This window comes from Loxodonta africana, chromosome 9 (assembly GCF_030014295.1).
Source record: "Loxodonta africana isolate mLoxAfr1 chromosome 9, mLoxAfr1.hap2, whole genome shotgun sequence".
NCBI lineage: Eukaryota > Metazoa > Chordata > Mammalia > Proboscidea > Elephantidae > Loxodonta > Loxodonta africana.
Genome location: NC_087350.1, coordinates 27,996,916 through 28,141,094, shown reverse-complemented (window position 1 = coordinate 28,141,094; position 144,179 = coordinate 27,996,916). Strand labels below are relative to the sequence as shown.

The 144,179-nt window shown below is 42.4% G+C and overlaps 1 protein-coding gene across 8 annotated transcripts; it reads right to left on the bottom strand.

Annotated features, from left to right (window-relative positions):
• Positions 1 to 37,556: 37,556 nt before the first annotated feature.
• Positions 37,557 to 141,026, bottom strand: TLE1 (TLE family member 1, transcriptional corepressor). 8 transcript variants are annotated; one of them, XM_023544727.2, is made up of 21 exons: positions 139,796 to 139,884; positions 138,925 to 139,025; positions 137,392 to 137,455; positions 137,232 to 137,276; positions 106,664 to 106,726; positions 104,990 to 105,094; positions 90,925 to 91,129; positions 90,175 to 90,191; positions 75,248 to 75,364; positions 71,645 to 71,698; positions 70,433 to 70,585; positions 67,828 to 67,972; positions 67,124 to 67,225; positions 66,602 to 66,792; positions 64,684 to 64,760; positions 48,557 to 48,806; positions 46,556 to 46,803; positions 42,163 to 42,310; positions 40,651 to 40,801; positions 39,232 to 39,308; positions 37,559 to 39,089 (listed from the first exon to the last, which is right to left on the bottom strand). In XM_023544727.2, exons 1-21 carry the CDS (start codon positions 139,817 to 139,819, stop codon positions 38,982 to 38,984), a joined length of 2,445 nt encoding a protein of 814 aa, XP_023400495.2. In that variant the 5' UTR covers positions 139,820 to 139,884; the 3' UTR covers positions 37,559 to 38,981. The 8 variants fall into 8 exon arrangements, with proteins under 8 accessions (XP_064147265.1, XP_064147267.1, XP_023400495.2 ...); XM_023544729.2 differs by having other exon boundaries at positions 37,563 to 39,089; positions 105,020 to 105,094; positions 139,796 to 141,022; XM_023544730.2 differs by lacking the exon at positions 67,124 to 67,225 and having other exon boundaries at positions 37,561 to 39,089; positions 66,602 to 66,789; positions 139,796 to 141,023.
• Positions 141,027 to 144,179: the final 3,153 nt, after the last annotated feature.

Genomic DNA, 144,179 nt, shown 5'->3' with positions numbered 1-144,179 from the left:
ATTAAAAAAAAAGGATTAAAGGAGATAAAAATTATGTGAAATTGTCTAAGCCGTAAGGTTTTCCACAAAAATCACTCCCTAGAAGCAAAAACAATCTTATTCTTTTATGTATCTACTTCTGTTCTAATCCTTAATAAATTTCTGTTGAAGGTGGAATGAACAAATAATAGTGTGAATGAGATAAAGAATAGAGAGAAGTGAAGTCTTCTGAGAGGACATCTGACCTTCTCCAAGCATTGAAGGACGGACTGGACATGGTGAGAAGATACAGAGAGTATATCAGACAGGAGTCCTCCAATTACAAGTGGCAGAAACCCAACTCAAACTGGCTTAAGCCAAGAAGAGGGAATGATTGGCTCATGAAACTGAAAAGTCTTAGGACAAATTTGGCTCCTGGCTGGAGGACCCTGGTCGCCAAACAATATTCATGGAACCAGTCTCTCTCCATGGCTCAGCTCCACTTTTCTTCATGTTGATTTTATTCCTAGGCAGCCTGTTCCCATGCCATGGCAAAATGGTCACCACAACTCCAGGTTTACATGGGCCAGATCAGCAACCTCTGTGGGAAGAGTCTTAAGATTTGAACTATTCTGATGAGCTTGCCCATGGAGATAGTTAGAGCGGTGGAGTCAGCCCAAATCACAAAGACTGAGAACAGAGAAGGGTGGGTCCTTCAAAGAAAATCCAACAGCTCTAAGTAGGAGGGAAAAGGCTGCTGTGAAATTCTCCTACAGAGCACATTTCAGATAGAGAGGAAAACAGGAGCAAAAGCACAAATGTTTACTGAGCACATATTGCCCTGGGGTCTGGCAGGACACAAAGGTGAGGAGGATATGATTCTGGCCTCAAGTAGTAAAGTGTGTCTGAAAAATAAACATAATCCAAGATAAGAAGTGAATAGAGCCCTAAAAGTGCCAATAAATGCCATTTGTTCAGAGAAGGCCGAGATCTCTTTCAGCTGGAAGAATTGGAAAGTTCAGAAAAGACATGGCACCTGAACTGGATTTTGAAGGACCTTGTAGGAAAAATGCTGTTCATAAATCATCTGAAAACTGAAAAATCCAAAACCGACCCTAGCATTGGCCTTTGGAGCTATAGAGTTACAGTGCTGGCATGTCAGAATTTCTAGTCATTTCTCAAATCATCATCACAGCCAAAGACCAAAGAGGAAATAAAAGCAGGTGAGAATGATTAGAAGGTGGTTTGCACTGTGGCAAGAGTTATACTGCCTGGGCTAGAGTCACCATTTTAAATTTTAAGTAATTCTATCTTCTTACATTTATTCCTCTATTCATAAATTTAACTATATCTCTCTTGTTTTTAACTGAGGTAAAATTCACATGGCATCAACCATTTCACAATTAACAATTCAGTGGCGTTTAAGTACATTCACAATGTTGTGCCACCACCACTTCTGTGATATTGCAAAACATTTTCATCACCCTAAAAGGAGGCGTCATATCCATTAAGCAGTCTCTCCCTATTCTCTCCTTCCTCCACCCCCTAGCAACCATTAATCTACTTTCCTTCTCTATGGTTTTACATATTCTGGATATTACATATAAGTAGAATCATACACTATGTGACCTTTTGTTTTTGAGTTCTTTCCCTTAGCGTAGTATTTCAGAGGTTAATGAGATGTCCTTTGATATTCCTTTCCATATTTTATAACATGGGTTATTAAAAAAAAGAAAATTCATTGTGGTCAATTCAATTCCAACTCATAGCAACCCTATAGGACAGAGGAGAACTGCCCCACAGGGTTTCCAATGAGCAGCTGATGGAGTTGAACTGCCAACCTTTTGGTTACCAGCTGAGCTCTTAATCATTGTACCCCCAGAGCTCCATAGGTTGTATAGACCGACTCTATACCTAAAGTCCAATGCCTAGCAGCCTTCCTGGGATGGGCCTTCTACCACTCAATGTCCTGACCACAGCATGGTTGCCCCATCCAACCAGCTCCAGTCATCCTGGCAGTCAGTATATCTCCAGGTGCCATGTGTTAAACTCCTTTGGGTTTTTTTTTTTTTTTAATTAACTTTTACTGAGCTTCAAGTGAACGTTTACAAATCAAGTCAGACTGTCACATATAAGTTTATATACATCTTACTCCGTACACCCACTTGCTCTCCCCCTAATGAGTCAGCCCTTCCAGACTCTCCTTTCGTGACATTTTTGCCAGCTTCCAACTCTCTCTATCCTCCCATCCCCCCTCCAGGCAGGAGATGCCAACACAGTCTCAAGTGTCCACCTGATATAATTAGCTCGCTCTTCATCAGCATCTCTCTCCTACCCACTGTCCAGTCCCTTTCATGTCTGATGAGTTGTCTTCGGGGATGGTTCCTGTCCTGTGCCAACAGAAGTTTTGGGGTCCTTTGGTTTTTTTAATAGTTATACAGTAATCAAGTACTCATGTATACCAAATCCATTGCCACTGAGTGGATTCCGACTCACAGGGAACCTACAGGACAGAGTAGAACCACCCTATAGGGTTTTGAAGGAGCAGTTGGTAGATTCAAGCTGTCAGCCTTTGGGTTAGCAGCCGAGCTCTTAACCACTGTGCCACCAGGACTCATTCACTGGCTCTATTAAAAAAAGAAAAAAAAAACCTATTGCCAGCAAGTTGATTCCAACTTATAGCAACCCTACAGGACAGAGTAGAACTGCCCCATAGGGTTTCTGAGGAGGAGCTAGTGGATTCGAAATGCCAAGCTTTGGGTTAGCAGCCAAACTCTTAACCACTACACCACCAGGTCTCCAGAACACATATATAAGCTCAGAAATTCCCAAGCAGATTTCAGTACTCTCTGATACTGTATAATGTCCAACGTTTTTCTCTCTAGAAGCAAGAACCAAGTGTAAAACGGCAACAGGTCTTTGACTCTGTCAAAGCTGAGAGGTATCTCATTCAGCTATTTTTTAATCTGTGCAAATAATAAAGGGGGTGACCCTGAAGTTCATAAGGGAAGAAGAGCTGTTGTATCAAAACTAAGAGCAATTTTTATCTTAAATTATGACAGTATGAATAGATGGGCAATGCTTCCTGTCATATATAAATTTGGAGCTACTGTTAGGATTTATTTTTCCCTGAGTGGGTTTTCTCCTTGTCAACATGGCTTAAATCTTATTGTTTTATAGCAGTAATGATCTGTACCCCACCATCTCATTTGGGATTTGTTCCCAAGGGCACTGAGAATGAATGACCCAGTCATGGGGAGGAGGGTGGGTCCACAGGGGACAATGCTAGGATGCAGCTCAGCTAAAGGCACCCTACCCACTGAGGAGCAGCTAACCTGCCGTCCTTCCTTTCCAGAAATATCCCTTGTCAATGGGAGCTCAGATACCTCTATGTAGAAATGCCAGCCGGTAAACACCATGTCAGGGTCTTCATTTTTTTTTGTAACATAAAGTTAATGATGCTCGAAATATGCCCAGTATGTACCCCTGTGGAATACTGAATTATCTTGATGTCTGAACTTCTGGGGATGATCTATAAAGAAAATAATTCAGAAGAGAGTAGAAATAGACGGAAGTGTAAAATGCAATTAGGAGACGAGGGATAAAAAGGCCCCAGGTGTAAACACAGTAGAGCAGAGGGGGAAAGGAAGCAAGGCTGGAATCTGCTCCTCTTTGTTTTTTCATCTCGTCTTTGCAAGATTCACTTCCTGGATTTTTGCCTTTGAGGTTCTCGAGCATTTCCTGGAGATAAAGTCTTTTTTTTCTTTTTAACTCAGGGAAAAGGTGCTTTCAAAAACAAGCTAACTGGACCGTGGGTTCCCTGCAGAGTCACAACACCCAAACCCTCTCCACCTAAAACAAACAAATAAACCAAAACGGGAAAGAAAAAAAAAAAAATCCTCTGAGTAATATTTAAGCTTTCAAAAGCAGGTTGGCTGTGGGCCTCACCAGGATAATCACCGGCACCCTCCTTCAGCCACATATAATACACTCTTTATTCAGCAAATAGCCAAGTCGTTTCCCAGTGAGTCAAAGGTCAGTTTTTGCTGTATTAATAGCTGCTCTGGGAGGGCCAGTGTTGTGCTATCCTGCATTTTTTCCAGGGCCTGGAGATGCAATTTCCTCCAATCTGCAGGCAATTTCCCACCAATTTTCTTGGGGAGCTAACAGGCTGTGACAGGAGATGGAGCTAGCAAGCAGCAGGCAGCTTCAGAAAAGACAAATTGCATCTCTGCCACCTAACTGGGCAATCTAGATCGACAGAGTGTCTAGCTTTGTAGTGCTATTGGGCCCCATGCTAACAGCAAATCATTCACGCTGTTCGCTGAATTTCATATTCCCTTCTTTCTGAATTTGTTATGGCTTCATATCACTCAGTGGCCTTTTCCCCGGAAATTGCAGTAAAAAAAGGGGATGGGATAGATGTTAGTGACTTAAATGTCTACTAAATGGCTTACCAGAAATTAATAGCATTCCGTAATTTTTGCTGTACAGAGTTAGGGCTAAGGTGGTCCTGTTTGATGGGGTGGGAAGGTTGGGAAGATGAGGCAACAAGGAATGAAGAGGGCGCCAGGTGCTGCGCAATATGTCTCAGCCCTTTGAACCGCAAACAGAGGCTATTTCTTATACCTGGTAGGTCCATGGGCTGTATACAAAAGACAATGGTAGATTGAACAACATGATAAACATAATTAATGCCACTGAATTGTACATGTAAAAAATGTTGAAATGGCAAATGTTTTGTTACCTATATACTTACAATTAAAATATATGTATATATAAAGGTTTACAAAACATGCTTGAAACCTTGCTTTATTCTTTGCCTAAAGGGTTAAAAAAAAAAATCGGCTTAATAAAACCCATTGCTGTCCAGTCCATTTGGACTCATAGCAACCCTATAGGACAGAGTAGAACTGCCCCATGGAGTTTCTAAGGAGCGCCTGGTAGATTCAAACTGCAGACCTTTTCATTAGCAACTGTAGCTCTTCACCACTAGGCCACCAGAGTTTCCAATCAGCTTAATATAACAGTGGAAATGTTTGCATAGACTTAAATAGAAAACATTCTTATCTTTATTGAAATCTTTTTTGTTATGTAAATAATACATGCTCAAACTAAAAGATCTAGAAAGGATTAAAAAAAAGGATAGACAAGAAAAATTAGAAGGAAAATAATCTGATTAAAGAAAAACCTAGTCATTGTTATCAACGCAAGCTTTTTTTTTTTTTTTTTTTTCTCTCTCTCTTTTTTTAATTAGCTTCATTTCTAAAAGTCCTACTCTGCGCCAGGCCAGGTAAGTTCTGGGGCTACAAAGACGAATAAGACAGGATCCCTGGTGCTTGGGGATTTCACAGTCTAGTGGAGTAGACAGGCGTGTAAACAGATAAATGGCAACGCGTTGCAGCCGCAGTTGCCTGAACGCTATCGTGGAAGGAAGGCGAACAGACTGCCTGCAAAAGTGAACTGAAGAGGGGGGCGGAATTGCTCAGTCAAACAGCACGGGTGAATAAAAAAAAAATTTTGTTGTTGTTAAAAGCAGCAGCAATTCAGAGTCAACTCAGCTTTCCTAAAATGTTTCTATTTGAGAAGTTGTTGTTGTTAGGTGCCATTGAGTCGATTCTGACTAATAGCGACCCCATGTGACAGAGTAGCACTGCCCCATAGGATTTTCTTGACTATAGTCTTTACAGAAGCAGATCGTTGTTATAGATGCAGATCGTTAAGTCTTTCTCCCTTTAACTTAGCTGCTGAGTTCCTAACCATTCGGACCACCAAACCAAAAACTAGACCCGTTGCCACTGAGTAGATTCCAACTCATAGGGACCCTGTAGGACAGTGTAGAACTGCCCCATAAGGTTTCCAAGGAGCAGCTGATGGATTCGAACTGCCAACCGTTTGGCTAGCAGCTGTAGCTCTTAACCACTATGCCACCAGGGTTTCCAAGAATATAAAAAAAACAATACAGGGAATCAAAAAAAAAAAGAAGAAGAAGAAGAACATAAGGAAGCCTGGGATAATGAAAATAAAAACAATAAATTAACAAACGAAAAAACTCCGGAAGGCTGAGAACACCTAATCTTCACAGATTAATAAAAAGTGAGGCGGAAACACCTCTTTCCACCCAATTTCTCTGTGCCAGAATAAGTAGCAAGAAGGATTATGTAGCCTCTGCTATCATTTTGAAGGCGCTCTGGTGGCACAGTGGCTAAGAGCTTGGCTGCTAACCATAAAGTTGGCAGTTCAAACCCACCGGCAGGCCACTTCTCAGGAGAAAGGTGTGGCAGTCTACTTCCGTGAAGATTTCCCAGAAACCAAACCCGTTGCCACTGAGTGGATTTCCACCCTTTTCTGCGTTTTAGGACAGAGTAGAACTGCCCCCATAGGGTTTCAAAGGGTTTCTTTACCAAAGCAGACTGCCGCATCTGTCTCCCACAGAGAGGCTGGTGGGTTCACATGGAATGCTTACAAGAAACAGCAGCCTTTCTTCTCCTCCCCCTTACAGGTTGGCAATTGTCATATAATTAAGCCAAAGATGGTCTCTATGTGTTGGCTCCTATGTTGTTTATTTTTTCACAAAAGGCTAGAACCATTAGCCCAAAGCCCGCTGATGCCAAACTCAGATGTTTACACATCCAATTGCTTTAAAAATACTCCAAATAAGCATGTTTATAGCCATTTAGAGCCTGTCTGCTTTGCATACTTCACAAAACTGCACCCAACATCTGCTAGCCATAGGTAAGACAAGCTCTGTAGCTATAAAAGACTCCAAAGCACTGCTGCCCTTCAGAGCTCCCGACTCAGATGTTCCACCTTGCCGCTGAATGACTTGCTGCTAAGTGACCTCGCTGCTGAGTGACCTCGCTGCTGAGTGATCTCCCCTTTTCAAGTCCCCTCTCTCTCCTAGCATTTCCCTTACTCACTTCCCCTTCTGTGTGATGGCCCCCATGTCATTGTCTCTGAAAAGTCGCCTGCTGGGAGGAATGTTCCTTCTCACACAGCCCTGTCCAAGCACCGCCCAACAAATAGCTTGTTTTGCAACACTGCTTTCTCATTTCCTTGAACAGCCCTGAAATCCTTGAACTCACCACAGCAATGGGTGTTCTGTTCCCCTCTGCCCAAGCCAACCCCTGACACATGAAGTGCAAACCCTCTCCCAGGTCTCAAGGTACCACATGGATTCAGCAGAAGTACTGGGTATAGTGTTCTCTCGCCATCCCCTCCCTTCCCTTTCTCTATCATTGCATTTCTCACAGGCATAATTTCCCAAAGGGTGAGCCATTATAGAATGTTATTGCTCCATAAGTGGACACCTCAGTTTCTTCTTGTCACTTCTAGACATAATAGTTTTTAATCAGATTCTGTACCACTTCTTGTATGCTACGTTCATGTCTCTCTTTCCATAAGTAACTGAAAAGTGAACCCTGAATTTAATACTACTGGAACAATAATACATAAAATGGCACCCTTGTCGCTTGAATGAGCTAAAGATCTTCACTGAGTGTTTCATATGCTACTTCGAGAGCAGCGATTAGCTAAGGGAGAATATTTAGCTTTTTATATTCCTTTCATAGATAAAGATAAGTTAAGGGCTTGTCCAAGAGCACACAGCATTTTATATATTCTTCCATCTTAAAATTAAAAGAAAAAATTATGGGCACATTTTCATGTTTTAATGACCTATGTAGAACTTAAATACAAGCAGGTCAGACCCTTGAACTTTTCGGGAACACCCAAGAGTTTGGAATGAACTAGTAAACATCACTGACGAGACAAAACAAAAAACTGTATCCTTCATCTTTCAAACTAACTGCATATCAGCTTCTGAATCTAAAAGTATTTAGAAAGAAATGCTGAATAAAATTCATAAGGTTTGCAATTTTTCATAAGATGATAAATGAGATAGAATTAAAAATATTTCCTACTTAAATTAACACTGTCCAGTGGGAAAAAGAATTAGTTTATGCTTAGTATAAGGATACATAAAATTTCACTCTAATTCAGCCCCGAGGAATTTTTTAATTACCTCAGTAATGAAAAATGTAAAATTACTGTGAGTGTAATGCTGTGATCCTTCCACGCTCATTCCTCAGCTTTAAACCACTGGCCATTTTAATATCTAATTTAATAAATATAATATTTCCAAAATGCTTAACCCTTCAGAATGCAACAGGAGTGAATGCAAGCTAACATCTACCAATAGCTTACACTCCACAAGGAAAATAATGGTAATACCCATAGATTGTACAAATCCAAATGGGTTTAAATGCCAGCCAATTGTGTCTTAATCAATAGCAATGCCAGAATCATGAATTCCATTGCTGCTCAGACTTCAGAATTAGGTTCAACAAACCAAAAGTAACGACTGTTACTAGTTTGTATGGTCTGGCAAAGAATGAAGCCAAAAAAATTAAAATATTTTCCCAATCACCAAACGTTCCTGTGAATGGACTGGCCAACAACAGCAAGTGCATTTCTCTGAATTATATCTCGCATGCCATCCCAGTGTTTCCAATGATCCATCAGTTCACCAGAAATACTGTACATATCTTAATGGGTTAGGAGACCTTAAGGGAATTGATGCATCTCCAATGACTGCCTCATGGGACGCTAGTTTATTGCATAGAAGATAATTCTTTCCTGAAAAGGAGCAAGCTTCATTTGAAATTAAGATTTGGAGATCATAAATGGAATCAGTTCAGCCAAGATGTCCTTTGTAATGTATGACACATGGGAGGCAAATAGGGGTTTGCAGCTTATTTTGAGAAGAATAAGGCCTAGCAGAGTGACAGCAACCTTTTCCCCTGACCTGTATCATTTCAGAGCCTGTAAACAGTATGTTTTGCAAAGGAGACTTACAGGATTTTCCTGGTCAATGTGCCACCCTGATAGTTTCATTCTTGAGAGGGACAGAGAGAGAGTGAGAGAGAGAATAAAGGTTGGTTGTGTTTCAGAATATCTTGACACAGTTAACCACAAAATAAGTTATTAGCTTATTGTAAGTGCAGCCAGTTTTTAAAGTAATGGAGTAATCCACTGTAGACTGCAGAAAGGAAGTGGAACAAGGAGTGTGAAATGGACAGATGGGTTTGATTTTAAACAAATTAGACCCATGACAAAGGATGTAGCAAGTCATTTTTGAGTTTTCCGTGCTACAGGTTAACTTCTCTTTGTGACCTTTCCAACCTGCTAGCTCATTTATCCACTGCTGGAACTCAGGCTTTCTGGGACAGCAGCTTTAATGCCTTGCAATTGTAAACTACTGTCTCTTGCTTCCACTAAACACACCATGGGGACTGCCACAAAATGCTAGATTACTTAATCTCCAAACTATTTGTTCTCTTCATCGTTTGTACTCATTCCTGGACATGCTGATAGATACAAGAACAAATGTTCAGGAGACATCACACCTTTGTAACCCTGGATTCTGAGATTATTTGACCATCTCATATTGGCCTACTCATCACTATGACAGATGCCCACTCCAGGTAGACTCATGACATGGGTGGTCTTTGCCCCTTCCATTCTTTCTTTAATTCTGTCTCTGCCTCCGTGTCCCAACTTTATATGCTCAGTGGCTGAACACTGCCAGCCTTGGCCCCTCTGCAATGAGGCACACCCATCCTCCAAACTTCAACTCCCTAGCAGTATTCACTGCTCCAAAATGTCTTGCGGTCCTCTCACTGCCTCAGTAAAACTCTCATCTCCTTTCTGCTAATGTCAACTAGGGTTTTGCAGGGAAGCAATGCATATGTATAAATTCATATTAAGAGGTGAATGACTATAGCCCCTTTGACTTGAATTGGAAGCCTCCTAACTGACCTTTTCCCTCTAGTTCACTTCCACAGAGCCACTATGGTAAACTGTCTAAAATGAAAAAAAATGGCCAGGTTCTGATGGTTCCCTGTAACCCACAGAAAATGTTCAAGTCCCCACCTTTATCTCACACTCACCCTCACCCCACCCACCTACCCACCATCTTCATCCAATATTGAAACAGCCCTTCCCTTTTCCCACCACAGAACCCATCCTGAAATATTTACCTTTCCTCTAAAGTTTCTTAACTCAGCTTAGAACATGTATCTGCACTCACAATCATTCAGCAAAATCTTAGTTTAAGCATCACCTGCTCTAGAAACTTCCCTGATTCTCCCTCACCCAAGCTAAAGTCATCTCTCACTTCTTGGTGTCACAATCTTACTAGTTCATAACAGCAACTCCCAGCAACACTCACTGGATTTCTGTAAAGTGAACCCTACCCAAATTGCTTCATTAATCGGCTATAAAAACATCACTAATGTTACATTTTTGCATTAAGTATAGAGCAACAAAATAATCCCTAGTGCGTGAACAAATACCAAAAAGTGAGAATGTAAGGTACAGAGAAGCCAACACAAGGAGGAGATTTTAGCCTGCTTCTGTTTCTAGAATGAGGGATACTGAGGCTGCACCCTTTCAGTCTCATTCTGCAGTTAGACACAGGAGGTACACTACAAAGATTACAGAGATTGTGTCAACCTGATGGCCACTGTATGAAATGGTGAGGATTCCCAGTCTTCTACTTCTCCCAAATGTGCCCTCCAAACTCCCTCCCTTTCCTACAGAGAACTCTGTCTTTGTGAGCCTAGTTCTTCGGCTTTGTAGTAACACCCAACCCAACCCGTTGCCATCGAGTCAATTCCAACTCATACTGACCCTATAGCAGAATCCAGAAAATGTGGAGCAGGAACACATGAGAGGCAGCAGGAATGGAGGATGATGTCTACCGACTGGATCAGTTCTCAGTTCCCTGTTCCTGTATAGGTCACGCACAGGGCAGAAAGAGAGCAAAACAAGGAGCAGACAGATCACTGAGAGTGAGGAGGAGGAGAGAAACTAAAGAGGTACATGGGTTGAGTCTTGGAGAATTTTTTGGTTAAGCAAATGAGAGGCTTTGAGACCATTCGGGGAGAGGAAAAACGGGCAAAAAAGGAAGCAGCATTTGAAAAGTGTTGCTGTAGATCTAGTGAAAATGTAAGATTGACTTCATGCAGAATGGTGGTTACCTTGGGTTATATATGTTTTGACTGAGAAGGGTCACAAAAGAACAGTTCTGGAAATATTCTATATCTTGATCTGGGTGGTATAGGGTTGCCAGACAAAATTCAGGGCATTCAGATAAAATTTAGGACAGACTAACATACAAAAAATTATTTGCTGTTTATCTGAAATTCAGATTTAATTGGGTGTCCTCAATTTTTATTTACTAACTCTGGCAACTCTAGGGTGATGCTTATCTGGGTATACACCAGTGCTTCTCAAAAAAAAAAAAAAAAAAACAAATCCATTGCCATTGAGTCAATTGCAACTCATAGTAACCCTAGGACAGAGTAGAACTGCCCATTGAGTTTCCAAGGAGCACCTGGTAGATTTGAGCTGCTGACCTTTTGGTTAGCAGCTGTAGCACTTAACGATTACACCACAAGGGTTTCCCAGTGTTTCTCAGCAGGGAACTATTTTGTCCCAGGGGATATTTGGCAATGTCTGGAGATATTTTTGGCTGCCATCACTGGTGGATGCTATTGACATCTAGTGAGTAGAAGCCAGGGATGCTGTTAACGTTCTAGGATGCACAGGACACCTCCACAACACAGAATTTCCCAGCTTAAATATCAACAGTGAGTCAAAATCAGCTTGACAGCAACAACATGTAAAAATTCAGCAAGCTATACACTTAAGCATTTTTTTTTTACTATAGGAATGTTCTATCACACTTGTAAAACTATGACAAAATGGAATTCTGAACCAACAAAACTATTTACTCTGCATGTTACCAAAACCAAACCCACTGCCTTCAAGTTGATTCCAACTCATAGCAACCCTATAGAACAGAGTAAATCTGCCCCATAGGGTTTCCAAGGGGCAGCTTGGTGAATTCAAACTACCAATCTTTTGGTTAGCAGCCAAACTCTTAACCACTGTTACATACCTTAAAATGTGTAGAAATGTGAATTAGATGGGATTGTGAATCTGAACAACAAAAAAAAAATCAGGAAAAATGAAAAAAAAAAAAAACACAGAATTTTTTAATTACATTTGCTTAGAAGAATGTGCTTCTTTACATGTGAGCGGCCATACTCCACTGGTCTCACCCCTTCGGGACCAAGGGAGAATGAAGAAAACTTAAGACACAAGGGAAAGATTAGTCCAAAGCACTAATGGACCACAACTACCACGGCCTCCACCAGGCTGAGTCCAGTACAACTAGATGGTACCCAGCTATCATCACTGACAGTTCTCACATGGATCATGGTAGAGAGTCCCAGACAGAGCTGAAGAAAAATGTAGAACAAAATTCTAACTCACAAAAAAAGACCAGACTTACTGGCTTGACAGAGACCAGAGAAACCCCAAGAGTATGGCCCCCAAGACACTCCTTTACCTCAGTAATGAAGTTGCTCCCAAGGGAGTCGCTCTTCATCCAAAGATTAGACAGGCTCATAAAACAAAATGAGGCTAAAGGGGCATACCAGCCCACGGGCAAGGATGAGAAGGCAGGAGGGGACAGGAAAGCTGGTAATAGGGAACCCGAGGTAGAGAAAGGAGTGTTGACATGTCATGGGGTTGTTAACTAATGTCGTAAAACAATATGTGTACTAGCTGTTTAATGACAAGATAATTTGTTCTGTAAACTATCATCTAAAGTACAATAAAAATAATAATAATAATAATAAAGAAACTAAACGAGACAAAAAAAAAAGAATATGCTTCTTTAATTTGGAGTCCATGCAGAATTTGGACAAAATGGGCCCTAGGAGTTTTTGAGCTCGGTGTGTTTTCAACATTTACTTATGGCCTTACAGCCCTGGTTCCCTGGGACTCCCTGTCAAACTCACAGGGGCACCATGAGGTATTTTAAAATGGAAGGGAAAAACAGATAGATTCAGCAACTATCAGGCATTATACAAACTATTAGCTCAAGCTAGTTCACAGTTTTAACATTAGATCACAAAAACCAATGTGCAACAGGAAATGAGGAATTTTTAATCTAAAATTTGAGAAGTTGTAAATTTCCCAACTGATATACACATCCCATTAGTGGTTATCTTAAAAAAAAAAAAAAAGTGTCCTATTTGTTTAAATGGCTGTAAATTTATAAGAAAAAAAAAGAAACAGTTGCCATTGAGTTGACTCCAACTCAGCATGACCACATGGGTGTCAGAGTAGAACTATACCCAATAGGATTTTCAATGGCTGTTTTTTTTTTTTTTATTCTTCCAGGCCTTTCTTCTGAGACACCTCTAGGTGGATTTGAACCTCCAACATTTTGATTATCAGTTGAGTGCTTAAATGCTTGTGCCAGCCAGGGGCTCCACTAAATTTATAGGGAGCACATAAGTCTTATTAAGTTGTTTGGGCCTAAATACCTAATAACAGACCTGTTAGGTATTTCTTTTGGCCTGGGGTACAATGAAAACCCTGCAGGTACCATGAACCGAGAAAGCTTAGGAACCTCTGCCTAAGAGAACTGAGCAGTTGTATAAGTTCAGCAGTATTTATATAACACAGTGTCATGGATTGAATTATGTCCCCCCAAAAATATGTGTATCAATTTAGCTGGGTCATGTTTTCCAGTGTTGTGTGGTTGTCCTCCATTCCGTGATTATAATTTTGTGTTAAAGAGGATTAGAGTGAGATTGTAATACCCTTACTAAGATCATATTCCTGATCCTCTGATCCAAAGTAAAGGAAATTTCCTTGGGGTGTGGCCTGCACCACCTTTTATCTCACAAGAGATAAAAGGAAAAGGAAGCAAGCAGAGAGTTGGGGACCTCATACAACCAAGAAAGCAGTGCCGGGAGCAGAGTACGTACCTTGGACCTGAGATTCCTGCACTGAGATGCTCCCAAACCAAGAGAAGACTGATACATCACAAGGACTTTTCTCCAGAACCAACAGAGAGAAAGCCTTCCCCTGGAGCCAGAGCCCTGGATTCAGACTTCTAGCCTACTGGACTGTGAGAAAATAAATTTCTCTTTGTTAAAGCCATCCACTTGTGGTATTTCCTTTAGAGTAGCACTGGACGACTAAGACACATGGATCACGCTATTTTGCAGTTATTTAAATAAGTGTGTCATGTACGTGTGAGCAGTGTTGAAATGGCAAATGTTTTGTTACATATATATTTACACAATAAAAAAAAAAATTATAATGTGTCTCCCCTTCTGGAAGGAAGGGATTGTCATCTCTGTCATCCTCAAGACAGAGAACGTTTGCTCAACCATTGTTGAATGTGGGAAGGGGGGCGCCTGGAATGCCTTTTTAAAGATGGAGCAGTGGGGAGGGTCTTGTTAACTCCCAGAAGAATGTAGCTAGTGTGTGATTTCAGTCAATGAGATAAAATATAAAAATCCACCAAAAGAAAAAAGAAGGAAAATTTGGGATCGGAAGATTTGAAGACTGAGGCTTTCCCTATGTCCTGACACGACAGGGCAGCCACAAGGGCCCCTCTGTGCCTGGAAGCAGCTTGGCCTGAGCATCAGCACAAAAGGCACAAGATAAAGTGCCTTGGGCTGAACGTTAGAGCAGCTGATGTCACCATATCTCTCCCTTAATCACCAGTGGAAAAAGCCCATTCCACCTCGAGTTAGAATAGAAATTTTCAGTTGTGTTCAAAGCATTGTGATAAATGTGGTCGTTTTGTCACTTGCTTTGCACTTAGCAAACAGCACGAACATTCCCAGGCTCCCAACCCTGGCACGAGTTCAAACTCCCTGGCTTTCCAGAAGGCATCCGGGCCTCTCCACTTTTGCACAGGGTAGTATCCCCTTGACCTTTCACAGTTTTCCATGGTTGTGCCATATCTAGTCACTTGCAGCAAGCACAATTAGTTATAGTGCCAAAATGCCAATGTAGAAATGCCAAGCCAGTGAGGAAATGAATTGAAATTACTTGCTGAGAACTGATTAGGTAGAATCAGGTTGCAGGAAAAATCAATGAGTTAAAAAAAAAAAAAAAAACTGCCACGTAAAATCAAAGAAACAAAAATGGACAAACAATAGAGAAGAATTCTCTTAGAGACACAGGCTCTACCTGACTTCAGATGTGCTCAGCAAACCCAGAAATACTACTGCTGCTCGTACGTGGAACACACTTTAAGTTGCAGGGGTCTACAGAAATGTGGCTTCTCAAAAATATGGGCCCCTGAACCAGCAGCATCAGCATCATCTGGGAACTTGTCAGAAATGCAAATTCTCAGACCCCAGAATCAGGAACTCTAGGGACAGAGCCCAGAAATCTGAGTTTTAACAAGCTCTTTGTTATGGACTGAATTGTATCCCCCCTAAAATATGTGTTGTAAATCCTAAACCCTATAATTGTGGTGGAAGCCCTGGTGGCACAGTGGTTAAAAGCTACAGCTGCTAACCAAAAGGTCAGCAGTTTGAATCCACGACATGCTCCTTGTAAACCTATGGGCCAGTTCTACTCTGTCCTGTTGGGTCATTACAAGTCACAACTGATTCGACAGCAACGGGTTTTTTTTTTTTTTTTTTTTTTTAATATACCTGTGGTTATAATCTCATTTGGGAATAGGTTTTCTTTGTTATGTTAATGAGACAGTATTAGTATAGGGTGTGTCTTAAGTCGAACTCTTTTGGGATATAAAAAAAAAGATTAAACAAGCAAGTGAGTGAGCAGAGATGGGGGAAGAAGCACGGGAATCAAATTGGTACTAAGAAGTGGAGGTGCTGCTCTAACAAAAACCTAAAATGTGGAAGTGATTTTGGAATTGGGTAATGGTTGGAGGCTGGAGGAATTGTAAGGTGCGTAAGAGAAGCTCTAGTGGCGCAGTGGTTAAGAGAGCATCTGCTAACCAGAAGTCCGGCATTTCGAATCCACCAGCCGCTCCTTGGAAACCCTCTGGGGCAGTTCTACTCTGTCCTATAGGGTCGCTATGAGCTGGAGTCGACTTGAGGGCAAGGGGTTTGGTTTGGTAATAGTAAAAGCCTAGATTCCCTTCAAGAGACTGTTGGTAGAATTATGGATATCAGAGGCAATTCTGCTGAAAGCTCGGAAGGAAGTGAGGAGAGCCCTAGAGAAAGTCTCTATCGTCTTAGAGAATATATATGGTGCCATCAACAGTAGTTGCTAGACATGTGGATGTTAAATGTGCTTCTGGTGAGAATTTAAAAGAAAATGGTAAACGTGATTGGACAATGGTAGAAGGACAATGCTGTTTATGCAGTGGCAAATAACTTGTCTAAATTATGTTCAAATGCTTGGTGGAAGGTCAAACTTGTAAGTGATGAACGTCGATATCTGACTGAGGAGATTTCTAAGCAACATCTAAAAGGGCAGTTTGGTTTCTCCTTGCCTTTTATAGTAAAATGTGAGAGAAAAGAGATGGAGTTAAAAATAAACTCGGCAAAGTGAAAACAAAACTTAAAGATTTGGAAAAATTCTGTTATACAAACTAAGGACACATATTCTAAAATTTTCACCAATGACATGGCTACACAATCTTTTGTTAAAGACGTTAAGCCTGTGATCTAACCAACTTTCACAGCAGAAAATCTATTGGCTTAGGCTAAGGGACAGAGAAAGGACAAAAGGAAAGAAAGATGTCTACCTCTTGAAATTCTCCAGGCAGGAAATGGGCCAAAGGAATTACACCTGTTGTCTTCCAAGAAAAGAAAAGGACCAACCCTGGATAAGTTTGGAGATCTGCGGAAATGTTGGAAGGAACATGGGAAGCAGCGCTGACTCAGTTTCAAAGGGTGGAGCCACGATCTCATAGGTCTCAAAGGGGAGCCACAGCCTCTTAGGTTTCAAAGAGTCAGATCTGCACCAACTGGTTTCTGGAGTGTGAGACTGCCCTTCAGTTTGGCCAAGAGAATGGGGCCAACGCCCAATGCTGAGGAAACAGACTGCCATGTCCAAGAGGAAGAAGAAAGTGGCCTCCAGGGCCAAGGAGATTGGGTTGCCACTCAGATGGACTAGGAAAATGGGTCAACTGAAAGCTGAGGGAGCAGAGTTGCCATCACAGTGGGCCTGGAAGAGAGAACTGAAGCCCAGGGCCCAGGGGCCTCCACCCAGAATCCAGAGGGCAAGATTCTGGAGGGGGAGTCATTGCCCTGATGGTCTCGAGAACAAAGTATTATTTTCAAGCCTTGAGAACTAATATATAATATTTTTACACAAATAACACTATCATTCTATGCTTGTCTGTCAACCACGCCCACCCCTCAAGAAGTATTTTCATAAGTACACTACAATCTTTTTTTTTTTACGTTTATAAAGAAATTGCATAGCGCGCTTATGACAATACCTCATAGGAGGAGGGCCCAGCTGGCAATCTTAGAACATGCATGATATTTGCGTAAAAACACAGTATTCGTTTTGGTAGGTTTTGGACTTGTTTGGTACCTGTTATGTCTTCGTTCCCTCTAATTTCTCCCATTTCTACCTTGTGGCTGTTCCACCACTGTATGTTGGAAGCAGGTAATTTGTATTCTGGATTTCATAGGTTCACAAAGAGGAATTTTACCTAAGGATGGAATACACCTAAAGTCTCATGTATATTTGATTTAGATGATTCAAAAGATGAGATTTTGGACTTAGAGTTGATTTAAGACTTTTGGGATGACATGATGGGGTAACTATGTTTTGCATGTGAGAAGGGCATAAAATTTGGGAGGAGAAAGGGTAGGATGTTATGGATTGAATTGTGTCCCCCAAAAATATGTGTTGTAAATCCCAACCCTTATACCTGTATTTATAATTCCATTTGGGAATGAGTTTTCTTTGTTATGTTAATGAAACAGTATTAATGCAGGGTGTGTCTTGTCAATCTCTTTTGAGATATAAAAAAGAGAGATTAAGCAAGCAAGCAAGAGGAGCAGAGATGGGGGAAGAGAGATGCCAAGCCTCATGAAGATCCCCCAAGAGCAGAAGCTCAAAAGAGACAAGGACCTTTCTCCAGATTCGGCAGAGAAAACCTTCCAACTAGATTTGGCACTCTAAATTCAGACTTATAGCCTCCTAAACTGTGAGAAAATAAATTTCTATTTGTTAAAGACACCAATTTGTGGTATTTCCATTACAGGAGGGCTAGATAACCAAGACACTCACCAGATGATTCTGATTCACGCATCTTCTAGGTTTAGAATATGCTTTCATGTAGGTTCATGCCCATGGTCTTAGTCTCCTAGTGCTATCACACAAAACACCACAAAGTAGGTGGCTTTTGAGAACAAAATTGTATTCTCACAATCCTGGAGGCTAGAAGTCTAAATTCAGGGTGTCAAAAGAGCTACGGTCTCTCTCTCTGTGCTGGCCTCTGGGAGAAGATCCTTCCTTGTCTCTTTCGGCATCTGGTAGCTTAGGCGTTCCTTGACATTTCTTGGTTTGTAGATGACCTCACATGGTGTCTTCCCCTTGTGTGAGTAGGGCCCACCCTATTCTGTTATGACCTCAAGTTAAGGGGATGGAATTGTGTCTCCCAAAACTATGTGCTATAAATCCTAACTTCTACCTGTGGCTCTAATCCCATTTATGAATGGGTAGTGTTTGTTATGTTAATGAGGCAGGATTAGGTTATGTCAATGAAGATTAGGTTATGTTTACTATGTTAAAGAGGTAGGATTAGAATGTATCTTGAGTCAATCTCCTTTGACATATAAAAAAAGACTAAACAAGTAAGAGAAGCAGAAATGGGGGCAAGAGATGCTAAACCACATGAAGATAACCCAGGGGCAAAAGCTCAAAGAGACAAGGACCTTCCTCTGAGTTGACATAGAAAGAAAGCTTTCCCCTAGAGCCAGCATCCTGAATTTTTAAAGAGGCCACATGGTTTCTCCCTTGCCGTTTATAGCAAAATGCGAGAGGAAAGAGATGGACTTAAAAATGAACTTTGCAGGATGGAAATGAAACTTAAAGATTTGGACAATTCTGTAGTACAAACTAAGAAGACACATGTCCTAGAATGTTCACCATGGACATGGCTACACAATCTTTTATTAAAGAGATTAAGCCTATGACTGATGGGTCTAATGAACTACCTCAGCGGAAAACCCATAAGCTTAGACTGAAGGCGACAGAGAAAGAATGAAAGGATAGAACACTGCTTCTTTGAATTCTAGGGGGAGGAAACAGACCAATGAATCTACATCTATCGTGTTCCAAGAAAAGAAATGGACCATCCCTGGAGCAGCTTGGAGATCAGCAGAAATATTGGAAAGAGGAGGGCCTTCTCAATTTCAAAGCTTGAAGGCATGGTCTCCTGGATATCAAAGGGTGAGACCACAGCCTCCAACGTTTGAAAGAGTTGAATCTTCGCCAAGTTGGTTCTGAAGGGTGGGACTGCCATTTAGGTGTGTCAGAGGATAGGGCTGCCACCCAATGTTGAGGGGGTGGGGCTGCCATGCCCAAGGGGCAGAAGAACATGGCCTGCTAGGGCCCAGTCCAAGGGAGTGGGTTACCACTTGGATGGACTTGGACAATAGGGCCACTTAAAGCCTAGTGAACGGAGTTGCTGTCCCAGTGTGCCTGGGAGGTGGAGCTAAAGCCCAGATGCCTCCACCCAGAATCCAGAGAGCATAGCCAACACCCAGAGTCTGGAGGGCAGGGCCATTGCCTAGCCAGTCTCAGAAAAGAGAGGAATTTTTTCAAGACTCAAGAGCTGATGTAATTTGTTCTGCTGGGTTTTGGAATTGCTTGGTGCCTATTTTCCCTTCTTTCCCTCCAGTTTCTCCTGTTTGTAATAGAAATGTCTACCTTGTGGCTGTTCCACCACTGTACTTTGGAAGCAGATGACTTGTATTCTATGTTTCGCAGGTTCACGAATGAAGAGTAATTTTGTCACAGAATGGAAATGCCTAAAGTCTCACCTATATTTTATTTAGATGATTTAGAAGATGAGATTTTGGACTTGGAGTTGATTTAAGACTTTTGGGGGTGACATGATGCGGTAAATGTGTTTTGCCTGTGAGGAGGACATGAATTTGGGGGGAGCCAAAGGGTGGAATATTATGGATTGAATTGTGCCCCCCAAAAATATATAATTCCTAATTGCTATCCCTGTGGTTATTTTCTCAATTGGGAATGGGCTTTCTTTGTTATGTTAATGAGGCAGGATTAGTGTAGGGTGTATCTTGAGTCAATCTCTTGAGATATTAAAAAGATTAAACAAGCATGCAAAAACTAGAAATGGGAGAAAAGAGATGCCAAGCCACATGAAGATTGCCTAGGAGCAGAAACTCAGGAGAGACAAGGGTCTTCCTCCAGAGCTGACAAAGAGAGAATGTTCACAGCATCTTCACCAGCAGATTCCATCTCAAGAAACCACTTTCTTTGCTCATCGATAAGAAGCAACTCCTCATCCTTTAAAATTTTATCATAAGATTGCAGCAATGCAGTCACACCTTCAGGCTCCACTTACAATTCTAGCTCTCTTGCTAGTTCCACCACATTTGCAGTTATTTCCTCCACTGAAGTCTTGAACCTCTCAAAGTCATCCATGAAGGCTGGAATCAACTTCTTCCAAACTCCTGTTAATGCTGATATTTTTACCTCCTCCCATGAATCACAAATGTTCTTAATGGCATCTAGAATGGTGAATTCTTTCCAGAAGGTTTTCAATTTACTTTGCCCAGATCCATACAAGGAATCACTGTCTGTGGTAGCTATAGCCTTACAAAATGTATTTCTTAAATAATAAGACTTGAAAGTCAGAATTTCTCCTTGATCCATGGGCTGCAGAATAGATGTTGTGTTACCAGACAGGAAAATAACATTGAGCTCCTTGTACATCTTCATCAGAGCTCTTTGGTAGCCACGGGCATTGTCAGTGACCAGCAATATTTTAAAAGAAATCTTCTCCGAGCAGTAAGTCTCAACAGTGGGCTTAAAATATTCAGTAAACCATGTTGTAAACAGATGTCCTGCCATTCAGGCTTTGTTGTTCCATGTATAGAACACAGGCAGAGTATATTTAACATAATACTTAAGGGTCCTAGAATTTTGGGGATGGTAAGTGAGCTCTGGCTTCAACTTCAAGTCACCAGCTGCATTAGCCCCTAATAAGAGTGTCAGCATGCCCTTTGAAGCTTTGAAGCCAGGCATTGACTTCTCCTCTCTAGCTATGAAAGTCCTAGATGGCATCTCCTTCCAATATAAAGCTCTTTCATCTACACTGAAAATCTGTTGTTTAGTGTAGCCGCCTTCATTGATTCTTAGCTGGGTCTTCTAGAAAACCTACTGCAACTTCTACATCAGCACCTGCTGCCTCACCTTGCACTTTTATGTTATGGAGATGGCTTCTTTCCTTAAACCTCATGAACCAACCCCTGCTAGCTTCAAACTTCACTCCTGTGGCTTCCTCACCTCTCTCAGCCTTCATAGAATTGAAGAGAGTTAGGGCCTTGCTCTGAATTAGGCTTTGGCTTAAGGGAATGTTATGGCTCGTTTAATCTTCTATCCAGACCATTAAAACTTTCTCCATATCGGCAGTAAGGCTGTTTCATTTTCTTATCATTTCTGTGTTCACTGAAGTAGCACTTTTAATTTCCTTCAAAAATGTTTCCTTTGCATCCACAACTCGACTATTTGGCACAAGAGGCCTAGCTTTCAGCCTGTCTCATCTTTCGACAGATCTTCCTCCCTGAGCTTAATCATTTCTAGCTTTTGATTTAAAGTGAGAGACATGTAACTCTTCCTTTCACTTGAACAATTAGAGGCCATTATAGTGTTATTAACTGGCCTAATTTCAATATTATCGTGTCTTAGGGAATAGAGGGGCCCGACGAGAAGTGAGAGAGATGGGGAAGTGGCGGCTCAGTGAAGCAGTCAGAACACACACAACATATATCAAGTTTGCCATCTTATATAAGCACAATTCATGGCATCCAAAAAAAATTACAGTAGTAACATCAAAGATCACTGATCACAGATCACCATAACAGATATAATAATAATAATAATAAGTTTTAAATATATGTGAGAATTATCAAAATGTGACACAGAGACATGAAGCGAGCACATGCTGTTGGAAAAATTACACCAACAGACTTGCTTGGTGCAGGGTTGCCATAAACTTTCAATTTGTGAAAAACGCAATATCTGTGAAGCACAATAAAGGGAAGTGCAATAAAACAAGGTATACCTGTATATAAGGTAGTCATGAATCAGAGTCAACTCGGTGGTAGCAAACAACAACAAATATCTACGTGATGAACCATTCCATTGGTTGAAGCAATGATTTATTATCTTTCATAATTCTGTGGGTTGGTAATCTGGGTCATTCTTCTCTGGTCTCATGCAAGTACAGTCATTTGATACCTTGACTGGTGCTGAGGGTCCAAAATCCCCTCACTCATGGCTGGCACTTAGAACTTCAGTTATCCATATAAGCACTCATTCTCCAGGAGACTAGGCTGAGCTTCCTCTCAGCATGATGATCTCAGGCTTTTAAGAGCACAAGAGTGGAACCTAAAAGGCCGCTAGAGAAATTTGCTCAACATTACTTCCACCATATACAATTGGTCAAAGGAGGCACAAGGCCAGCCCACAGTCAACGGGGCAGAAAAATACACTACTCTGTCTCTTGATGGGACTAGCAGCAATATCACATTGCAGAGGCATGGTCACAGGGAGGAATAATAACCCACAGGAGCCATTATTATAATAATCTACTCCCCTGCCTGGTAGGAGAAAAAGACCTCCCACCTACCTCTAATCATTTACTAGAAGAATTCCATAACTTAGGTTGGAGTCTATGGTTGACCAGACCAGATATAAAACCCTTTTTCCAAACAATCTTCTTGAGAATTTTGAATTTTTCTTGTGGTTCAAACATCTTGTTAGATCTAAGGAAAACCTCATTTTTTTTTTAACCTCATCATTTGGCTTAGGAAGAGTTTGTATTCTAAGCAAGGAAAGTGTCAGTCCTGGCATTTTTGGTTGGTTATACTTGCATTGTTAGTATTATCTTTCTTCAACTTCCAGCTCCAACACTGTAAAGTTTTTATGTTACCTGTGCAATTGATAAGCGTTAGTTACTTAAAACTCTGGCAGTCCTCGACTTAAAAGGTATTCGAGTTATGACAAAGCTGCTCACAGCCATTTTTTGTACATTTTATCATTAGTAATATGTATGTACGTACTACAATATATCTGTAAGTTTATACGTAATGTTTCCAATCCCCAAAGACAAATAAAGATCAGATTTATAAAGATACTGGTAATAAAAGGCAGTAATAATGAAAGCTAAAAAAAAAAAGTATTCAATTTAAGTCAAAACTGACTTACGACAGAGTACTAAGAATGGAACCCCATTGTACGTCAGGGACGACCTATACACAGGTTAACACAGAAATCTACTTTACCTTCATGTGAAATTTGCAACACATTACAATTTGCTATTAGGACACCATTGTCAACCCCCTCTGTCTCTGCCATCCTTGAAGGTACCTCATAAACTGAAGGGTGGCCTGCTGACATACAGACCAAGTAGGGGTTAGGTGGTCAAAGCCCACTGCCACTGAGCAGATTACAACTCGTAGGGGCCCTGTAGGGCAGAGTAGAACTGCCCCAGGGATATAAAATACAGAAGCAGGCTGCCACGTTTTTCTCCCATGGAGTTGCTGGTGAGTTTGAACTGCCAACCTTTTGGTTAGCACCCAAGTGCTTTAACCATTGCACCACCAGGGCTCCTTTGGGAGGTCAAAGCTGCTATTAAATATTAATAAGGCTTATTTTATTTAGTATTTTATATTATAAATATAGATAAATAGATAGCTGCCATTGAGCTAACTCCAACGCATGGAGACCTTACTTACAACAGAACAAAACATTGCCCAGTCCTGCGTCATTCTCATGATCACCGGCATGTTCAAGTCCATTGTTGCAGCTACTGGGTCAGTCCATCTCACCAAGGGTCTCTCTTGCCTCACTGGCCCTCTGCTTCACTGAATATGAAACCTCTAGTGATTGATCCCACCCGATGACGTTTCCAAAGCAAGCGAATCGGACAATGTTCTGTTATGATCCATAAAGTTTTCACTGGCTATTTTTGGGAAGTAGACCACTGGGCCCTTCTTCCTAGTCTGACTTAGTCTGGAAGCTCCATTGAAATAGCCATGTGTGACCCTGTTGTTATTTGAAATACCGGTGGCATAGCTTCCAGCATCACAGCAACACACAAGCCACTACAGTATGACAAACTGACAGATGTGTGGTAGAATATATATATATTATTATTCCCATACCCTCAGTAGGTCACCTTTCACGCCTCTTTGGGAAATGTAACAATTACCTTAATAAATTGGATCATTATTTCCTATTTTATAATTAACTGCCCAATTCTGTCACATCAGTGCCGGGACTAAGGTAAGGCAAGTGAGGCACTCATCACAAGTGCCAAATTTAAGGGAGAGCCACAAAACTTAGTAATACAATATTTTTTTAAAAATTGAGATTTAAAAAAAAAAAATCCATGGTGAACATGAGATCAAAATGTAAATACAGGCAGGATCCTACAAGGGCAAGATTAGGATGAGACAAAAGAGGCAAGTGTGTCAAAGTGTAGACTCAAATTCTGTCTTTATTTAAAATGTTCATATTGTACTTTAACATAGTTTTTTGTACTAATTTTGATTTTTAAAAATACCGTGGAAAATAATTTTTTACCTTGATGACTGAATTTTTTTACACCACCTTAAATTTAGACCCTAAGGCAAGGGCCTCACTCACTCGCCCTAATCCAGACATCATACTGTTTTGTACCTTTCTCTTGTTTTTATATAAAATATGGCAAGTAAAGTACTCAGCCAAGTGCCCAGCACCAAGTAAGTGCTCAGTAAACGTTAACTATATTATTATTATTATATCCTTTCAATAGCACCTTCCAGAGTTACTTGCATATAGTAAATGTTTCTTGAATAAAGTAACGGCTTTTTATATTACTGAAATATCCTCTTGTCTTTCACTTATTATATAAGGACCTTCATTGCCTGTTTTTTCAGGCTGAGCAAATTTGGTATTTGGAGCCTGTTTGTACCTTTATATTCTAACAGCTATTGCCTTATACCTCTAACATTTCAAAGGTTGCATTTGTAAAAGTCAAGGCTTGTGCTTTTAGGTAGCAAATACTTCCAGTGAGGCCTGGATGGAGGAAAGAAAAGATTTTCTACTGAGGCTAGAAGAAACCCAGTTTCCTTTGCCTTTCTCATTGGAGTGTGAAAGGATTCTCTGGGATTCTTTTGGTGATTAAAGTAACATTAGCATTCAATGAGAACTGCACCAGGCAGCATTGCTTACACATGACTATATGTCACTGTGCTTATTTTCTATTTAAATTAAAAAAAAAAAAGTATAATTCAGGATTGGCGTTAGAGTTTGGCCCAATGTTCTTACTAACTCTAGTTTTATAGCATTGATTTCCTCTTTGATTTTCATTACATTCTATAATCATCGAAATGTTGATCCGAGTGATTAAAAACATTCCAATTACTGGCAAATTACAGACTTGTAATTCCTAAAATTGAAATAGCCATAAATCAAGGTAGCTTAGAGTGCAGACAATGATAACAGGAGAATCTCGTGAAGCAGCTTATGGAAACATGAGAACAACTCTCCACTCAAGCAGGACTGTGGTTGTTGTTAACTGCCTTTGAGTAGCCCCCCAACTCACGGCGACCCCTTGTACAATGGAACAACATGCTGCCTGGTCCTCCACCAGCCCCATGATAGATTGAGGATGGAGCCATTGTAATCCAGAATGTTTTCACTGGCTGATTTTTCAGGAAATCTCCAGGCTTTTCTTCCTCGTGTGTCTTAGTCTGGAAGCTCTGCTGAAACCTGGTCAGCGTCATAGTAACGCACAAGCCTCCACTGACAGACAGGTGGTAGCTGCACATGAGGTGCGTTGCCCAGGAATCCAAGCCAGGTCTCCCACGTCGGAGAGAATCCTACCCTGGACCCACCATTGTGCTCTCTGACAGGATAAAACCCATTATCGTCGAGTTGATTCCGACTCATAGAGACCCTAAAGGACAGAGTAGAGCTGTCCCCAGAGGGTTTCCAAGGCTGTAATCTTTACAGAAGCAGACTGCCACGCCTTTCTCCTGCAGAGCAGCTGGTAGGTTCAAACCGCCTACCTTTTCGTTAACAGCCAAATGGCTTAACCACTGAGCCACCAGGCTTCCGCTCTAACAGGATAAAAAAAAAAAAATTTTTTGTGACTGTGCAGGGAAGTTGTTCCAAAAAGTCTTACAATTATGCTAGCCAAGCCATTTTATAAACTGCTTTTTCACAGTTGTTCATTGCCAACCTAAAGAACCACAGACTACTGTAAAATTTCTGTTCAAATAAAAGACTTATTTACACACATCTGTATGTCAACCAACGGAACTCGAAGAAATCACAGGGCATCAAGAGCTTTGGTCAATTCCAGGTAGAATGTCAGCCTCGCCCTTTCACAGTCAGTTTGAGGAAAGAGAGAAGAGAAAGAGAGGAAGGAAACTAGTAGGTTTAAAACTCTTTAGCTTGTGATAATATTAGCTATCTGGTGATTTATCTTAATGTTTCGCTACCCCCGGGAGCAGGGAGAAAGGCTAGCACCAAAATCCATTTCAGCACTTTTCTTGCCTGAGTTGTTCAACCAACCAACTCTTCAACACTTCTCCCTCAGAAAATATGTTACGTTGTGGCTAAGGGGAAGCCTTCCCTCAGCTGTGAACACTAAGAGGAAAAGGGCTTACAAAGACAACCTGACCATGGCACTGAACTCATCATACATGGGTATTGATTTACAGATTTATTTTTCAGATAGGCACGTTTAGGCTAAAAAATTAGAGCATATGTATTTTGTACCATCATTAGTAGGTAACAATTGATTTTTATTAAGCACAAATAGTTCACTGGGATTTAACACTTAAACAATGAGTCTTTAATAGATTTAATTAAAATAATTTAAGTCTAATGTTATGAGGAAGTCTTTGGGTGGCACAATTAAGCGCTGGCTACTGACTAAAAGATTGGCAGTTCGAGTCCACCCAGAGGTGTCTCAGGAGAAAGGCTGGGCAATCTACTTCTGAAAAATCAACCACTGAAAACCCTATGGAGCACGGCTCTACTCTGACATACATGGGGTCGTTATGAGTTGAAATCAACTCAGCAGCCACTGGTTATTAACGTCACTGGAAGAACCCAGAGTAGATGGCACACTGAATCCTATTTTAACAAAAGACAACTAGAAAGCCTCAAATACATAATGTGAGTGGTCCAGCATCTGTATGGGGCAAAGCTAGGGGAAGGGGAGAAGTAAAATTCCCTTGAAGCACTGTTACTCCTTTAGAGTCTTTCCACTACCAATTTTGCCACATCATGAAGAAATGGCCATCCCGTCTTGAAATGCTCAGTTGAATAAGGCTGTGAGGAAGCATTTGTTAGTGGTATCTTTCTCACCTGTGGAGAACTCTGCTCCACATATGCCAGAAACAGAGTAGAGCTTTTGAATCATTTAGATGTGCACATTAATATTTCCAAGGATTACATCCTGAGAGTCCATGTCTTCTAGAAGAAGTCAAAGCATCTAAAATGGATATAAACTAGTAGACTATGTGACCAAATTTTAGGCACTGATGCTAAAATTAAAAAAAAATAATAACATTTGCATTCTATACACTGCAGTATGGAAGGTCTGCATCTTCCAAAATAAAAATACCTGATAGAATTCTCAACTACAGCCCAGAGGAGATGGTTACCGTGCTGCTAAGTGTTAGTCCAGAAATTAAAAAGACAAACATGGTAGACAAGAAGGTGTCCCCACTGACAAAGTAGATATAATGGAAAGCAATAATAATCACCTGAATTATAATTTGTTTGTTAATTAAAATGTTAGGACACACATTGTTGCTAGGTAGAGTTCATTTTATTCACTCTTCAAATAAGTCTTTCCAGCCCAATGATATGTCATAGGATTGTACAAATTGGCCTTTGTGAATATCAAAAGGTTGTCTGCCACCCAGAAAGACATGTGAATTTACTGTCGGTTGCTGGCTGCCAGGAGCCTTTCTGATCTTGTTTCCATGGAAATTGACAGTAGATAGGTGAGGGGGGTGGTTATGGTTTCCGTTTTTATTTCATTATTTCAAATGAGATGTTTGAACCTTTTACCTTCTTTGAGCCCATCTGAAACTGTGAGACTGGTTTCCCTGGCAACAGAATCAGGGATGCTTCCCCCCAAGAACTCTTCCTTTACTGATCTAGGAAGACAGAACTGGAGAGGAGAGTCTGCACAGCCTAGGGTTCCTTGGATCAGCAGAAGGGAAGGAGTGTGAGGAAGAGTGGAAAGGAATCAGAACTGTTCTGGAACTTGATACAAAGGTTTAAAAAAATGGAACAAGGTGTTCTCTATTTCAAAATCAAGTCATTCAAGGAAAACAAACATTCAAGTGGTGATGGTCTGCATGGACCTTAAAATGGCCATTGTTTGGGATAAATACCTAATCCTGCCAGCCTCTTTGGTTCTGACCACTTCTGTCTTGTACATCATGCTCACTTTCTTAGAGGGGGAAAACAAAAAAGAAAAACAAAAGGAAAATACCAGACAAGATCTCATTAGGTCACTTTTTCCCTTAGATCAATGTTTTCACATACTAAGTGATTTGTTTTCCAATGGAAGACACACCTTCTCCTCACTTATCAACATAGTTAAGTTCCAAAGACCAGGTCATTATGTGAAATTGGCCTTATGCAAAAATGGAGGATGACCACATCATTACACAATTGCCAAATTACATCATTACAGAACTACCAAACCACTGAGAATCACGGCCAAGTTGACACATAACATAACTTTATCACAGCCAGCGTTACCCTCACCTTACACCTCGGTGTTCGTTACTGTCAGACATACGTCATTAGTGTGCAAAATAGTCAGACTGTAGATTTTTAAAATATTTTCGTAAATGCAAAATGTTGGATAATGAAATAGTCAATAAGTGGGGAGAAGGTGTAGTTGTTTGTAAAAGGATTTTCACTGCAGAGGGTAGGTTAAATTGAGAATGTGTGGCTCTAAAATAGCTGTCTGCTTACCAAAATAATAATAAAGAAACCATAGGGGAAAGAGAAGAGTGGCCACTAAACTAAATTATTAAAAATAGTTAGCACTTTTCATTCCAAATGTGAAATTATGTTGGGGCTATTACAATTGCAGAGAGCTCCGCAGTGGATTCAGTAGAATGGCCATGTAAATTGAAAAGCAAACTAATGTCTCTTCAAGCTCTGGAAACCACAGAAGGAATTTGCTCCCAAGAGGAACTCTAGGCAATCAACCAATGAATCACTCACCCGAAGAACAAGAGCTTTGTCTTTCTCATCAACCGTCTTTTATGTAGACGTAGGATATGGGTCACTTCATACTACATCACAAAGAAAACTAAAAGGGCATAGACCTCAGCAAATAGACTTCACTTGGGTGCTGATGGTTTGTATTATAGAAAGGGAAACCATTTGTTCCTCTTCTTTAATTTTGCCATATAAAACACTCCCATGAAAAGCTACACCCAAAATGCTTAATAAAAATAAAACTCTTGATTGAGATGCTTATGTTGGGCGGAGGTGAACAGATTTTATTTTTATGCAAACAAGAAACTCAACTACAGAAATGAAAAATAGGTTTATAAGATGTTCACACCCTATGATCTAGCAATCTCATTCTTGAGATTATTCCAAGGCCATAATTCAAAAGGAGAAAAAGAAAGCCCTATATAGGAAGATGTTTAATGAGGTATTTGTTACTAGAACTAAAATACGCTAAAAAAACAAACAAAAACCCATGCAAGACTGCAGAATAAATGGTGGTATACCGTTTTAGGATGGAGAGGGTTTCGCTTTTTAACACTTTGTAGTCCCTTCATTCGGTGATACAATTAGGCAGTAATTCCAATTTTGCACCCTTCCTGCCTCACTTTGGAAACCCTGGTGGTGTAGTGGTTAGGTACTCTGGCTACTAGCCAAAAGGTCGGCAGTTCGAATCCACCAGGCGCTCCCTGGAAACTCTTCGGGGCAGTTCTACTCTGTCCTATAGGCTCACCATGAGTCAGAATTGATTCGATGGCAATGGGTTTGGTTTTTGTTTGTTTGTTCGCCTCACTTTTGCAAGTAGCTTTGCATCTTGGCCATTCTTTTCCACATTGGTATTACAGTGTACAGTAAAGCTAGGTCACTACACCATTACTTCTCTAACTAGACCTAGAACGAGGAAAATAAATAGTAGCAAGCCCCCATCACAGCAAAGGCAAAGGCCACTTGCATCAAATAATTAGTGAATTTCTGACTATTAATGGAACAGGTGGAAATTGTGCCAACCTTACAGCTCACAACTTTTGAGTGAAATGAATAGTATTGGCTTTAAAATTACTAGAGATGAATGATGCCCAAACTCAAAGGAATGTTGAAACATATTTCCCTCCTAGGTAGAATGGTCTGAATAATCACTTCTAAGAAATGAAGGATCTCCTCCCAAGCTAAAGTATTAAGACCCACTTACTGACATCACAAATGTCTTTTCCAGAGCTGGAAGATGCCATGCACAGAGTGGACAAACACCGGTTATCAGCTGATGGCATCAGGACAAGGAAGGAGGAAAGCTGCTACATCCCTGCCATCTGTGCGTGCTACAAAGCAATGACGAGTTTTGTCAGAAATGACCTTTTCAGAAGGTAACACTTGAATTTGGTTATTTTAGGGAAATATGCCGGAGGGCATAGAAGTACCAATGCCACTGAACTTAAACAAGAGTGACATGAAGGCTTTTGCTAAAGTCAGGCTTAAGATCATCCATTTGTTGCCCATGGCAATCCTGAGTAAGGACCAGTTAGTAAGTTCTAGTGGTCAGCCAAACTGGGCCTAACGTGGCAAATTCTCAAAGAAGAGTGACCAGCATCATGTTAGACTCTCAAAATATGATGTCTTTTTTAATTCGTTTAAAGGCCTATGAGATAGGTATTTTTATTTCAATTTTACAGTTAAAGATCTGAGAGAGGCTACAGAACTTGCCCACTGCCACACAAAAAAGATAAATGTGTATCACACCTGGGATCTATACCTGTTCTGGATTTGATTCCAAACACGGTGATCTTACTGACATACTGCAGTGCCCAGTGGGCTATTTTCAGTTCGTGTTCTCATTACAAAGGGGATATTACTCAAGTGACTAAAGAAGAGTCTTTTAATTATTTTAAACAACAATATAGGGATAGATTATAGGTCTCTACTTTTAACTTGCTACTAAAGTTTACCATCATTAAAAACCTCAAACGAAATCCCTTGCCTTCAATTGGCGGTTCGAACCCACCAGGTGGTCGAAGACAGGCCTGATGATCTGCTTTCATTAAGATTAAGGCCAAGAAAACCCCATGGAGCAGTTCTGCTCTGAAGCACTTGGGGTCACCATTACCATCGTTGTTGCTGGTAGGTGCCATTGAGTTGCTTCTGACTCATAGCAATCCTATGTACAATAGAATGAAACATTGCCCAGTCCTGTGCCATCTTTCCAATCGTTATGCTTGAGTCCATTGTTGCAGCCACTGTGTCAATCCATCTCATTGAAGGTCTTCATCTTTCACTGACCCTTTACTTTACCAACCCTAATGTCCTTCTCCAGGGACTGGTCCCCCCAACCCCCCAACACATCCAAAGTATGTGAAATGAAGTCTCGTCATCCTTGCCTCTAAGGAGCATTCTGGCTGTACTTCTTCCAAAATTGATTTCTTTGTTCTTCTGATAGTCCATGGTATAGTCAATATTCTTTGCCAACACCTATAATTGAAAGGCATCAATTCTTCTTCAGTCTTCCTCATTCATTGACCAGCTTCCACATGCATATGAAGTAACTGAAAATACCATGGCTTGGGTCAGGCACATCTTAGTCCTCAAGGTGACATCTTTGCTTTTAAACACTTTAAAAAGATCTTTTGCAGCAGATTTGCTCAATGCAATATATCATTTGATTTTTTGACTGCTGCTTCCATGGGCATTGATTTTGGATCCAAGTAAAATGAAATCCTTGACAACGTCAATATTTTCTCCATTTGTCACGATGTTGCTTTTTGGTCCAGTTATGAGGATTTTTGTTTTACGCTGAGGTTTCTAAATTACCTCTTTAAGGATAACAACACATTTAATTCTCAAAAACCATACACTCTTAACTTTAAAAACAGAACACACAATTTTACAACAACCAGAAACCTACCTTGAGAAAAAAGACAACCACTGTCACTGTCCAAGAGAAGCTATCAAGGGTCTATAAAAGCTCTGCTAGGACTTGTTAAGAGGATAAACATCCATCTTTCTTAAAACTTTTAGGTTTATTCTAGCTGACGGCCAATGAACTGACTTCTTCAGGATCCTTTCGAAGAATGAACCTAAGCTAGAGCAACACTAAATGGAAAAAATAAGGTATCGTTTATTGCCTATCATTAGCAAAGGTTTTTTTCTTTTAAGTAAGAACATTAATGCGGCTGAGCTGAGACAAGCTACACTGCCGTGCTTTGCTGGGAGGAGTTTAAATGGGTCCATTGCCTCTGGAAAGCTGCTTGGCAATGTATAATATCAAGGATCTAAAATATCTTTATATTTTCTGATGCAGTAATTCCACTTCTAGTAATTAATCATAAGGAACAAGAAATAAGGAGAGAAAATTACATATGAACATTTTCTTTAAAAGAATTTCTTTACAAAGATATTATATATCTAAATATTAGAAATAGCCTGCATACCTAACGGAGTGAAAAATGGGCAAATTAGCATATATCTAACATGAAGTTGTTTTTGATTAATTTTTAATAATCAGGAAAAATAAAGTGGGAACCAGGTTACAAAGTCACATAGTGAGGGAGATAGAGCAGTAGAATGAAGAGAATGAGTTTTGGAGTATGACCTCTTGGTTTACAATCTGACTCCACCAATAAATAGCTGTGTAATCTCAGACTAACTACGTAACAGGTTTGTGCTTCAGTTTCCTCATCTGTTAATAAGTATGAAGCCAGTTAAGCAGCTCACTGGGCTTTTGTGATAATTTAGTAAGAGAATATACATACAGTGCTTAACTGTCCTTTGCATATAGTAAACACCCAGCAAATGTTATTAAAACCCAAAAACCAAACCCGTTGCCATCGATTTTGACTCATAGCGACCCTACAGGACAGAGTAGAACTGCCCCATACGGTTTCCAAGGAGCGCCTGGTGGATTTGAACTGCCAGCCTTTCGGTTAGCAGCCGTAGCTCTTAACCACTACGCCACCAGGGTTTCTAGCAAACGTTATTAGTAATGATGACTATTACATTTGACATAATAATTGTCAAGAAAAACGTCAATATATTAATGGGTTGTTTCTAGGTGTTACAATTATAGGTTTCTATTTTCTTTGGTCGGAAACCCTGGTGGCGCAGCGGTTAAGTGCTATGGCTGCTAACCAAAAGGTCGGCAGTTCGAATCCACCAGGCACTCCTTGGAAACTCTATGGGGCACTTCTACTGTGTCCTATAGGGTTGCTATGAGTTGGAATCAACTCAACGGTAATGGGTTGGGGCTTATTTTCTTTGGTCCTTCAGTAGTACAAAGGACTGGGTCTTTGTGTGGCTTGACTACAAAATGAAAGGTTGGCAGTTGAAATCCACCCAGAGGTGCCTCCGAACACAGGCCTGTAGATCTACTTTCCATTGAAAACCCTATGGAGTGCAGTTCTACACTGATATGTATGGGGTCGCCATGAGGAGGAATTTACTTGATGGCAACTTCCTCCCCCACCCCCCTTATTTTCTTCTTTGGATCTTGTTGTATTTTCCAAACTGAGTATCAGGTACACATGACACTTTGATGATTAAAAACAATTGTTATAGAAACAAAGGGGAATATATTTCTTAGTACAAGGTATATCTAGTAATTAAATGCAATTAAATGACAAAATATATGGAAGCCCCTGGCACGGTACCAGCCATACAATAGATCTTTAAAGCATTTGTTAGAACGATACCCTTGGGTGTTTTAGCCAAAGGCCAGCCAATGTCAGATTGCTAATTCACACACAAGACTGTTGAGAACTGTTTGTCTATCCCTTACTGCTGGTTTCCTTAGGGCAGTGCCTCATCATACCCTTCCTCCATTACCATCAGCAGATTCTTCTCCAGATCTCCCTCAATGGAGTAATTTCACCTTAGTCACCAGCCCTGTGGCCACCTTGCCACATGATGCAGTTATATCCTCAATCAACACTGGTTGGATAACTGAACCCAATGTAATAATTAGAAGCATAAAAACATTCTATAAAGTCAGCAGCTTACTGTTTTACACACAGTAAGTATTCCAATTTTCTATGACTGACTCCTAACTTTTAATTATATAAAAAAAAAATATCACCACTCAATTTAAACTGTATACATTCTTGAGGTCTCTGCTACATTAGGTCATTGTAGTAGGTTTTCCAAACCTTAGAAGATTCACATTGCTTTGAGTTTTGTCTTAACAAAAAAGCATCTTTTTTAAGAGCTCGATTTTGATTTAGACCTATTGTAATATTCTGCTTCAAAAGTTAGTTTGGGGGACAAGACTATCCAAAGAACAGCTGTCAAGCAACTTGAAAACAGCTTGCCTGGCATTTAATTGTCATTTTACTTTAAATCCTCAGCCCCATGGCCTAAAATGTGAGAGGGTTCCTTCAAGTCTTAGGAGAATATTAACATGTTCTAATAGTTTTTGATTAGATTTAGAGTTCTATTAAAGAATATTACTCTAGATCACCAGTTCTCAAAGGGTGGCCTTCCAGACTAACTGCCTGAGGATCACCTGGGACCTTGTCAGTAATGCAGATTCTCAGGTGCCCCCCTACCCAGCCCCTCAGACCCAGTGAATCAGACTCTAAGACTGAGGTCCAGAAATCTGAATTTTAACTAGACCTGCCACTGATTCTGATGCAGACGAGAGTTTGAGAACAACTTCACTAGAAACTTGTGAACCCAATTAAAATCTAATCATTTAATTGTTTTAAGTGCTAGGACAAAATCTAGAGCTAAAGAGGCTTTGAATGTGTGGACAGAAGTTCCCTGGGGCAGAGATGATCCTTACACAAGCGCCATCTTGCTCAGGGAAGCCTGAAACTACAGTGACCTGATGACTCCATTGCCAAGTGAAGAGTGAAGCCGACAGGCCTGAGAAGAGAACAATCCGTGAGTCTATTGTACAGCGGAGGGTTTGAAATACTGCAACTCAGGCTTCTTCCTGCTACAAGAGAGGCAGTAGCCTCAGGCTGGGATTAAGAATTTGATCCCACTTTCTGAGTAACTGGAAAAACTTTGAGAAATCCACAACTTCTGGTGTACTACTAGCAAAAGCACAATTTTTTTAAATGTTTGAATTCTGTACAGCTGTGGAGCCAGGTAGACCCTAAGCTTGACTCTCAGAGCTGCTACTTAAAAGTCAGGAGATCTTAAAAAATGTAACCCATCAAGACTCTATCTCTCAGCTACTGTGCGGGTTCTTACAATCTATGTCCGGCACCTCCTACCTCTATCGCCGGGCGAGTAACAGAAACTTAATGTTAATTATATACGTGAAATGTTTTCCTCTTCTTTTAAAGTAAGTGCTAGGAACATCTAGTTACAAAGGTACCATAAAAACGTCAATGGGACTTCAATTTTTACCCAATGAACTCCAATTCCATAGAACAACATAGCAGAAACCTGTGTACAAGGTATAAAGACTGAATCATTAAAAAAGATTAAACATAAGAAAATTTTTGTTGATAAAGAACTCATAAAACAATATGTATATAAACTGAGTTATAAATTAGCGAACACAACCTATCCGTATACCTACAACATTGCATAGGAGTGATACTTGAGAGAACTGTGCAAACTGTAAATATGCAAAGTGGAAAGAAGAAAGCTGTTAACTAGAAGAAAACCACCCACTCCCTGAGACTTGGTTCCTTTAAATAGGGACAACAGTAACCACTTCCCAAAACTTTTATATTTGAAACTGCCTGGCATAAACCAAAAACCAAACCCAGTGCCATCGAGTCGATTCCGACTCATAGTGACTCTATAGGACAGAGTAGAACTGCCCCATAGAGTTTCCAAGCAGCACCTGTCAGATTCGAACTGCCAACCCTTTGGTTAGCAGCCATAGCACTTAACCACTACGCCACCAGGGTTTCCAGCAGAGTGCATAGAGGGGATCGATAAATGTATTGTTGGATCCAAATGTGTTGAAGCCTACTTTGTATTCCATGTACAAAACAAGAGATATATACTTGGTTTACCTGTGTTTCAAAAATCACGTGATTCAATCTCCAAGAGGAATGGCGACTCCTAATTTCACTGCATAGGAAGTAATCATTCTCCCACCCATGCCTTCCACTCATGGGCCAGTGTTTGCTCACATCCCTGCTTCACATATCCACTTCTGATCCTCAAGACCTTGAGAGCTAAGCATGATAATTTTTATGGTTCCCTTTTTACAAATATGCAAACAATTGTCTAGGCAATTTTGTAAAATTCTAGATGCACTGAGCAGAGCAGCTAGATCTAGAAGGCCTCTTCCAAGACTCTCTCCACCAAACTAGTGAGCGTCTCATCCAAAAATCAAACAAAGTGGCTTCATCAGACTCAAGATAATTGATGAGTTGATATGGTCTAGACCTCAGAAAATTCCACTAGGTAAAGAACACAGGAGCTTAAAACTATAAAGTACGAAAGGAGATGAAGGGAGAAAATCTACTGATAGAAAATAGGACTATTTCTTTAACCCAAAATCCTTTCAAAGGAACTCCCCTTCTTCCACGGGCACATGGCTACCAGCAAGAGACCACATTTCCCAGTCTCCCTTGTGGTCAAGTGTGCCATGTCTAAGTCTCTGCGAATGAACTGATAGTGGAAGTGATGAATCGAATTCCTAGTCCCTTCCTTAAAAACACATCCCTGCCCCTGGTCTTCCACTCTCCCTTTTGCTAGCTGCAAGTGGCGGCAACTGTTAACATCATGGAAGCCCAGAGCTGCACTGCTGGCCTCGCTTCCTGGGTCTTAAGTGGGAGAGAAACAAACCCCCATGGTTTGAAGCCAAGGTATTGCTTTAAAAAAAAAAAAAAAAAAAAGTTGCCACTGAGTCAATTCTGACTCATGATGACCCTGTATCAGCCTAGAACTGTGCTCAAAAGAGTTTTCAATGGCTGATTTCTTTGGAAGAAGTCAAGTCTTTCTTCAGAGAAGCCTCTAGGTGGAATTGAGTTTAGGTCTCTTTGTTATAGCAACTTAACCTCTACTGTACTATTGTAAGAAAGAAGGAAATAAAGTAGGTGAGGAGAACGAAAAAAAAAAAGCAAACGCTAGGTTAATAAACCACCAAAGTCTATAGAAACTTACTTCGTTATACCAGAAAGGGTGAAAGAGAAATCAGCTTTAGTAATTAGGGGTTTGCCATTCACTTAATGAGAAATGACAATATTTAACAAGCTCTGGAAAAAAAAAAAAAAATTTTTTTTTTTTTTTTTTTTTGGGTAAAAAGAAAACAAAGTAATGTTTTAAATGTATTTAAAAAAAAAAAAGTCTGGAAAACAAATAAAAATATTAAGACAAACTGTCAACAACTTGCCGGATCATAAGAAAACAAGAGTATTAAAAATTACTTAAGCGCTATTTTTAAATAGCCAGGACACTTGGCTTAATGTTATTAACATTTTCTAAACTATTAACAGTATACGATAGGTATATAAAGAATGAGTCACATAGCCTTTTCAAGAGGAAACATGTATGGTGACTTATTAAAAGCCCAGGGTTACAGATCTCATCTAACCACCAAATTAGCAAATACTTGTCCACAAAAATAAAGACCAAAGACTAATGAGAGAACGCAATGGCTGTAGCTACAGGGAAAGCTTAATGAGAGATGGGGCTAACTGCTGGGTATGATAGGCTTAAGTAAATTAATATAATGGATCAAATAAGTATTAATGAAGACACAACTAGCTGACTTCTCGCCTTTCTTTTACAGGTTAATGAATTCTACAGCTTTGTGTGTATTATACATCTTAACACAAAGCCTAAGTCACCTCAATTTTGGGAAATGTGAGGCTTGTGAAGAGACAGACTATAGATTTGAAAGGATCAGGACTTCTAGAGAAAATAATATGCAGTCTTCCAATGAATTGCCAGGGAAAAAGTCAAGCTTGAATTCGTGACCTTGAACCACAAGAACATCGTAACAAAAGAATGAATCTTGGTGACGTAATTTTAGCTTCCCAAATAAAGCTGCCGTTAATACAGCTTCAGCTGATCACAATTCCTAGTGTCACGCTTCTGGTAACCCAGACGGGTTTGATAGGTTAGGTTCCAGTGCAGTGAGCGGGAGTCCACGTCCACAAACATAAAGTAAGGAGCTCACTGTAAAACTTCCTCTACAAATGTTTGGGCTTTGCTTATAAAACCCACACCAACAATACCAGAGCTTTCACAAAAACCATAAAGAAAAAGAAAAACCAATTATTGGTACTAAAGCCTTTACTGTAATAAACCAAATATATTTACAATTTATACAAATGTTTAACCTTCAACAAAAATACAAAAAAACATTTCACAAGATGCAAAACCAGGGAACAAGTTCACTGGAGACACCACTGGTCTAGAAAGGGCGAAACGAGAGGTGAACTGCAAGGAACAGGAAGGTAATCTCACGCTCAGGCAACGCGCGAACGGCAGATCACACAGAAAGGAAGTAAGGGGCTCTAAGGCGGGCCAGCAGATTCTGTTCCTCAGTCCTATCACCCTCGGCTCCTCTGTCCACTCTGCCTCGGTGCTCCACTTGGTCTAGGTAGCTAGGTGACCTTCTGTTGATGGACTTGTCGCCTCCTTTTTGCAGACTCCAAGCAGTTTTGTGTCAAGACTCGGAAACAGGTTTTTGTTTTCCTTTTTAAAGTTACAACGTTTCTATTTCTACAAATTCAAAACATTTTGGCCCAATTCAACTATAAACGTTAAACCACATTATGTTTTCAGTAGATGACTTCATAGACTGTAGCCTTCTTGTCCCCTGAGCCAGTGACTATGTACTTGTCATCCACAGAGATGTCACAGCTAAGCACTGACGAGGACTCTTTGGACTGGAAGAGAAAACAGAGGGTACGTGTTTAAGGTGGAGCCGAGATACACAGGGGCCCTGCTCCCTACGAGGGTTCTTCACATCTGGTTTCATGGAGTGAATCGTGGTTGAACTGCCACTCTATGTAAGGAGCACACACTTACCTGGAATATACTGGCTCCGTAGGGGGTCCGCCAAGCATTGAGGAGGTTGTCTTTTCCAGTACTCACAAACCATTTACCTAGAATTAGCAAAGGAACATGCAGTTTTGGCAAGATTAAAATTCCTACGATACTATAAGCATGATCATAATGAAACTCAGATCACTTTTAATGAGTCCCTGGGTGGTGAAAAAGGTTAACAAGTTCGGCTGCTAACTGAAAGGTTGGAGGTTCGTGTCCACCCAGAGGCACCTCAGAGGAAAGGCCCAGCAATCTACTTCTGAAAAATCAGCTATTGAAAACCCTATGAACACAGTTCTACCCTGACTGGCATGGGGTCACCTTAGGTAGGAATTGTCTCCACAGTAACTGGTTTTTATCATGTCCAAGGGGTTGGTCTATGACATCAGTGGAAAGCGCAGGTGTTTTAAATCTGGGCTCCACTGTGAAGTAACTGTGTGAGCTGGGGTATAATCCAAGCAGTGGCAGGGACAGTGTCAGCCCTGTTAGCCACTGGATTCACAACACACAGCAGCAGACCTCAAATACTGAATCAATGAAGTTGTTTTCATGCAGTACATTTCCTCAAAATGGGGCTAGTAAGGGCCCAACGCCTCATTTGAGTAAAATGCCAGACACAACATATGGCACATAGAATGTGCTCAGTGACAGCGACTCCTCCATCAGAGTGAGTCCCTGGGTCCACTGTTGCTCTGAATTCTGAGAAAAACACACAATTCTAGGTGTGCCAACGGTTAATGTGTTCAGCTGGTAATCAAAAGGCTGGTGGCTCGAATCCACCCAGAGACACCTCAGAAGACCTAGAGATCTACTTCTGAAAAACTTGCCATTGAAAACTCTATAAGCAGTTCTACTCTGATACACAGGCGATTGCCATGAGTCAGAATTTTTTATTTTATTTTTTTAGATGCATCCATCCATTCTGTGAATAAATATTTGACCACTTGCAGTGCACAAGAACAGTGTCAACATGAACTTCAGTCTTCTTTATCCTCACTGCAGAGTCTCAGAGTCTGGGTGCTGCTAAATATTCTTCCTCCTGGTCAGTCCATAAAGATCTCCACCACCCCTGCCCCTTTCTTCCATAAATTCCCACCTGCCCCTCTTCAGAGTGACAACTAATTACACGACCATCCTCACCCTAGGTTACCCCGGTGAACACAAATATTAGTCAAAACCTTGTATAAGGCAATTTCATAGTCTGACTAACTTCTCTCAAATTAGCCAAACAGACTGAAATAGATATTACTGTCCTCCGAGGGACATATTAAGACATGAGAATTACTGCATCCAGCTGTTCCGAGAATATTTTCTTCCCAGATAGGACCTCCACCATATTCTTTAAGAAGAATTTTCCATGTAGGCCATGAAAGCCCTCCACTTTCCTTTCAGTGAACTCACCACAATAAGCAAATTTTAGGGACAGCACACAGCTCTCGTGGAGATGCAGCTGATACTTGTCTGGCTTATTGACGTGCAGAACCTCCACGTTGCTGCTCTCCATGCCCACGGCCAGCCATTCTCCAGTGGGGCAGTACCCGAGCGAGAAGATCTATAGAAACAGAACAGGCTCACTGATTATCCTGTTCAATAAGCTGAGGAAGCGAGAAGGCAGCAAGACGGGAAAAAATAGCAAGGATGGGGGGATGTCATCAGCAAAATCCAGACTCTGGGAGAGTCTACAGGACAAGCAAACCAGCTCAGACAAACCAATGGTAAAAAGCCTTTATGAAACAATTGGGAAAATGTGAATGCTTACAACGTATGATATTAAAGAATTACTCTTAAAAATAATGGTATTAGTTTAAAGAGGCTTAAAAGAGTCCTTATCTTTTCAGAAATACTAACAGAAATACTTATGGATGAAATGACATCATGTCTCTGAGATTTACTTTAAAATAATCCAGTGTTTGGGGGAGAGGGTGGTAGAAGAGACAGAAAAAACTGGCCAGGTGTTGATGGGTATTGATGGCACATGGGGTTTATTGTATAATTCTCTGTATTTTCATATGTGTTTGAACGTCCTCCTCTATGCTTTCAGATATGTTTGAACATTTCCCTAAGAAGTTTAAAAAAAAAAAAAAGGCAAATCAAAAATAGTACCCCACTTATGTTGGGAAAGGAGTGGAACAGGTTCAACTATAAGAAAACTCAACAAAACATGAACAGTGATATGGAATTTAGTCCGCTTTCTCCTGGTTTTTGTTTTTTTGTTTTGAGTGCAATTTATTACCAAAAAAGTAAGTAAACACCAAGTAATGATCAAAAGAACAATTCTCCCCTACTTACAATAGCAAGCACTGACTGTCTTTTCCAAAACAGGTCTGGGTTCAGATACTTGACATCAAAATAATTTTTATAATTAAAATCGAAGTTGCCATTTTTTATGTTATTTCAAAACTCCATGACTCTAGTCAGCCATGACTCCATTTTTTTAAGGGATGAGTGATAAAATGGGCTTCCACTGTGACCTTTGCGTTTTTTTAAGCTTCCCGATGCAAGGGGAATGAATTAACTTTCAGAGCAGTGCTGATTTTTCTCCACTCCTAGCCGACTACCCTGCATATTTTCCAAGCTCTATTTATATGTGAATCAAATAACCATCTCTCACTCCTACATGAGATGGGGAGAATACGTACTACAGATCAAACACTGTGGAAAGAAAACTGTACATTCTTCTCTGAATGAACTACTTCAGCGAAGTCACATATAAATAAAACAGCTAACGTGACTTAACCAATACGATTTTGAAAACCATGCCAAGAGCTTCAGTATTTTTCTGTTTTAAGCAGTATCTCCAATTCAGCCCTAGTCCTGTTGGTCTAGCTACTACTGTGCTTTGGGGTAGGGAGGGTGAAGAAGGACGCCACAAACAAACAGCTCACACAGGCTGGGCTAGGGACAGCCAATCACCTGGGACGTGAAGTCATGCTGCTGGAGCTGCCGCCCCTCTCGCAGGTCCCAGGATCTGACCGTGTTGTCCAAACCGCCAGTCCAGAGCTTGGTGCCATCGTTAGAAATGTCAATACAGCTGGCTCCGTCTGTGTGGCCCTGGAATTGCCTGATAAAACAAACCAGAATGAATAATGATTTCCTGCCAGAGCTCAAGGAAATGCTGTTGTGTTGTTAGTTTTGGATTCTGTGAGCGTGTGTCATCTCTTTGGTGTCTGCTGACGTACAAGATCAAACCAACCTTCCCCCGAGGAGGCTATGAAGCAGCACCTGTGGATTTGCTTTTTCTTTCTTCATGATCCAAGTGCTAAAGACGTGGATGCCATCTTAGGTTACTACACGGAAGAAGTCACATTTGTTCCTATGCTTTTCTTACAAATTCGTCTGGAAGGTGTAATTCCTCCCAGGTCTGTAAAGGTGTTTTAAAAAAAGGGGACAAACACACAAAATTCTAAATATATTCCTTAAAGATAAAGGCCTGCATTTCAATTGTGAAAAAGAAGTGGCTAGGTTACAAGCAGGAGACTCCAGAATCCCTCCCAGTGCCGTGAGTAAGTCAACACAGCGCTGCCCTTCGTGCCAACAGCACAGGAGCTCACACGTCTCTTGCACCTTGCTGGCTGTAGTAGAAAGAGTCCCGCATTAGGAAACTTCAACCCCCAGAGACAAGGGCCATCCTGACCTCCTACCTGCAGGGGTTCTGAGCAGAGACAAAGCTAACTGCTGAGGCAGATCTGTGGTACCTCAGCAAGTCCCCGCTAGAAGCTGAGCGGGAGGTTGTTTTCTTAAAGGGAACTTCACGCTTTACTCAAAGACCTTTGCCAGAAACAACCCATCAATGGAGATGTGTTCAGCGCAGGCACTGAAAACCCTATAAAAGCATGTGGGAGGGTCACTGTGAGCATCATGGGGCTGGCAATTTGTGAAGAATGGTGGCAACTGTCCTTCAGGACTCAGTTTTGCAAGCTGCAGGGGAGCTGGTGGCAAAGGGACAAGAGCAGATGGGAAGAGGTCTGGACCCCATTCTCACCGAGAAGAAGGCCTTTTCTTTCTCTCATCTCCTCTCCACTCCCTATCCCTTATCATTCCTGCAGAGCTCCAAACTCATCAGCTGGGCTTGGACTTTAGAGAGTGTAAGGGAAGAAAGAAATCCCTGGGTGGTGCAAATAGCTAACGCGTGTGGCTGTTCACTGAAAGGTTAGTGGTTCAAGTTCACCCACAGGTGCCTTGGAGGAAAGGCTGGATGAACTACTTCCAAAATATCAGCCACTGAAAGCCATACAGAGCATAGTTCTGCTTTGACACACATGGGGTCCCCGTGAGTCAGCGTTAACTCAAGGGCAACTGGTTAAGAGAAAAGAAAAATGCCATTGTTGTTCTGAATTCTGAGACAAGATGTAAACATCAAATGGCTTCCTTCCTCAAGCTACTCGCACTTCCACACCTCAAGATCTGGTCTAGTCCTTTCCCTACACACATCCTCACTCTCCTCCTCCATGGCCTCCTTGTGGGGTGGTACCTCAACTGTCCCAGCTGGCCTCCAAGACGTCCCCTCGGGTCCACCCAGGCCCAGAGCAGTCCATTTTGCCTTTTGAAAACGCCACGTTTCTCTCCCTCAAACTGCTCTTGAAATCCAGTGACTTCCTCTTCATTTCACCCTCTGACTTCTTTTAACCTTTATACCTCATTAAATGCTTTCACTCCTTGGCTAAAAATGCCTTTCTCTGCTGACCTGCAGAGCTAGATGGGTGTTCCTTTATCCCTCTGCCCTGCGCCCACACACCTTGGCGTTATTCTCTGGCTCCCAAAGGGCAGATCTCACAACTGTTCAGAATGTGCTGCGTCATCGTAGATACAAAGACATTCCACAGACTGTGTTGCCCCTTCGCACATAGTAGCCACCAGCCACATGTGGCTCTTGGACACTAGTCCAAATAGAGAAAAGTTTATAAAGTGCTACCCCATTATGCCCAAAAAGTATTCATTTACTCTGTGGGAGCCCACACAGGGTGAGGGTTCAGAGAGCAGAATGCCTAGGCTCCCACCTCAACTCCACCCATGCCTGTGCAACACAGGGCAGGTAAACGGAGCCTCTTTGTACCTCACCTTCCCTATCTGTAAAATGGGGGTAACAGCTATATAGGTGTAATGAGGATTACCAAAAACCAAACCTAGTGCCATCGAGTCGATTCCGACTCACAGCGACCCTATAGGGCAGAGTAGAACTGCCCCATAGAGTTTCTAAGGAGTACCTGGCAGATTTTAACTGCAACCCTTTGGTTAGCAGCCGTAGCACTTAACCACTATGCCACCAGGGTTTCCAGAATGAGGAGGATTAATGAATTAATATTTAAAAAGCACTTTGACTTTGTATTTCAAAAGTGCTATTTATTAAGTTAAACAGAGAAGAAAAAGCAAGAATTTTCTGAGTTACAGGTGGAAGTAGAGCCTTGATGCTACAGTGGTTAAGAGCTACAGCTGCTAACCAAAAGGTCAGCAGTTCAAATCCACCAGCTGCTCCTTGGAAACCCTATGGGGCAGTTCTATTCTGTCCTATGGGGTCGCTATGAGTTGGAATCGACTCGAGGGCAACGGGTTTGTTTTGTTTTTGGTAGGTGGAATGGGCTCTCTGTTCTGGCTGCCTCAGTCCACTTGCTCACTTTGAGCTGCACAGGGAGTAGTAAGAAAAAACCGACTGCCACCTGGCTACCCACTCACAGGGCCAGGGCCTGGCTTGGTGACGCTGACAGTATTTCTACAAAGCAGGCTTGAGGGCAGTTTGCTGCTGAGGTGATTTCTACAGTCCCTCCCCTTTGGGACATGGACTCAAACACATTAGAAGGCCTGTCAAATAAGCTGGAGTCCTTGGGTGGTATAAACAGTTAACGAGTATGGCTGCTGTCCTAAAGTGCGGCAGTTCAAGTCCACTCAGGGGCACCTTGGAAGGAGGGCCTGGTGACCTACTTCCAAAAAATTGGCCACTGAAAACCCTATGGAGCCCAGTTCTCTGACGCACAAGAGTCGCCATGTGTCAGAAAAGGCTCAACGGCAGCTGAAACTGGCCAAATAAGCCCCTGCCCTAAAATGGCACCCTCAACGAAGGTTATTTCCAAGTGAGGACATGAAGATGAAATGTGAAACAAAAAAGTGAAGCACAGGCTGATTTTACCTTTGCCCTTTAGCTGATGCTTACTTTTTACAAGACTTTTTGCTAGCCTGTGGTGTGGGCAGTGCCTTTGGACGGGGGCGTAAGGTGGTAGGAGCCGAGGGGAGAGAGGAATGTAGCTGAGCCACAGCCATTGCTAAGGTGAGGAGGGCCGTTTCCAGGAAGCCAAGCAGAGCCTGGCTCACCCCTGGCTGTAATGATCCCTGGGCAGGTCTCTTTAGTTATTGACAAACACCAATACTTTAAAACCCTTTGTGAGTGAAATCTGTGGAATCCCCTCTTCAAACATCCTTTTGTTGATTTTCTGTTACCCTTTATCAGTGGGCTACCATTTGCATAAACAAGGTTCTTGCCAAAGTCAAAAGTATCTAGTACTGAGGACCTTTTGCCCTACTGTGTAATCCGGGTTATGCCATCCCTTGGCAGAAGCAGAAATATTTTTGATAAAAGTTTATTAGCCTCTATATGTCAACTAAAAAGAGAAGAAAAACCGAGAATATGCTGGGTTGTAGATGGAAGTGGAGGCCGTGGTGGCACAGCAGTTAAACATTCAGCTGCTAACAAAAAGGTCAGCAGTTCGAATCCACCACCTTGGAAACCCTAGGCGGGGAGTTCTACTCTGTCCTATAGGGTCGCTATGAGTTGGACTTGACACAACCAGTTTTTTTTTTTTTTTTTAATGCCAACTAAAGAACGGGAGCTATAGAGTCAGTTCCATCTCACGGTGACCTCATGCGTGTCAGAGTAGGACTGTGATCCATAAGGTTTTTAATGGCTCATTTTTCAGAAATGGATCAGATCCCAGGCCTTTCTTCCAGATGCCTCTGGGTGGACTTGAACCTCCAACCTCTGGGTTAGCAAGTGAGCACATCTACCATTTGTATCACCCAGGGACTCCATTAAGGAGGTAAAAATTCTTGATGACAGTCTTAGAGCTCCACAGTGTCAACTCGTGCTGCAGCACACCAAGACTCAAGGGGAGGGACACAGTTTTGTCTTTGTGAGTGTGCACACATGCATAAGTGCACGCACACACACACACACACCCCCCACTCCAGGACCGAGTTCCAAGCCTGGTAATTAGCATGTGGGCAGAGATCCTAGGGAACAGTCAGAGAGAAGGAGAGGTGGCCCGGCTATACAAGGAGAACTTCTCCCTCCTGCCCTTAGAAAGCACTATTTGCTCACCTCACCAGTGTCTGGTTGTGCAGGTCCCACACTGCGATGTTGCCATCGCTGCAGCACGAGAAGCAGACCTTGGAGTCGGGGCTGATGGCCAGGGCGTAGCAGGCAGGAGCTGAGGACGTCAACTCCGCCTTGATTCGCGGAGTCGGAGCCGCCAGGTCCCAAATGGATAGAGTACTGGCTTCCCCTCCAACAATTAGGGTGCAGCCATCAGGGAGCAATTTACAGGAACGGATATAATTATCTCTATTCTGTGAAATAGACATAATTCAATTACTATCATGCATTATGAAGCAAAAGATAAGGCCGCGCTCTCTGGCTGCTATCTTGATTGTTGAAGAGTTTTATTTTACGGACACCCTAACAAGAGTTCTATAGTCAATATTGGGGTCCTTCAAAATAGTAAACATAATAAACTCATGGGATTGCTGAGGCATTTGGGAAAGCTTAGATAACTGTTCCTGATGTCCAATTTCCTGCTTAATAGACAGCACTGAAATTATCTGTCGATGCAGACCTACTTCTCCAGGAAGAAACCACTTTTCAAAGCCAGTTTATAAATCTTTTACCTCATCATCCTCCACTATGTACTATCTGGAAACTGCAAGACCCACTCTCTCTGTCTTGATTTTTATTACCCTGAGCATTCTACCTAATGCCTGTATTGGGTCCTCATTAGTCAGATGGATCTTTATCTGAGAACTTAACAGAGCCGCTTTCTCACATTGTAATGTGGCTACTGTCACATTTAAGCTTCTCAATCTAGAGACCAAAGAAACTGATAAAAAATGGCCTCTCTCTATGAAAAACTCGTATTTTTTTTTTTTTTAAGTTAAAAAAAAAAAAATTTCAGTAAGGGTATAAAAAAAAAAAGGATCCTAAAATTACTTCCCTCACCCAACAACCAATAACATCTATCCTCCAATTTAAACTCAAAACAGATACATGAAGTTCTTAACATGCTTGCATAATAGCCTATCTTTCGAAGATGAGAAAAACTTTAAACATTTAACTTCAGAGCAGGTAATGAACGTTACAAAATACTGCCATTACTACGGAATGATGGGCCGTGTCTAAGTCCCAAGTTTCAGAAATAGAGATATTTTTAAACTACTTGCTTAAAAAAAAACCCAACAACTTCTCAAAAAATTCTTTGTGTCTCAAAAACACCGCCACTCTCCTTTATGGAAATACTTTCTCCAGAATCCTAACAATTCTCCAGGTAGGTATCGGGGAAACTAAGCAACTGAGAGACAGCATCTAGTCAGACACCATACCAGAAGCAGGACAGGTGGCCCGCCTTCAGTTTCCTTAAGGCAAACGGTACGTGGTCTGTAAATCCTGGGGTTACAGCTTAGAGCTTAAAGCATGTCCTGGCGTGTTCCTGGTCCCTGAAATACGTACAATGTTATTCTCATACTCTGAGAGGAGTGGGTTAGGTGCCTTGGGACAGTGTTCTTGTCAGGCCTGTTTATTGAAGGCTGCCCTCATTTCTTACCTGGCACCTGGAGCCCTTTCCATTATGATCTATTAACCCTTTCCTAATGCCAGGATCACTGAAACTAAACCAAGCTCTCCCAGGTCTCGCTGAAAGCACGGACTCTGTTCAGATGGTTTTTATGTCACTTTATCAAATGTTTACTATTCAATGTTTATCTCAAGGCGGTAGGGAAATTAAGTTGAGTGGATTGCAGGGATCAGAGTCCAGGCCAAGCTTGTGCTTTTATCCTTTAAATGGGAAACCCCTTTATAACACACATCCAAACAAGGAGAACTTCTGTACGAATAAAAATCCATCAATTCCGAGATTTAAGCACTGAAATGGCAACAAATGAAATCTCCGCATTCGAGGGAGCAGGGTGGGGAGAGCTAAATAGCTAACACAGGAAACAGAACGGGCTTCCATTTCCTCATAATAAGAATAAAACCCAGGCCCGGACAGCTATTTCCTTATTGAGCCTCCAGGGAGAAATTACCCTTGTGCGCCAGTTCCTGTTCACTCACCAGGCAGTCGAGCTGGGAGACAGGACTCTTGTTGCCAGGTTGGCTGATGTCCCAGACCTTGACGCAGCCCTTCCCACCCGTGTACACGTGCCGCGTGGGGTTGCTGATGGTCACGGCGCACACCACCTCCCCGTGGTTCAGCGTGTTGATCTGGCGAGCATGCCGGGGGATTCCAGGTCCAATGAGGGCATCAGGGGGGAAGGGGACAGGCTGCATCTGACCGTCTGCAGTGACGTGGAAGGAGTATGCACTTTTGGAGAGGGGACGGTTGGAGAAAAGAGAGGACAATGGAAAAAGGAAGACAGGGGAGAAGACAGAAAAGTCATTTCTTGTAAAGGAATCTGCCATTACCTCAGCCCTGCTCGGGGAAACACAAAGAAAATAAGATTCTCAATTTCACTGATGTTCAGATTTCCTTCAGGAATCAACATAAGTTGGAGTATTTGCTGACAAAGTTAAAATAAATAATTGCAGCAATCTTGGGAGGGGGGAGGTACCAGTAGGCACATATATTGAACTGCATTTGCTATATTAGGATTTTAAAATTGTGCTTATGCATTCCACACAGCAAGTCTCAAGTCTCATTATAAAACATTAAATGTGTTTCCAAATTAATATAAAATACCTCCTTCCTGTGTACCTTTTATACCTGTACGATCTTACGACAATTTTACATTATTACTGCCAATGCTTAAGTCCCTAAGAACTCATAATAATCACACACACAGTAAATAGTGCATTTCAACACATACACACACACAAAAAAAAACAAAAATGGCTTTCTAAACATACCACTTCAAGGCATGGACCTAAAGTCCCTTTTGCATAATCAAGAGAAAATAAGGAGCTTCTCTGATGTCAAATGGCTTTGTGACACAGACTTTAAGTTTCTTCCTCAACAATCAACCTTACCCTATGGCAACAAAGCTCCCAGCTAAAAAACTACTTTTTCTAGTTCTCCATTAGCCAAGTAGGCCCACGAGATAAGCCAGAAACCACTGGATGGCATTTTATAGAAATTCTTAACTTAAAAGGAAGGGAGAAGTGTCCTCTTTTGCTCTTTCCTATTGACTGAATCATGAGTAAGATGACTGGTGTTTGTTTCAGCATCCATTTTAGAAAAGAAGAATTGAATATGGAAACCAATGGCTGAGAGAGGTAGACCAGAAAGACAGGATGCAGAGGCCCTGGTAACACTGCAGAGCTATAACACCTGCTTTGGGTTGCCAATAACTAGTATCTTTTATGGATGAAAGAGATAAATTTCTACGTTATTTAAGAAACTGTTTTTCTTCTGTTAAATACAACCAAACCCAATTCTCATTGCATATACTTTTTTCCATACCAAAATCTTAAAGCATATTTTTTCTTCCAATGATCTAGTTATTTAAACTGTATACACTAATATATTATGAACATTATAAAACATACACAAAAAAAGGACATTTTAAAGAACAGAAGAAGCAGAAGTGCTAATATAATCACCCCAATCCCAACTGATGGAATTACGCACAACTCACTCTGAAGACCACCACTGGCCCTTCTTAACATGGTCTTGTAACTCCCACCTAGGTGACTGGGTGGGACTAAATGATAGGGCAATTGTAGCCCACTAAGAGAATTGGTAAGTTTTGTCATCCTGCTGGGCTTGAAATGAGCCACTCCAGAAGTGGGAAAGAGAAGAGCCCACCACCACCAAGGCAGGAGAGACCAGGAGGAGATGACGCAGCGGGCTTCCTGGCCCGCGAAGCAAGAAAGCTGAGTGCCTGTGGGCAGAGACTGATGGCCAAGGAGAAGCCTACACCTGAACCTCGAATTTGGAGCTTGTCAGCCTCCACAACCACGTGAGCCATTTCCTTTATATGGTTCGTTGAGTTCCGTGAGACACTGCAGCGAATTAGGGAACCCAAAGACAGGAGGGAGAGTGCTGAGGGGGGTGGGAGTAGTTGATACTAGAGATGATGGAATGGTACAGCAGCAGCTTGGAAAAGCTGGACATTTGGGACATCTTTAACCTCTGTCTCCCAGGAACCAGCTTTGTGCTGACCCTTATAAAGGAAATTGTGTTTACTTCCTTAGCTTGAAAATAAAATATATGCTATGATTTTTCCCTTCATAAAAGCAAAATATCAAATATGTGAAGGTTTTTAAAATAAATTCCCCTCATCCCAACCAGAAGAAATAATATTAGATGTGTTACTATCTCCTGGAAAACTGGTTCCAACAACTAATACTAAATGGCTATATGGCCCAATTCTTTAATGTTCTCTTAATCTGAATAACTGGGCATATATAATGGGAAACACAGAGAAGGTCCTGGGAAAAAGATACGCATATAAAACAAGTACAGCTCAAGGCTCTCACCAACGACTAAACCTATTATTTTTTATACAACAGGATCCTTTGGCGTCCTTAGTAAAGGGTCAAGTCCACGTGGCATTTCAGTACATGCACATGTACATTATTAGTTGAAAAGGGGCCTATACTACTTGTTATGAAATGTCTGGAGTTGGATTCATTTTATCAGCCTTGAGGAAGAGACCACAAGAACTGTAGACATTTAAGACTATTCAAGTCCAAGGAGAAATCTTCTACAAGTAACAAGTTAATATGGGACATGTGCTTCAGTGGTAGAATCTTCGCATTCCATGTTGAAAGACCTGGTTTAACTCCTGGCCAGTGCACGCAAACTGCAGTCACCATCTGTCAGTGGACAGTTTCATGTTGCTATGATGCTGAACAGGCTTCAGCAGAGCTTCCAGACTAAGAAAGACCAGGAAGGAAGACCTACCTACCTACTTCCAGAATATCAGCCAGTGAAAGCCCTATGGAGCACAATAGTCCAATCGCATAGTACATGGGGTCACCATGATTCAGGGCCAACTCGATGGCACCTAAAAACACGCAAGTTATGTGACCCAGATATCAGGAATCTTGATCTGGACCCTAAAACAACAAAGGACTATCCAGGTGAAGCTGGAGAAATGTCCAGTTTTCAAAAATAAAAATAGACTCAAACGTAGTTTGTAAGAACAGTGATTAAGGTGGTGAGAGAACTTCTCTGTGGGAAGTGGGAGAAAGGGCACATAGGAAATTTAGTTTCTCTTTCTTTGCCATAAATCAACGTGTACACTTCCAGATAGTCCAAGTTTCCATCAAGTGCTCTTTTAATGACTTCAGACTTTCAGGGGAAGGAAATTTTATTTTGCTTCAATTGGCACCCTGCTTATTATAGGGTTAAGTGTTCCAGATTAAAACAGACCCAGGGAGCACAGAGAGATCTGCGTCAGTGTCTCAGGAACAATCCCTTCTCTTCCAGGTGTCCTAGTCTTTAAACTGCACAGAGGGCCTGTGATCATCACACTGAGGCAATTTAAAATTGAGTCACAGTGCAGCCAACTGCTGCCAAAAGCTGTGAACACTGGTCCATCCCATGGGAAACCCATAGGGATGCTAACACAGCAGACTTCGTGGGGCATGGAGGAGGCTGGTGCTGCCCGCACACAGGAGAACATGAACAAACGGTGCGCCAGCCAGGACAGCGCAAAGGGCTGATGGGTATCAACAAGAGATCGACTGGAAGCAGAAACCAGAGGAACAAGCAAGACAGCTTTGAATTAGGTAGTTATTTACGGATAAGAATGACACGTTCTTCTCTAGAAAAGGCCACACTGACGGCTCATCATAACGATATTAAAGATACCCCAGAAGGAAACTTACGTTCTCAACTGATTGTCAGAGTAGGAAAAGTAAAAGGAACCAAGAAAGGGTTTGCAAACAGAATGTTTATGACTATTTCTCAAGGCTGAATTCACAAAGAGGGCAGACACGAAAAAGCATATATGGCATGATTCTATTTATAGAAGTTCAAAAACAGACAAAATTAATCTATGGCATTATAAGTCAGGGTAGTGGCTACCTTCAGAGACTGGAAGGGGCACAGGAGGGGCTTCTGGGGTGATGGCACTGCTGTGCTCCCTGATCCAGGGGCTGCTACCTGGGTGTGTGCATGAATATGATGTCACTGAGCTATCCACATACAATTATGCCCTTTTCTCCATGCATGTTATACCTCAATTTTAAAAGTTTAGATTTGTTTATTCAAGAAAAAGTACAGCACCTAACTGATTAACACATCAGATCATGTTCCCAGCCAAGTCCAGAGCCCAGACTTTGCTGTTAATGCACCTTAGGTTTGGAGTCCTGGCTCACCAGCCTCACTAACTGGCCTTAAGGACCTGCATCCTATAATGTGTTCACTTCCTGATCCATAAGACAGAAATGATAAAATATAAGGGTCACTGGGTGGTTGTAAGGATTAAGAGAGAATAACAAAGCACTTAACACAGAGTACTTGGCAACTGCGGTGCATCTTCAGGTCTTTAGGAAATGACGGTATCGTTATTAAACCACCATGGATTTTTTAAGTGGGAAAGCGAGAAATACTGTGAATTAAGGCCTCTTATCTCAACCACCGGGCAGAATCCTGAGGGTCAGAGGATACAGAGAGGAAGGAAGATGTGAGGTGGGAATCAGGAAAGCACAAGGACAATGGCTTTCTAGTTGCCACTGAGTCGACTCGGACTCCTGGCGACCCCATGTGTGTCAGAGCACAGCTGTGCTCCATAGGGTTTTTACACACAGGCTGCAGGCCTTTCTTCCAAGGCACCTCTGGGTGGGCTTGAACCTCTAACCTTTTGGTTAGCAGCTGAGCTCATTAACTGCACCACGCAGGAACTCCTAGGACAATGACTAAAAAAAAAAAAAAAGGAGGGAAATCATAAAAATGCATAAATTATAAAAGGTGAGGGTGGGAGACACGACCCTTGGCAAAGGCTTGAACAAACACTCAAAGAGGAGAGCAGGACATTTGGGTAGGACTGTGGCAAACTGCAGGGCACGAAGCTCCACTTCCTGGACCCCTCGTCTGAGGACCATCCTGTTTTGCGTACCTTACCTGTGCAGCCCCAAGGAACTGAGCCCAGCCCCCATTCAGCTTTCTGAATCAAGCCGCTATCAGTCGGGATGGCATCTAATTCTGAAATCTGGTTGTCGAATTTAAAAGAACAAAGCCCACTAAATATCACAGTTTTAGAATGAAATCAAAACTAGTTAGGGGCAAGGGACTTTTCATTTATTGGGCACACAGCAGAAGGTACAGGATCTAAAAGAAAAGAGCCTCCGCTGGGACTTCTCATGGCAGCCTGAGCTGGAAACACGACTGCGTTCCAGGGAAGCAGTTTATTCTTTTCGTATTGTTAATAAAACTGTGCTATGTTCTGTGGCCAAAGGAAAACAGGTGTTTACAGAGTTGCTGGTTTGCTGGAAATAGAACTACAGTGGCTGAATCAAGTAAACAGTAATGAAGAACCAAAAGCCCCAGAGATAATGGTGCGGCGAGAACCTGGTGGCAGAGGATCCGGACCTCCTGATGTTAAGCATTAACAGATATCAAAAATCCGGTCATGCCAAAAGCCACCACTCTCCAAGCTTCTTTAGGGCACACCAGGCTCTTCACAATTATGACCAATAACTCTCATTTCATGTACAGCCCTGTATCCTCACTCCCAGCCATATGGGACAATGGGCCAGCCTCCTAAAATATTGCACGATGTCACATCTGAGTGCTGCAAACACAGCCCCCTCCCCTCTACCTAAAGCCCTCCTGAGTGTCTTTTCACCCTGCCCTTCCTCAACCAACCAAACCCCCTCAGGCTGGATGATTCTTTTCCAGGTTCCCAGCTCTTCACATAAATCGCTGCTATAGGGCTTATCATACTCTGCGCTATGACATGTGGTTACATGTCCATCCTTCCCATTACAGAGCTCTTCAGGGACAGGTGGGATGACATCACCTGCCAGCACACTCCCTGGTACACAGCTAGCACTCAATAAATTAATCGAAATGCACAAAGTGTTTACTGCTACCTAATCACTTGTAAGAGGGCACTGGTGGTTCAGTGGTAGAATTCTCGCTTTCCATTCGGGGGACCTGGGTTCAATTCCCAGGCAACGTACCTCATGTGCAGCCACCACTCATCTAGCAGTGGAAGCTTGTGTGTTGTTATGATGCTGAATGGGTTTTGGTGGAGCTTCCAGGCTAAGACGGTCTAGAAAGAAAAGCCTGGTGATCTATTTCCAAAAATCAGCCAATGAAAACACTACAGATCACAATGGTCCAAGCTGCAAACAATCATGGGACCGGGAGGGACTTGAGGTTGCCATGAGTTGGAGGCTGACTTAACAGCAGCTAACAACAACAATTGCTCATAAAGACATAAAGGTCGCTGTCTTAGTCATCTCCAGTACCCAGTGCCGTCGATCTAATGCTGCTATAATAGAAATATCACCAGTGGATGGCTTTAACAAACAGAAATTTATTCTCTCACAGTCTAGGAAGCTAGAACTCCAAATTCAGGGTGCCAAAACTCCAGGTAAGGCTTTCTCTCTGCCAGTTATGGGGAAGGTCCTTGTCATTAATCTTCTCCTGGTCTAGGAGCTTCTCAGGTGCAGGGACCCCCAGTCCAAAGGATGCGGTCTGCTCCTGGCATTGCTTTCTTGGTGGTATGAGGTCCCCATGTCTCTCAGGATCCTTTCTTTTATATCTTGAAAGGGATTAACTTAAAACACAACCTAATCTTGTAGATTGAGCCCTGCTGCATTAACATAACTGCCTCTAATCCTCACTCACTAACATCATAGAGGTAGGATTTACAACACACAGGAAAATCACACCAGATGACAAAATGGTAGACAATCATACAATACTAGGAATCACAGCCTAGTCAATTTGACACATATTTTTGGGGGATACGATTCAATCCACAACAGCCACTCAGACAAGGAAAATAAGGCAAAACAAGAAAATCACCTGGATTATGCCAGCCAACTTTTCCCATGGTAGTTCTAGCACCCACACCCAATGTCACCAAGAGATGGTATGAACTTTCCTGAAGCAGAAGGCAGTTTCTAAAGAGCCTTTTGATTTAGACCAAAAACAAGAGGCAAGGAAAGCGACTATAGTAATTGAATAAAACCCATGGCCCTCCTCCAAGTGAGCAGAACCCATACTTCCAAAGCAAAATCTGGTGGAAGCAATCACAGGTAACTGGTCACAAGGCTTGATCCTACGTCTGGGTATTGAAAAAACATGACCGAAACAGTAAAGGCCAAGAAGTGAGAAGAGCCAGGTTGCGGTTTCAGTCCAGTCACTAACAAGTGGGAGACCGTATTTAATCTATCATTTCCCTATTTTTGAGTGTGCCCTGACAAAACTTACCCTGTGAACATAACTTCTGTGGTGTAAAGTTAGCGGGAATGCACAATATACAGCCAACCTTTCATTCCCATGTCAAAGGAGGTGCCTGGGTGATGAGAAGGACATTGGATTTGGGAGTTCTGGTTCTACCTTGTACTATTTAGAGAAGAGGGACAGAGGCATAGGAGAGCATCAGTAACTTGCCCCCAACCACACAGCTAGTGGTACAAGATCCAAGTTCAATTACAAGATTCAGGCCAAGTGCACATCTACCTTAGCATCCACATCAGCACTACCTCTGGCATCACCCCCTGGAGACGGATAATATGGGAATGTCCTGAAGGAGACACCTACTCACCCATAAAGGACATGAGGCACATCAACATGAGCAGCGTGATTCATGCTGGAACCCAGAGGCAAGATACCTGGGCAGCAAGAGGCTTTGGGGGCATGTGGCTCACTCTAAGATAAGAATAATGTAACTGATGAGTTTGGAGGGTAGCCTTAGCCTGAAAAAGGAGTGAAGGTGGGAGCTGGGGGAATGGTGGTATAGGGTTGTAAGAAACTCAGGTCCTTATTATTTTAAGATTTCAGTTAAAGAAAATAGATCCTTGGTATAACTTATCTGCTTTAAGGTAAAATCTTCCTCTCTGTCAATATAATAGGCTTTATTTTAACATTTAAGGTTTGCACATCTAATCCACAACATCCATAAAATTCTTTACTTCTCATGGGATTTTTCTAGTTTGGCATCTCAGCATCCCCTAAACTGGTAAAAAATATGTAGACCAGGGTACAATTCTTATCTTATTAGGAAGACTTCAATGGATGGCTTCATTACAAATTAAATTACAGGCTGAGAGCTAGTGACCATGGTCTCGGGGGACATTTAGGTCAACTGGCACAACACAGTTCATAAAGAAAATGTTCTACACCTGAGTGTGATGAATAGCGTCTGGGGTCTTAAAAGCTTGCAAGCAGCCATCTAAGATACGCCTACTGGTCCCATACCATCCAGAGCAAAGGAGGATGAAGAAAACCGAAGACACAAGGAAAGTATTAATCCAAAGGACTAATGGACCACATGAACCACAGCCTCCACCAGCCTGAGCCCAGAAGAATTAGATGGTTTCCAGCTACCACCACCTACAGCTCTAACAGTGATCATAATAGAGGGTCCTGGACAGAATGGGAGAAAAATATAAAACAAAATTCAAACTCACAAAACAAGATTAGACTTACTGGTCTGACAGAGACTGGAGGAACCTCCAAAACTATGTCCCCCAGACACCCTGCTAGCTGAGAACTGAAGTCACTCCCCAAATCTACCTCTCAGTCAGAGATTAGACAGGCCTATAAGACAAACGGTAACACGTGCGAAGAATGTGCTTCTTAGTCCAATCAAGTATAGGAGACCAAATGGTCAACACCTGCCCAAAAACAAAGACGAGAAGGCAGAAAAGGACAGGAAACCTGGTTGAATGGACACGGGGACCCTGAGGTGGAAACAGGGAGAGTGCTGTCACATTGTGGGCGTTGCAACCAATGTCACAAAACAATTTGTAAATTTTTGAATGAGAAACTAATTTGCACCATAAACTTTCACCTAAAGCACAATAAAATTAAAAAAATTAAATTACAATTAGAAAGCTCCAAGCATTAAAAAAGGGAGACTTGTTGTTTCCTTATTTAAGTGAACACAATTCTACTCTTATTTTTTTCTCTAAAAGCAAATACAAACTTCTTAAAATAGAGACAAAAAAGAAAATTACCAGATAAAGAAGACAGTACTAAACAGCAAAGATATTGAAGAGATGGCCTAGTTGACAAACTAGAAGGCTGTCTGGCCAAAGTCAGCATCTGAGACTGAGTTCTATGTAAGCCCTACTTCCTTCACCAATTAAGTGATTTCAAAGTTCTAAAAGTGCTGGGGCTAAAAACAAGACTTCTATGCAGGACAAAGGTACAAACTGAGAGATTCCTGGATGAAATGTAAAAAGAGGTTCAAGAATACTACCATTTGAAAACTCAAGTCAAAACTTCTAGTAAAGAAGCCAACTGCTAGAGACAAACAAGAAAACGCCCAAATTACATTTATATCCTATCAGCTGAAAGTCATTATTGAAGGGGTGAGGAGGAACAGAGACAAAGCAGGAGGAAGGACAACTGTCCAGGGCAAAACGTAACTCACATCAAAAAAGAAAAAAAAAAAGAAAAAGGACCTCACATCAGTACGGCCTCAAAAAACTAGCAGAAAGTCCCAGCTCACCAGAGATTAAAAAAAAGAAACCAAACCCAACCCAACCTATTGCTGTTGAGTCGATTCCAACTCATAGCTAACCGAGAGGACAGAGCAGAACTGCCCCACAGGGTCTCCAAAGAGCGGCTGATGGATTTAACTACTGACCTTTTGGTTAGCAGTGGTATCACTTAGCCACTGCTCCACCAGGGCTCCAAAAACTCCACATGACTATCACAAGGCACAACACAGACATGCTGCTTTAAATATTTAATAGGCAACAAACACCCAAATATTATAAACAAATAAAAAGAAAGCTGAATTAATTTTCAAATCCACTAAATAAACCAGCTGTGGAATACAGAGCCAGTCAACAGAGAAACCGGAAACAAGGTCAGGAGCGAGAGAGGGTGGTAGGAGCCCCTTTGCCACAGAAACGCCTTCTTGGCTAGAAGCCTGGGAAGAGTCTCTTTTCACCGCTGCAAAACAAGTTTTCGTAAGAGGCAATTTTACCCCAAATGTAGTTTTCTTTTCTCTTTAGGCTCCCAATCCAAAAAGGTACTTTAAGATTTATTTAAACACTAAACAAGTGGGTGGACAATTTCTGAATTACATGTCTGGCATTAAAACACAGGGTGAGGAACCTGGAACTAACCTGGAATCTTAAGCCAAACTATTATCAGTAGGAGTTATTACTGACCTCCAGGTGCTACCATATGAGGCAGGTGGAGCACAGCCCCAGGTATTTATAGGAAGAAAAGTAGTGCTATAGGGCCAGAAAAAAGTCTTAGGGGGCGGGGGATGTGAAACACAATAACAAGTTATCAGTCTATCTAAACTTCAGAATCCCACTTTCCAATAATCATTGCCCCAGAGCTCGGGGCAGTAAATTTCGTAAAACTAAAAACGAGTTCAAGTTAAGCTGACCACACAATTCCAAGGAAATCCACCCTTGAGGATTTGAAAACAAAGTCTGGTTACCTCTTACAAATTCACACTACTTTATTCTAAAATGCAAAGTTCACTTCTTCTTTCCAAAAGGATTCATCAGAGTCTGACTGTCTAAGACGGGGACAGTCAGTGGTGTGGTTCAGTGGTAACATTCTCACCTTCCATGTCAGAGACCTTGGTTCAATTCCCAACCAGTGTACCTCATGCACGGCCACCACCCATCTGTCAGTAGAGGACTGTAAGTTGGTATGATGCTGAATCGAGCCCTGGTGGTGCAGTGGTTAAGAGCTTGGTTGCTAACCAAAACGTCCGCAGTTAGAATCCACCAGTCGCTCCTTGGAAACCCTACAGGGCAGTTCTACTCTGTCCTACAAGGTCGCTATGAGTCAGAATCAACTTGATGGCAACGGGTTTGGATTTTTTTGGTATGATGCTGTTCAAGGTTTTAGCAGAGTTTCCAGACTAACATGGACTAGGAAGAAAGGCCTGGAGATTTACTCCTGAAAAATCTGCCAATGAAAACCCTGTGGATCACAACAGTCCATTCTGCAACTGATCAGGGGAATGGTGCAGGACTGGCCAGTATTTCATTCCACTGTGCATGGCATCACCATGAGTGGGTGGCCAACTGGACAGGAGCTAATAACAACAAAAACAGTCTGAGAGGCCCTGATAAGCCGGGACTGCCTCCCACCTATTTGATGCCCCTGACATTTATTTATCTGTACTCAAAGGGACAAGGGGACTTCAAGGAGCTGAATTCAATTCCAGTGGAGAGGAAGCACAAAGAAATACAGCACGTACACATGATTACAATCCAAGGCCAAAGTGCGAGGCATGCCATAAGATGTTACAGTACACTACTGGGGTGTGGGGTTCTGGAGAGAGGGCATACATGATAGATGCAATCAGCAAAGGCTTCATGAAGAAGCCAGAAGCAATTGAGATGTCTCTGAAGGACAGAATTATTTCAAGGAAAAACCAACCAAAACCAAACCCAGTGCCGTCGAGTCAATTCCAACTCACAGCGACCCTACAGGACAGAGTAGAACTGCCCCACAGAGTTTTCAAGGAACACCTGGTGGATTCGAACTGCCGACCCTCTGGTTAGAAGCCGCAGCACTTAACCACTGCGCTATCAGGGTCTCCAGGAAGAGGTGAAGATTACTGATAAGAGAAGTTGCTCCAGGTAGAAGAGCAAGTGCCCCCATGGAACAGGGCTTCTTCCCATTTGGCCCCAACACGTAATGTAAAGAACACAGGACATGAGCCTAGAAAAGCAGGCTGGGGTGATGTTACTGGACAGCCTCGAATGCCACATTCAGAGTTCATATTCAACTTTTGAAGATACCAGAGAAAGAAAAGGACCTGAACAGATGTGCTTTCTAATAAGAATAAGCTGACAGTCATTTGAGTGAGGTTAGGGGTGGAGAAAAATGGGAAAACTTATCTAAGGTCCTTGTTTGCACAGTAGGTATGAAAGAGGAGGATTTTAACAAAGAATAAGACTGGATAAAAGGAGAATGAAACACGGAAGAAACAAAGGCTGAAAGTTAGGGCCCAGATGACTGAAAAAATGATGCCTCTGAAATAGATAGGGAAGTTAGGAGAAACGAGTGGAGGAGGGAGGGAAAGTGACTAGGTTGGTTGGAAAACCCTACTGAGACTTTAGTCCCTTTAATTCCAGAAACTAGAGCCTAGAATGGCGGCAGTGCGAGTCATCTTGTTCTATTTCACTTTGATAGAAACAATGTAGGCCACAGGGCCTTTGCACATGCTGGTCCTGCCACCTAGAGGTTACTCCCTACTCCTAGCAGGTTAATGCAACTCAAAAAATACTTTTGCCTCAACCCTCTCAGACAGGATCAGCCCCTATCAAATGCTCTCACAGATTGTTTTACTCTCTGTCATAGCTTTTATCTGTATTCTCATTTTGCATGTTGTGGTGATTATTTGATTAACGTTCTCCCCACTATTAGACCATGAATTCCCCATGGTGTCTCCTAAGCCTACACGGTAGATTTTGATGATTATTTGTGGATAAGAGGACAGGTGGGCAGTGGCTGTGTCTAGAGTTTGGCAAGCAGATGGTGTGAGAACCTGAAATCACAACCCACAAGATATAGCTGAAGCAATGGACTTATTTAGCCAGAAGAGAAGCCTCAGGTGGCAAAATGGTGGTTTGCAAATATCTGAAGAGCCGTCTGGTGGATGATGAATTAGCAGTACACTGGGTGGTCTCAGGGGGTCAGAAAGAGCCAGGATTGATGACTAAAAGTGACAAGGAGACAGATTTCAGCTCAAGGGTTGGAACACACAGCCATGGAAAATGGATTACTCCGGGAGGCGCACAGGTCCTTGGTGAGGAATCGTGGGAGACAGAAACACCAAGGACCATTTACACTAAAGGGACCTGAAGGTCTCTCTAAACCCAAATGAATTCTTCTGGCTTGTTCTTAGTTATCTAGTGCTGCTATAAGAGAAATATCACAAGTGGATGTCTTTAACAAACAGAACTTTATTTTCTCGCAGTGTAGTAGGCTAGAAGTTCAAGTTCAGGCCATCACCTCAGGGGAAGGCTTTCTCTCTCTGTCAGCTCTGGAGGACGGTCCTTTTCATCAACATTCCCCTGGACTAGGAGCTTCTCTGTGCAGGAACCCCGGGTCCAAAGGTTGTGCTCTGCTCTCGGTGCTTCTTTCTTGGTGGTATGAGGTCCCCCCATCTCTGCTTATTTCCTCTCCCTTTTATCTCGAGAAAGAAAAGGTGGTGCAGGCCACACCTCAGGGAAACTCTATGTTGGAACAGAGATGTGACCTTAGTAAGGGTGTTACAATCCCACCCTAATCCTCTTTAACATAATATTACAATCACAGAATGGAGGACAACCATACAATACTGGGAATCATGGCCTAGCCAAATGGATACACACGTTTTTGGGGGGACAAAATTCAATCCATGACAACACTTTACTGGTCTTGCTTCTCTAGAGAACCCAGCCTAAGACACGGTTCTAAGACAATGTTACTTTACTAACACGTAAGCACATGACATCCTCTTGAACTGATGAATTAATATATGGGCAATAGGACCATAGTAGCTCAGATCCTGGGGACAAAAGTGAAGCTCATTTTTCCCTCTGATATTAATTCTGTGCTCCTCATATCTTACGACTGACCTCAAACTTGAAAAAGAATGCTGGGGGAACAATTCAACTGTTTTAGAAAGAGGAGTGGCCATTCAGATACAGAGGCCAATGGCCATTTCAAAGAGAGAAAATCACCCCCAAACATGGGTGTCTCACAATTTTGCCACTGTGCCCACTGTCCTTTTCTCAGGGCATGTTGTATCCTGGCATACAGGGCTTAAAGCACAAAGCTATCCAAGATGCTTACATGCCAACGACATGAATATTTTGGCTGTAATGAGCATTGCAGCACTAAGCTTTTGTGTCTAATGCAGGTATCCACTAGATCACTTTACACACACACACACACTCTCTCTCTCTCTCTCTAATGTAAGGAACAGGGACCCAGTTAACCATGCCCTACAGCCTTCCATACTAGCTCTGTAGTCATAGCTCTGGCCCCAACCCCAACCCCATCTCTCTCGCATTATCACACTCAAGGTGGAGTCTTGGCAGCTGGACATACCCCCAGACTGCTGACTCTTGAAGCTGGCTTTCCCTAATGGTCAGCTGAACTTGACCTTATTTGCCTATTATTCCTTTTGCATATTCATCAATCACTATTATAATTGCTTCTTATACCAACATTACTCATTGGCTCTTTATCTGCTCACTGATTGGTAGGTCACACAACAGCCACAGCGCCAACACTCAGAGACGAAATACTCCCAAGTGCCTTGGGGATGTCCTGGGCTGGAAGAAAGGAAGTATTCCCAAAAAAACCCCCAATGTAGTTTATGGGTATTCAACCGGAAGAGATCTAAGAAAAGTAAACACTGCCCCATTCTCTAATCCTTCTCTTTATCAGGCCTATAGGTCACCTCAATTTTTTTTTTTAAATCTCTACTAATTCCTAGTATAGACAAAAGCCTCATTTCAGCATGAATCAAATTACCATGAAATAGATAACATAATGTCTAGAAAGTTGAGCAATGGGAATCTGCTTCCCTAAAAGCAGGTGATGGGGTAAGGAATTCAACTTTTTTCTCATGCTGATAGATTATTTGAAACAAGGCTCCAATCAAAACCACCCAAGTATGACTAGGTATTTGAATGGACCGTGCAAAATAATATTCAATAGTGCAATATGCAACTGAAGCACAGAAAAAAAGCTAAAAGCAGTAACACGAAGGTGTAAAAAGTATAGCTGAAGGCAACAAGCATCCCTAACTAGAAAATTAACAAAACTTGAAAAGCCTTTCTGCCATCTTCTATCCAAAGGACAGGCAGTGTTATTTGCTGAGAAGTAAGATAGTCATATTTTGATTTTGCTCTGTTAAAAAATTGAGAATTCACAGAAATCACATTTCTAATAACTTACACATGTGGAAAGCACATGGTTTTTTTTTTTTTTTTAAGGGACCTAGAAAAAATAATCAGCTAGGTTTTTCAAATTTCAAATATTATTTGCCCGTTCACAATCTTTCTTGCTTCCCCAAGCTACTTTTGCTTGTTTTTATTATTATTGTCATTCATATAATATAAATCTTCTAATTCTTCTAATAATTAAAATAGGTGTACTTTATTACATATAGTAACTTATACCTCAATAAAATACTAAAAATACAATCCGAGTAGTTGTTGTTAGGTGCTATGGCACCACCGAATCATGGGGATCCCATGTACAACAGAACGCAACACCGTCTGCTCCTGCACCATCTTCGTGATCACTGGGATGCTTGAGTTCATCTTGTGGCCACTGTGTATTCTGAAAGCCTTTCAACCCAGGGGGATCGTCTTCCAACACTGTATCATAGGACAATAGTATGTTGGTATCCACAGGGTTTTCTCTGGCTAATTTTCAGAAGAAGATCACCAGGCCTTTCTTCCTAGTCCATCTTAGGCTGGGAGAGCCAATGAAACTTGTTTAGGATCATCGCAGCATGCAAGCCCCCACTGATAGAAGGATGGGTCACGGTTGTGGATGAGGTGCATCGGCCAGGAATCAAACCAGGTCTTCTTCATTGAAAGGGAGGATTCTACCACTGAACAACCACTGCCACCTACAACCTACCCTTCAAACAACACTCATTTCCACCAAAGTAAGGAAAAAGTGGCACTGAATTGGATCAAAAGACAGCCCATTTCAAAGTTTTGAGATTTCAAGGGTGCACAGCTGCATAGAGCCCACAATACAGTACTGCTGAAAATTTCCAGCAGCTACCCTCTCACCAAACGGCAAAGCAAAGCAGCAGCTTTCTGAGTGGGCAAAGCAAGGAGGGTCAGCCCCCTCCAGTTCTCTCCTCCTTCCTTGTCCCATCGCCAACAGCTTCTCTCCAGAAATAACTAAGCACATGAAATCACCAATAGAGAGAAGACAGAGGCATGACACCTACAAGCTGCCTATTTATAGAAAGTGTTAACACTTCCCCGGAAGACACTAAAAATCTCCTTGGAAACGCCCAAGCCTATGCTCCCTTTGGAATTCTAGTCTGCTAATACCAGTGACTGAGTAACTGCCTTTAAAACAAAACCAAGGAGTTAGAGGTACTTACGGTTTCCCCCCAGGAATTCCTGCCAGGTTTGGGGGAATGGTAGGTACTCTCATGTGAGGGGGAGGATCGAACCCAACCTGGAAGCAAAATAAAGCATCGCGGACTCAGTTTAGGCCCAGGTAGGCATTTCATTAACATCTAGAAAAACTTTTCATTCGAAATTCCTTTTTATTAGAAATTCATTTCTGTTCCCCCAAAGCAATACAAATGAGAACAGTAATATTACCCAGCATTTCTCAAAAGAAAATTACAACGCAAGAAGCAATATACCCACTTCTAAATACCACAGCACACATTTCCTTTCTGGGAGGTGGGGTGGGCGTGCGAGCCATTTGTGCACTGAGAGCCAGATGCCCATGGTAAATACTTCCCGTAGACTTAGGATATTTTGCCTCGACCAAGCAATTACAGAGAGCAACAGGTGAAGTCAGAATTTCTCAACCGCAGCACTATTGACATTTTGGGCTGGATAATTCTTTGTGGTGAGGGGCTGTCCTATGCTAGGGCGTTTAGCAGCATCCCTGGTCTCTTTAAGTGCTAGTGATAACATCGCCTCCCCAGATAGGACAACCAACAATGTCTCCAAACCCACTGCTGTCTAGTCGATTCCAAATCATAGCAACACTGCCAAATGTCCCCTGAGGGGCAAATCCCAACCCCCCCCCCCGCCCCCCACCGCCATTGAAAACCACTAGTCTAAGTTAATGCTTCAGTATTCATATATGGATAGCCTATTTCGCCAAAATCTGGAGTCCCTGGGTGTTGCAAACAATTATACACTCGGCTACCAATCAAAGGTTGGAGGTTTGAGTCCACTCAGAGGCACCTCAGAAAAAAGGATTGGCAATTTGCTTCCAAAAAAAATCAGCACTGAAAACCCTATGGAGCACAGTTCTACTCTGACACACACAGGGTCGCCATGAGTCTGAATTGACTTGAGGGTAACTTTTTTTTTTCCCCCCCAATAATGTTAGAATCTAGTCCCTCCGCTGCCTGCCTTACTCTGGGCTATCTCGTCCACCACTGCACAGCGTTCCATACTAGTGCAAAATAAGAATAAAATAAACTTTAATGTCACCCCAGACTATTGGAGCTATTGCTCCCTGAAGAAGGGGGAGGAGAGAAACGTGCATGGCCTATTTCAAACAGCAAATAAAAATGACTTGGGGTCTATATTTGCTATGGGTTGTAATCTACTCTCTTTTCTTACGCAGTCAATGGTTACATATTCAATTTTATACTTTAGATGTGGTCCTGAATCTTCTTGGACAAAAATTAGACCATTTATACACTGGTCAAAATGCAGAGCAGGAGAACCTTGCCCCGGTTTCACAGTTCTTCGTATTTCTACCTGGTTTACTGAAATCACTTCTCACACAGAAGCCAGGCTACTGGACTCAGAGAATAATACACGTACAGGCATGGAAAAAGAAAGCCCCGGCTTGTCAAATATTTTCTTCTAAGATTTAAAGAAAGGAAGAAAAGCTCAAGAAAACAAATGAAAAGGCTTCTGTGAGCTACTCAAGTCATTTCATCACTTTCAAAAAAAAAAAAAAAATCTACTTTGGTGCGAGAAAACCAGATGTACCCCCAACCACTGAAGTAGCTTCTAAACGCTGCCTTTTTTCATCCACAAAAACAGTAACACAAAAAGCATTTGGCCCTAACTTAATGAACCAGCATGCTGATGAAGGCTGACAAGAGGAAGGCAATGGCAGGCGTTGGAACACTGGGCGTCTTTGTGAGGCATGTGGTGTTTGCTGCTCCTGCCCACGGAGCGTGGAGCTGAGGCCTCCACGGCAGCCGTCACTCTCTGACTCTGCCTGAAGCTGGGTGCCTGACAATGCTAAATGAAGCATGCAGCTTTTCTAACTGAACCAAAACCCAACCAACAGAAACGGAGCAGCCAGCGGCCTACCATCGGGGAGCGCCCATAGGCTACCACGGCAGCGGCAGCTGCAGCAGCACTCATCTGGGGAGACATGTTGTGCAAACTTGCGTAAGCGGCGCCCGGGCTGGTCAGCTCGCCGTTCATGCCAGCATGAGGGACCATTCCAAACGGAGCAGGGTACGGGCCAGGCACTGCCAGGGGCGTCCTCAAACCGGCTGCTGAAAGGAAACACAAAGTAAGACAGGACTCAACGGACACAGTCAAATTCAAACCTGATCAACAAGTAGTTTCTAGTATCATTTTTTGGTGCTGTTCATCATGGAGAAGAGGAGGAAGGAAAGGCTTTGGGAGAAAAATCACCTCAGGTTTATATGCAGGGGCCATTCTTTCCAGGGGCCAATTCAACTCCCGGAAAAAAAAAAAAAACCCGAGGGACACAATACCCATACATTTTCTCATTGGTAGACACTGGGAAATCAAGGGAATTAAGCGGTATTATTGTACCCAACTTACAGAGGGCAAACCAAGGCACAGACACTAAATGTTTACCTGACTTAATCTCAAAAGAAGATTTTCTTGATAAAATCCAAGATTTCTCCTTTAGTCCGAACTTTCCATTCCCTGGTACCAATTCCAAATGAAAACCCAATCCTGGATTTACGTAAACCAAAGCACGGGTTTTAGGAGGAATATTCTGGTGCCTATTTTCCTTTGAGCCCGGGTTGTTACTTTTTTCCCTTTCCCAGGGAGGAAGATAAAGTTGAAAGTTATGAGTTTATTCATGGGCTGGAGTCTCAGTGAAACACTCCCAATTTCCACTGAAGGACAGACCACTGCTTCCCAAGGGATGTACCCGCAGAAAACCAGCCAACAAAAGTAAGCAAGAAGCACACTCGGGGCAGCCAAACCCGGCATTTCTGTCAATATTAGCTAACTCAGACACACAATGATAGTTTGGTAAAGAGCTTACATTTGGAATAATTACCAGAAACTTTATTGAAGACCCTAGCATTTGGATTATTTGGAAATAAAAGAAAAGCCTAATGTCAACAGCCAAAGACAGAACAGAGCACAGCTGCTAAAACCCAAGGACAAACATCTGTTTCTTATCATGGCTTTTCAGAGATAGGAAGGAGGATGGCATTAAGTGCATTTAATATTCACGGAGAAGTGGCGTCACAAGATTAGCAGAAGACGAATCGAGCCGGGAACAGGTAAAGCAAAACAAAGCAAAGCAAGAGGCAGCGCTCTACCAGCTTGGTTAACGAGGGGGTCCATGGCTGGAGGTTTGCCGAGGCCTGGACGGAGTCCTGGAGTGGCGCTGGTGCCCGGCGTTGGCATGTCGCTGCGTGGAGTCGGTGTGCTGGATTTCAGAACAGGCGTGCTGGCTTTTTCATGCTGGTATCATTAAACAAATTAAATGAGTATTATTTTTAATCCAAGCCATATTACACAATTTATCACAACAGCAGCTGGGACACTGGGCACCTTCTAGCGACTCCCTCAGCCAATTTTCATAAATCTACACAATGTTGACAGCATTAACTTGTGAGCGAGAAATGTTGACCTTTCCTCTTCCTGCCAGAATTAAAACTCTAGCGAGAAGGACAGAACAGGATCCCACTTCTTCCTCTGTGGGTTTTATTTTAAAAAGTATTTTCCGTCAGGCTTGTGGATGTTGAGTCTAGGCCAAGTTGGAAGAATGACCACCCAGAGAAGGGTTCCCTGTCATGCAGAAACAAATGTCCAGGCTGCCAACGATGTCACAGGGACGACCCCTGCTCTGTCCTGCTTTTTAGGAGCAGCTGGATTGAAGCTAACGGCAAGTGGCTGAGAGAGGCCATCAATTTTTTAAGACACAAACCAGCATCTCAGAAGCAAAAGCCCTAGAACTAGTCTCATTTTGTTTGAGAGAGATACCTAAAAAGAATGACTCTTGGGAGTTTAGGATCACTGCCCAATTAGCCTACAGAGCCCATGTGACATCCACCAGAGTAGACAGTGACTTAGCATCAGAGCTAGGGGCCCCTCGGGAGCTGAGGCAGTAGCAGGGTGGCAAGCTATTACAGGCTGAATTGTGTCCCCCAAAGAGATATGTTGAAGTCCTAAGCCCCAGTACTTGTGAATGTGACCTTGTTTGGGAATACGGTCTTTGCAGGTATTAGTAGTTAATTTAACACACGGTCATACTGGGGTAGGGTGGCCCCTAATCCAATATGACTGGTGTCCTTATAAAAAGAAGAGACACAGAGAAACAAGACATACAGGGAAGACAGCTGCATGAAAAGGCAGAGAGTGAAGTGATGCATCTACAAACCAAGGAATGCCAAGGATTGCCAGGAACCACCAGAAACTACAAAGAAGCATGTAGCCTCCAGAATTGTGAAAGAATAAATTTCTGCTGTTTTAAGCCACCCGGTTTGGGTACTTTATTATAACAGTGGCTGGTGGATTTGAACCACTGACCTTTTGGTTACCAGCTGAGCCGCTTAACCACTGCACTATCAAGGATCCTGCATAACAGCTCTAGGAAACTAATATACATGGCATCTTCCTTCGCCTCTCAAATGCGCATGTCCTTTAAAACAGTCCAAGAAGTGCTATGGTACCGGGAAGAGTGCCGGCCCTCTCAGACCTTAGACCAGATGGGCTGTATAGCACTGACACATTACTCAAGCTAACGCCCAGGGGGACTGAGAGTTAAATGAGATGATGACACGTCAACTTGTTTGCTGGATGAGTCCCTGAGCGCATGGATGGGCTTTGATGCACACCCCTCCCTCCAGCAGTTCCAGGCTTAACCCAGTGCCTCATGTCCATCACCATTCTGACCAGCTCCCCAAGCACAACATGCCCCAACACTGAGCATCAGTTTAAAACAACAAAAAAAAAACCCAGTGCCGTCTCACAGAGACTCATAGCGACCCTATAGCACAGAGTAGAACCGCCCTATAGCGTTTCCAAATAAACAAAAGGACAGCTAAAGATAATGAGGATTTCTGAGAACCTAAGAGGGTTGAACTATTTTCCAGCTGGGAATTTGTGGGGGGTTCTATACCAGGAACATATTCCCCACATATTATAGACTGAATTGTGTTCCCTCAAACTATGTGTTGGAATCCTAACCCCTATACTGTGGATATCATGTAATGTAGTGACCTCCCATAATGCAATCTAATGTTATGTAATGAGGCCATACCAGTGTAGGGTGTGTCCTAAATCTGCTCACCTCTGAGTTAAAAAAGAGCAAATTAGACACAAACACATACTGGGGAAAACAGATGCCATGTGAGGATCACCAAGAACCAAAGGAGGCCCAGGGCTACCAACAAGGAACAGCCAAGACCCTGATTTGGATTTTTAGCCTCCAGAACTGTGAGAAAAGAACTCTGTTCTTTAAAGCCACTCATGGGTAGTAATTCTGTTACAGCAGCACTAGGAAACTAAGACACCAAGTAAGAAGACAAAATGCATGGAATCTTTTCTTCCTCTCTGATCATGGCATGTGGAGCCCTGGCGGCACAATGGTTAAGCACTCTGTTGCTAACCAAAAGGTTGGTGGTTCAAACCCACCCACCCGCTCCATGAGAGAAAAACCTGGTGATCTGCTCCCATAAAGATTACAGACTAGGAAACCCTATAAGGTAGTTCTTCTGTTATATAGGGTCACTATGAGCTGAAATTGACTCGATGGCACCCAACAACAATAATCACGGCACAAAACAGACTGAGATGTACAAAGTGAAATCTGTACAGGGACAAACAGAAGGATGAGTTCCACAAAAACACTTAAAACAAAACCCTTGATCAATAAAACTCCACCTACAAAACAGGAAAGTGACAGGTCTCATTACATACCAAGGTCATTTCTTTGGATTTCAAAGAAGCAGAACTTCCCGAGGAGGCCGTGGACGCTGGGCTGCTGGAAGCATCTTTCTTTAGCAGGCGGTTTTTGTCAATTCCATTTTCCCGGGGTGAATGGGCTGGGCTTGCTCGTGGAGAAGAAGGGTCCTCAACAAGCATAGCCAAGGTTTTCATGAGTTAGCTTATAAGGGACAGAGCTTTCTTGTTACACACTCTACTTCTATGCTGACTGTCTAAGCTAACGGAGAACACTGAAGGTTGTTATATGACTAACAAGGTTGTTATAATTAACAGCATAGTGTTTGCAAACCCACCCACGAAGGCACCATAAACTAAAACCAAATACAGTGTATTAAAAGCCCCCTCATGCTGACCTTCTTTGCCTAGAGGAGAAAGCTGCACTACACTCAATTTAGGAATCTGAAATGATTGGGTAACAGATTATTTAAAAAGGAAATAAGAGTTCATGTTCACGTGACCCTATTGTTCCATCTAGGAACAACCACTGAACTGTTCATATATAAAGATGAGAGAGACTATCACACCATGCCTCTACTTCATTCATTGCTGGGGGGGTTTTGTTTTTTAATTTTATTATAGTAAAATAAAATTTTATTATTTTACTATAGAAGCCCTGATGGTGCAGTGGTAAAAGGGTTCAGCTGCTAATCAAAAAGTTGGTAGTTTGAACCTACCAGCCGCTGCACAGGAGAGAGATGTGGCAGTCTGTTTCCGTAAAGTTTACAGACTGGGATACCCTGTGGAGCTGTTTTACTCTGTCCCACAGGATCGCTCTGAGTCAGAATTGACTCGACAGCAGTGAGTTTTGGTTTTTTATAGTAAAATATATATGACATAAAATTTGCCGTTTTAACCATTTATAACTGTTCAATTGAGCAGCATTAATTACATTCACCATGTTGTGCAACCAGCACCATTATCTATTTTCAAAAGTCTTCATCACCCCAAACAGAAAGTACCCATTAGGCAATAGCTCCCCACAGCCCCCTGCCCCAGCCCGAGGTAACCACTAATCCACCTTCTGTCTCTAAGCACTTGCCTATTCTAGATATTTCAGATAAGCGAAATCAAGTAATAAGTCTGGTTTATTTTACTCAGAGTGTTTTCAAGGTTCACCCATCATTGTTGGATTTTTCACACAACGCTATTCAGGTCACTCTAAAGTCTGATAAAAAGAACAGTTACCTCATTAGACACATCCACAACCAAGTTGTCATCACTTTTGTCACCATCACTATCCTGGAAAGAAAAAATTTAACGCCTCTTAGTAAGGGGCTGAGAAAGGGTTTGAGGCCCAGTTAAGTTCCTTACTATAGCTCTTGGTAGGAGACTGGCTTAAAAAAATGGGCCTGAGATGTGCCCAAAGGCTCCCTTCCCGACTGCCAGCCCTGATAAGTAATACCACCTTCCCCCTCTTCTCAGGTGACTTGGGACCATACAAAGCCCTAGGCAGAAATTCTGCTGCAGTAACACACCAGCTACTTACACAGTCACAACTTGTATACAGGTGACAGCAATCTGTAAATACCTGGCACACATTAAGGGCTCAATAAATGTTTGCAACAGTCAAAGCTCTCCTGTAAACTGAAAGAGGCACATCCTTGTATCAGAGATCTTTTCCCATTTGATTTCAAATGAATGACCCGATTTCCCGCCATTGTCTTAAGCGTATCACCTACAATTCGGTACTCAGACAATCCATCATTATAGAGACAAACAAAATCAAGCCACGTTCCCGTAAGGTTCCTAGGTACTTCAAAAAACAAATAGAAACTAAAAACAACAAGCTAACTGCTGGCTACAATAAGGAACCAAGATCTGCCCTCATGTTAAAACTAGACTGCTTTATCAACTGGCTTGGAATAGTCTTGCAGGTATGGGAGGAAGGCAGGAGGTAAATATTTGGAGGGCACCAGCACCCTGTGTTAAGACTTTTATTGTCTCTTCATAAAGCCATAAAATTTGATAATCGGAGGAAACTCCAAGGTCGCACTGAGTTTGGAAAAGATTCAGAAAAGCTGTTTAAATTAATGATCTGATCAGTCCTCTATCAAGTTCAGGGCAGGCTGAAAAAGGCCACTTCCTTTTAGCCAAAAGGCCTTCTGTCCTTTAGTGCACAATACAATAATGAACATATGGAAAAAGTAGGACATGGCGGTGGGTCCAAATTCTCAGAAACAAGAAGGCCTCTAATTTACGATCTAAACCATCCTCTTACTGATATCACTGACAACTCAGAACACACCAATAAAGTTTGAGAAATATTAGTACAAGCACCCATGTTGGCCTTCTGTGGGCCCCCAAGTCCAGGCTAAGTTTACCCTCGACTCTAATGTCTTAAGTGTTTTTGTTCTAATAGTCCCTAAAGCATTAAGTGTGGGAAGCCCAACTTACTTTCTTCAACAACGTGCTACAGAATATATTTTAGTCATTGTTGGAAGGCCCCATATAATTCAAGCGGCTCAATTCAGTGATAACATTACAGTCAGTAAGGAAGCCTGAGTAATCCAAAATAATAGCCCATCGAAAGAAATATTTTCATTCAATAAAGGAAAAAAATGCATACCAAAGTGTGTGTTTTCTCTTCGTAAAGCCCACAAGAAGCATGTATGTTTTCAGCTCTTAAGAACCCCAGCAAAAATAAAGGGCGGGAGGGTGGGGGCGGGGGGTGACTGAAGGTGATAAAGGAATATAAGTTGAACGGGAAAAAAACAATCAGAAAAAAAATTTTTTAAATGGCTAAAGTAGTAACTAAAATGAACCAGCAAAAAACAGCAAACAATTGCTTTACTACCATGGAACTCTGAAGGGGGTCCTTAAGTATCCTTTAGTTTAAATCTTAGCTTTGTATTGGACCCTTCTAAAAACAAGCCTTGACAGCACTGTACATTCTTGTCATCTGAGATCTAAGGTCCAAGGCCTTTGCCCCAGATTCTCAAATACTTGAAATGCATCATACCCAGTCATCTATCCAACCAGATACTGAATACAATCAAGTTAGAACAGTCATGTTGAGCTAAGGATTCTGGATCATTCACTATTAAACAACTTATTAGATCCACAAGCCTCATGGAGAGCAACTCAAAACTGTACACCAGCAGATTTTCAGATTTCTCTATGTTGTGGACCTTCTGACCTGTTAATGGTTGACATCATGAATAAAAGAATCCCTAGGTGGTGCAAAGGGTTAAGCGCTCAGCTGCTAACCAAAACATTGGAGGTTCAAGCCCACCCAGAGGCACCTAAGAAGAAAGGCCTGGTGATCTACTTCTGAGAAAGCAGCCACTGAAAACCCTATGAAGCACAGTTTTACCCTGGCCCACATGGGATCATCCCGAGTCAGAGTCGACTGGACACAACTGGTTATTGAAAATCAAATACACATGTAGGACCCGGGCTCTGGGCAGCAGCAAAGGGGAAAATGATACATGCTAAAGAAAAAAAAAAAAAAAAGCTGAAGCTGGGGTGGGGAGAACCAACTACTTTTGTTCTCAGGATGTTATTAACCTACAGTGCAAAGTGTGGAAGGATTTGAGGCCCTTTAGCAAAATATCCAATCCTAGCACCTCAGCTCAGAAATGTCAGCATAGTGATATAAAGGACACGGTTCTGGAGCTGGGCTGCCTCCAGGCTCTGCCACTAACATTGACCTTGGACAAATCACTGAAAGGATCTGTGCTTTAGTTTCTTTATCTATAAATGGAAATGATGCCCCTCCCCCGCCCAGGGCAGTTTTAAGACTTAAATGAAATGGACAGGATGGCATCGTCACAGGGTAGGTGTGTGAGTTAGGTGAAAAGCACAGGGTAGCTGGCACAGAGTCACTGCCCAAGAAATGCTGCCTACTGCTAGCTATAGGTTTGAGCCAAAGGCAAAGAGGCACAGCTTTTAAACGTTCTCATAGCCTGCACACAAGCCAGAAAAAGGTAGACACTTTGTTCTCCAACTGACGTAACTCAGAGTTTTACTCTAGTACAGTTCCTGAGAATTCATCTATCCTGAAATAGACACTCGGGACATTGAAAGAAACTCCAAGTCATGCGTCAGCTGCAGTGTTTATGACCCCGAGACCAGCGCCATAGCCATTTGGCTTGGTTTGCTCTCCTCTGGAATGTGATTTCAGCTAGGAGATCTGTGTCAGAGTCGTCGTTCCTTCAACCGGTATGTGATCTCATCTGCTGGGTTTGAGCTATGTTCCTCCAACATTTCTTCCATTCCTACATGGACTTACATCTCTCAACCGATCACTCGCAGGGAGGACCGATTCTGTCTTAAGACCTAGTAAGAGCTTGAATATATTATCAGAATAGTATGCAAAAAGGTAGTTGGTGACACCAAAATTTCTACCTTGATTATCTTAGCAGGACTGGCTACAAAGTTTGCAGACCCAGGACAAAATAAAAAGGCAAGGGCCCTTGTTCAAAACTTGGAATCTGATGATGGCGGCAATATAGCACTAAACCAAGGCTGGGACAGAGGGGCTTCTGAGCGCATGGCCCTGTACAACTGCAAGGTCACATGACCAGAAAGCTGGGCCGGAGTTTTAGTAACCTCTCTTATGTGTACCTAAGGCAGAAAACCTAAAATGTGACACTGAACCTCATGAAGCATAATTTACAGCCCTAAAAAAAAATAATGCCCTGTAATATAAGCAATCTGTCCTCTTCACTGTGTTGGTTTTTAAGGCACACAGAATTATCACTAAGATCTTGAAGCACGTTTGTATACTCACTTGGAAGGTGAGCAAGTAAGCAAACAAATATTATTTCAAGTCCTTTCTCCACTTACATAGTGGCTGGAGTCCTTATCATCCACCTTTCTTTTTTTGATGTCGTTGGAAAATTCAGGCCCGTTTCTGCGTTTATCTGCACCTCTTAGACTGTCTGGTACCAAGAGAGAATTACTCTGAAAGACAAAAAAAAAAAAAAAGGTAATTTAATTTATCAAAGATTTCTTCTCAGGTCTTTGTCCACATGAAAACCCAACCTGGACGCAATAGCTGTTTTAGACACATGATACCAACACAGCCTTTAATTCCATTTAATTCATCTCATCCAAGGACTCTGATGGCAAACATTTATAAAGGTTTATGCATTTAAAAGGGGAACCCACCAAAGCCTGGTGAGTCCCTCAGGAACTCTTCATTGAAAATGTTCTGTTGTATTTACCGTAAGGAAGATGAGGGCTTCCTTTTTATAAGGGGATGTGTTTTTATTCTTCCCCATGCGGCTTTCTGGTCAGGAATATGAATGGCCTATGAGCAAAACTTGAGATTACTCTTAGACGTATTCTCTAAACTGTAGGAGTCACTGTGAGCCACTCTACAAAGACACAAAGGAAGGGGGTGGGGCTAACAGCATAGCTTCCTAAAAAGCAAATCACATTTTCTACTACAACAATGAAAGAACTCTTTTGAATTCCTTTAATTTATTGTTGAAAATAAGATTTGGTGTTCTTCACCAATAGTACTGAAATTTAAGACCCAAAGCGAGAATTTCGGCCAGCGAATCTTCAATAGCGAGGCCAGCTCCCCCACACAAAAGCAAGAGCAAGGACTACGGTCTTCTTTTCCTCCAACCACACAGAGTACTTTCATTCCCATATGCTGAGCACAAACTGTTGACCCAAAGAAAACAGGCATTTTAGATATTTTGGGGTCACATGGCATGATCTGACATCCTTTCAATTCCCATCTCCCCTCCAGCTAAAGCATCAGAACATGTTACAATGAGTTCTTTTAAGTGCTGGATTAGCATATGCAAGGCGGCAATTTGTTCAGTGATGTGTTACTGCTTTGAACAAAGCTGAATGAGCTGTGCAAAATCCTCCTTTCACAAAGCCCAGATCACCCCAATTTCTGAGAGACGTTTGAGAACTAAGGGGAGGGGGTGTACGGGGCCAACAGACATGTAGGGTACCTTTCTCTGCCACAATTTAAAATACAAGGGGGTGAAGAAACCTGTAACTTAGACCACAACTAATGCAACTGCAATGCTAAGTAAAAAACAACAAAAAAAAAATTTTGTGGTACACTTTAAAAGCCATGGGTCTTCATTCTAAACCAGCCAGGGGTAACAGCTGTTTTCAGGCGGGCTCTAAAACCTCCCCTGGGAAAACCGTGCACACCACTAACGGTGCACTCTCAGCTCAACCACACATTCCACTGCCACCAAGTCGATTCCAACTCAGTGACCCTATAAGACAGGGAAGAACTGCCCATAGGGTTTCCAAGGCTGTAAATCTTCACAGAAGCAGACGGCCACATTCTTCTCCCTTGGATTGGCTGGTGGGCTCGAACTGGCGACCTTTCAGTTAGCAGCCGAGCACTTAACCACTTCACCAAGAGGGCTCGACCACAAGGAGGAGGAAGTCAGAACTGGGACCAGAAGGAAATCTGAAGCCTCCTTTGCCCACGTCAGGGCCTGACTCCAAAGCAAGCTCTTTTATTCATGAATCTTTCGTTAAACAAATGCCAGGAGGCTTATATAAAAGAAGATGGGCGAAACCATGACAATTCAATATAAAGAAGCTCCATGGAATGTCTTTACCACAGTGTTTGGGGACCGAAAGGTGAGCTTGTTGGATCACTGAACTATTACCTTGATAAATATCTGCTAAAACTAACCCCTCCAACCCAGTGCCTGACAGAGGACACGAAAGACTTAACAAAAATCCTGCAAGATGCTAACAGGCACTCTAAGAGAAGCTAGGCCAGGGTGAGCAGCAGCCTGCTCACATATGTAAAAAGTGTTTAAAACACACCTATCTCTGTTCTCAAAGGAGCCCTGATGGCACAGTGGTTAAGCACTCGGCTGCTAACTGAAAGGTGGGCAGTTCAAACTCACCAGCCGCTCTGCATGGGGGAAAGATGGGGCAATCTGCTTCCATAAGGATTACAGCCTTGGAAACCCTCTGGGGCAGTTCTACTCTGTCCTATAGGGTTGCTGAGTTGGAACTGACTCCATGGCAGTGAGTTTGGTTGGTTTCTCAATTCTCAGGAGCCCTGGTGGTGCAGTGATTAAGCACTTGTCCGCTAACTGAAAGGTCGAGGTTTGAATCCATCAGCTGCTCCATCAGGTAAAGATTACAACCTTAGAAACCTTATGGGACAGTTTTACTCTGTCCTGTAGGGTCACTATGAATTGTAATTTACAGCATTGGGTCATCTTTGTTCTAGGTGCCTGGGTGGCGCAAACAGTTTGCTCTTGACTACTAGCCAAAAGATTGGCAGTTCAAACCACCCAGTGGCACTGTGGAAGAAAGGCCTAGTATTTGCTCTGTAAAAATCACGGCTAGGAGAACCCTACGGAGTATACTTCTACTCTGTAACACACCCGGTGGCCACGAGCTGGAATCGACTTGCTGGCAATGGGTTTGATTTTTTTTTGGTCTTTGTTCTAGATTATTTGAGCCTCGGGTTCTCACTGCCCAGACTCTGAGGAGATACATCAAGGGCAGAGCTGTCTCTTACTCAGCATTCCACCCACCCAAGCCCCCAGCAGAACGTGGCATAGTTGTTGTCTACTGGCAATTCTGAAGTTTACCTTTGTAGTCCTCAGGCTGTGAACTAGCTCAGAACTTCCAAAGGACTCAGTCATTCAAACACAGCCTATTTTTAATGTCTTACATTTATTTAATGATGTTAAGTGATATTGCAAATTTAAAAGTAAACTGTAGCTGTTAGGAATAACACAATTTCTAAGGCTGTCAAGCTTTGAGGCCTACACTTTCCTATGTTAGAAGTTACTATTATTGTAATTCTGCCAAGGCAGGGAACCTATAATCCGAATGGGTCTTGAAAAGCTCTAAGAGTTCTTCTGGGGCAGTGGTGGTTCAGTGGTAGAATTTTCGCCTTTCATTCAGAGACCTGGGTTCAATTCCTGACCATGCACCTGATGGGCAGCCACCACCCATGTCACCAGAGGCTTGCACGTTGCTATGATGTTGAACAGATTTCAGCAGAGTTTCCAGACTAAGATGGACTAGGAAGAAAGGCCTGGTGATCTGCTTCCGAATATCGGCCAATGAAAACCCTACGGATCATAATGGTCCGATTCCATTGTGCATGGGGTCCCCAAAAGTCAGGCAGGGGCTGACTCCATAGCCACTAAGGACAACAAAGAATTCCTTTAAATTTGGTAAGGGCTGACAATTAACACTCCTGCTTACCTGAAAATTGGCCATTATCAACTAGAAGACCAACGAGTTACAAAATGAATGTCTCATCATACTTTTGATGCTGTCAAATTGACTCAGAACAAGGCTGCAAAGACTATGGACTAGCAAGTCCAAGGAGACCAAGGTCAGGAGCCAGGGAATTCCTGGCCCATACTACAGCCACCACCTGGCAGGCTTTTTGACATAAAGGCAGCCCTACCAAAAACATGCCACTTCCCTCTTACCCTGTTCCCAAGAACTTAGTTTTCTATGTGCAATTCCTCCTGACTTCTTCCAGTCCCTGATGCTGTTTCACTGTTGTTCTTGGTATAATACCCAGTACCCAGTGCCATCGAGTCAATTCCGACTCATAGTGACCCTAAAGGACAAAGTAGAACTGCCCCATAGAGTTTCCCAGGAGCACCTGGTGGATCTGAACTGCCGACCCTTTGGTTAGCAGCCATAGCACTTAACAACTACACCAGCAGGGTTTCCATAAGCAAATAGTCCAAGCCTAATGAACTTCACTGCCAGCACTGACAATCATGTCAGGTTTTTAACTGCTACCTTGGTGACCCGACTCTTGGTGATCTTCCCACTCACTCCTCAGAAGCCCCCAGGTACGTCTCACCAGTACCACTGCATGTCTCATGACACCATAAGTCCTTTTTCCTCAGGAAACATCTAAAGTTCCTCAGCGCTCAGATGTGGACTCCCATAGTTTGGATGCTCATCACAGAAGCCGATTTATATGTGCTCTCAGAAGAGGTTATACTTGGGTATTGATTAAACATACTTTTCATCCTTCAAAATTCTGGAAGCTATTTTATCCTAGTCCGTATCTAACAACCCAACATATAAGAAAAGACCGTTTTCAAAAGAGAAATTGTTTTGCTTAAGTTATTTTTAAAGTCATGCGTTCTAAACAGAATATAATTAGAATCAAAGCTTTGAAGAGACCAAAAGCAACCTAAAAAGACATACGTTGTTCATCTTCCTTGCCCGGAGAGGGGAGAAGATTTGCCTAAGGTTAAGAAGCTCTTTCTAACACATGCCAATTTCCATTATATCAAAGTGCCTCCCCCTCCCTGAAGAGGGATTTTTAAACTCAGTTTATGAACCTAGAATACTAGGTCCCAGATACTTATTGCTTAAGATCCACTGTGGCTCTTTAATCTATTGTGCTTAACACTATAATGTGACTGACTAGTATCTATTGATGTCTTCTTTGCTCCTAACCACAGTCACACACATACACACACACAGACATGAAACCCCTTGACTGAGCTGGTTATATTCCAGCTGATGGTTACACGCCTGCCGTCAAGGTGGCCCATATTCCAGCTGTTGGTTACATGCCTGCTGTCAAGGTGGCCCGAGTCATAGTGATCCATGCACAACAGAACCGCTGCCTGATTCTACGCCACCCATGTGAACAGTTGTGGATCAGAGTGTTGCGATCCACAGGGTTTTCACTGGCTGATTTTACAAAAATAGATGGCCAGGCCCTTCTTCCTAGCCCATCTTAGCCTGGAAGCTCTCCTGAAACCTGTTCAGCAGCATAGCCACGAGCAAGCCTCCACTGACAAAGGGGTGGTGGCTGCACATGAGGCATAAACCAAAAAAACCAAACCCAGTGCCGTCAAGTCGACTGTGACTCATAGCGACCCTATAGGAGAGGGTAGGACTGCCCCACAGAGTTTCCAAGGAGCGCCTGGCGGATTCGAACTGCTGACCCTTTGGTTAGCAGCTGCAGCACTTAACTACTACACCACCAATGCTTCCAACGCATGAGGTATACTGGCCGGAAATCAAACCCGCGTTTCCCGTATGGAAGGTGAGAATTCTACCACTGAACTACCACTTTCCTCTTTGGCTATATGCCTACCAACCAAAAATGTGAACACACAATCAATTAACATTATCCAACCTACTTTAAAATTATCTGAGAATAGTCCCAAAACTCCTTCCTTTGCATGCATGAACCCTGGCATACATAAACTAAGATTCACACTTAAAGTACCTCCACGGAGAGTGTCAAGAAGTCCAGGTTCACACAAACAGCTTTGGTTTCATGTAATTCCAATCATGGTGGATGGTGGGTCTACAGTCTTATATGCCACCAGACTTCTCTCCCCGGGGTCCATATTTTGAAAGATCTAAATCTATCAAACAGCATTTATCAAAGTCAAGTTCACTTTTCAAATATTTATTTGCCAAATAAATATTTAAGCATGAATCAGGGTTTTGGTCAGCATGAGAACTGGTGTTACCACACTGACTGATATACTCGAATTCTAGCCAAGAAACTCGATGTTTTGGTTCACCTTGCAGCTGGTAAAATTTAAGTATCTGCCAGAATTTTTCAAACGCTGTGAACACTGGGCAGATATCTATTACAAATGTCCTGAGGATTGGGATTTCTGGGCTGTATACAGGTTTTTCTGGTTTTAAAATTTTATTAGGATCCAAACAAAATCATCTTATTTATCTCATGTTTTCTATAAGAACTCAAAACAGAAGTTATACAGCCCATGGGGAATTATCACAGATCTGAGCAAATACAGATCTGAAAACACAGTATGTTTTCAAAACAAACTAAAATTCTATCCTTGAACAAAACCATAATGATTTTCTACACCTTATGTGTTGCACAAACTTATGGTTATAGAGCCAAGTAAGACAGTAAAGGGAGAGGCATATATGGCAGGTCTTTGAAAAAAATCCTTGGAACACTCGGTTCTAGAAAGAGGGCCCCAAAGACCCATTAGCCCAACTGGCATGACTTTTGCTCCCTTTATATGCAGATACAGCCCATGGGATGACCATTAGCCCAACTGGCATGACTTTCTCTCCCTTTATATGCAGATACAGCCCATGGGATAACCAGCAGAGATGCAAGAACAGAGATAACACGGGAAGACACCACTCCTGCTTAGGAAAATTAGGGACTTTTTTTGAGAACATAAAATCTCAGTGGGCATCTTCACTGACAAGAGGAGAATACTGGCACTAACAGTGACATGACAGTCAAGGACAGTATGAGAGTAAGCAAAAGAGCCAATGTGACAGGTCTTCCCGTATCACACCCTGTGTCCAATGCCTTGAGCAGTCAAATCCAGAATCGTCCTCTGGAGGTCACTTTCTTAACTGTGGGAACCACGTTTTATAAAAATACCAAATGGATGGATAGTGGTGATGGTGTCACAACATGACGAATTTAATCAACGTCACTGAATTGTACACTTAACAATAGTTACAATGGCAAGCTTTTTGTTAAATATATTTCACCAAAACACAATTTTTAAAAAAATATATACCAGGGCCTTTCCATGTTGTAGTTAAATGGATGCAAGTGGTTGAACCTAGCGGGTAACAAGTGTCCAATATAGTCTCTCAAAACAAAAAAGAATGCAATTATTTAACCGTACCTTCCTATAAGACGTTTCAGGGCAAATGAAAGAATCTACTGAATCCCAGAGAGCATCCAATTTTGTCAAAATAAAACGTCAAGATCTGAACTTTGTATTCCATCGATCCTAACTTGACCACTGTGGACAACGATTCCTTCACTTCCACGATCTAACCACCGACCCAAGACAAAGGTAACAAAGATCCAGCTGCCATAATAAAGATAAAAACCAGTCTTTAAAGTCTCGTTCCTCGACTTTTCCTGACTTTTATTTAGCAATCTTACTTTTCCTTAGCAATTTAACAGAAATAGTCATTCATGCACACTAATAAATTTTGGATGGTAACTCCAGAAAATATGAAAGAAAGCAAGTTTAATGAAACATTATACTGTCAGTGTTGGCGAACACTTGCTACAGAGCCTTCATGTTGTCTTGGGACCTCAAAGCAACTCTTCGGCCAACCAAGTCTAAATCCTGAAACCATCAAGCAGCAAATCTAAAAGGCAAACCCACTTATGGATACAGCAAAAGCTAGACAGGTTTCCCTAATGTGAAAATAATGCACATTATTCAAATGGATTTCTTTAGCTGCCTTGCTGATTCCCCTTGGGAACTTTCTCCTCCCTGCAGGAAAAGTGTTTGTGTCAGAGGTACAGATTGGAAACTCCTGACACCTCATTTATCCTCAGTTACACTAAGGCAGTGGGAACCTAATTTGCTAGCACACTACACTGTCAATTAACTTCTCGGTGAACATTAAAACAATTAGGCAACAACACACCCCATCACATCTGTGTGCCTTCCCCATCTACACCTGGTACCAATTAAGCCGTCACCCTGCGCTGTACTTTTTGCTGCAGTCCAACTGGTCACTCACATATCATACTCTGCTCAACATTTCAGCAAACGCTTTTCTTAATCCATAAAATTCACGAGATCCCCACTTGTCAACAAGATGAAGAAAAGCGGAAATGTGTCCACTTGGCAACCACATCACTTGTCCAAAGCCCTGGCTGTACAGCCGGTCTGAAAGGTCCACGTCTATTGCTTATACAGTGTAGACATGCAATATACAGGAGCGCAACTATGGTCTCGCGCCTGGACCTAGGAATAAATAAGCACTGCCCAAATGCATCCGAATGCAGCCACACAAACTCACAGAGAAGAGCGAGCCTCTCAGGACATCCAAAATCAGTGACGGTCAGGGCTGGGAAGGGTATCAACCCACACAGTACCTTCACCGTCACCCTCTATGCCCCCCACCACTACCCCAGCTTGTCCTTCAGCCCTCCTTCTCCAGAGAAAACAAAACAAAAACTTTGGAACTGACAAAAAAATTTAGTAATTTAAAAATAATTTTTAAATGACCTCATTCCACAACTCGGAATCTTATCAGAGTAAAAATCAATTCTATATTAAAGCTCTTTTTTACAAGCATGTTCTGTAAGAGCTACTTAGCTGTTACTGGCCATCCTCTCTAGTCTTTGATGAGATACATTCAGATGCAAGAAAAAGCCCTGTACCTGGTCAGGACAAGCCTGTGTGAATTACCTGAATACGTCATGGCACCCACATTCACATCTCCAGGAGTCTGCTGGTACAGATGCTTACTGTACTTGCCTGCTAATCAAAAGGTTGGCAATTTGAGTCCACCCAGAGGTGTCTGGTGATCTACTTCCAAAAAAGCAGCCATCAAAAACTCTAATGGAGCCCAATTTTCTTCTCTGACACACACACTACGAGTCAGAATCAACTCCATGGCAACTGGTTACTGATCACATGAAAGATGGAGGCCCAGGGTTTGTTACCTATCTATGTTCCAGGAAGGGAAAGATAAAAATGATTACTGGGTCGACAAGATAAATAAAACCTGCCCACGATGGTGGGCATTAAGAATTCTGATTCCGGAGCACAAACTGAAATCGAAAAAAGGTTTCAGACGGGAAAAATGTCCTCTACCTTTTTTTTTTTTTTTTTAATTTTCCAAGTAAAGATGCCCTATTTTCACTGCAGTCACACCAGGGCTTTCAACTGGTTTGTCCTAGTTGGACCCCCGATTAAGAATTTGCCTTTCTACCCCCAGATACACTGGATCATAATCTACACTTTAAAACAATCCCCAGGTAACTCTTACATATACATAGGAATCATCTAGGGATACATAAGAGTCACCTGGAGTAAACAGATGCCTTCACCTGGTGCAGGTATATGACAATCTGGAAACCCAGGCTTTCCTGTCTTCTCATGACAGTGATGCCAGTTTTCCAAAGAGTGTGTATGTGTGTGTATATATATGTATGTATGTACACATACATACATATATATGTATACATACATACATATGCACACACATACATACATACATACATACATATATACATATAAATAAACAAAACCAAACTCATTGCTGTCAAGTCGATTCCGACTCATAGCGACCCTACAGGACAGAGTAGAACCTGGTGGATTTGAACTGCCAAACTTTTGGTTAGCAGCTGTAGCTCTTCACCATTACACCACCAGAGTTTCCACATATATATACCCCCCAAAAACACCACTGCCATCAAGTTGATTCATATACATATATTTAAGAACTCAGTTTTGCTAAAGTAAAAACCCACTGAAACAACAGCTAAGAAAACTCAGTGTTTTTCACTGTGCCTAAAAATTAAAATTTTAGTGACTAATCTTATTTTATTCATTATTTCCAAGCAATTCCTTAATATACATCAGGTCAAGATAACTCATAAATACTTATGTGAAAACATCTCCACCTACTCTAGTTTTACCTTTGATTACTTTGAATATCGTAAGACAACTGAAGTTAAAGAGGCTAGGATCAGTTCCCCAGCCCCAGCACACTGAGAAACACCAGTAACCGCCACGTTGTCACAGAGTCCCTCCCGTCCACGGCTGCTCTGTACACAGGCGTGGCTCACATAATTTGTATTTTAAAAAGCAAGCAGAGGAAATTACAAGTCATTACCTGGAGTGTGACTAATAATGCATTTATTGTTGTCTTGCTATTCTGCAGGAAGAGAGAGGGCAATGTTCTTGCTATGCTGTGTCTGACGTCTTCCAGTCTCTTAACCCTCACCTTGTGAGGCAACCACAATCACTACCGTTTCACACACGAGTCCAGAAAGTTTGTAAAAAGGGGAAAAACCTTGCCTGTGCAGCCTGGATTCCACTCAGGTCTACCTTTGTCAAAACCATGTTCTTTTTATTATCCCCAGCTCTCCCCATCCCCCACTGCTGCGGTCACAAACAGCCACTGGGAGCTAATATGATACATATTTTCTAACTTCAGAAGAAGACCAACAATAAAATATTCTCCCAACCAAGTCTTGCATCTTATCCCTCCCTCGTCCTCTATAATGCTTAGGTGTTGATTTGACAAAAAAGGAAAGCAGTGGTCCTTCACTAGGCTCTGTTCCTACCTCTGCCATTTAAAAAAAAAAAAAAAAAAAAATTTTTTTTTTTTTTTTAATCCAGTAGCCACGAAGAACTTGAGAAGTTAGAGAAGAAAAAAATATAGATTAAATAAAATGATGACTGGCATAACTTTAAGTTCTAAATATGAAACCCTAGTAAATATAATAGATCAGTTACAGGAGCGTTGACACTATCCTTCAGAAAGACATCATCTAAATCTTGGCCTCTGCTAACTAAGATGCCCAACCTTGAACTTGTCTTAGTGATAAAATGATGGTGTTGAGCCACACGGTGTCAAAGGCAGATGAATGGTGCTTAACTTTGGGTCAGGATCCCCTTCTGAGACTCTGATGAAAGCTATGCTCTCTCCCCACAATCATGCACAAGAGCAGAGACCCACAGTGCTCTACAACAATTTCAGTGGGCTCCAAGGACTTTCTGAAGGCCACCCATGGACTCTGCCTAAGTTTACAGACCCTCTGCTCTGGAATGTGCCCTAGACACCCCAGAGTCTTCTGCGTTTTCCAAATGTTCTATACAGTGATCACATGGGTTAGGTATTTCAAGGTTTTTCACTCATTTTAATAAACATTTAACTGGGACATTAAGAGGAAACATTGCCAAAAGGCAGTAAGTATACCCAGTGCTTCCAAACAGTCCCAGGCACATAGTAAGTGCTCAGTAAATATTTGTCACATGAATGAAAGTACTTAAGCATACATTTGATCATACATATTTTTAAAAGCCATATAACTATCAACTCTATAATTCCAAGCAAGCTTATTTAAATATTTCCATATACAACAGCCAATATGATAGCCAACATTCAACATAATTTATCTTTAAGTTAATTCAAATACCTAAAGTTGTTTTACTACTACCAAAGAAATAAAGGCCTTTGTTAGATCATTTCGTCTTTCTTTGTTAAACAGTAGCACTCTGATAAGTGGGGCTTTGTAAAGAAAATATATATATACACACACACATATGTATGTTTAGAATTAGAAAAACAACAGCCAGATCTGTTTACAATCAACAGCAAAATACATCTCTAAAAAGCTACTAATCTTACCATTCATCCCTTTCAGAAATAACACTACAAGTGTCCATATTTTCACTCTACTTGGTGGTTTCATTTCTTAGCTTTTACATAAAAATGGGTTGTATTAAAGCTTCACTTGTTTTTCTACCATATAACCTTTAACACACTGAATAATTTTGTTATTTAAAAAACACTTACTACATACCAACGAGTTTTAGGCTTAGAGATAAAATCCATACCTACCCATATACCCTCTGATTTTTGTACCTGACATAAATAATTTGATTGATACATAAAGAACAGGGAAGAATACGACTAAGGAGTTCGGAAAAAAATTCCAGACTGGTGTAACCCCATGGCAACGATTCTCAAAGTCTGGTTCAAGGGCCCCTGAGGATCTAGGAGACCCTTACAAACCTGTATGAAGCCAGATTTTCTTCATATGCTTCAACTGAAACAGTGTATCACAACAGATTGAATAGAGAAGCAGGTAAGAATTCAGCTATTCTCTTTTAAAGCCACACCCTGAAGAGATTTGTGAATGTGTAAAACAAAGCCATACTTTTCTCTAAATTTTTATTTTGGAAATAAATTTATGTTAATATGTAACGGGTTATTCTTAACTTTAAAATTTCTGTGTTTTTATGTTTCAGTTATTTTAAATTTTTTAATTTTGTTTTAGCTCTAATACAGTAAATATCAAAATATATAAACCCACATAAAATTCCTGGAGGTACCCAATAATTTTAAGAGTGTAAAGGTCCTGAGAACAAAAAGTTTGAAACCACTGTCCTAGAGCAACCGCCCTTGGCCCCTTAACTGGGGAAAAACAGCAACAGCAGTACACAGCAATCAAGTGACTTTAACTACCAACTAAAATTAGACTTCATAATTCAAACCACTTTATGAACAGATGAGTACTGTAATATGTCTGGCACTAACAGTCTGCATCATGCCATTACCTATGCCCTTTGCATTAAATTTTACGCCAAGTTTGAAGAGCTACTGTCTTAGTTATCTGGTGTTACTATAACAGAAATACCACAAATGGGTGATTTTAACAAACAGAAATTTATTTTCTCACAGTTTAGGAGGCTAGAAGTCCAAATTCAGGGTGCTGGCTCTAGGGAAAGGCTCCCTCTCTCTGTCAACTCTGGAAGAAGGTCCTTGTTTCTTCTGAGCTTCTGCTCCTGGGCAATTTTCATGTGGCTTGGCATCTCTCTTGCCCCATCTCTACCTTCTGCACGCTTTTTTAAATCTCACGAGATTGATTTAAGACACACCCACATTGGTCCTACCTCATTAACATAACAAAGACAAACCATTCCCAAAGCAGGTTATAAACATGGGCTTACAACACGTATTTTTGGAGGACACAATTCAATCCGTAATAGCTACTTAATTTTATTTTTTAACTGCAGCAAAATCCCACTTATACAGATTAAAAAAAAAAAACAGTCAGCAATTTACAGATAGTGAGCAATTTAATTCCTCTCGGCAGACTAGATTAAATGCCTAGGTTACAGATTAGTATAATTTTTCCATTTTTATATCATCAGCAGAGCAGTATTCTGCAGTAATTCATCAAGAAGTGCAATTATAGACTGGTTTATATAATGTATATAACATATTTTCATTGGCTGCTAACTCTAACATGTGGACTTTAAAGCAGCCCACAACTGCCTAAAATCCAAGAACAATTCTGTACTTCTTTAAAGGTACAACTGATCAGCCTTCCTCCACCCACCTTACTCTCATCCCCACAGTGAATTAAAAAATTGCTTACATTCTCAAACAAACATACAAATTGGAAGTCACTATGCTCAGAAATCCTGGCAGCACAGTGGTTAAAAGCCACAACTGCTAAACAAAAGGTTGGCAGTTTGAATCCACCAGGTGCTCCTTGAAAGCTCTATAGGGCAGTTCTACCCTGTCCTACAGGGTCACTATGAGCCAGAATCGACTCAATGGCAACAAGTTTGATTTTGGTTTATACTCAGAAATATGGACACATGGAGAAAGTATGAGAAACGTCTCTAATTGCTTAAGCGTGGAAACCACTCATTCATGTGACTGTCATATCAGAGGTGCAAAACATGGTATCACTTCTACAACCATCTAGAACTTTCACTGAAACCTTCTATACTGGTGTTTAGTAGAGGAGCTTTTGATTCTTTGAGAAAAGGTTTGTGATATGTGTGCAGATACAATTCCCATACTGCCTTATATATAGTTCAGCACTTAATAACTACACAGTAATTTAAAGTGAAACTGATTGGTGACAAGAATAGAAAATCATATTACAATTAAAGTCCCAAACCTAGAGTAAATTACAAACATGTAGCAAGCTAAAGGACGTGAGCTTCCCTGACATATTGTCTTCTTCTGCCATCTCTACCCTCTGGTCCAGGATTAGGTGTTTGTATTTGACACTCAGTGAATGCACATGGCAGAAAAGATGACACTCTACAGGGACACCGAAACAGCAAAATGTAAATGTCACCTCCATAAATCAAAATCAGTTTACTCACATTTATACTTTGTGAGTAGGATATTTTATTCCCTATACATTTTTTTCCTCCCCTTTTCTCCTCCCAACATTTTCCAGAGAAAACTTCTAGTACAAGAATTTAAAAACAAACTAGCTACCTTTTCCCTTAACCATTACTCACTCCTCCAAATACACCCAGGTACATAAAGAACACCAAGCTCTGTCTCTAAGAGAATTTCAGAAGGTGCTACTAAAAAAAAAAAAAAACTATTCTAGGTAATAGAAAAGAAATTTTTAACTTTTCAAACTGAAAAAGATTTACAAACCTTTCCCCAGCTCTGAACCCAAAAAAAGTAGCAAAATGATGCAAAAGTTCAGTATTCCATTTTTTACCATCTTAAAAATAGCCAAAATTTAATATTTAAGAGATGCATTTTAGATATGGAACTCCCACCCAGCTAACTGGTGGATAAGATATACGTAAAAATCAAACGTGCAATTTGCAAAATGGGCCAAGACTCAGGCTGGTGAAAAGGTGAAATTCTATAAGCACGCGGCCCTACCCATTGAATTTCCTTGTTTTTAAGAGCTTACTCCCATGCTCGGCTCTTTGATCTCAAATAAATTTAAGTTCAAGTTCATTCCCCAGGGACAATTACGAAAAGAAAGCCAGATACGGAAACCTAGCAACTGAGATGCATTCATAGAGGATAATGAATGGTTTAGGTAGAAGTAACACATTACTAACCAATTTCACAAATGGATTTTGACCTCTTATCTGTAAAACTAATTTAAGATTTTATATATATATATATATATATAAACTTTTTTTTTTTCTTTTAAGCGACAGGCAACCTGGCCACAGAACACAACAATAAACATGTATTTAAGCGGGGCTAGGACACTGGTTTTAGGACACATATAGATTCAAGTGAGATACCTAAGTGAGTAATCACAGCAAATAGTGTTGTCCCCATGCCCCTTTCCTCTAACTCAAGTTTTATAGAAAAGACAAGAGGGAGGGAAATAACCAATAAAAAAACAAAAAGGAAAGAAAAAACCCCGGGCACCGAGAGAAGGAAGAGTACACGCGTCTGTGCCTGTGTTTCAAGAAAGACAGCTTGGAAAGCATCGTACGGAAGAGCGCGTGTTTATGTGTGACAGGCGCTTGGGTACTTACTGTGCCCGGTTCTCTGTCTGCTCCCGAGGTAACCAAGAAACGCACAGACATGCCCGTTCAGACACAGAGGCAAGGACAGAAATAAAAAAAAGGGGGGAATAATTAGAACACAAGCCCCAAACAGTTTTAAAAATGGCTTTTATTTATATAAGTCATTGCACATTCCTAATACAGTGATTTCCTGAAAATTACAGTATTTTGTAAACATAAGATTTACAGTTTAACCATACACAAAGCCTATTTTATTTCTTGACAGAATAAATTACTTTTCTTCAAAAAATTAGTCAAGTGCAATTTTGCCCAATATTTAATGCATACTAGAATTAAAGCCTATGAAAAACTAAGTAGTAACAGATGCAATTATCAAACCTTTCATTTGAACACATTCACTTTCAAATTTAACTTCTTATTTCGCCCCATTTAACAACATTACTTTCTTTGAAAATTACCCAATTAAGCAGTTAACAGTTTTCCATAATATGGTACAGGCCACTGGCATTAACTAAGCCACTGCCAAGATGTCAAGATGCCTGCAATCTAAAGAGGTGTAGAAAGCTACACATCTCCACGTCAAGCCCTGAAAACTTCCAGGGTGAACGGTGTTTCACTGGCAAAGCTTTTGCTACAGTTCCTCTTATCTCATTGTTTTCTCTCTGTATAGGGTGGGGCTCTCGTTAGCGATGCACACAACTTTGCAGCACTGTCTGAGTATCAGGACCAAGTCCTAATCTGGCTTGCCCGGCCTCTCACCTCTGTGGTGCTCTGCATCATGGTGCTTCTTGTCATCTTTTATTGCCAAGTGAGACTGCCCACTCAGGGCACTGGACAGCGCCAGTAGGCCGGCGCTGCCCCCGAGTGGCGGGATTCCAGGAGGCTGAAGTCCCGAAGGGTGAGGTGTGAGGGGTACTGGGGGTCCATGGCCATGAGAGAGATGCTGAGCTTGTAACTGCTGCTGCTGTTGGTGGCGGTGGTAGTGGGAGAGGAGGAGGAAGAGAAGGAGGAAGTAGTAATGGTGGTGGTGATGGCAGCATCCGGGAAGAAAAGGACACGACATGAAATGATGGACGAAAGAGGCAGAACAGGTTAAACACACACACGAAGGAAGTGAAGGAAGAAACAGGGAGAAAAGGGGAAAAAAATGTGATTAGTGCTTTCAATTCATCAAAAGCTTCTTTGACCTGCTCAGTTATATCTCCCCGTCTCCCCCAAATATAATCCTCAGATCTACACTGTAACCTTCTGGCATAACTCACCTGCTATGAGTAGAGCTGGTTACACTATTAGCAAGCCTGGCTAAGGTGGTAAGCACTCAAATATTAGTTCCATCTCTAAGGGTCTCCAAGTATAAAATCCAGTATGTCTCTGAAGCTAAGATGACAGAGATTTAAAACTCACTCTGCATGAGGAGAAGGGGGTGCATCCAAAAAACACAGTAACCCAACCCTACTCTCCACTACCAGTACCCACTGCTGTCAAGTCGACTCCAACTCATGGCGACCCTGTGTCTATCAGGCTAGAACTGTGCTCCCCAGGGTTTTCAATGAATGGTTTTTCAGAAGTCAATCACCAGGCCTTTCTTTCAAGACATCTCTAGGGGGACTTGAGCCTCCAACCTGGCTTGCAACCAAGAACATTAACAACCATTTGTACTACTCAAGGACTCTAGTTTCAACCACTGTGGTAGGTTAATACAAAACGGCAGGGGTAGAATGGAGTCACCTAACAGTTACTAGTTATTAGGTGACTCCATTCTACCCCTGCCATCTTGTATTAACCTACCACAATGGTATGATGAGACAAAACAAAAATTATCTGTAATTAACAAAATTCAAAAGAAAGAACTAGTATCTGGATGTCAACTATGCATCACGCAGGCACTTGTGTGTGCCCTACTTCATTAAACTCTCACAGAACTATGAAGAAGTGCTGACATTCTCCTCACACAGAAGGAACGAAGGCTCAAAAGATGTCTAGTAAATTGATGAGCTTCTGCCACTGGGCAGGAAGGGACTGGAGTCAGTGTAGAAATGACCCCTAAAAGCTGAGCTCTGTTTATCGTACCGCCATAAACCATAGCAGTTGTTTCAGGGAACCATGCTTGAGATGGCTGGAGAAACCTTAAGAGATAAAACTGTTTATCCTTCCTTTCTAAGCCTCACACCTGATCCCACTGCTTCTAAGTTACAGGTGAAAACCGAGATCTAGAAAGGTTAAGAGCTTGACGAGGAAAGTAGTTTTAACCAGTCTTATCCAATCATGTGGAAGTCCAACCATGCTCACCCAAGTCCCCAATCCCAAACGCCTTTTCCACGATACCCATTCCAGAAATTATAAATCTGTTCACGTTAAAAGGTATTGTTGCTCTCATACATTGTATTTAATACCATGCTGTACAAAATCAAAAATGATTTTTTGAGCAGAAATGATTCTAGCTCAATTTCTATGGTGTAACATTAGAAAATTCTCAAGATTCTGATTTGTGCTACTTCCCTGGGACTCAATTACTCGTTTTATTTATTATCCCCTTGCACGTACTGAATTTATTAAATCTTCATGCCAGATCTTTGGTTATTTCCATCCAGAACACTGATATTTAAATTGAATCCTAAACATGCTTCCCACCCTCAAGAAGAAAAAACATCATCACTGAAAACCGGAAATCAGTTGTCTACGGTAATTTTACAGTACATTTCCAACCACACCTAGCATCTTTAAGAAAATCTTCAGGTGCCAACCTTCTTTTAAAACTTCCATTCTTCCCAAAGCAAGCATAGTTCTGACTAGAGGAAAAATGCAGAAAGTGGTGAGGTCAGAACAGTGAGCATTAACAGTATTTGTGGAGAGTATTTATAAACTACTCATTCACCATTTGAGATCATGATAACAATTTCTATACACATAAAATCACCTTCCTGTCATCCCAAAGACACTAATTCTTGCTCTGTCACCTTTTAAGTGCTCGGCAATCCTGGAACATAAAACTGAAGGAGCTGGCAGCAGCGTCACGGTCCACTAGACATGCTCATTAGCACTTAATTAGAAACTAGACACCTGCCATAAGAAATGTGCTCAGAGAAGGATGAGGAACAGGTCTGCCCTACCAGCAATTACTATCATTACTTGGAGAGACAGAGCTATGTCCGGCTTGGGGGGGTGGGGCGTGCAACGATGCATACACAAGCAAGTGCAGCAGGGTAATTAAACACAGCATTGATTAAAGGAAGATAAGAGAGGCTAAGCAGAGGGAAAGGAATTTAACCACAGGGTGGAGGACACCACCCACCCCCCAAAACACCAAGTGTGGAATCACCAGAAGACTTCAGAAGTAGAGTTTTACGTCAGAGAAAGCACAAGAAAAAAAAAAGCCTGTTGCCATCCAGTTGGTTCTGACTCATGGCAACCCCGTGAGTGTCAGAGCGGAACTATGTTCTGTAGCGTTTGCAATGGCTGTGACCTTTTGGAAGCAGAATGCCAGACATTTCTTCTGAGGCACCTCTGGGTGGATTCGAACTGCCAACTCTCTGGTTATTAGCCAAGCGCCTATCCATTTGTGCCAAACACACATGCAGGTAGTATTTGGATACACAAGAATGATGGAAAGATTTTCCCCCAAACCCAAGTTAGCTTTTAGTAAGAGGAACTGGAAAACAGACCCTGATATATTACTGAAAAGAGACTACTGTCTATAATAAAGGGGCTTCACCATAGTTGGGAAGTAGACATATGTGGTAAACCCAACATGTAGGCTAAAAACTATCAACAGGGATATTCAGCAGCCTAACTGGCCACAGGTAACTCCCACTTCTACCCAGATCTGGCTTGCCAGGCGCCTTGACGTTAACAGCTCACTGTTATTAGAGGTAATTGGTTTCTTCCATCCTTAGCTTGGCCATTTTGAAAGCTTTAAAAAAAAAATTCTATCAAATTAGAAGGAGCACTAAGTCGTGATGCGACAGGATGGATCACAACTATTGAAGATGTTGTGGTACAAAGAAATGTGGATACTACTACCTCTCCTTCTACTTCTTCATGTTGGTGTACAGTGCTCACAAATAGTATTTTCATGCCATTATTCCGTCTGAGCTCAGAACATACCTGAGGATGGGAATGTGGCATCGCTGCTCCCATTTCATAGTGATTATGTTGTTAGCTACCACTAAGTCAGCCCCTGACTCATGGCAACCCCACGTACAACGGAACAAAACGCTGCCCGGTTCTGAGCCAGCCCCATGATTGGTTTCATATCCGACCACTGTGATTCATAAGGTTTTCACTGGCTGGATTTCCCAAGAAGATCACCAGGCCTTTCTTCCTAGTCCATCTTAGTCTGGAAGTTCCACTGAGTTCTATTTGGCATCACAAGAACACACGAGTCTCCACAGACAGACGGGTGGTGGCTGTACATGAGGTCGGCTGGCTGGAAATCAAACTCGGGTCTCCTGCGTGGAAGGTGTGAACTCCAGCACAGAACTGATACTGCCCCTATAAAAAATACTCAGAGATAAATCCACCTTCATTGCCTGGCCTTAATGGCAGTGACAGATGGAGTTTGCACTAGATTTGCTACTGATGAGAGCTGATATGGATTGACTTATCTCCCCCAAAAAGCCCTAACCGCTGCTCTTTGGTCATATTGGAGTAGGTGGGTCCTAATCCAATCTGAGCAGTGTGCTATAAAAGAGATGAGAGACAGACAGAGGGAGGCAGCCACGTGAACACTGATTTATGCTGCTGCTACAAGCCAAGGACCCCTGTGGGCTACCAGAAGTGGGAGAGAGACAAGAAAGTGTGTTCCCCTAGATCCTTCAGAGAAAACACAACACGGCTGGCACCCTGAATTCAGGCTACTAACCTTCAGAACCAGAAGACAATAAATTTCTGTTGTTTTAAGCTGCTCACTTTGCGCTACCTGGTTATGGTAGCGCTAGGCTGGATACATGAGTCATCTCTCTAGTCTCAACCTCCCAATGCCTATCCCTACACTTGAAAAGACAGGCTATCACTTGCTCCTACCTTTCTCCCAAGGAACTTTGTAAAGAAGAATAAAAACTAAACAGAGATGTTTCTGGCTCCTCTCAGAAGTAAATGATTAACAAACAAGAAGTTTATTTTCAGGATAAAACACTGCATCTGTCATCTACAAACCAAACCTGTAAATATCATTTGGGAAACGGTAAGATGTTTTAATACACGACAGCAAGGGTGGGAAAATTCGTGGTATTGTTTAATGTTACACCCCCTTCTCTAATATCTTTTAGGTGGACCTACCTACTTTAGGAATATAAAAATCTATAAAATAGAGTGACTATAGAATGGGCAAGCTCTCTTGTTCCCAAATAAATTCTCACTTGCCATTAAGTTCATTTAAAAGAGTTGTTCTTATATATATATATTTTTTAATTATTTTTGATTCCCCAAACCTGAATCACACAGAAATTCCTGGATGATGGGGTGGCGGGGAGTCTGTACTTGCTCAATGACTAGTTATCCATCATTTGACATAATGTATTAAAGAAGTACTACCCACCAAAAAAAAAAATTCATACCAAAACCAAACCCACTCCAGTAGAGTCAATTCTGACTCATGGTGACCCCACAGGGTTTCCAAGGCTGTAATCTTTATGTAAGCAGACTGCCACGTCTTTATCCTGCTGGGTGGCTAGTGGGTTTGAACGACCCACCTTTCGGTTAGCGTCCAAGCACTCAACCACTGTGTCATCAGGGCTCCTTATCCATTCATTAGTCCATAATAATTAGCTAACAGTTTTTTAAAAATTAACACTTGCAGGTTTACATGGGACAGGACGCACATGCAAAACCGTTTGTAAAGGAAAGACATCTTTGATGAGCAATGGTGGTTTTTAGCAAAACAGTTGTGTTTCTCAGGCTATCAGTCTAGACCGGTGCCCCACCTGGGGACATCTGGCACTGTCTGGAGACATTTCTGGCTGTCACAACTGGTAGAAAATGCTTCCGCTAGTGGGTAGAGGCCAGCAACGCTAATAAACACTCTACAATGCGCAAGACAGCCCCTGACAACAGAGAATTATCAAGGCCAGAATGTCAGCAGTGCCAAGGCTGCTGAAAACCTGCGGTCCAGATCTAAGCCTACACTGTGTTCCGTGACATTAGAATTCATGCTCCTGCGTGCCAAGTGGATTGCCAAATCGTTATTTCAAAAATAAGAATATTTTAAACACCCAAGTTTTCCCTCTCCCTGCATCACCATCGGAGCACACTGTCACAACTCAAAAACAGGAGCATCTGCTTTCTGGAGCTGGCTCCACTAACAATTGCAAAATAAACTCCACCCCCAAAACAAAACACAGAAGGAAAAAAAAGTTCCTATTTTACAAACAATTTGGGAAAGAGTTGGCCTCAGAACTTTCTCATATTGGTGTCATGCTGCCTAAAAGTGGACCATGGAGAGGTTTAGGTTTGGGACAAGGAGATAATGCCCTGCTCTTTACCCAAGCAGTCTGAGTGGGCTGGGAGACAAGTAAAACCCACACCAACCCCAGGGTTATGATACCTAAAACCCACAAGGAATAAGGCAACCTCGTCCATGTCAAACAGCAGCCACACATACAGAATTTTAATTCATATTTTACCTAGTACAGCACAGGTCAGTTGGGGCACTATAATGAAACCGACTTTGCTGTTTACATCCAGGGTTTTAACATCACGGTGCAGGGCTTTCTACACTTTTGTTTCTGTAACACAGGCACAGCCCATACAGCGGTACCCCAGAGCTGCCTATACAACTAGGAAGGACACCCAGTATGAGAACAAAGGCCAACACCAGCCTTATCCCCACCAGAGGTTAAGCTCTGCTCCACCAACCACTGAACCAACCTTAATTTCTGAAATTTAACCCACTTCATAACTTTAGGAAAACTATGTCACAAAGATCACAAACTTAACCCAACCACAACTAACATCCATGCCCCCAAACGGCATCTCTGATGCTAAAAGAGGGACAGTAAGTGGCATCTACAGCACTTGGTATTTAAACACTCAAAAAAAAAAAAAGAAGTGAAAAGTAGCATTTGTTGACAGTTCTCTCCAAATCACTTCTTGATTTCTGCTATTTCCCTGTTCTTTAAAACACTAGCTCTTATCTCGGGAGGCTGCAGGAAAAAGAAAATTGGTATGCTACGGTAAACAAGTAGGAAAGGGCTGTCTGGCAGCAGAAACATCAAGGACACTGCTATAGAAGTTATCTGAAAACCTCCCATTATGTGAATGGCCTCTCTTGTGGAGAGGGGCAAGGGTGATAAATAGGCAGAAACTGCTTACTGGGGCCAAGAATTCTCAAATCACTTGAGGACAATAAAAAAAAAAAGTAACATCCCCTTGAAAGGCCCCATCTCAAAGCAGGAGCGCACAGAAAAACTGACACATAGAAGCAAGGGGACGGCATATCTGCAGGCAGGCGACAAGAGCAAAGAACCTAAGCCTCTGGGAAGGATTTGAACTCAACTCTACCCTTCTAGTTGTCCTTGGGTGGCAGAACCGGTTAAGCACGGACTACTAATGAAAAGGTTGGCAGTTCCAATTCACCCTTTCAGAATCTCCCTTTTGGAGGAAAGGCCTGGTGCCATCTGTTTCTAAAAAGTCACAGTCAGTAAAACTCATTAAAAAGCAATGATGTCACTTTGAGGGCCAAAGTACGCCTGACCCAAGCCATAGTATTCTCAATCGCCTCACGCATGCAAAAGCTGGACCACGAATAAGGAAGTCCAAAGAAGAACTGATGCATTTGAATTATGGTGCTGGCAAAGAATACTGAATACACCATGGACTGCCAGAAGGATGAACAAATTTGTCTCGGAATAAGTACAGCCAGAACGCTCCTTAGAAGTGAGGACGGCGAGACTTCGTCCCACATACTTTGGACATGTTATCAGGAAGGACCAGTCCCCAGAGAAGGACACCACACTGGTAAAGTAGAGAGTCATCGAAAAAGAAGACCCTGAATGAGGTGGGTTCGACACGATGGGTACAACAATGGGCTCAAACACAGCAACAATTATGAGGATGGCACAGGATGAGCAATGTTTCATTCTGTTGTGCCACAGTCACTATGAGTCGGAACCGACTCGATGGCCCCTAACAATAATAACACTATAACACTATGGAGTATTTCTACTCTGACACACACGGGGTCGCCATGAGTTGGAGTCAACGTGAGGGTAACTACTTTGGTTCTCTTTGTTTTCTATGCCTTCTGCATGTCAATTCATCCAGACAGGCCAGCTGATCCAGCAGGAGTACTCTGCCTTGTTTGCCCACCTTCCCTGGGTGGACTTAGGGGTTGTGACAATGATCAGAGCCTTAGGATTTAAAGGCCTGAATTAGAACAGGTTTTTAAAGGCCTTGTTTAGAGAGATTCTTCAAAAACCACACTGTGCACATGAAAAGAGGCTCCACATCAGTAACCGTCAGGGAAATGCAAATCAAAACCACAATGAGGTGCTATTTCATACCTCTAGGGTGGCTATTAGGGTGGCTAGAGTAAAAAACAATGGACAATTTGAAGTGTCACAGAAGATGTGGAAAAACTAGGGCCCTCATAGCTGCTGGAGGAAATGTAAAACGATGCAGCCACTTTGGAAAACAGCCTTTCTAATGCTCAAAAGGTTACAAAGAGAGTTACCATAGGACCTAGCAATTCCACTTCTAGGTCTATGTCCGAGAGAACTAAAAACATATGTCCATACAAAAACCTGTACACAAATTCTTAAGAGCCAAAAAGGGCAAACAACCCCAATGTCCATCAACTGATGGATGGATAAACCAATGTGGTGTATCTATACAACGGAATATTATTCATAAAGAATATGAAGTTAAAGGAAAAAAAGAATGAAGTACATCTACTACACAGATGAACCCTGAATACATTACTCTAAATGAAAGAAGCCAGAGATAAAATGCTACATACTGTATGACTCCATTTACAACATGAAATGTCCAGAAAAGGCAAATCCATAGAGACGTAAACTAGATTACTGGTTGCCAGGACTAAAGGTGGAATGGGAAGTGGCTGCTAATTCTTTCTGGAGTAATGAAAATATTCTGGAATTAGTGGTGATGGCTGCACAACTCTGTGCACTTTTGTGCATCAAATTATACATCTTAAAAGGGTGAATTTCACAATATAAGTTATAACTCAATTAAAAAAAAACACATACGAACTCTACTTTCTACTCTGGGACTTAAATTTCTTTCTCTTAAAATCAAGAGCGGAAATAGTGCAATACCTTCTTCCAAGGTAGGAAGAAAAAATCATGTGAAAATATGTGGAGAAATAAAACTCTACACAGTATTGGTTTTGAAGAGTAAACAATGCATCAGCAACTTTTCTAATAACTAAAAAGTATACTGCCTGCACTTCGAAGAACCCAGACGCTGTGGCCAAGCCCTGCTTATGTCAGAGAGACACCAAGCTGTACTCACAGTAACAAGCCAACTCAACCAAAAGAGACATAGGATGCACAGAAGACTTATTTGCAATACTGCTCCGTCCTCTTCGGAAATTTAATAAAAGGCTGGGCCACGAGAATTTAAGTAGAGGTTGTGTCACTAGATATAAGCAAGCAGAGCTGGAAAACCACACGTTTGTTTTAGTCGTTTCATCCTCTGCTCTTGGTGGCAGGATATGAGTTATTCTCCTATGGTGAATCTGTTTTATAAAGAAAACTTACAGCCCAGTTATTGACGGGCTTTCCGGGGATTAGCTGCATACCCGTAAGAATAAGAGGCTAACCTCATCCTCTTAAACTTCACACACTACAATCCCATAGATAGCTGACAACTATAGTCAAAAAAAAAAAAATAGTCAAAGGAGAAAAATAATCCAGCATTTTCCTAATCCTTAAACTAATCATATCATGCAACAGTGGAGAGTCCTTTAGGCCTACAACTCAATCTCTCAAGTACAGATGGCCCAAAAGGCTCCTTTTACAGACACGTCAGTCATCTATACACCGGGTCACTTCCTACACAAAAACACACCTGTAATAGTGCTATCGACACACACACCACAAAATACCCTTGACTTCTTTTATTCCATACTAAAGTTTTAAAAAGCATAGAGTTATAAATCTGTCTATGAAGCAAGAATATATAAATCTGACCAATAACTGTGAGCCCCGCAGCCCTTGAAAGAAGTTATGTCCATGGAGAATAAGTCAGACTTCATGCAAGTAAGTGAGAAAGGAAAACAGGGCTGCCTACCCCAACCCCCATCTTCTTGAGTTCTAAAGTTCACAGGCATTGCTATGGAAAACTGTTCACATTTTTTTTTTAATTTTGTGCCATGGGATGGACAATCCTCACTGGACATCTGGCCTTCTCTCTCTCCAAGTCTATCACAATGATCCATTTAACCCCTCTGTGCCAGCAAAGACATTTTTCCCTTTGCTCTCTATGTTGACTAAGGAAGCCAGTGATATCTTGTGTTCACATTTTTGCTTCTCAACACTCTCTTCTCCATCTGTTCTAAAACTTAACTCCCCCCCTCAGTTCTGAACTTTAAGTTTGTTCATCAAAAGCTGAACGGCAGTGCTTTTGCACTGTTGTACCCTTATTGTAAGTCATTCATGCGTGACAACCTAATGGCAGGAGAAGAGCATCTGGCTGGGTCTAATCTCAAACACTCATATCCATGTAACCGCTAGGAAAGACAAGGAAGAAGGCGGCCTACCGCTCAGGGCAACCACCTTTCACAAGGGTTTGGCCAACTGGATCCCCAGATCAACTACAGGCACTTAACGAGGCCAGGCAGACAAAAATGAAGCTCAGGGTGCTGGCACCACGTGCTGGGGGAAGGCTGCCAGCTAGCATCTTATCATCACAAAAGCCCTGCCAGGTAGATGGTATTACCCACCTACAGATGGGGACACTGATAGAGATTAAGTAACTGTACCAGGTCACGATTATAAATGGCAGTGCCAAGTGTCCCACCCCCGTCCATCTGATTCTAGGCCTGTGCTTTTTCCCAGGTAACACAATAGAAACGTTCTTATATAAACTACTGCAGACACCATGAGGTTGGCAGCTGGTTCAAAATAGAATATACAACTATGCAATTGCTTTCTTTAAAAAAAAAAAAAATACAGCTGGTTATTTTTACTTTCAGCTGAAAAAGCAACCCTCTTTCTTCAGAGGTGAGGGAAATCTCTAGGGTGAAGGAAAAGACCTCCCTCTTGAGAGCAGTGTGGATGACATGGGTATATGCATTTGTCAAAGTGACCAAACTGGACATTTAACATCTGTGCATTTCACTGTATTACACTATATTACACATGAAATCTGTGTGTGTATATGTAAGAGTGTATATTTGTATGTATGTTCATGTATTTACGTACATAAGTGTGCACATATATGTGAATTATGTATGATGTAAACCCAACTGAAAGGGAATACTAATTATTTGCAATCCCAATCCCAACTGAAATCAATTATTTAGCATCTATCTCAGCAAGCAGAAGAGCACTTACAGCTCTACACTCTCCAAATAATAAAGTGGAGGGTGACTGTGAGTCTTTCAATTTTCTCTGCCTTGAGGTAGCCACCAGCCAAGTGCATAAATAAAATGCCACAATGTATCTCTACTATTCCGTGTTGGATATATTTAATAGAATTACAATTTTTAAAAAAAGAAAACCTTTTCTAAGAATGTCGCTTACTTTAAAGTGTGAAGACGATCCTGATTTAAAACTCAAACTATCAAACGACTGACTAAGTTCCCTTCCGACCAAGCAACTTTCTTCTAAAGCACAACTGAGTTGTATCAAAACAAATAAACCCTGGGCCTCTTAAGATCTCTGCGTTATTAAAGACACTTTTTATCGTGACAAGAACGTATTTAATAGCAAAAAGCTGGTAAAAAGCAAAATTCAGAAAGTAGGGTTGCAGTCATTATTCGGCTAGTCGTCGAATTTGCTATCAGTCAAAGCTATTTAAAAAAAGTCTAACAAGAATATTTCAATGGTTCCTCTATATACTAAATATCTAAGAAACTCTGTAAGAATCTTTCTTAAATACCAGTAATCTATGTAATCTGAAGGCAGGTGCCATGGTAGATTTACAAGTCAGCATTTCCTGTCTGATGTGAGAACTAAGTTTTCCAGGCCGGTATGAAATGGGCTTACGTTAAATTGCCCAACACGGACAGAAAAACGGAACCTCCTAAAAGAGCATCCACAGGCCCAGGACACAAGTTGAGCTTACCTAGAAGCTGGGTGTCCTTGAGAAGCTTTGCCTTTTCCAGGTTTCCTCAAGAGAAGTATCTTTAGCCCTGTCAAGCAAGCAGTAAGCCCCCTGATTGCACCTTAAAGGAAATGAGGTTGTTTCGGCTCATTTGCATTTTAAAGGGTACTCTTTCATGATCTTTCACACTCCTAATAGATGTCTAAACCGTTAAATGACTATTTCTTTTCTTAGCCTGAAAGTCCATGCAGACTAAGAGCGTGGCCTCTCCCATTGTTCTTTACACTAAGTCAGTCCCAAACAATACCGACAGCTGCTATCCAACCAGGCTGCACTGGCTCTGCCAGCAGCTGCTGCAGTACCTCCTCCCCTCTGGGGAGACAGGTTGACACACTGCATGTTCAATGACGGGGTGCAAAGGTCCACTGAATTGTCAACCCAATTTTATGCTACTTCGATTTTCCAGGACGTGCACAATTCCTTTCAACCAAAAATCAAGCATATGCCAGAGTATGAAACTTATGCTGTGGGATAATTACTGATCACTATAAACTTTAAAAAGAGCCTTCTGACATTAATTAATATATGATTCCAAAACTACAATTAGGAAAAGTACATATTCAGAAATCAGGCAAAAGTCTTACACTGGGCACGATTCCGCGATTCCCTTATTCGGGCCATTGTTGCTACATTATCAGAGCTAATCTGCCTCTATAACCTCAACATGCTTCCTGGACTAAGGCCATTCATTTCATTAGCAATTCATCTGCCCTTCAAAGCAACTTTCTGTTTTTCTTTTCTGATTAAACTGAGTATTACCTATAAACATCAGTTAAGTACAACGTCTTCCTTTCTAAGCTGTAGGTCAGAAAGGAAATTAACAAGCGCTGGGCAGTGCCTTTGAGGATTTCAAAGTAAGGGTTTTACCATCACAAAATTATATGGTAAAATGTAGAGCCTATCAGAAAACAAACATGTTCCACAAAGTTTAAGCGGGTACTTGAGAACTGCTTTGCATATGTTTTCTTTTAATCAAAACAGGCTTTTCCATCCTCATTCATTTGGGTTAAAAAATTCTGTGCTTGAGCTACAAGTACAATTCGCTATTAGTCTGTGCTAATCAAACGCGGTACATGCAGAAGTACCAGTGAATATTTGATTTGATCTCTGAAAGAAAGCAATTCATTACACAAGAAAAGGGTACAGAAGGCAGCAGACAAATGCAGATGTAATTGTGTTTTTTGTTGAATGTGATTAGAGAGCCCACTAAGTAACAGTCAAAAATGTGATACTCAAGGGGGAAAAAACGCAGCGCCCGGATCTAGGGGGACAGGGAGGAGGGGAGAATTGTTTATGCAGAGCTAAGCTGTCAAGTGTAATAAAGCAGCTTGAATAAAATTTAAGCTGAAAATCCACTGAAGCTCCCCATTTCAGGGAGGAAAAAGCTATTAAAAGGAAATGAAGGTCACCCTCCCAGTTTATTTCACCTAATTGACTGCCAATAGCTTACCACAGGCAACCCGACGCAGCTCTGCAATTGAGAAACTGATGAAAGGAAGAGTTTTCAAGCTGAGGCTCACTCTCTAATCCTCCTTCGCTCTTATGTTTTTTCTCCATCTCCAGTTGGGATGTAATTTTAAGCCCTGATGGATTAACTGGTTCCATTGTCTGGGGCCGTCACTGGACTATGGCACTCTTAATCTGTACAGCAGCATGTCTAATTATCATTACAAAGTGTCTGAGGGAACTATAAAGACCAGCAGGGCATCTTCTCACAAGCAATTAACATAAATTGATAAATGAGTAATTTGAATCTGCTCAAGGCACTCACATATGAATAAAATCAGAAAGGATGGTCCCTTGTTTCAGCTACTTCTTTTGCTTAGTCTGGAAGGGCAGAAAACAGGAGAATCCTACCGGACCCTGCCGGGGGCAGGAGGGTGGGGGGTGAACTCATGCAGGGGACGGATCGCATGGTTCACCAGGTTCATTAATGCAGAGCAAATGACTTGTGATTGACAACCCGTCTTCAACATGGAGCACTGACTGAACTCAACCTACGCCAGCAGAAACCTGGTGAAAGGCTGAAAGCAGGATGGCAGACAATTAATACTTCTTCAATGGCAAGAGAGGGTTCTTTTCATTGGTGTGCCACTTAAAAATTCATGAAAGATGCACAAGAAAGAGAAAGTGCAAACAACAGTGGTGTAGGTTCTAATATCCCAGCAAGCTAAAGGTGAAAGCAAAGATACATAAATGAAATGATCAGAGAGACATGTCTTAACCTTCCGGTGACCTACACTCGTAACACAGTACTTAAAACTCTAACCTAGAGCTCACGCTTGAGTGATAGAGCATGGGTAGCTTAAGTGTCACACGTTCAGCTACATTTATTTTCCCCTATTTTTCTTCTCCTCCTAAAATGTCTCTCCTACTACCTTATGCTAAATCCTTTCCCCCATTCACCTCAGCATACCCCAATCCCCTGCCCACCCTTATCAACTCCAAATGGGCCAACATTAAGCTATACAAAATTATACAGATATATATATATATATATAAAGCCATCAAATAAGAAATGAAATCTGGTTATACACACTGTAGGAGGAAGACCTGGTAGGCCACGTACCCCGATGATGGCATTCAACTCTGCCATGGTCACCTGCTTGGCACGTTCAACGGCCTGGGCCACCTGTTGTTGATGCTTTGGAAACAAGAAGAAAAGGTGTTAAAAGCAAGGCAGCCAAAAACTTCACTGGTATGTGACTTAACCAACAACAACAAAAAGACAAACTCTCCATGCAACACAGACTAAAGGGTTTAAATACAGTTTCTCAACCACATGTATTTCACAGAACCCATGTGCAACAGGAAAAGGAAACAGAATGGTGCCGCCCTTTATTTCTAACCAACAGCAGTCACCAGCAAATCTCTGATGGTAATGTTTGGTTCGGACAGTAGAAAGTCACAAAGGACATCAACTGTAGCAACTTGAGGTCTTAGAAAACAAATAGTGTGGAATTTGGAAGAAGGGGTTGTACAAGATTGGACAAGTCAAGTTTACAATCACTTTAAAATACTCATTTTAATACTTAAAACTTGAACATTAAATCTGCAATCACTTTGTTGATCAACACATCTTGACCCACCAGGAGTTTCTGGAAACTTTGACAATCTTCCTCCTTTTGAGTTTTCACCCTCCACAAGGGAAAGGAGGGTCCCACTCTCCCTCACAGGCTGGAAACACCCTGAGCTCCTCCCGACTCCACTCACAAACAAAATCAAAGCCATGAATTTATTTGGGGAGCCCACAGAGGCCAGGATCACTGAAGTCTAGCAAACAACTAGATTCAAAAGACCAACAAATCGAAATTGTAACATCAGACAAATGTTATGCGAGAAAGGACTGCCACAATAATAACAGAGACGGTAAGTGACTATCCAGCAAAGCCAAGTAGATGGCATCTAGAACAGATATCCAATATTCTGACTCCCAGCCCAATGAGCTTTCACCCTGTTTCAAGATACATTCATCCTTACACACTTAGAAAGGATTTTAGCATTTATTCGCCTGTATCAAAAAGTAAGGCAAACTTCTAAGATAAAACTAAAATATAAAGGTCTTGAGTCAAGTGGGAATACTTATTTTATTCTTAGGAATATTATCCACTCCCTCTGTCGACACACACTTGATATATAAGTACCTGCTTTCACAGGTAAAGTCAACTCCTGGTAGAATGATTTTTTAAAATTCAACACAGGAAAAACTTTCTACTTAAACAATATAAAAACAAAAAACAAACCGATTGCTGTTGAGTCAATTCCAACTCATAGCGATCCTATAAGACAGAGTAGAACTGCCCCATAAGGTTTCCAAGGAGCGCCTGGTGGATCTGAACTGCCGACCTTCTGGTTAGCAGCCAAACTCTTAACCACTACGGCCACCGGAGTTTCCAAACAATATAAGGGACACCTGAATTATCAGTGGATCTCAAGCTCAAAGGACTCCTCAAAGAAAACAAAAGCATTATCTTTAATACTCATTTTGCAGTTTTCCATAGAAAAAAATTAATCTGAGGTTGAGCTATTGTCGCCACTTCTGCAGTGTGCTCTCAGATCTGTTACATGGAATAGCAGGGGGCTTGCACACTTCAGCTGTAACAGATGTTCTTCACACTTGTTCCTTGTGATAAAATTAACATCTTAAAGCTAGCTAATTTGCAAACAGAGAAGCAACATAATTGCACTTTAACAGCTGAACAGTTTTACTTACTTCCTGAGACAGAAATGGGATGACTTGTGCACAAATCGTGTTCAATCTCTTGGCGATTTCAGTCTATAAAGACAAAGCCATACAGATGTTTAGAATACTTCATAATCAGAAAGATAACACTTCACCCCAGCACTGGATTCCTCCATTACCTCACTCTTGAAGGCATACAGTTGTCTTCCCAGGTTATTTTATACTTTTATCTTGAGATACACAGTAGACATTAATCCCACTTGCAAAGACAAAATCATAACGCTTTGGTGGTGACTTAAAAAGAAACAGTGGGTCGTTTAATTAAGTCACAGAAGTTATGTGGTTTAAGGCACTATGATCATCTGAACTGGCCACTGCAAACCACTTAATGTTGTTGTTAAGTGTCATTGAGTCGCTTCCGACTCATAGCAACCCTACGTACAACAGAATGGAACACTGCTCAGTCCTGCACCATCCTCATAATTGTTATGCTTGAAGCCCACTGCTGCGGCTACTGTGGTTGATCCAATTCGTTCAGGGTTTTCCCCTTTTTCGCTGACCCTCTACTTTACCAAGTTTTATGTCCTCCAGAGACTGATCCACCACTTAATATACTTACTCAATTATGACATACTGTCATGGTTTTAATTGTGTCCCCCCAAAAATATTTGTCAACTTGGTTAGGCCATGATTCCCAGTATTGTGTGGTTGTCCTCCATTCGGGGATTGTTAATTTTAGTTGAGAGGATTAGGTGGGATTGTAACACCATCATTAACTCAGGTCACCTCCCTGATCCAAGGTAAAGGGAGCTTCCCTGGGGTGTGGCCTGTATTGACTTTTATCTCTCAAGAGATAAAAGGAAAGGGAAGCAGGCAGAGAGTTGGGGACCTCATACCACAACAAGAAAGCAGCACCAGGAGGAGAGCATGTCCTTTGGACACAGGGTCCCTGTGCCTGAGAAGCTTCTCGACCAGGGGAAGATCGAGAACAAGGACCTTCCTCCAGAGCCAACAGAGAGAGAAAGCCTTCCCCTGGAGCCGACACTCTGCATTTGGACTTGTAACGTACCAGACTGTGAGAAAATAAATTTCTCCTTGCTAAAGCCATCCACTTGTGGTATTTCTGTTAGGGCAGCACTAGATGACTAAGACACATGCCATGGCATATTTAAGTAGTTATACCAAGTTCATCCAAACTGATATCAGAAACTATTGGAGCAGTTAACACTGTCAAAGCAGCCTAGCTTTCAAAAAAAAAAAAAAAAAAACTGCTGTCCAGTTGGCTCCGACTCATGGAGGCCCCACGTGTGTCCGTGTAGAACTGTGCTCCACAGGATTTTCTATGGCTGATTTTTCGAATGAAATCACTAGGGCCTTTCTTCTGAGGTGCCTGTCAGTGGACTCAAACCTCCAACTTTAGTTAGCAGGAGAGCACCTAAGTTGTTCGCATCACTCAGGGACCTCTAGCTTTCCAAGGTAAGGCCTAAAGTGAGAGAGCAGAAGGAAGGAGCCTACTGATCAGCTTTCCACCTGTCCTGCAAAACCGAAACAGGATTTTAATGTTAGCAGCCTTCTCAGTCGCATATATTCAAACAAACCAAGAAACGTTACTGAAACAAACTCATATCCCACATGGTGGTCAAGTCCAGAGGTTCTGGGTATTTGTCAAGTTTTGCATTTCAGAGTCAAACAGAAAAGGCCTCCCTGAGGGGCCCTCGGCTCATCTGAACATAGCAAGATTTGTTATGAGTGTCTGCAGCACGGGCTGTTCTAGAGGAAGCAGGAAAAGTTCCCATTCAGTCAGTATCTAGAGCAGTCCCTCTGCTACGGGGACAAACCGGCAAGGGAGAGAATAAATAAATGCTGCTTTGCTTCCAGCCTAGGGCAGGATCCACCTGCCCCATGGCCATCACCCTAGAGCAATGCAAATCAGTTTCGCTTAAAAAAAAAAAAGAAAAAATCTGAGAAGACTTCAGATGTCCAGTGTTGACCTTATTGATTCATCATTTTCTGGCAGTGTTAATGCTGCTGCTATTACTGTATCAAGTAATAAAAAAAGGAAGACAAGGAGAAGAAAATTATAAAACACTCAGTCAATTCCCTCGAGAAATAGAGAATGGAACATTTAAGATAAAGTAGAAAAACCCCAGGCACTGTACAAACAAGTACATAAAAAAAGGGTCATCCTTTGTCCTCTAGGATGATTCCAGTTAACTGAACAAGGTCTTTGGTTTTTATGGGACTGGATCGAGGCCAACCCAAACCAGTGAGATAGGGTTACAGGTCATACCATGCAAGAAATGTACTAGAAGGAGAAATGAGAGGTCGAACCCATGACCTTGCTTCGGCCAACAGGGAAAACAGAGATATGCAAAAAGGTTGCAGCTGTACCAGGTGCAAAAACAGAACTGGGTCAGCCCCACCCAGTTATCTGATCACAGCTACCTCAAGGTCATGGCTCTCCTAGAAAGCATGGGCAGGTTTCCCTTTTCTCTGCAATAGGGTTCTGCACTATATATTTGGTTATATGTAAAGGATTAGGAGCCCTGGTGGTGTAGTAGTTAAGAGCTACAGCTGCTAACCAAGAGGTCCACAGTTTGAATCCACCACTTGCTCCTTGGAAACCCTATGGGGCAGTTCTGCTCTGTCCTACAGGGTCACTGAGTCAATCAATTTGACAGCAGTGGGTTTGGCTTTGGTTAAAGGAGTAAGGGTGTCCTTCATGGACTTCTAGACAGGTCCTTCCTCCCCATCCCCCACCTACCACACATTCCAACAGCATTCTGTACACTCCCCGTTCCAAAACTTACACTTGAGGTTTTCCAATTTTAAAAATGCATGCTCACTTTGGAGACACACACACATATAGATGCAGAAATACAAAATAAAGTTAAAATAACCCTAAGTCCATCATGCAGGGATAAGCACTGGTCTGGAGATCCTGGAAGCATCATTCCAAGCTTTCACTATATCTTCCAGAGCCCAGGGTAAGAAACATTTTTATACCAAAGGGATCCCACTACCTTTCCATAACGTGCTTTTTGACTCAAAAATGTGTCATGGCTGCTCTCCCAGTCAATAAGTACATTATCAGCTATTCCACTATACAAGTACACTCACGTTTAAGCACTCCTGACATCAGTGGGTATTTACATTTCATCGAATATTTTATAATTACAAACTCTTTGTCAAATAACTCTCTGCATCAATCTCTAAGAGGAATTCCTACAAGTGAAACTGCTGGGTGTAGGGCAATAGGTTTTCTCTTATGCGGTCTTTCTGGCCCTGGGTTTTGTAATTCTCCCCAAACGACTGGTTGGGCCACAATCTACTAAAAGACTGGTGGGTGTGCTATCCGAATAATCAGCTCATAGGGATTGGTCGGTTTGCTATCCACATAACAGGCTTGTAAATCCACCCAATAGGACTGGTCAGTTTATGATCTGCCTAAGTGATTGGTCAGTTTATGAAAGCCATGCCTAAAACTGAGAAGTTTTTCCATAAAAGTGGTCAACCTCACGCAGGCTTTTAAGGTTTGCTGAACACCGAGAGCCAAGAGGGAAGCGTGTCCTTTGGACACAGGGCCCTGTACTGAGAGCCTCCTAGAAGAGCTGTAATACAGATCAAGAGCTGTAACACTGAGCTGCTAACACTGAAGACAGGGAAACAGTCGCGAGCACAGCAGAGCCAAGTGGCAGAGAAACAGTGGCATCAGTGCAAACGGCAGAAACCAAAGACCAGCAGGCGCCAGTGGTGGGCATGGCTAGCCCACAGAGCAGAGTTGGGCACCTCCGGGCAGGGCAGGAGGTCTTGAATGGAGCTGGACACTTCCACGCAAAAGGTCAGCTATGAAGCAGAAGCCTGAGCATACACCATACAGGGGTTGCCTGCAAAAATGGTTTTGCCTCAAAAACTGTCTTCATGTCAGCCTAACCCTGACACTGGCCCAGGGTTGTCCCAAAGCTGCTAGTTGAGAGCTAAACCGGCAAGCACAGGGGGTCAAACCTGGCTAGGAAAAGTTGCAGAGAGAGGCAGAAAACAGCCACTCTGCGCCCGACCTGTGGGCACACATGCCGAGAGGTAGAGAGAGAAGAGAGACCTGCTGAGCCCTGGCCCACAGCGTACATGCCCAATGACACAGAAAGGGCCGTGGGTAACCTGGGTTACTGTTTTAACTATCTTGTGTATACGACCCAACTGGATTGAATAGCAGAGTCCTCATCCCAGCAGTCTTATGGTTGCTTGTAATTTTGAGGCAACTGGAGTGTGCGTATACACACAGGTCACTAGGTCAGAGTGTCTGCGCATTTTAAATTGAAATGTGTGCTGCTGAGCTGCCCAGCAGAGAAGCCGAACCAGTTTACATTATCACCAACAGTATATGAGGGTGCTTGCCCTCCCACCCACTGTCAATATTGGGCTTTCTTGACCTTTTCTTAATCTTTAGCCACCTAATAGATTAAAAACTTATCTCATTTTTATTTACATTACTTGGATTCTTCCTGAAGTTAAACATCTGTTCATACATTTACTGGGCTGCTGTGTTTATTTCCTTTGTCTACTTTTATTCATCATTGTCTTTTTGTATGTCAAATGTTAACCCTTCGCCACAGTTTGTCCAGCCGGCCACTTGTCTTTCAACCTTGCCTACTACAGACTTTTTGCTGTACAGAACTTTAAACTTTTATGTGGTCAAACTAAAGAATTTTCTTCCTGCGTTCCTAGCCTTTGGGTCTGGAACAGAACATCTCAAGATTATAAAAGCCATTACTTTCTCCTAGTGCTGCTTGGCTGTACTTTTTATACTTAATTACTTGACCTAGCTGGAATTTACTTTAGTATAAAAAGAAAACATGACCTAATCTTTAATAACAAACACTTCTACGTATTACTACATATAATAGCTTCGAAGTAGAAATGAACGCGGTCAGGGAACAGCAAGACCCAGTTTGAACGGGATGAACTTGTAGATCTTTCATAAGATAAGTTACAAAAAACAAAATAAATGAAGAAATAGAGATTAAAGGGAAAAACGACATAAATTGGGTTAAACACTAAAACAGGTAGAACTACGTAAGACTGAAATAGGAGGAAAAAGGTTGATGATGAAAGCTCAAGCTGATGAAGAGACATCAAACGCAACGGCGTATGTTCTTGGAATTTGAAACAGTCTGAAGAAATGGAAGTGAGTAACAGAGAAGGATCTTTTATCCGCACTGTCTTCTCCCTCCAACAGGTCTCTAAATCTTATCTTAAGCCGTCTTCTGAAAAGCCAGCTTGATTTCAGGCCAGAAAGTCTAAATTCAAGTCTCAACTCTTTGACTTAAAGCTGGTTTATCTTGAACCAGGCACCAGTATTCTCCGAGTGCCCTGGCTTCACTATCTTTACAACGTAGGCAAGAGCACCTACTGTCCAGCTGTGTTGCCGTGAGAATGCAATGAGTTTATGTGAAGGTGCTTTGTGGGCTCTAAAGCAACAACGCCATCACCCCCCAGGAAGATTTCATCAAAGTCTTCCCCGTTCCCGAAAGTAGTCTGGATGGCGGCATAAAATTCTATCATCATTCTTAGTACTATCCCTTGCTTCAACTCTTGGGTGTTCTAAGATACTTTATTTAGCACAAATCCACAAGTATCGGGAGTAGTGGGTTTCCAATCGGGTCAGTGATGGTTCAATGGTAGAATTCTAGCCTTCCAAATGAAGGCCCGGGTTCGATACCGCGGTTTAGTTCCCAGCCCATGCATCTCATGCACAGCCTCCACACGTCTGACAGTGGAGGCTTGCGTGTTGCTGTGATGCTGAACAAGTTTCAGTGGTGCTTCCAGACTAAGACGGACTAGGGAGAAACACTTGGTGATCTACTCCCAAAAATCAGTCAACGAAAACCCTATGGATTACAAGGGTCCGATCCACAACCGATCATGGGGATGACACCGAACAAGGCATGTTCTGTGCATGGGGTCGCCATGAGTCCGAGGCCAACTCCAGGGCAGCTACAAGCATTTGCCAACTCATGCTTCTATTACTAACTAACCACTGAGTTTGCAAACAGGTTACCAAAACCCATTGCTGTTGAGTTGATTCTGACTCAGCCACTCTACAGGGCAGAGTACAACTGCCCCATAGAGTTTCCAAGGCTATAAATCTTTAAGGAAGCAGACAGCCACATCTTTCTTCTGCAGAGCAGCTCGTGGGTTTGAACCGCCAACCTTTTGGTTACCAGCCAAGCATTTGACCACTATGCCACCAAGGCTTCCTTCAAATAGGTTAAACTGGTTATTAAACTGGAGGTGCAGTGGTTAAGTGCTTGGCTGCTAACCAGAAGGCTGGCAGTTTGAACCCACCAGTCACTCCACAGGAGAAAGATGTGGTTGTCTGCTTCCATAAAGATTTACAGCCCCAGAAACCCCATCAGGCAGCTCTACTCTGTCCTATAGGCTCACTATGAGTCAGAATCAACTCAACGGCAATGGTTTTTTTTTTGTTTGTTTGTTTTTCAGCCAGAACTGAGAGTTCTGTAACCTTTTCAGAGTTCCTTCTATCTCTTCCATGTGTGAGACAACTCCAGTAAAAAAAAACTGTATGTTAACTACATTTTCCACACTAGCAATCACTTCCCTGTTCAAGGCTGAAGCCGTATTTGTACCTGTTAATAGTCATGTTTATTGTTACACATAAGGTTTTTATTGGCTGATTTTCAGAAGGTCACCAGGCCTTTCTTCCTAGTCTTAGTCTGGAATCTTCTATGAAACTTGTCCACCATGGGTGACCCTACTGATATTTGAAATATTGGCGGCGTATCTGCTAGCATCAGAACAACACACAAGCCACCACAGTATGACAAACTGACAGGCGGTATCTGTGAAATCTAGACAATGAGAAAGACCAAATAAGAACTGACGCATTCAAATTGCAGTGTTGGTGAAGAGTACTGAATATACTACGAATTGCCAGAAAAATGAACAAATCAGTCCTGAAGGAAGTACAGTCAAAAGGTGCCTTAGATGTGAGGATGGTGAGAATCTCTGTCTCGCTTACTTTGAACGCATCATCTGGAAGGACCAATCTCTACAGAAGGACATCATGCCTGGTAAAGTAGAGGGTCAGTGAAAAAGAGGAAGACTCTCAATGGGACGGACGGACCGACACGGTGGCTGCAACACTGGGCTCAAATATAACCATAGTGAGGCTAGCGCAGTATCAGGCAACATTCTGTTCTATCACACATGAGCCAAAGACAGCTGGAAGGTACCTAACAATAACAGTCATGTTTGTAAATAAACATTCCCTGTGCCTGTATTTCTGATACTGTGTTAGGTAACAACACTAAGTCAGTATTCAAGAACTATCCCTGGCCACCCAAACCATTCCTCTGTTAAACACTCATGCCCAGAAACTACACTAGCTGGGTAACGCCCCAGCATGGAGCCTCACTCCACGGATGACCACTACCCACCGTGGCAGCAGGGAGCAGGGGTCCAAATTACCTGTCTAGAACAATCTTCCGTTTTGCTTGTGCCAATGCCAACTCCCCTCACTGATTTGCTTACAGTAATAGAATCGGCCCTCAAATCCAAAAATCTAGATTTGGACTTCAGCAAACTAATACTAGGTATCCTTACTGAAGTCACTTCAAGCACTGGGCCCCAGGTCTCTGATCTGAGTAAGAGAGTATCACCAACCTACTTCACAGTTTCATGAAAATCAAGTCAGCCAATACATAAACTATTGCATATTTTAACATACACATTATATATACACGTTAAATATACAAATTGACATACACAGCATTATAAATTATAAAGTGCTATACAAATATGAGAGGTTTCCTCAGTTCTTCAAACCAAAAAAATCCAAACCCACTGCTATGGAGTCAATTCTGACTCATGGCGACCCCATGTATAACTGAGTAGAACAGCTCCGTAGGGTTTTCTCGGCTGAGTCAGAACCAACTGGATGGTAACAGGTAATTTTTTATGGAAATGAAGTCTCTAGATGATACAAACGGTTAAGCATTCAAACCCACCCAGAAACACCTCAAAAGAAGGGTCTGGCGATCTGCTTCCAAAAGGTCAGAAACTTGAAAACCCTATGGAGCACAGTTCTACTCTGAGACACGAAGGGCCACCTTGAGTTGGAAATGACATGACGGCAAGTTAACAACAACAACAATCTTTATGGAAGCCGACCACCTGGGCTTTCTTCCTCGGTGCCACTGGAAATCCACTTAGACGCTGTCTTTCCTCCATAACACCGATTCACAAGCTCTTCTTAAGCCCCTTCCAAATCTCCATAGCACTTACAGTCTTATTGGTAAACTAAATCAGTATGCTCAAGAATCACAGGGTATATAAAGCTTCCATACAGCTTCCTGCATAAAAGTCTTCTTGCTACAAAATGGAAAGCTTCATGAGAACAAACTCCTACCAAACATTTTGTTATCTCTCCTCCACCACCAGAACTAATCACGGGATACACATCTGCCATACTTTTAAGTAATGCTTCACAGAAGTAAAACTGAATCCCCTTGCCTCCCTAAACTCAACAACGAAGATGCGACCAGTTAAACCTCTCCTAAAAGAGTTAAAATAAGGCTGTGTTTACAAAAAGAAATTGTATGTTAGTACTTGTAAGATTCTTGTATATTTAAATTGAGTTAAACACGGTCAAATATCTCGAAGACCAGTGATGAATCAAACCCTGGTGTACTCTGTAGAGTTCTTAAACTGAAGACATGTTCTTGTGGGCATCTTAACTTCGTGTTTTAGGGTTCTATGATTCTTTTCATACTCCTTACACCTTGTCCACTACACGCAGGATAATACATGATGAGTGTTGTTTGAAGCTCAACGCAGGGCAAGGGCTGCTTAAGAGTAATGGCCCACGTGTCTCAAGGCAATACAATGGCACTGTGCCCAAAATCAGCTTAGGGAGGGGAAACTCTACCACCATCAAAGTGCAACTTGGTGGATCACAAAAAACGGTGCTTAGGCTGAGGGCTGGCAAAGTAATCTCTTGGTTTTCTTATGCCAAGCAGGAAACCAAGAAAAAAACAAAATAGAGCTTCGGTAAGAGGTGTCTGACAACAGATAAACACGCAAGAAGAAGGAAACAAATCACAGAAGAGGAAGTAAGGAGATAGCCTTTAAGTCCTGTCTGATGAGAAGTTTCTGAGTCTGTGAAAACACTCAACCTCACACCTCACTAACAGCTAAACGAAATGCAAATTTCACTGTAAGTAAGGTGGGTCATTCTGCCCCAGTTAAGTTAAAAAACAAACAAACAGTAAAATCCAATGCTGATGAGTCCTCAGGGAAGCTGGTAACCATCAGACATTCCTGATGGCAAAGAAAAATTGGTACAACCGTCTTGGAAAGCAACTGGGCAATGTGTTTCAAGAGTATGAAATTACTCAAACCCTTTGGTAAGGCTTTCCACAGCTCAGAATTTATCCTTAGGAAATAGTGCAAATGAAAAGCATTTCACGCATGAAGCTGTTCACTGCCGCACTCGTTTCAAAGCAAGAGAGAAAGAGCCAGGTAAAGACGGAACAGCAGTTCAACTCATCAGAACCATACATGGAGTTGTTATTAAACAAAAAACTTAAGAGTTTCTCCTCCTGAAAAATCATTTGTCCAATACTAGGAGATCACTGAAATACTACAGCCCAACCCAGAGGCACAGCAAGTAATCATTAAAGTCCTATTCATGATAATGATGCTAAATGGCCAACACATTCACTATACGCTAGTTATGTAAGAAGTTCTTGGGTGGCACAAGGGGTTACTGCACTCAACTACTAACGGAAAGGCTGGAGGTTCGAGTCTACCAAAAGGCACCTCAGAAGAAAGACCTGGCGATGTACATCCAAAAAATCAGCCACTGAAAACCCTACGGAGCATAGTTCTATTCTGACGTGCATGAGGTTGCCATGAGTCAGAGTCAACTCGATAGTAACCTTTTTTTCTTTTTTTTTTACATAAAAAGGGGAGAAAACAGACATGTAGTACACTTGTTTTTGTTTTTAAAGTATACAGCCAAACACTGTAAATTAATACCCAAAATAAAAGCAATTGATTATGCTGGGGTGGTAGGGTCAGTGGCGATGTTTCTCCTCCAGCGACCTTAATCATTGCCCTTATTGTTTACATTCATCATTAAACTGGTACCGGAGAAGAGTTGTCAGGGCCACCATGCTTGCAACTGACTGTGGCACTGAGTCACAACAATGGTGGCAAACCCTGACCATCATTTGAGTACCCTGACCTCTTGCTGACCTCTTTGTTGCTGTTAGGTGCCATCAAGTCAGTTCCAACTCATAGCAATCCTATGTACGACAGAACGAAACACTGCCTGGTCCTGTGCCATCCTCACAATCATTGTTATGCTTAAGCCCATTGTTGTACCCACTGTGTCAACCCACCTCGTTGAGGGTTTTCCTTTTCACATGACCCTCTATTTACCAAGCATGATGTTCCCCCTCCAGGGACTCCCCCCTGATAACATGTCCAAAGTATGACCTCTTACAACCCTCAAATCACACATGGAGAAACAGAAACCTGAAGGAAATGATCTGCCCAAGATCATAAGGCAAGATTAGAACCCTCAACCAGTGCCCAGTCCCTTCCCAGGAAGTCCAAGTGGGAAACTGGGTCTTAACCAACAACAAAGCCAGTAAACTCAAGCCCTGTCTGAGAAACACATTCAAATGGCCAGAGCCCAAACAGGACAAGGCCAGGGTAGCCAAAAAATGACTCTGCCAGTGACAGAGTACTGCACGCTTTGCTGCCCCGGCAGGGGAAGATGCCCTCTCCACCATACCCGTAAGGCACCCTGTGTGGCAGGGTCAGCGCCCTATAAGGGATGTAAATTGTAAACAGCCAATCTTAAATAAAGGGGATGCAGCCCAACTCCGTTTTCGTTCTCTCCCTCCCAGGCAGAGATAATTAGTGCATCAACCCTCACATCATACCATCTGGCCTACTCGTAGACAAAATCCACAAAAACACATCCACAAATACATCTCTATTTCCTGCAGATGACATCTGCTGTACCTAAAGAAAATTCAGGATGTTTGTATCCAAACTCTGCGCCCGAAATGATTAAATATGCAAAACACTTAAAGTAATCATCCAATCTTCCCCTTCTTTTCATCGGGGAGGGAAAGGTGCCTTCGCCTAGAGACCTCCTTCAGCAGCTTCTGACAGCCACCACCCTTACTATCTCCCAATGGCTCACGTGCTCCACCGGGTACCTGGAACCTCACTTGAGCTAATAAATGCACTCATGAAAGACAAGTGTCTCTCCAATTCTAATGCACCAGAGCAGCTTTCTGTTTAAAACATAATTACTTTGAAAAAGTGATTAGTCACCTTTTGGGAAAATTTCAATTTAAGTAATTCGGGTGTTTTTAAATGGGGGTCCACCTTCTTGCAGTGCGTCAGTGGCTCTAGTGACAATCCACCTGGGGGGCTTGTTAAAACACAGATGACTAGACCCTAGACCCCAAGTTGCTGATCCAAGAGGTCCATGGTGGGGTCTGAAAATGTGCATTTCTAGCAAGTGTCAGGGGTTGTTGAGGCTGTTGGGCCAGGGGCCACACTTGGAGAACCACTGCCATCTATTAACCACCACAAGAGTTGCAGCACCTACAGTTTCACACAAGCCAGGCTCTCTCACATCTACCCAGCACTTCCAGGACCCCAGTGAGAATGGACAGAAAGGTTAAAATAACTTGCCTAAGGTCAGACACAAACAAGCAGTGAAGTCATGCCTCCTTCTCTCCAGTCTTTCCACAACCCAATGGCTGCCTTCTCCACCCATTTTTACAAAACAAGACCAAGGCAAGAACACAAATTGGGGGGGGGGGGGGGGTGGAGTGTAGGAACGCCTTTGCCGACAGTGGAAAACCTCAAACGATATTCACTTAAATTATTCCACCCATGGCAATGTAATCTCACCCCTTCTTAAAACCCATGATTAAAACAAAACACAGAGTACCAGATGACAGAAACCCTTTAGTGGCTCAACTAATCAGAACATAAGTCACCAATTACTGGCAGATAATAACTTTTATGTTCCATCTCCCTCTCACTTGGCAGCTCCCACAGCATTCTAAATCTGAGTCTCGTCCAACTGGGCACCGGCTCTAGCTTTTCACCGCTCGTCTTTCACACTCGCAGCTTCGCTGAAAACAAGGAGAGGTTAAAAGAAAGGGAGGAAAGACAGAGAGGAAAAAAAAAAAAAAAAACCTGCTGAAAGCTGGCCGGGCGGAGATAGCAACACTAATTGCTCCCATTCTCTGGCTCCTCTCGAGGCAGATTGCAGAGGCCTGCGTCTCCAGAGACAAGGCTCTTATCTTCTCCGCAGCTCTCAGCAGAGCAACTCAAACCCACTGCCATCTTTGAGTCGATTCTGACTCGACTCATAGCCACCCTACAGCACAGGTTAGAACTGCTCCCACATGGTTTCCAAGCCTGTAAATCTTTACGGAAGCAGAATGCCACATCTTTCTCCCACAGAGCGGCTGGTGGGTTCCAAGTGCCGACCAGTTGGTTGGCAGCTGAGCACTTAACCACTGCACCACCAGGCTTCCTTCACAGCAACTCAAGTGCTCTTAATTGTTTATGTTCTTAATGCAGAGCCTCTTGAATGCATTCATTTTTAATAGCAGGCTTGAGTGTGAGGCCCATCAAACAATGACAAAGCAACTCTATTCGCTGCTTCTCCTTCCTGCAATGACAGTCTTTTGATTTATTTGCAAATGACAAGCTTGGCAGGCCCCACTTGAGGGCTGCCCTCTTTTTTTTTTTTTTTAAAGAATTCAGTTGTATTTTCCAAGATGAAGCTGAGTATGCAACAACGCTTGTGTATTTGTGTAAATTTTCCCCCCTTCAGTTCCTTCTAATTAATGACTTAAATGTTTTGACCCAACTGTTGCCAAGCAGAGCATTTGGACTCTAATTTGTCCTTTTGGTAAAGATGCATCCTTGACAAAGGCATCGCAGCTGTTTCTGTTCCTAAATAGCGCATTTCCATTATTCAAAAACCCTTGTTTTGGAGTTCAGAAAGTGCCTGTTCACAGGAAATCATACTGATTCGGCCCATGACGGAAAAAGACAGCTTTGGGTGGCCTTAAAAGAAAATGCACTTTGTTGTGCCACACGCAGCGCTCAATACAAACTCTGTGGGGTGAATCACAGGACCCCACCATGAAGTCATTGCTGTTACGCTCAGCATGGAAAGAGAGCAGGCCTCACCCAGGAACATGCCCCAAACAGGCCTACACCTTTAACCCTCTTCACAGGCCTTAGTCATTCCGGAGCTCCTGAGAAAACAGATAACATCACACAGTAGCAGGAAGAGTGGGAGGGAAAGGCAGACTACATCATTGTATGTAGGCTTAAATTACAATCTTAGGAACGGGAATGTAAAAAAAATTAAAGTACCTTCCCAACCAGGGTTATGAGAATTTTCTTTTTCCAAAATTTATATTGTTTTTCATACAACAAAATTAAAAACATTGAAAAATTACAGCTACCATTTAGACCTGTGCGACTTGTCTTTGGTGTCACTGCCATCCAGCGGTTAATTACTACCTCCATGTTTTATATCACTACAAAGCAAATGACCAGTGCCCAAAACTATGGTGTGAAAACTGCAGTGGAGTTCACTCCCAACTCATGGCAGTCAGCCCCATACACAGAAGAACTAAATGCTACCCGGTTCCCATACCCCAAACAATAAAGCACTAAAAGGTATCACTCACTAGCTTTAGCATTTTCCATTGTTCCCACATCTCATTGCTTGGACATTCCCTGGAAGAGCAGTTTGGTGTGAATGTTTCCCCTGCAGGTTGAAATCTTTAAACAATGCAGATGATGGGACAAGAATCTCATGTTCAAGGTGACCGTGGGCCAGCGTAGTCATTTGCTAATTTTGAAAGCATGCTACAACTGAATGACCCACACGCAGGCATGACACTTTCCACCCTTCTCCTTCTTGTGCACCTCTTAGGCAAGGCAACCAACTCCACCAGGAGGCCTATGCCATCACTGCCAGGTGGCATGACAGCAGAATGGTCGGAGTGAGGGATATGTGTGTGCTGGTAAGGCCCCAGGACAGCTTCAGCCAAAGCCATCCCCAGAGCCCCAATCTCAGCACTGAAGTCTCAGTTCAGGGAGCCCCAGACCCTGGCTGCACTCATTCTCCCAGCAAGGTGGAACTGCTGGAGAGGCAATCCGTTGGGAAGGAAGACAAGGTTCCTGGCCTTCCCTGCTGGAACCTGGGATTCTCTTCTCAGTCGACGTTACATGCCAAGAAACCTGCAGAGCTTCAGAATGCAACTTAACCTCCAAGCAGCCAGAAGCAGTATTTGTAAGGGAGGAAAGCTCCTTCAAACTGGCACTAGTGTCTCCCCACTAGAAGCCGCGCATGGCTGTACCCCTCAAATGTCTGGAGTGTCAGAGGTTGGGATCCACTGCCATAGGAAAGAGGTTTGTGAACTGTCAAGTCTAGGAAAAAAAATTACTTTCTCAAAAGCATTTCAGATCATCATTAAAACGAAATCTGAGGCACTGGCTAAAATTTTCAAAGCATAAATAACCTTCGGAAAACCTTCTAAGTACTCAGAAGATGGTAAGCAGGAGGACCCCAGATCACAGATTTCACAGTGTGCACAGATGATCAGGCTGTTGACTCATCTATGTAGGTAGGAACAAACATGGACAGCATTTCAAATACAAATTACATTACTTCGTTTAAAAAACTTGCTCATTGCATCACAACACAAAGCACAGAGAAATCTACGCAAGAGAAAAATCGCCATTCCTCCAACGTAACAACCTACTTTCAGAAAAAAAGCGTGCTCTGTGAGAAATCAAGTATTCAGGATTACATGGATTAACCAAAAATATATATAATTAAAAGCATGTCAAAGAAAAAAAAACTGAGCCCCTTTATGTCAACTTATAAATTTAAAATTATGCCATGTTACTACGTTATTTTAAGATATACTCAGGAAGCATTAAATAAGAAGGGAAGGGCAACCAGGGGTAAAATGAGAACAATTTATAAACTAGGGACTATCTTATTAAACTTCCTATGACCACCAGAAGTTGCCTTCCTATAACCCACAAGTTATCTTACAAGTGGACAAATCAATTTACGTGCTCGTGTGTTTTCAGAAAGCATCCGAGATATTTTTCCATTAATTACGTGGGTTCCAGGACATGTCAATTCTCGTTTCCCAGAGCACCAGAAACCAAATTTAACCCACAGATTCGGTTACACTGGTCTGTAGCAGTGTGGTTCCCACAGGGCTGGGCTGGCTCAATAATGCTGAGCTCCTTCTGGAAGAAGAGAATAGACTTCCTGCCATTTGGACTGTGAAACACAGTAATCCACCAGGGAATAAAGGTCAATGTTGCACTTTTGGTCATTACTGAATCATTTGAGATGATCTGTGGTGAGGACGAGAGGAAAATCGAAGACTGGGAGAACTCTGAAAATGGCTTGACCTCAGACCAATTTTCATCTCCATCTGTCTAATAGATGTGTGGATAAAAAACCCTCCCTCCTTCCGGGCCACTCGGCTATTTTCAAATCCTCAGCACAAGCCAGGAATCAGTTAAACAATACGTTAATAAGGAGAAATAACCTTCGCAGCCCCAGACTGGTGCTTATTCAGGTTTTAGGTCATCAGCTAAAGTTTAGAACGCAATTTCCCAGTCTGCAAGCAGTACTGCAAAGTAGAAATTTTCACAAACGCAGAGAATCATCTGCAGTGAGGGGCATGTGCCAGAATGTACTTACTTGTACATGCAAATCTATGCGTGCTTACACCTCCACCCCCCACCAAAAGACATCCTCTAGATTCCTCTTAAATCTGCTAACACACAAAGGGGTACAGCAGCTCCAAAAACGGGGTGTTGCTGCTAAATAAATCCTTATTTTTTCAAGCGTCCAATTGAAGCTGCTTAATCATTATTAAGGCATTTCAATTCTTAAATACAAAATATTCTTGGGAACCCAGAGCCCAATCATCATTTAGGCCATGGAACAAATGTTCATTATCCTTCTCCTTTATACTAATATACTCCACTTTACTGGTTTGGCTGAGCGACTGTTTTTAAGGTAACACTGTGCCATACGTAAGTTTAGGCCCCCACCGTATATCAATGTCAAACAACAACGTGTCAAGCTAAGATTCAATTCAGGTAAGTGCCACTGCCAAATTTTCTTGTTCCCAGACGGGCTTTAAGATTATTTTATTGCTTAAAATTTAATTTGTTCCAACTCATGTCTCCATGACAACGTTGGCTAACCCTGCAAATCATTTGGGTAATTGGATATCTTATCTTTCTATTGCTCTCAAATCGAATGATTCTGCTAGAATTGTAACAGCCAATCAAATTTACAGTCCTCCTGAGTAATAGAGTTGGAAAAGTAGCCACATTCATCTCCTCTTTACAGCCATATTAACCAGTATGCGACAAACAGGACAATCTGGTCTTCAAACTGCACGCCAAATTATAAATGATGTCAATACCAATATTCTCGCAGCGAAAAGCCGACTCCAATGTCCCTTTTCCTTTTAGATTGCTTTAAGTTGAAAAGCAACAATTGGTACTCATTTCATATACACTTTGAGTTATTTCAGCACTTTTAGTGAAACTGTCAAGACTAATAAGACTAATTCTACAAACCAATCAGAAAAGGAGAACTTTCTGTTGTATGTGACCTTGTGACAAAATGACAACCAACATACAAGATTAGAGTAGCGCAATGACATTGATTTATCTGGGGCTCTTTAGGTGGGTTGTTGTTGTTGTTGTTGTTAGTGACTGTCAAGTCACCTCTGACTCATGGCAACCTTACATATAACAGAATGAAATGCTGTCGGGTCCTGCACGATCTTTATGATCCTTGGTACATCTAAGCCCACTGTTTTGGCTATTGTGTCAATTCATCTCATTGAGGGTTTTCCTCATTTTTGCTAAGGCTTAATACATTAAAAAGAAATAAGAACACACTGTAAACTTTTACCTATAACACAACTAAAAAAAAAAAAAATTCCATGGGTGGCGGGGGAGAAAGGAAAGAAGAATACACATTTTACAGCCTGTTCAAAAATCTTTGTACCTTTACAGAAATCTGTGTAGTCAAAATCTGACACCTCCTTTACTTCACTTGGAGTACTGGCGGTACAGTGGTTAAGAACTCAGCTGCTAACCAAAATGTCAGCCAGCAGTTCAACTCCATCAGCCACTCCTTAGAAATCCTACGGGGCAGTTCTACTCTGTCCTGTAAGGTTGCAATGAGTCGGAATCAACTTGATGGCAAGGGGTTTGGTTTGGCTGGTTACTTCATTTCAAGGAAACCTGGTGGCGCAGTGGTTATATCAATCAACTGTTAACCAAATGGTCGGCAGTTTAAAACCACCAGTGGCTCCGCAAGAGAAAGATGTAGTGGTCTGCTTCCATACAGATTTACAGCCTTAAAAATAAAAACTCTATGGGGTCTCTATTGAGTTGGAATTGACTGGACAGGAGTGGGTTTGGTTGGTTATTTATTTAATTTACAAATATCACAGCACCCAGGATACTCAATTATGTAATACAGGTTTCTTCTAAGATTCAAAAGTCAGCAGTTTCTCTCCTGAGTTAGTGTTATAATTCCGGCCTTCAGTCAGCTAAAAAGTACAGAAGTTGGACACATTTCAGTGGTCCAATTCCAATCTTCTCAGTAGCTGAGCGAGGAGATTGGCTTCACGGGAACCTACTGCCCGGGCACTGTGGAAGAGCCAGCCCACTTACAAATGGAAAAGGCTCTGGAACACAGGCCAACTGGCAGGCTGACCGGGTCATCGAGAACCTAGAGCTTCCCCCACAGATATACAGGATGTCAGGGCCTCTGCTCAAGCTAAACAGAAAGAGAGGATAACTTGAAGCTGCTCCACACACCCATGTCAGCAGCCTGGCGAGCTCATGAGCAAGTGTAAGAGCAGGTACGGACACAATATGTCTGAGCACAGGACTACCAGACCAGCTGTGCTTCCTTTATCCCAAATACTTAGAAAGACCCACAAGAAGTTTCTACTGCATCACACTTCGCAGTAAGAGTTGACACCCTAAACTTGCAGTGTGTCCAATCCCAACACCCCTGCTTTTCTCCCTTAGGAGTTTTTTTTTTTTTTTTTCCCCCGTTTCTCCAAATATTAGCAACATAAACACCAGCTGTCAATGTGACAGCCAACAAAAATCTCAACCCCATGGAGAAGATGGAGAAATATAACACAACTACTCTACTCAAACTTTTGCATGGCACTTCATCTTTTCATAGCTTATATATACACACACTTCATCAAGACTCACGGTGTTCTCCTTCCCTCACCAAGCAACAACCTGACCTTATAATCCACCCCCTCTCATTTTCAGGATGACACATTCTCTCCTCAAAATAACAGCTGGATTTTCCATGTCATGTTGAAAGGGGGAAAAAAAATCTGAAAAGCACCTCCCACTCTTTGTCCTCCCAAATTCACGTCAATAAAATGAACCAAATCTTTGTTGTTTGTGCATCCCCTTAAATGAAAAAACCCTGGCACAACTACATAACTTTATTCTCCCTGGTAGTTGTGTCACTACATAAGGCTGTTGTCTCCCAAGGACATATCTTGTCATTTGGCCCCAGAAAGACATTAGATAGTAGAGAATGCCAACAGGGGCCTTATTTAAAAAAAAAAAAAAAAAAAAAAACGCTCCCTTTTGAGCCTAAATATAGATGCTTATGATCTTAGAAAGAAATGAGTAAAAGGCTTTGTGGCCACAGGGGAAAAATAAAAACTAAGTAATTCAGACATAAAGAAGGAAGCTGGGCTTGGGCAAAAAAAGATGGAAGTATATTAGAGCATAGCCTGCAAGTCCTACTGCAGGGTCCAGCTTAAAGGCAACACAAACAGATTTAGCTATTCCTCCCAGTGATCCTGCAGAGTGTACTGCTCTCAAGTATCCTAACTACTTAAATCTTCGTAACAACACTATGCACTAGGGTAGTATCGTCATTCCCTAACCCTACTAGTCTTCTTCTCTTTTGTAAGGAGGAATAATTAGTATCGACACCAAGGGATGCTGGAGGGTTTACAGAGAGCGCCTACAGAACAATGTACAGGGCACAGTGGGAGCACAACTGATGCAGGCTATGGAGACTCAGTCTCTTGTCCCAAATAAGCTTTAAAAAAAAAAAAAACCCAACATAAAGAGAAATGAAGTTCTGACACATGCCGATGAACCCTGAAAAATTATGCTGAGCGAAGTAAGTCACACTTGCTAAAGAGCAAATATTGTGTGGCCCCACTTATATGAAATACCTAGAATGAGCAGATGCATACAGACCAGTTTATTAGAGGTTACCAGGGGCTGGGGGAGAAATAAGAGTTACTGCTTAAAGGGTACTGGTGATGAGTGAACAAGGGTGATGAAAAAATTTGGAAAGGGATGGCGTGATGGTTGCACAACATGATATAAGTAATTAATGTCACTGAATTGTACATGTAAAAATGGTTGAAATGTCATGTTTTCTTATATATGGCTTGTCACAATAACATATAAACCAATCAATTAATTAATAAGCCTGAGAAGCTGACTTCTATAGCCCAAAAAGCTGAAAAGGACAGCTGTTTTGGCTGTTTTGGCAACTGAGGGGTGTCTGTCGCTGCTGACTGCCTGAGATATGTGGGGTGCCCTTCCGCTACCCTGGTGGCCCATCCTTTATTCTCTCCATTCCAGATCGAGATGCAGATAAATGTTAAGACCCCCTTTTCTAAACCAAAAGGAACCTTTTTATGTTCACTCCCTAATCCACAGAAGCCTTTCAAATGGCACAAATAAAGGCAGCTGCATTTTGTTCTCCAAAATCAATTTTCTCCCCAGCCATCAACTAGATGTTCCCGCACAGAGAAAGAACAGCCCTTCCCTTCTAATTCGAAAATCCATACTGCCATTGCCCTTGCAAACTGCTAAACAAGCAGTATCGGCAAGTCACTTGTGTTCTGTAATATATTTACTGCAAATCCCAATGGCTTGCCTCCTAATGCAGTTTTCTATTGTGTCTGTTCGTGTCAATACACTGACTGGTCACCTTCCTTGTAAGTGGCTCTGACCGGCTGTTTGCTCAAGGCATCAAGAGGGCGTGAGGAACAAAGGCTTCACTCCTGAGGAGCCCGGCCTGGAGGCCACTGCCTTGGAGAGCCTCCTTCACAGGCCCCATCCTGAAAGAGGTTTTGTTTTCTGGTACCTCACACCTGTTACGCCACCCACAGCCTCTGAGGCCACCATGATTTCTCCACCAGGACAATTTCCATACACACTAAGGTCAAAATCACAGTCCTCCTGCACAATTGTTGTCCAATTTATTACCTATCCACCTTAGTACTACTTCTCTCAGGGAACGTACTGCTAACATCTTAAAAAACCAAAACCAGTTGCTGCTGAGTAAATTCCAACTCGCGGTGATCCCATGCGTGTCACAGTAAAACTGCACTCTATAGTGTCTTCAAGGCGTGACCTTTTGGAAGGAGACCGCCAGGCCTTTCTTCCGAGGAGCCTCTGGGTGAGTCTGAGCTGCAAACCTTTCTTAAAGGTACATTATTCCAAGTTTCATTTAAAGGGCCACAAGAAAGGTCAAGGAGGGGGCTTGGTAAGAGGAGTCTAGCTTTTGTGTATAAGTGCAAATATCTACTGAAAAAGAAAACGTTAATGCTATACTATGGTGGATCACCTAATAAATAACAACCATGCCAAAGACACAAAAAGCAAGTCTAGCAGGAAAACGTTATGAACACCTGTTAAGACAGAATTCTTAAAACAAAAAAAAGCCTTCCTTCATGTATCAGTCTGAAATGAGGTTAGCATCTAGAGAAATGCCTGACCCTCTACCAAACCCTTCCAGGTTCTCCAGATTCTGAGTGAGCAAGTGACTGATTGATTGACTGACCGGGGGCTGGGAGGAGGACAGAAGCGCTCTATAAAATACGGGAAAATGCAGATACTACACAATGTTCATTATAGCCTCTAGAGGGTGAGTATATGGGTATTCAACGTATTCCTTCTCGTCTGTATATTTAAATCCGCCATAAGACAATGTTGGGAGGCAGAGGACTATGTAAAGATTCCAAGTAAATAATCGATGTGTATAATTATCATTAAGAAACTTGGTGACTAAGTCAAGTTTAAGGTCTTTTAAGAAGCTTGTCAGTCAACTTAGCGGTAACTCTACCTGGCAGCTATGATAGACGTCAGGAGATAAAAGCAGCATTCCAGGGGCAGTTATGAATCCACACACTCAATTCACACAGAAACCTGTCTCAGAAACATACTAGTTTTGGATTTTTTTTAAGTACAAACCCATACAGATTACTATAATTAAACTCCCCATTAAGAAACCTCAGTGGATACTGACTGTAAATCCCATTTCCAAAAGAAAGACAACAGAGGAAATGTGGTTAGATGGAACGATTAGAAATAAACTGTAATCCTGCAAAAAATATCAAACAGATTTAATTTTCAGTCTTCGCCTAAGTACCCATCATGGTACTCTTAATTCAAGTTTTTAATTTGGGTTTCATAGACTTGCTGAAGGTTCTTAAGATGTCCACAAACAGACAAAATTGTTAGACAAAACTATCCATGTATTTGTGTGTAAAATTCGTGGAACTATTTGTTGCTAGGTAGCTTTCATCTGGTTTTTAAAACGGGTTCAGGGTCCAAAACAATTACAACTAGCACTCTACATTTAAAAACAAATAAATACACCAGTTGCCATCCAATTGGCTGCAGTTCACAGAGTAAAGCACTGTGCTCCATGGGGTTTTCAATGGCTGATTTTTTTAGAAGTACATTGCCAGGTCTTTCTTCTGAGGCACCCCTGGATGCAACTGAACCTCTGACCTTTTGGTTAGCAGCTGAGTGCACTAACCATCTGCACCACCCAGGGACTCCACCACTCCACATAAGGAGCACGTTAAACACTATGTACTGCATGTCTACTTCGTATAAAGCACTGGGAAGGGTAGATGTAAGTCTCAAGCTCAAGCTTCTAGCAGACAGGAACCTAGTTGGAGTAACAAAAGAGGCACTTGAGAAACATCATCAGTACAGAAAATAGAGCAAAACAAGTGGTATGACAGCTTCCTGTTGGAACGGGCAAGAAAGGAAGGCCTCAGGGTAAACAGGCAGTGTTTCACGTGAACTGGGCCTTGAAGGATACTGAGGAAGGCCAGGTGAAATTTGACAAGGCCCAATTTTTTTGTATAAAGAAAGCAGAAACATACCAAACATATTGCACACCTGAAGAGACCCACTGGCTGGGTGAAAGGAATTACAGGGGTGAGGAGGTACCCCAGTAAACACGAGAAGAAAGTAATCAGAGGCTTTGAGTGGCAGCAAAGAGGCAATCCTTGCAGTGGGAAGTCGAAGTTAGTAAGAACAAAGACCCAAACCTCTAAAGATGCTTGGCATTCACAATCTTAAAAATGCTCCTTTTCCAGGGCTAGAGTTCCAAAGTTGAATGGGTATACCTTAGAGGAGTGTTATGAATTGAAATGTGTCCCCCCAAAATATGTGTTATAAATCCTAACCTCTGTGTCTGTGGTTATAACCCCATTTGGGAATAAATTGTCAGTTATGTTAATGAGGCAGGATTAGTGTAAGTTGTGTCTTGAAATCAATCTCTTATAAAATATAAAAGGAACAAGCACAGAGGGAGGAAGACAGATGCCAAGCCACATGGAGATCTCCAAGAAACCAGGAAAAAGAAGAAATTGAAGAGACAAGGGCCTTCCTCCAGAGCAGAAAGAGAGAGAAAGCCTTCCCCTAGAGCTAGCGCCCTGAATTCTAATTTCTAGCCTCCTAAACTATGAGAAAATAAATTTCTGTTTGTTAAACACATCCATTTGTGGTATTTCTGTTATAGCAGCACTAGATAACTAAGAAGGGGGAAATACGACAAACCCACAACGCATGATGAAATGAGAAAACTCTTATTTCACCCCTTCTACTTAAAATTTACATATATTATAAGATTCCATAAAGACTGCAGTCAAGAAAACCCTTTGGGGCACTTCTAGTCTATCACATGGGTCACTGAGTTGAAATCACCTTGACGGCACCTAACAACAATATAGCATACCAGTATAATAAATTCTGTATACAACTTAAAAATCTGTAAGTAAACAACACTAGAAATATGTGCTCAAAAAATATATGTACTGACTGGTTGTACAAAATACTGTGGACTAATAAGCTATATTAATAATGACAATAAGATCAAACCAGTCTAGTACTGCATGAATTTCAATGGTTCAACAAAACGCATTATTTGGACATGCAAGTTCAAATGCACCTACATTCTCAAAAACGACTAATTCCACTTCATCTAGCTGATAATAAATCTATTAAATCAAAAAACCAAACCTGTTGCCACTGAGTTGATTCTGACTCATAGCAACCCTATAGGACAGAGCAGAACTGCCCCATAGGGTTTCTAAGGAGCAGCTGGTGAATCTGAACTGCTGACCTTTCAGTTAACAACCAAGCTCTTAACCACTGTGCCACCAGGGCTCCGAATTGCTATTAGAACATTGTGAATAGATTTCAGTGGCACTCAGCAAGTTGTATATAAAACCCTATCCCTTCTAGTATATACACTGGTGTACAACTACCAAGCTTAAAAGCAGTTTTTCACCATTTAACAGATGAAAAATTTTAAATTGAACTGATAAAATTTTCGGAGTTTGGTTTTCCCTCCCAGTGTTTTCCTTATACTAAAAATGACCTTCACCTCACCCTTTTTCTGTTAACATATTTCCTGGTCAAAAAATGACTAAGTAGCAGATAATATTACTAGAAAAAGTAAAAAATGGTTTCTTACACCTAGTATGAGAGCTTGTTGGGGGAAGGCAGGAGGGCAACTGTGTTCAAGGTTATGATTTTATATTTTTTCCTAGCAGGTAAGTGGGATTAAATGTAGTAATTCATAATTTAAATGTAAAATAATGAAATATGTCATTGTGCTACATCCCAGGTTATTTGATAAAGCTAAGAGTCAACATTTCTTGGTTTCCCATATAGAGTATTACGGCGATTGGCTGGTCTATGAACTAAGCAATTTTGAAAATACTATTTTATTTTAGAAATCATTTTTTTGTTAAATCAAGTAAATGTCAACACAAATATCTTAATTTACGTTAAAATTTCAGTCTAAATTATTTTTCTCAGATCAAACCATATCTACTCACAAACGTGTCATATGTGTACATATATACACACAGATAGACACGTGTGTCTACTCCGACTCATGGCAACCCTATGTACGGTCAGCGTAGAACTGTACTCCATGTTTTCAATGGCTGATTTTTCAGAGATCAATCACCAGACAGAGGCACCTCTGGGTGAGTTTGAACCACCAACTTTTTGGCTAGTGGTCAAGCACTCAACCATTTGCACCCAGGGACTCTAGTATACAATAAAACCAAAAAAGGAACCTGTTGCTGATTTTGACTCATAGCTACCCTACAGGAGACAGAACTGCCCTGCAGAGTTTCAAAGGAGCAGCTGGTAGATTCAAACTGCCGACCTTTTGGTTAGCAGCCACATGCTTAACCACTGCACCACCAGGGTCCCTGATATACAATAGCTCTACTTAAAACAGCAAACCATATTCAAGGAACAATCTCATGGCAGATTTATTACTACAGAACTCGCCTACTCCATTAGTGAGGACTATTTTGAAGGTATAAAATGCCTAAATCTTGTCAAACCAACCAACCAACAAAAACAGCTCTCTAAAATTTCAGTTAAAAACCACCATACTGATAATCTCACATTAAAGTCCTGGTTCTGAGAATTTCAATTTTTAAAAAAACCTGAAGCATCAGTAGATGAGAATGAGGCCTGGAGGGATTAAATCCATTGACGTCTTAAAGAGTGCCAAGTACGTTTCTTAGTTTCCTCCTATCCAGTTCACTTCTAGAGACCACAAAGGTTCAACAACAGAACAGCAAAGATGCAGATCTACGAAGCTTAAAATGGTTCCATGAGCCAGTAACTGAACACATCTTTAGTTTAACTACCACTCAAGATGCTTTGTTTAAATATTTGCTAAAGAAAGGGCTTTTCTTTTTCTGGATTTCATATTAAACACTATTTGGGAGAGCCCCTTAAGCCTTCTGGCGATGAAGCCCTCAGTGGCTGGTCTCTGGCTAACACTCTAAAGTTACACACACAAGGCATTCAGTTCCTCATTTTATACACGGGAAAACTGAGATAACTTACTAATGACTTGCCTACAGTCACTAGTCATTGTTGATATCAAGTGCCGTGGAGTCAGTTCTGACTCATAGTGACCCCATGTGTACAGAATAGAACCGTGCTCCACAGGGTTTTCAAGGCTGTTAACTTTCGGAAGCACATCACCAGGCCTGTCTTCTAGGGCACCTCTAGAAGGGTTTGAACTGCCAACCTTCTGGCTAGTAGTCGAGCACTTAAGTGTTTGTGTCACTCAGGGACTCTTCCATCACTAGAGTCCCTAATTAAGTGACTTCAATGAACTATTCTACATAAAGGCAGATTCTACAGGTGGGGAGTTCACAACAGGGCACTCAAACTCTTTTCGGTTTTCCAGGAAGGCAGAAACAGGGTGACGTGTGTGAGGTGCCCAGATCCTGAACTTGCAGGTCTTGGCCTCCCCTCACCTCAGCTAATCCTCATGTTGTGAAATCCTGCCTTTATAGAGAATATTGATAACTTGTTCATTGTGGATTTTTTTTTTGCAATGATTTCAAAATTTTAAAATATCACTTATCTTGAGTTTTTTGATGTCCCCTTAAATTCTGTGCCCGAGGCAACTGCTTCCTTTGTCTACCCTAGTCCAGGCCTGGGAAGAAACCAGCCACCTGCCCACTGTGAAAGGGCTGGTGAGGGTTCAACAGTGAGGAGTCTGTACTGCCTGTGATACAAAACAAAGGGTAATCTTGTACCTTGGAATGGAGGCTCTAAACATACAAGGAGCTTTATCTCTGTAAAGTGTGCAAAGGACAGGCCTGGCTGAGGAAAATAAAGTCAGAGGCCACTCCAATCTTGATGACAGCTACCTCTTTGTACTACAAGGTTATTAACACCTGGTCACGCTCAACTCTAAGTACCCATACTCTAGCAAGTCACTCCCCAGTCTGAGAATTTGACTTAGAAGAGAATCTCAAAGTGAGAAACTACACACAACAAACATGGTTAAAATAAGATAAACCTTAGAGACAAATAACAAGACAGTCACATCTCAGGAAATAACTCACAGGTAAAACTTTACAAACAGTTCCACCTAAACACTTTAAAAAAAAAATTTTTTTTTCTCTAAGCTTAATTGTTAAGCAACCTATTTTCTTCTGTTCTTAAGCTTAATTTAATCTGAGGACAGTATCTCTCAACTGGTTACAAGTCTCTACCTACCACCTGTGACTTTTGACCCCCATCGACCAGTCTACGGGCTGAATTTCCTAATTTTTAGAACCTGTGTCTAGCCCTGATGGAACGTTGGTGGCACAGTGGTTGAGAGCTCGGCTGTTAACCAAAAAGTCGGCAGTTCAAATCCACATCCACTCCTTATGGGGCAGTTCTACTCTGTCCTACAGAGCTGTTATATGCAGAATCGACTCAATGACAAAGGGTTTGGCTCAGGTCTAGCTCTGAAATGTCTTACAAATTGGAGGCTGGGCAGCATGGGCAGCTCAAGAGAAGAAAAAGATGCAGCTTGGGAGAATGGGATTCACTACACAGAGGCCCGAGGTGCTTTTCCCGTGGCCTCAGTTCCCATATGGCAGCAGGGTAGGTTCAGTTCAGGGAAGAAGCCCCGGATTTGGGAGCCAGGCGACCCCAGCTCAAGCTTCCACAGATGCTTGGCCTTGATCAAGTCCCAGACTCTGAACACATGCCCAAAGGTGCAAGCAGAGCAAAACACTTACCCAAACTACTTCACCAGATGACTGCGGAAGTCACAGGAGACAAATCACTTTTGGAAACTGTTAAGCACTGTGCAAGTTTAAGCCACTCATGGTAGCTTATAGCATGACTACTTCAACATGCTGAGAAGATACACCAGTAGGATAAATAAGGCTTTTGTATGTAATTCACAGTGTCTTGTTCCCCAAAAGATCAAATGAGGTAATATCAACCCACATGACAGAAAAAAAGCTAAAGATCACGCTGCCACACACACAAGGCACAGCCCTAAAAACGACTAAACTTGCTTCAACTGGTATCAGAACTGCATTAATTTTTATCCTAGATGTCTCTACCTCTTTCTTGTACAGAGATACAGACTTTATAGATCTCTAGTTTATAGATTGAGAGAAAAGCCAAATTTTTTGTTGTTAGCTGCCATCGAGTCGATCCCTAGCTCTTGGCAACTCCACACGCAGTAGAACAAAATGGGACCCAGTCCTGCGCCGTTCCCATGATCAGTTGCCTACTAAATCACTGAGATCCACCAGGTCTTCACTGGCTGATTTTCAGAAGCAGGTTGCTAGGTCTTTTTTCCTAGTCCGTCTTCGTCTGGAAGGTCTGCTGAAACCTGTTTGGTATCACAGCAATGCACAATCCTCCACTAACAGACAAGCGGTGGCTGCACATGAGGTGCACTGGCCGGGATTCGAACCCAGGTCTTCTGCATGGAAGGTGAGAATTCTACCACTGAACCACCACTGTCCCCAGTAGAAAGGCAGAGATCTAGAAAACAAAGGCTCCAACAAAAAAAAGTCCCTTAAGTTACAATAAAAGATTTAAGTATCTACCAGCATGCCTACTCCGTAGACTTCTCTGTAACCAGCCACAAATGAGAGAAGAGAAAGTAAAGCTTATCAGGAAGTGTTGACACAACATAAACATGGACTGCGGGCACCAAACCAAGGAAGGAAACCACAATTATACCATTCTTGATTTGGACGCACTTCCACTTTAAAACTTCCAGACAGAATACTTGGCGGTGAGACTTGACACTGAAATCTCTCAAGCTCGCTCCTCTGACAGACCCGCTGAAAGGTGGGAAGGGAGGGCGGTCGTCACACAGGAGACAAATCTTAACAACATTAAAGCTTTCTCCACTGAAAGTTTCCCCATCACTGCATTTTTTTCAGTAACAAAGATGTTGTCAGAAATGACAATTTTTTGTGTCCCCTGATGATGCCTTGCTAGCATTTGGTTATAAGCCATAAAGCAGGAATAATTTCAGCCTGTCAGGAGTCTCACTAATGCCCAGTTTCCCCCTAGAGAGAATTCCTGTCAAATCTAATGAGAGCTCCAAAGGCCCTCTCTACAATATAATGAGCACTTAGGCCATGCTGGTGATCAGGCGGCAAAAAGCATCAATTTGAGCCTGGCTACACCCTGGGGGCCAGACGTCACCGGTTTTAATAAGAATTATGATTACTAGCTGCACCAAATGCCTCCTCAGAGCTTATTATTAATGCGTGACATTCAGAAGGATGTTTTTCAAATGTAAGGCCACTTTAAACTGAATTAGAGCACTGCTTTGCACACCACTCCAGATAAGGGTCTGTCAGCATTTACAATATAAACTGAATTTCGGGGGGCTTAATACCCCACTATAAAGAACACGGTGCCTGTCTCTCAGCTTTTCACATTTGTCAAATTACTGAGCCAGTTATACACAGCATAGAACTAATGCATACAGGCTCAGGGACAGGCACTATAGACCCACCAATGCCTGATGGAATACAGGAACTCATCAGAAAACTATTTCCACACCAGGAGGCTTCTGGCATTCTTTGCCCCTTCTTCCTAATCAGTAAGGAAAAGTAAAGGTCACCCCGCCATGTAACGAACCCAGAAGAATTACACACCTCCTTTAGTGCCCTCCATAAATCCAGCACCAACATACTACTTTACAGGAGTGGTGTTCCCTTGTAAATTAGTCAGGGAGCTTATTAAATCCTCTTGAGTTTATGAGCTTAAGAGAAAGCTCAGTTTCCTCTTATTCTTTCAGTATATCTGCTACCAAAAGAGTACCTTTCAGATTAATTTTTTTTTAACAAAAAAGCGACAAGTTAAAACTCCTAGGCCAAGTTTATTTGCATAATTCATTTAAATGACTGAAGCTTAGCCATAGATCTTCCAGCTCAATTATCAACAAGTTACAACTACCTCAATAGGGCACTAGCCATCCAAACACAAAAAAACAAAGGCGAAACCCAACACAAACTCGGTTACCAACTCTGCAAATCAGAGTAACATCAGCTTTTTAAAAAGCTCAATTATATTACTGATAAAAGGCCCTGACCTTAACTATCTCCATCCAAATACATATCTGAGAACACATCTACTGTACGAGATAACATTATGAAATCTACGATGAATTAAAAATCAAAGAGGGCAGAGCTACAAAAGCAGAATTCAACTCTGAAACACACTTGCTTAATGAAACTCTTTGAATATAAGGAAGATCTGAAGGCTGAACTAATCAATTTCTCCACTGTGCCCCAGCCGGTCAGCCATGCTCTTTAATTTAATGAAACAAGGGTTTCAGATGAAATAGCACATATACATCAAGTAAGAATTGTATTGTTGCACTTTGAAATGTGTCCAACTGTGCAACTTCATCTGATGATAATTTTTTTAAGAGGCAATCGATTTCTAAAAGACTTATTGTACCAGCGTCTTGATGAAAAAGTGAATGTCAGCATATCTCCGGAATACTTACACCCTGCCATTAATGCTTTCTTTGGCAGACAATGACTACTCAATCAAGGGTCCTTTGGGCTGAGCAATCATTTAGCTTTTCTTCTCTTATGAGGTCCTTAGTGCCTTGTTCCAGCTCAATACTCTTTTTATACACCATTATAGTAGCCATAAGTGTGAATTTTATGGGAACTTGCAAACTCATAGTCATAGCTAAAGCTTTCCAGTCACTAATCTTTTCATGCTTTTAAAACCACTAGGACTGAAGGAACTCCCAACATATGCTGTGGCCATAAAGAGGTGCTTTTTTCCTGTCCAAACCTGCATCAACCGAGGCATTTTTCAAAAAGACATTTGCTAATAAGCCACCGAATCTGGGTGTCTCTTTATGCAGTCCCAAAGCACCAAGGGAACTCCAGAGTTAGTCACATACCTTGTTTCAGGCAATTAGAGAAACTCTTTGAATACCCTCCTCGCCCCCGCAGGTCCATATTTCTTTTCGAAACCAAAACCAGCACAAAAGCAGCTATTCTCAACTTCAGCAACTCTAAAGGACACCCAGATCTTTCAAGAGGAGAAAAAATCTATCCCGATTGAAAAGTAAATTCACAGTCTCAATTCCTATCTGCCTATAAACAGACAAGTTTATATTTCCTAAGCTCTCACCTTGTCATGTAAACATCCTATAACTGTCAAGAAATAACCCTTGCTGCAGAATATTACACCAATTCACAGGAAGGGAAACCAAGGCAGAAAAAAGGCTTACAAAACCCCCCACTACTGAGGACAAAGCCAGTATAAAATCATAACGAACTAATTTCTCATTTCAGCTTTGTACGTAACTAAAGCTTACCTGTTTGTGCATTTCAATGTTTAATCCATATGACATTTCATAATACTGTAAAGAAAAAAAAGCATTAAGCATTTCATTAACTCACGTTCTTGTAACGCTAAGAACACATATCTGCTAATATTTATATGAAAAAAAAAAAAGCCCAAACTTTGATACCTACCATCACATAGTGTCTCTGCATTTCTGTCTTTTCACTTGCCAGCTTCTCACATTCCAATTTAAGGCTATGAAAACAAAACAGGCAACTTAATGTAAACATTATGTCACTTGTTTTAACATCTGCCTCACATATTTGCACTCCAAGTAAAAACACAGATCAATTTGGAAAATCCATAAACTATCTAGGTAAACACCCAAAAGCTTTGTCCTTGCATTTAGTATGGAAAAGGAATAATATGGTAAACAGTACAAACTACCCACTCAGCTACCACTCTTTTTCTTCTTGGTCACAGGCGACAAGATGGAAAAACTCATCAAAACCTCTGACCTACCCAGAAGACTGATTTCTTCTTCATGACCATTTATTCACTCCTACTTTCCTGCCTCACACTGTTTCTCTGATCCCACCAATATAGTCTTTGCACCATTTTCAGAAATAGGCTGTGTCATCTTAGCCAACTCAAACAACAGGCTCTAGGTTTGAAAGCCTGTAAAGTTTTTCTATAATTGTTGGTGTCTTTTAGAACCTCTGGTTTTGAAATGCCTGCCGAAATATGTCAAGTAGCTACTGCAGTGAAGTGGGTGGAAGTTGTCCCTGCTCAGTAAACTTGGTGTGAGCAGGTATGCTTCAGGCTCTAGAGATATCATCTGTGAGGAGACAAAAGGTCAATAACCAGAAAGCCCCTGGAAAAAAAAAAAAAATCAGAAAATTTACACCCAAGCCACTTAGCTTCATCTGTGTGCCTTTTCCATGTACCACAAAAAATAAAAACTGTCATGACAGTTATTTCGTAGCTCCAACCAGCTAAGACTTCATAAGAGTAAGAGGAGGAACTAACGTTTCTGTAAAGTCCACTATGGGCCAGATACTTTACAGTTTTCACTTATAAATCATTTCAAGGCAGGTATCCTTAGATGAGAAAACTAAAGCTGAGATGGATATAAAAGTGTGACTCCAATCTCCTGTCCTGCCCAAACCTATTTAGAAAGATGCCAAAGCAGAGAGCTTTCTCCTACACACTACCCCCTCCCCCACCCAGTCCCAATCAACGCCAATGATGGACACAGCTAAAAGCATCTAGCCTTCCACGGTGGACTTTGCCTCAGACAATCCAATTCCCTAGTATGACAAGCAGTTATTTCAACACTGGCTTTGCCTCCATGAACCCACACTCCAGGGCTAAGGCATCGATTGAATCAACGTTTTAGCTCAGCCTGTTGCAAAATAACTAAATGAAGTGCAAATATTGACGGTTCTCATGCAACTCCTAAATGCACGAAAAAGGACTCCCTGGAACAGCAGCAAACGGGCAAAAGGGAAACAATGGAAGCAGGAGGAGACAAGAGAAGAGGCGGCCTGGGAAGAGCCAGGAAAGGGGGAAACGTGAATGACAGGTCTTAACTTCGACTCCACACGCCACCGCCTGGACGCACGTACTAAGTACAGCAGCCGCCACCGGGCTGGGCGAGGGGCACCGGGACGTTGCAGATGGACTCCTCGACAACCACTCGCACGGCGCGGCCGGACACGTACCTGTGATACTGTGCCTGCAGGAACTGGAACTCCTCCTTGATCCGGTCCAATGACTCCGGGATCGTGAACTTGAAGGGCTGGCCTGCAGCCTGGTGCGGCGTCTGAGGGCGAGCATCGGGGGGGACGGAGAGATAGGGGTGCGGGCAGATAAAGCAGTCAGTAAGAACAAGGAGGAGTGAGTGGGGCATAAAAACAACAATAATAATAAAGTTAAAAATGGCCCAAAACGAAAACCCGAACTGCACTTTACGACTCACTTTGGAGAGAGGAAAGAGGACACTTCCCTGGCCCCCAGCTTCTAAAGAGGCTCAGAGTCTCTTCCAGCCTTCGGGAAGGTTGGCGGTAAGCGCCCCCAGGTCACATGGCCGAGCAAGGGGGGCTCCCGGAGGCCGGGGCGGACCGGGTCAAATTGTCGTCGCCGTGCCTGGTCCCTCTTCCCCACAGGGGCGATAACGACCCCCGTAACCGCAGGAAAAAAACAACTCCCTTACGCTCCCCGTTCCCAGAGTCGTCGGGGCCACCTCCGGGGGCGCCGGAACGGGGGCCGCATTGACATGTAAATAAGCGAGACCAGAAACAAAGGGGGGCGCCCCCAACCCAACTCGGAGAAGGGGGGAGGACGTGGCTGCGGGAGAGAAACCCCAGCCTCCCTGGGCGCCCCCTCTGCCCAGTCTAGACAAGTGGAAGGAGGCCAAGAGTTTCAGCCCACTCCCCACGCTGAGGAGGCGGCCCGGGACCTCCCTAGCCTCAAATCCGTGGAGGGGTTCGCTAGGTTGTAACAACTACCCATTTCCCTATGGCAAAGGAACAGTGCCTCACGCACCCACAAACCTGCCCCAACGTCCCCCCCACCCACCGGGCCGCGCCTCACCGGGTGCCGGCTCTGCGGGAACATAGCTCTGGCGGCGGCCGCGGCTCTGTTCCCGGGCAACTGAATTCTCCGCTCAATTTCCAACTTTAATCCCGCCGAGAAAAATTAAGCCGAGAAGGCAGGCAGAAGCGGGACACGCAAGGGGCGGGGGGCGCCCTGGCCACGCAAGCAGGCGCGCTCGGCGGGGCGCACCGGCCACTCGGCGCCAGCGGCTGCTCCTGCTCCCGCCGGTGCGGGCTCCCGGGAGCGCTCAGGGCCACATCACGGGCCCCCTAGGCCCGGCAGCTCCAAGAACCTGCGCGGCGACGCTGGCGCCCGAAGAGTAGGCACAGGGGCCGCGTTCCAACCCTCGGGCCTCGACTGCCGGGGCGGGGAGGTGGGGGCTCGGCGACTTCGGCCGCGCTCCCCTCGGCGATCCGAGCGCGCGGCGCCCGTCCTGGGCAAACAAATCCAGGCGTGTGGCTTTTCTTTGCTTTTCTCCTGGTCCGTCTCCTCTCTGGATTTTCCCCGCGGCGGCGGCAGCGGGCGAGGTGCAGGTGGCGCCCCGGCTTACCCCACACAAACAAACCCAGAGACTATCGTGGCCGACCACTGGCTACGCCGTTGGCCGGGCGCTTGCTAGCTGCCTAGAGGCGGCGTGGAACGACGCCGGGGGCGCGGTGGAGGCTCCGCGCCCTGCGCTCCGCAGCCTCAGCACAGCCCGGGGAGCGCGGGATGACGCCGAGGCGGGGAAAGTGCGGAGGGTGCGCCGGGAGGAGGCTCGGCACGCCCCGTGCGCCCGGCACTCGGTGTTCTCTGCGCTTGCACAAACCCTCCCGGCCCGACGGGGCTACTCCGCGGAGAGCAGCCCCGCAGCCGTCCGCTGCTCCTCGAGCCCCAGGCGCATCCGGGCGCCGCGCCCTGCTCGTAGTCGCTCCGCACGGCTGCTCCGGACCGTTCCTCCGAGCCCCTTCTTCGATCCTCTTTCTTTCCTTCTCTTCGCTTGCGCCTCCGCAAACGGCGCTCCGGCCGGCTGCAAAGTTCTCTCACGACCCCGGGGATGACATCAACGAGATAGCGGGGAGAAAAGCAAGAGTGCGCGCCGCTCGGCCTCCCTCTTCGGCGGGCAAACTCCGCGGGCGAGCCCGGAGTAGCCGCGGCGGCGGCAGTTGGCGCGGTTTGGTTGCCGCGGGGCGGCGGAGATCCGGAGTGGTGGCGCTGGTCCCGCTCGGTGGGGGTGGCGCAGTCGGCCGGCTCGGGGGCGCGGGGTACCCGACGCTGCTGCTCCTGCAGCCGCCGCCGCCGCCCGCGCCTCTCGCGCCGGTTACATTAACACGCGGTTTCACACTCCGGAGCTAACCAGCGCCGGCCCCGCCCAGCCCCGCGCGGGCGGGGGCGCGAGCGCGGAGCCGGCGGGGGACGCGGGCCCGAGCGAGGAGGGGCCGCGGAGAGACCAGCGTCAGCCAATCGCGCGCGCCGCGCCCAACGTGGGGTGCTGACGTTGAGACTTCCCGGAGCCTATGGCAGCGCAGCGCCGGACGGGCAGTCCGCGTCTCCCCTTCTCTGCCGCCCCACTCGCTTCCATCTCCGCCGTCTCTCCTGTCTCCCCCCACCCCCGCTCCTCCTCCGCCAGCCGCGTCCTCCCGGGCTCGGTGAGGAAGTGTTCCTGAAGGAGCCGCGGGACTCTGGAGCCAGCCAATAGGAAGCGGCGAGACGCGGAGATTGGCACTGAGGATGGGAAGGTCGGTGGGAAGGAGAGCCGCGAGGCCGGGCTGTCAATCAAAGTAACGTGGGGCCAGCGAGGGAGCGCGCGAGCGCGCGCGAGCGGGAGGGACCGGCGAGCGTGCAGTCGCGGAAGCTGGGGGCTCCAGTTAGCAAAAATCCTGCCACTTGTTCACTTTTTCCTTCAATGAAAATCCTCAGATCTCAGTAACTCAGAGACTAACTGCGTAGCTTCTTATGAGGGGGAAGAGGGGAACTCTTTGATATTTCAAGCCAAACACGTCTTTCGGTGCTGGCCCCTTGTTTGATGCCATTCTTTTGAAAGTGAAAGGTCACATTCAAATATTTTTGCGGTTTGTTTGTTTTTTGTATTTTTTTCCGGAAAGCTGCCTTTTCACGGATGCGCGAGGAAGGGTGAACTGTGCAGTTGGGGGAAAATGCATAATGGGCAAAGCTTTGACTGGCGTAGGTACACCAGCCGCATGATGCCCACTCGGCTTTGCACCCAAAGTTGTAGAATTTGATTCTTATTGGAGGATTTCAAATACTTTGCAAAAAGGTTCACCTGCCTTCGTTTGGCGGGAAGGATCCCCAAGGTGCCGCCAGGGTAAGGCACGCGTGTCCCAGGCGTAGATGCGATGCTCTGCCCGGGGCGCGAAATCTCGGTTCCTTGCCTTAAAAGTCCAGATTTCGCTATGTGTGTGTGTTGGGGGGGGTGGGGGCGGCGAGAGTTTTAGGAGCCTTGCAGCAACATGACCACGAGTCTGTTTCCAATTCCTGGGAACAAAGGGAGACAATGGAATAAACCAACATTGAGACCTGAAAAACCTGTCCCGCCCACCCCACCCCCATAGTTTGGATGGTACCCGGGCTGAGCTGTATAAGGAGCTAAATGGAAAGAGTTGAATAAATGACATGGCTAAAATTCTTAGGAGATGAAACTTGAGTTAAAAAGGGATTTTCAGATTTTTTTTTTCCTGGCCTTTTTTTAAATTGTACTTTAAAGATTTACAGAACAAATGGATTTTGAGATTTTTAAATAAACAGAGCATGTTGTATAATTAATATTAAGAGTCTCCAGTTTTTCTCTATTTATCTAAATACACCACACGGCAGAAAACCTTCAATGTTGTCACGTTTCTGCTTTTAACGGACAATTCAGATAAGCTATTTCCACATGATCCATGAGTGAATAATGCTGTTTTATCCAAGTAATAATGACTGCTTTCATGAGAAACACCCATCTTTGACAAGCATTCATCTTATGTTAGAACCTAACAACCTAACAAATTTGGGGTATTAATAACCCCAAGTTCCCTTTTTTTTTTTTTTTTTTTACTTTTAAGAGACTTGTGGGAAGGCACATACCTAAACACAAATAGATTTTATTCAAAAATATACAGAGACTTTTTTTCTTGAAATAGCCAATCATTTTAGATAATACATTTCACTGGTTCGTTTGTTTTAAAATACTGATACTGATTTAGCCATAATTGCATCAGTCCTAAATACCAATTGTAAATGAAAAAATAAAAGTGATTTTAGGCAGCCTGCATAGGCCATAGCTTAAACAAGTTCAGCAGTGTAGCTTTGCAGCACTCTTTTTAAGTGGGGTGAGGGAGAAGGTTATATTATTCTTTAGCTAACAGTTAACATGGAGTATGAAAGAGAAGGGAACACTGCCTCTCCTTTAATGGTTAAATTTGGTGACGAGAAGAGCAGACTTGCTCCACAGACAGAACTTTTTAAAATCATGGGCTCCGTGGGCAGTGAAGCTTTGTCCTGTGGCAACCTGTGTTCCTTGAAATCATCACCTAATGGTGGTGCCATATCCGCCAGTGTCCGGTCAGCTCATCTCGTAATCAGCTCCAGGACTGGATGGAAGGTGCTTGCGTGCCACGAAAATGCCTGTAGGCGCTGGGACAACTGTGGTAGCTGACACATCTCCCTGGTACCCAGTTTTACCTACCTGAACTTGCTGACATCCCAGTAATTAAGCATACAGAAAGAAATTAAAAGTGTATTTTGGGACAGGAGCAAGAAGTATTGCTCCTTCTCGTCTCTCGCCACCACACACCCCTCAGAATCAGTTCTGACATGTTGTCCTTAAATGTTCTCTATCATAGCTATTCACTCACTGTTTGCCGTGGGTAAAAATTGTGATTTCTCTTTTGACTAGTGCTTTCTTACCAGTGGAGTTTAAAACACCAGGCCTTCTGATTTACTTAAAACGGAGTTTTTGGAGAAAAGAAAGAACAATGATTTTAAAATTAGAAGACCTTCATTTGTAGCTTAAAAATGCTTGGCTTTCGGTGGCTTCTTTCTCACACAGAGCATCCTCCTTGAGAGGGAGAAGGCTCTGCCTCTTTTCAAGGTCGTATTTTCTCCGTGATTGTCATGCTGAAATAATTATACTACAAAACTCTCATCAAACTGCATCACAAATGATGGTGTTTAAACAATCAAGTAGCTTTAATCTTATGTTTTAAATGAATAATATATGTGTAGATTGCCTACAGTCTGTTTAAAAGAAAATAGTTCTACTCATGAAATCTGTAATTTTGGTCTTCTGTCACTGGGTTGGGTTTTATTTAAAGTCTGTTAACCATAATCTTCTTTACCTTTAGCATATTCATATGTTGATGATGATTTTACATGAAATAATGTCAAGTATGCCACTTTC

Excerpts from the sequence above, each read along its gene's own strand:
- TLE1 (XM_023544727.2), bottom strand. The coding sequence starts at position 139,819 with ATGTTCCCGCAGAGCCGGCACCCG. Across the intron at positions 139,026-139,795 it reads TCCCGCAGAGCCGGCACCCG|ACGCCGCACCAGGCTGCAGG; the intron begins GTGAGGCGCGGC and ends GCTCGCCCTCAG. Across the intron at positions 66,793-67,123 it reads TTCTTTTGAGATTAAGTCAG|CAGCCGGTTTGAGGACGCCC; the intron begins GTAAACATTTAG and ends GTTTCCTTTCAG.